The sequence below is a fragment of the Tripterygium wilfordii genome, chromosome 11, assembly GCF_013401445.1.
Source record: "Tripterygium wilfordii isolate XIE 37 chromosome 11, ASM1340144v1, whole genome shotgun sequence".
Lineage (NCBI taxonomy): Eukaryota > Viridiplantae > Streptophyta > Magnoliopsida > Celastrales > Celastraceae > Tripterygium > Tripterygium wilfordii.
Window position 1 is genome coordinate 12,657,344 of NC_052242.1, and position 121,857 is coordinate 12,779,200.

The 121,857-nt window shown below is 37.3% G+C and overlaps 17 protein-coding genes and 5 pseudogenes across 24 annotated transcripts in view; 12 read left to right on the forward strand and 10 right to left on the reverse strand.

The window, feature by feature from the left end:
- Positions 1 to 1,426, forward strand: part of LOC120008548 (cytochrome P450 CYP82D47-like) — a 2,691-nt gene extending 1,265 nt beyond the window's left edge. Inside the window, exon 2 of the mRNA XM_038858923.1 lies at positions 681 to 1,426. Within this exon, the coding sequence (XP_038714851.1) occupies positions 681 to 1,304 (624 nt within the window). The 3' untranslated portion in view covers positions 1,305 to 1,426. The remainder of the gene's footprint in view (positions 1 to 680) is intronic.
- A 2,802-nt stretch (positions 1,427 to 4,228) lies between these two features.
- Positions 4,229 to 6,178, forward strand: LOC120009309 (cytochrome P450 CYP82D47-like). The gene is made up of 2 exons (XM_038859847.1): positions 4,229 to 5,209; positions 5,351 to 6,178. Exons 1-2 carry the CDS (start codon positions 4,262 to 4,264, stop codon positions 5,978 to 5,980), a joined length of 1,578 nt encoding a protein of 525 aa, XP_038715775.1. The 5' UTR covers positions 4,229 to 4,261; the 3' UTR covers positions 5,981 to 6,178.
- Positions 6,179 to 14,052: 7,874 nt separating this feature from the next.
- On the forward strand, positions 14,053 to 19,082 carry LOC120008822 (annotated as a pseudogene).
- A 3,099-nt stretch (positions 19,083 to 22,181) lies between these two features.
- LOC120009306 (cytochrome P450 CYP82D47-like) lies at positions 22,182 to 24,795 on the forward strand. The gene is made up of 2 exons (XM_038859842.1): positions 22,182 to 23,242; positions 24,062 to 24,795. The coding sequence occupies exons 1-2, from the start codon at positions 22,244 to 22,246 to the stop codon at positions 24,695 to 24,697; spliced, it is 1,635 nt and encodes a 544-aa protein (XP_038715770.1). The 5' UTR covers positions 22,182 to 22,243; the 3' UTR covers positions 24,698 to 24,795.
- A 1,968-nt stretch (positions 24,796 to 26,763) lies between these two features.
- Positions 26,764 to 28,633, forward strand: LOC120008823 (annotated as a pseudogene).
- Positions 28,634 to 28,717: 84 nt separating this feature from the next.
- LOC120009311 lies at positions 28,718 to 32,934 on the reverse strand. Its single transcript, XM_038859848.1, has 2 exons — positions 32,636 to 32,934; positions 28,718 to 29,039 (listed from the first exon to the last, which is right to left on the reverse strand). The coding sequence occupies exons 1-2, from the start codon at positions 32,896 to 32,898 to the stop codon at positions 28,994 to 28,996; spliced, it is 309 nt and encodes a 102-aa protein (XP_038715776.1). The 5' UTR covers positions 32,899 to 32,934; the 3' UTR covers positions 28,718 to 28,993.
- A 107-nt stretch (positions 32,935 to 33,041) lies between these two features.
- Positions 33,042 to 34,995, forward strand: LOC120009307 (cytochrome P450 CYP82D47-like). Its single transcript, XM_038859845.1, has 2 exons — positions 33,042 to 34,022; positions 34,163 to 34,995. Exons 1-2 carry the CDS (start codon positions 33,075 to 33,077, stop codon positions 34,805 to 34,807), a joined length of 1,593 nt encoding a protein of 530 aa, XP_038715773.1. The 5' UTR covers positions 33,042 to 33,074; the 3' UTR covers positions 34,808 to 34,995.
- Positions 34,996 to 36,915: 1,920 nt separating this feature from the next.
- On the forward strand, positions 36,916 to 39,353 carry LOC120009310 (annotated as a pseudogene).
- An 8,323-nt stretch (positions 39,354 to 47,676) lies between these two features.
- LOC120009308 (cytochrome P450 CYP82D47-like) lies at positions 47,677 to 49,736 on the forward strand. Its single transcript, XM_038859846.1, has 2 exons — positions 47,677 to 48,749; positions 48,869 to 49,736. Exons 1-2 carry the CDS (start codon positions 47,802 to 47,804, stop codon positions 49,508 to 49,510), a joined length of 1,590 nt encoding a protein of 529 aa, XP_038715774.1. The 5' UTR covers positions 47,677 to 47,801; the 3' UTR covers positions 49,511 to 49,736.
- A 6,235-nt stretch (positions 49,737 to 55,971) lies between these two features.
- LOC120008824 lies at positions 55,972 to 56,594 on the reverse strand (annotated as a pseudogene).
- Positions 56,595 to 60,013: 3,419 nt separating this feature from the next.
- Positions 60,014 to 60,492, reverse strand: LOC120008574 (cytochrome P450 71B36-like). Its single transcript, XM_038858951.1, has one exon. The coding sequence runs from the start codon at positions 60,455 to 60,457 to the stop codon at positions 60,050 to 60,052; it is 408 nt and encodes a 135-aa protein (XP_038714879.1). The 5' UTR covers positions 60,458 to 60,492; the 3' UTR covers positions 60,014 to 60,049.
- A 5,495-nt stretch (positions 60,493 to 65,987) lies between these two features.
- LOC120009833 (cytochrome P450 CYP82D47-like) lies at positions 65,988 to 68,412 on the forward strand. Its single transcript, XM_038860546.1, has 2 exons — positions 65,988 to 67,059; positions 67,488 to 68,412. The coding sequence occupies exons 1-2, from the start codon at positions 66,112 to 66,114 to the stop codon at positions 68,130 to 68,132; spliced, it is 1,593 nt and encodes a 530-aa protein (XP_038716474.1). The 5' UTR covers positions 65,988 to 66,111; the 3' UTR covers positions 68,133 to 68,412.
- Positions 68,413 to 70,827: 2,415 nt separating this feature from the next.
- Positions 70,828 to 71,366, reverse strand: LOC120008825 (cytochrome P450 71B36-like). Its single transcript, XM_038859186.1, has 2 exons — positions 71,021 to 71,366; positions 70,828 to 70,916 (listed from the first exon to the last, which is right to left on the reverse strand). The coding sequence occupies exons 1-2, from the start codon at positions 71,364 to 71,366 to the stop codon at positions 70,828 to 70,830; spliced, it is 435 nt and encodes a 144-aa protein (XP_038715114.1).
- A 4,239-nt stretch (positions 71,367 to 75,605) lies between these two features.
- On the forward strand, positions 75,606 to 79,497 carry LOC120009271 (wall-associated receptor kinase-like 14). Its single transcript, XM_038859788.1, has 3 exons — positions 75,606 to 76,633; positions 77,930 to 78,010; positions 78,107 to 79,497. The coding sequence occupies exons 1-3, from the start codon at positions 75,901 to 75,903 to the stop codon at positions 79,360 to 79,362; spliced, it is 2,070 nt and encodes a 689-aa protein (XP_038715716.1). The 5' UTR covers positions 75,606 to 75,900; the 3' UTR covers positions 79,363 to 79,497.
- A 663-nt stretch (positions 79,498 to 80,160) lies between these two features.
- LOC120009274 (octanoyltransferase LIP2p, chloroplastic-like) lies at positions 80,161 to 83,190 on the reverse strand. 4 transcript variants are annotated; one of them, XM_038859796.1, is made up of 5 exons: positions 82,277 to 83,190; positions 81,938 to 82,202; positions 81,502 to 81,652; positions 80,777 to 80,947; positions 80,161 to 80,393 (listed from the first exon to the last, which is right to left on the reverse strand). In XM_038859796.1, the coding sequence occupies exons 1-5, from the start codon at positions 82,444 to 82,446 to the stop codon at positions 80,356 to 80,358; spliced, it is 795 nt and encodes a 264-aa protein (XP_038715724.1). In that variant the 5' UTR covers positions 82,447 to 83,190; the 3' UTR covers positions 80,161 to 80,355. The 4 variants fall into 4 exon arrangements, with proteins under 4 accessions (XP_038715724.1, XP_038715725.1, XP_038715723.1 ...); XM_038859797.1 differs by having other exon boundaries at positions 80,161 to 80,404; XM_038859795.1 differs by lacking the exon at positions 80,161 to 80,393 and having other exon boundaries at positions 80,480 to 80,947; positions 82,277 to 82,542; positions 82,631 to 83,190.
- A 189-nt stretch (positions 83,191 to 83,379) lies between these two features.
- Positions 83,380 to 87,948, reverse strand: LOC120009272 (probable E3 ubiquitin-protein ligase ARI2). 2 transcript variants are annotated; one of them, XM_038859789.1, is made up of 6 exons: positions 87,183 to 87,948; positions 86,903 to 86,935; positions 86,486 to 86,756; positions 85,435 to 85,915; positions 84,179 to 84,727; positions 83,380 to 83,885 (listed from the first exon to the last, which is right to left on the reverse strand). In XM_038859789.1, the coding sequence occupies exons 1-6, from the start codon at positions 87,327 to 87,329 to the stop codon at positions 83,699 to 83,701; spliced, it is 1,668 nt and encodes a 555-aa protein (XP_038715717.1). In that variant the 5' UTR covers positions 87,330 to 87,948; the 3' UTR covers positions 83,380 to 83,698. The 2 variants fall into 2 exon arrangements, with proteins under 2 accessions (XP_038715717.1, XP_038715718.1); XM_038859790.1 differs by lacking the exons at positions 86,903 to 86,935; positions 87,183 to 87,948 and having other exon boundaries at positions 86,482 to 86,618.
- A 147-nt stretch (positions 87,949 to 88,095) lies between these two features.
- On the reverse strand, positions 88,096 to 90,277 carry LOC120009275 (annotated as a pseudogene).
- Positions 90,278 to 90,466: 189 nt separating this feature from the next.
- LOC120009273 (F-box/FBD/LRR-repeat protein At1g13570-like) lies at positions 90,467 to 93,494 on the reverse strand. 3 transcript variants are annotated; one of them, XM_038859791.1, is made up of 5 exons: positions 93,368 to 93,494; positions 92,884 to 92,978; positions 91,707 to 92,540; positions 91,232 to 91,387; positions 90,467 to 91,044 (listed from the first exon to the last, which is right to left on the reverse strand). In XM_038859791.1, the coding sequence occupies exons 2-5, from the start codon at positions 92,884 to 92,886 to the stop codon at positions 90,763 to 90,765; spliced, it is 1,275 nt and encodes a 424-aa protein (XP_038715719.1). In that variant the 5' UTR covers positions 92,887 to 92,978; positions 93,368 to 93,494; the 3' UTR covers positions 90,467 to 90,762. The 3 variants fall into 3 exon arrangements, with proteins under 3 accessions (XP_038715719.1, XP_038715720.1, XP_038715721.1); XM_038859792.1 differs by having other exon boundaries at positions 92,884 to 93,035; positions 93,368 to 93,442; XM_038859793.1 differs by lacking the exon at positions 92,884 to 92,978 and having other exon boundaries at positions 93,368 to 93,479.
- Positions 93,495 to 94,904: 1,410 nt separating this feature from the next.
- On the forward strand, positions 94,905 to 97,462 carry LOC120009243 (type IV inositol polyphosphate 5-phosphatase 11). Its single transcript, XM_038859741.1, has 8 exons — positions 94,905 to 95,129; positions 95,224 to 95,386; positions 95,510 to 95,640; positions 95,756 to 95,838; positions 95,930 to 96,055; positions 96,271 to 96,452; positions 96,562 to 96,699; positions 97,124 to 97,462. The coding sequence occupies exons 1-8, from the start codon at positions 95,095 to 95,097 to the stop codon at positions 97,283 to 97,285; spliced, it is 1,020 nt and encodes a 339-aa protein (XP_038715669.1). The 5' UTR covers positions 94,905 to 95,094; the 3' UTR covers positions 97,286 to 97,462.
- Positions 97,463 to 99,316: 1,854 nt separating this feature from the next.
- Positions 99,317 to 107,016, forward strand: LOC120009242 (protein DA1). 2 transcript variants are annotated; one of them, XM_038859739.1, is made up of 11 exons: positions 99,317 to 99,871; positions 100,521 to 100,672; positions 101,013 to 101,103; positions 103,074 to 103,263; positions 103,915 to 104,035; positions 104,176 to 104,259; positions 104,956 to 105,075; positions 105,197 to 105,409; positions 105,736 to 105,914; positions 106,246 to 106,304; positions 106,483 to 107,016. In XM_038859739.1, exons 2-11 carry the CDS (start codon positions 100,562 to 100,564, stop codon positions 106,794 to 106,796), a joined length of 1,482 nt encoding a protein of 493 aa, XP_038715667.1. In that variant the 5' UTR covers positions 99,317 to 99,871; positions 100,521 to 100,561; the 3' UTR covers positions 106,797 to 107,016. The 2 variants fall into 2 exon arrangements, with proteins under 2 accessions (XP_038715667.1, XP_038715668.1); XM_038859740.1 differs by lacking the exon at positions 99,317 to 99,871 and having other exon boundaries at positions 100,615 to 100,672; positions 103,079 to 103,263.
- Positions 107,017 to 107,370: 354 nt separating this feature from the next.
- Positions 107,371 to 109,516, reverse strand: LOC120009241 (protein LYK5-like). The gene has a single exon (XM_038859738.1). The coding sequence runs from the start codon at positions 109,367 to 109,369 to the stop codon at positions 107,429 to 107,431; it is 1,941 nt and encodes a 646-aa protein (XP_038715666.1). The 5' UTR covers positions 109,370 to 109,516; the 3' UTR covers positions 107,371 to 107,428.
- Positions 109,517 to 113,989: 4,473 nt separating this feature from the next.
- On the reverse strand, positions 113,990 to 115,571 carry LOC120009855 (probable galacturonosyltransferase-like 1). The gene has a single exon (XM_038860575.1). The coding sequence runs from the start codon at positions 115,434 to 115,436 to the stop codon at positions 114,375 to 114,377; it is 1,062 nt and encodes a 353-aa protein (XP_038716503.1). The 5' UTR covers positions 115,437 to 115,571; the 3' UTR covers positions 113,990 to 114,374.
- Positions 115,572 to 121,857: the final 6,286 nt, after the last annotated feature.

Sequence of the window (121,857 nt, forward strand, 5' to 3'; positions counted from 1 at the left end):
CAATTCAATTATCACACTTACATACGTGGCAACTACCACAAAAGAAATCTCCAGTTCTCGCAAGAGCTGGCATTGGGGATAGGTATTGGCCATTGGGAATATGGTGGCAAAAAAAAAATTGGTTATCGATAGGATAATATCACTTATTTATGGTATATTAATATGTCCATATTCTAATTCATATTAGATTTGAATGTATTTAGTTAATCAAATCTGGATTAGTTTAAATCCAAACAAGTAAATTGAATAATAACTTAATACGAATCAGGGTCAAGACAAGTAAATCTTGGACAATATTTTTGTGTTTGGATCCGAATGCGATTTTAAATTGAACAAATTATTTCTATTCGGATCTAGATTTCATTTATATAATTTATGTACAAACTTGATTTAATTCGAGTCGGACAAATTTAATCATCCGGACAAAGTTTTGTCACCCCTAATGGAAGATTTTCGACTTTGACTACTGCAAATTACAATTTTGGGGCTGGGCTTTGGTTCATTAGATTAAAACTAAGGCCCAAATTTATTTTTGGGCTGGGCTTTGCGAACTATATTTCATAGCCGCCGTATCCAAGTATATAGAACTTTATTATAAACAATGATATCAGAACCGGACTGAACCTGGGAGTTAGTGGTTGATTTAGAAGATTGAATTTAATCCTTGTTCATGGTTACAGGGTCTTATTGTGGCAGGGTCAGACACTACTATGGTTACTCTGGTATGGGCCCTATCATTACTACTCAACAACCGTCATGTCCTGAATAAGGCTCAAGGAGAGTTAGATGTCCACATCGGAAGAGAAAGGTTAGCGAAAGAATCGGACGTGAAATCTTTGGTCTACATAGAAGCCATCGTAAAGGAAACATTAAGATTATATCCTGCCACACCATTTTCGTTGCCACACGAATCCATGGAAGATTGCGATGTGAGCGGATACCATGTCCCATCTGGGACTCGGATTCTTTTCAATCTCTGGAAAATTCAGCGTGATCCAAGCATATGGGAGGATCCTTGCGAGTTTCGGCCAGAAAGATTTCTCACAACTCACAAACACGTTGATGTTAAGGGCCAGAACTTTGAGCTTATACCATTTGGAGCTGGGAGAAGAATTTGCCCTGGAGTGTTGTTTTCTCTTCAAATCTTGCAGCTCGCACTCACTAATCTGCTTCATGGGTTTGATTTTTCAACACCAAATGGTGAACCGATTGATATGACGGAGAGCATTGGATTGACAAATCTCAAAGCAACACCACTTGAAGTGCTTCTCAGTCCACGTCTCCCACCTCATTTATACGGATAACACAATCACCTAAGGTTTATTGCATTGTATAATTTACTGCATCACATGAGTATGTATGTTATTCAGTAATTAGTACTTTTTATGTGAATATGAAGCACTAAGGCTGCGTTTGTCGCGCTAAATTGGAACGGACTAGACAATAATGGACTTGACTAGGTTAATGGACAATTAGAAAAAAAAAAAAAAAAAGAAGCTTTTAATGATATAAATTTGTTCTCTCTCCTTTTTGTTAGGTCAAGCATGGAGGCATACAACATGGTTGGTGTTCATGTTGGCTCCAAACATAAGCTCCACTTAAGCTATTCTCACAGCTACACCAAAAATTAATACCGGACTCTACCTTTATTATATCAAAAATTAAGATAACAAATTTACACTATTTATATTAATACGTGTAACATTTCATTTAGATTCACTGCCACCTTAACAAAACACATACACGCTTTTCAATATATGTTGTTGTTTTCAATAAACCAAAGTCTAAATGCACCCATATTTTTACTCTATACACCCCCTTAATTTTTTTTTCTCTATACACCCCCAACCCCACCTCTTTTATATTTATAATTTATATTTTTATATTTTATAATTTATAATTTATAATTTATATACTATATTTTTATAATTTATAATTTATAATTTATATTTCTATATTTGTATAATTTATATTTTTATATTTTTTAATTTATATTTTTATAATTTATAATTTACTTGGTTATAATTTTTAATTTATTTTGTAAAAAAACAATATTGTTATCAATACAAACACATTAATCAGAGGTTATGTCTACAATAGGTTGAGATACATTTATCGAATGAACAATTTTCTCATAATCACGGAGTTGTTTCTTATATGGTGTCACCCATTCCGTTGTACAATCATACTTGTATGAAAACCACTGAATCATAATAGGGGTATCGGATAATTCTCACTCATAAATACCTGAACAAAGTGATTATCATTCACATATCCAATAGTTATGACCATACGTTCTGTATGTGGAGGTGGGATGGATCACAATGGTAAAAAAATCAAAGATTGTACATCGCTTATGAGATGCAAGACGATGTTGTACCTTGATGTGATAAGGTGTCCCATGTTAGACATATTCATCCAAGGTACAAAAAAAATTCACACCATAAAATTTATAATTGATATAGTTAGAAACATATAACAAAATATTAAAATAAAATTTATAATATTATTTTTTAATAGTATTATTTTTTAATAATATTGTGTTTTGAATCAAATCAATTAAAAATTATAAAAATATAAAGAGGTGGGTTTAATGGTGGGACATGGGGTGGGGTGTACAGAGAAAAAAAAATGGAGGTGAGTGTGTAGAGTAAAAAATGAGGTTTATTTAGATGAACTCTTTCAATAATATTCCACCATTGTGATTCCTCTTATCTATAAAAGGAAAAGAAAGAAAGCAACAGTCTTTCCATATATCTTGTTGTTTCCAATAATATTGCACTATTGTGATTCCCCTTATCTATAAAAGGAAAAGAAAGAGAACCAATGATGACGCGGATCAATTGAGAAGGTGATATATGGGGAAATATAGACAGGCCGAAGCTGACAAAAGTGTCAATACTCCATTTGTCTGTATAGACTGCATCCAAGTTTTTTTAGTAAGTTCTTATTTTTCAATTTTGCCGGCCTCTCCTACGTAAGGTCTTATTCATTCATTACGTGCTCAAATCTCAATTATTGTCATTTTATTAAGGAATAATTTCCTCGATCCTGACAATAATGCTAACAAATATTAAGTGCTGAAATATCAATGAGCAATAACTTTCTTTTTCCGAGCACATCCTCATTCCTCCCAACAATGGCTTTTCTTCTATCAATTTCTACAACTTCTATTGTCACAATCTTTGCCTTTCCATTTTTTCTCTACTTTTTATGTTTGAGGATATTGAAAAGTCAATCCAAGAACAAAAAATACTGCACCAAAAGCCGGCGGAGAATGGCTCGTTTGGAGAAAAGAAAATCTTCATTCCTTCAACTCTTATAGAAGTTTGGGGAAAAGGAGGTTTGCAGTCCAAAAAATCTAGAAAAATATTGTGTCCTTCTAATTTTCGTAGCCTCTTTATATGTTAGGGTTTAAAAATTAAGAAACCTAAAAGTCAAATTCTCCATTTGACAGTGTTGGATAAAGAAAAGAATAAGTTGTACGGGAGTAACACGAGATAAACTTCAAAATGAATTTTTATTAATGGTCAACATTAAACCTCTGAGCTTATAAAATTACTCACCTATATACATGGCACATTAACAGACTTTCATGAGATATCAAATCTATCACGTTAAGAAAACAACACAAGAGGATAGAGTTGGTGTAATGTACGTACTGGATGATCCCATGTGTGTAGTGAGACTTGTTGATATTGCTTATCACTTGATCTGTTTTAGAGCTTTCAGTGTGATGATCGTGTCTCAACCGAAGATAGTATTTCATCAAAGTCTTCCTCCTTATTTGAACCACTTTGTTGAGATGAAGCTACCACTTGACATGGGTGAGTCTTGCTTGAGCCAATCCATTTACCACGTTTGTTTAAATTGTCCATACGTCTAACTTCCATATCTCTCCTATTCACCTTGTAACTCCTTTTATATTCACACACGTATGTAGCATAGCATAGTTGACCATGGCTGCTTGATCTTGTTGATTATTATTGGGGACCGCTCGAATGCTCACAATCACGTAACTAAGTATTCATTCATCACAATCCTATTTCTCTGTGTCTATAATTTCTTTTTCTAAGTTTTTTTTTTCAATAAGAATATTCTTGTCCATGTATATGGTCGTTCATCGAGTGCAAAAAATATTCTTATCTTATTGAACGTAATTTCCGCGGCAAAATTGTCCTTCCTTACAATAATCCCAATAAATATCAAGTGCTCTAATCTTCCAAGCACATCCACGCCTGAGTCCTGACTCCACCCAACGATGGCTTTTCTTCTTTCACCTTCTACACCTTTTCTCGTCACAATCCTCGCCCTTTCATTTTTTCTCTACTTTTTATGTTTCAGGATCTTGAAGAGCAAATCCAGGAAGAAAAATACTCCACCAAAAGCAGGCGGAGCATGGCCTGTGATAGGCCACCTCCACCTCCTAAGTGGACCACAACCAGCTCACAGAACTTTGGGTCTCATGGCAGACAAGTGCGGCCCAATCTTCATTATCAATTTGGGTGTCCATCGTGCTCTTGTGGTATGCAATTCCGAGATTGCCAAAGAGTGTCTGACGACCCATGATAAAGTGTTCGCAACTCGCCCAAAAACTCTGGCCATGGAGATCTTGGGATACGACCAGACCATGTTCGGTTTCAGCCCCTACGGCCCGTATTGGCGTCAAATGCGCAAGATGGCAACACTTGATCTTCTCTCAACCCACAGGCTTGAAACACTCAAGAACGTACGACAATCCGAAGTTAAGATATCCATAAAAGAGTTGTACCAATTATGGGACGACAACAAAAGTACCAGTTCAAACCAAGTTTTAGTGGACATGAGCAGATGGTTCGGAGATGTTACCTTAAACGTGATTTTCAGGATGATTGTGGGGCGAAGATACACCGGCGATGGCCAAGACAGTGGGGGATGGAAACTAGCATTAAGGGAGTTCTTTGAGTTATCTGGGAAATTCGTTGTGGCTGATGCGCTACCGTTTTTGAGGTGGTTGGATTTGGGAGGTGACGAGAAGGCCATGAAAAAGACAGCAAAAGAACTCGACTATGTTGTTGAAGAATGGTTAGAAGAGCACAAGAAGAAGAGATCGAGTGGTGGCAGAGTTGATCAAGAAGACTTCATGGACGTTATGCTATCTGTTCTTGATGATGAAAATGTTCTTCCAGTTGGTCATAGTGCTCATACCACAAACAAAGCCACGTGCTTGGTACGTACGTTCCACCTCAACAAAATCGCATTAAATATTCTTTTTTTAGTAATAATGTACCAAAAGTACTAATTGCACAAGCACTTGGATATCATTTGGTAATATTAGTGAATTTTTAATTTTTCTTGGATATTATTGCAGACTCTTATCTTGGCAGCTTCGGACACAACTATGGTTACTTTGACGTGGGCGTTATCATTACTACTCAACAACCGTGATATCCTAAACAAGGCTCAGCATGAGTTGGACTGCCACATAGGGAGAGAAAGGCCAGTGAATGAATCTGACATGAAATCTTTAGTTTACCTAGAAGCCATTATAAAGGAAACATTACGATTATACCCTGCTGGACCACTCTTAATACCACATGAGTCCATGGAGGACTGCATCGTAGCAGGTTACTATGTCCCAGCAGGAACTCGGCTTCTTGTGGATGTGTGGAAGATTCATCGCGATCAACAAGTGTGGGAGGATCCTCACGAGTTTAGGCCAGAGAGATTTCTTACAACCCACAAGAATGTTGATGTTAAGGGACAAAATTTTGAGTTGTTACCGTTTGGGAGTGGCAGAAGAATGTGTCCGGGAGTGTTGCTTGCTCTTCAAGTGTTGCGACTTACACTTGCTAATCTGCTTCATGGGTTCGATTTTGAAACCCCAAATGGTGAACCTGTTGATATGACCGAGAGCAGGGGATTGACAATTCCTAAAGAAACACCACTTGAAGCCCTTGTTACTCCACGCCTCGAAGATGGTCTCTATATGGATAATTAGAGTACTAGCACCCAAGTGAAGGTGCAAATAATGGTCATTTTATTATCAGAAATATGTAAGAAATAAACTTAATTATTAAGTTCCATCTTCTTTAGGATTAGAGACTTGACTACTTGTTTTGTTGTGTCTCTACAAATCAGGTGAAAATCAATTGGCTGTAGCTCAGAGCAATAATGAGGCTTTGTTTGTTTTGTGCAACACTTGATCCATCTCTAGTCTTTCCAGAAGCACCTTTTACAGCAAAAGGTGAACGTCGATGGGGCGGGGATTCGTTACCAGTTCTCATACTCTCGTTAGACAAATCTTTATCTGTCCGCCCCACTTAACCTATACTTAATTTTGCAATCAATTAATCTTTTATTGAAGTGGGAAACACCTATATAGCTATTACATTGGTTTACAATCAATGATCTACGTAATTACAATCTCTATCAAAGTCACTATCAAAGTCAACAATTGAGGCATCAATTATGAACTTAGACAAATTAATATTGATTGCCGAATCTTCAATTAAGGAAAGTCTTCAATCAATATTGAGTTTGTCAATAAAGTCTTCAATCAATATTGAGTTTGTCAATAAAGTCTTCAATCAATAAAGTAAATCTTGGGTAAATCTTTGACTCTATTCAACACTCCCCCTCAAGGTGGTGCATAGACATCGTACATGCCCAGCTTGACAAGTGAATCAGCAAACACTGAATTTGACACTCCCTTGGTTAACATATCAGCCAACTGATCTTCGGTCTTCATATACGGAACTTCAATTATTTTTTCTTCTAGCTTTTCATACACGAAATTCCTATCAATTTCCACATGTTTAGTCCGATCATGTTGCACTGGGTTCTCAGCAATTTTAATTGCTGACTGATTATCACAATACAATTTCATTGGTCTTTTAATGGACAAACTCAGCTCCCCCATAAGCCGTTTGAGCCATAACAACTCACAAATACCTTTCACCATTGCTCTGTATTCGGCTTCTGCACTAGACAATGAGACAACTTTTTGCTTTTTACTTCTCCAAGTAACCAGATTTCCTCCAACAAAAGTTAAATACCCAGTGGTTGATCTTCTTCGGTCTCCTTTACCTGCCCAATCTGAGTCGGTATAGCCCCATACGTCTGCATGCCCATTCTTAGAAAAGAGTAAGCCTTTTCCCGGTGCAGATTTTAAATATCTCAGAATTCTAATAACTGCATCCATATGTTGTTTACCAGGATTGTGCATAAATCTACTCACAACACTGACCGCATATGCAATATCTGGCCTCGTATGAGACAAATAGATTAAACGCCCAACTAACCTTTGATATCGTAATTTGTCTATTGAAGTTTGATTCGAAGACTCTTCCAATCCATGATTTTGTTCCATAGGAGATCCAATTGGCTGACATCCAAGCATACCAGTTTCTGTTAATAAGTCAAGCACACACTTTCGTTGGGACAAAAATATGCCTTGCTTAGAACGAACAACTTCAATGCCCAAAAAATATTTTAATCCTCCCAAATCCTTCATATCAAATTCAGTTGACAAATAGTCTCTCAGTTTACGCATTTCTTCAGAATCATTGCCTGTTACTACCATGTCGTCAACATAAATAATGAGAGCCGTTAATTTATCACCAACTCTTTTCAAAAATAAAGTGTGATCTGCATTACTTTGCTTATAGCCGAATCTTCTCATAGCAAGTCGGAATCGACCAAACCAAGCTCGAGGAGATTGTTTCAACCCGTATAAGGCTTTCTTCAGTTTACACACGACACTTTGATCACCTGGAGCTTCATATCCTGGGGGCAGGGACATATAAACTTCTTCTTGTAGCTCACCATGTAAAAAAGCATTTTTTACATCATATTGTTGTAGAGGCCAATCAAAATTTGCAGCTAGGGATATTAGGACTCGAACCGTATTAATTTTTGCAACAGGAGCAAACGTTTCCTGATAATCAACCCCATACGTCTGGGTGAATCCTTTAGCCACAAGCCTAGCTTTATACCTATCAACCGAACCATCAGGCTTGCACTTGACGGTGTACACCCACCTACAACCAACAACTTTTTTTCCTTTCGGCAACTCCACCAATTCCCAAGTTTGATTTTTCTCAAGTGCTGTCATCTCCTCAGTCATTGCAGTTGCCCATTTTGGATCCAACAACGCCTCTTGCACTTTAGTAGGAATATCTATGACAGTCATATTACTGACAAAGCTTCGGCATTCCTTTGACAGTCGGTGAGTGGATGCATACTGAGCAATAGGATATTTCACTTTTCGCACAACCTCTGGTGAAAATCTATCTGGTGGAACACCACGAGTACTTCTTGGTGGGAGTACGTATCTGTCAGTTTCAATCGAGACACAAGTATTATCACAAATATTGTTAGTATTAACATCAGACTCAATGCTTACCTCAGGAGGATCTGTACGAGGAGTATCGGGAGTGGGTACTAGCGAAGATGAGAGAGAGGGAGCTTCAGCAACAGTATCGGCAACACACAGTGGATCAGGAAACAACTCCATCCAATTTGGAGCTTCAACAACAGTATCACCACTTGGGCCCGGAAGCGTGGAATTGGGTGAAGAAAAAAACATTTCATGTTCAGAAAAGGTGACATCCATAGTAACATAGAACTTACTTGTAGGAGGATGAAAACAACGGTAACCCTTTTGTGAAGGATGATAACCGACAAATACACACTTGAGGGCACAAGGATCAAGTTTCGTGCGGAGATGTTTCTGTAAATGTACAAACACAACACAACCAAACACCCGGGGAGGAAGTGTGAGGTGCGATGGCAATGTTACATAGGATGCCAATTTATCAAGTGTCTGAAATTGTAGAACACGAGTGGGTACCCTATTCAAAAGATATACAGCTGTGGTAACAGCTTCTTCCCAAAAACGTGGTGCCATGTGGGCTCCAATAAGGGCAGCACGTGTAATCTCCAAAATTTGTCTGTTTCGGCGCTCAGCAACACCATTCTGTTGTGGTGTATAAGGACAAGTGGTTTCATGCAAAATTCCATGAGTCTGAAAATAAGCTTGTAACTCCTGATTTACAAATTCACCACCATTATCAGATCAAAGAACTTGTAAATTACCAGAGAATTGTGTTTTGATCATGGTATGAAACGTGCGGAAGCAAGCAGCCACATCACTCTTATGACGCATAAGGTAAAGCCAAGTCATACGAGTGCAATCATCAATAAATAATACAAACCATCTAAAGCCAGTAGAAGTAGTAACAGGGGCAGGTCCCCAAACATCCGAATGAACCAACGCAAAAGGCACAACTCTTTTATTAGAACTATCAGAATAAGTAGCACAATGACTCTTGGCCAAAACACATGTATCACACTGAAAATTGGAAGGTTCACATGTAGAAAATAAAGTAGGAAATAAATATTTCAAGTAACCAAAGGAGACATGACCCAAACGATGATGCCATAACCGAATATGATCTTCTGATGCCCTAGATGACCCTTTTGCTGATAGAGATCGTCCCATACTAACATCTTCCACATAATATAATCCCTCTCTCTTAGTACCACGCCCAATTATCTCCCAGCTGCAGAGATCCTGAAGGAAACAAAAAGTAGGATATATTAATACTAAACAATTTAGTTGTGTAGTAACTTGTGGCACAGATAAAAGATTATTGGAAAGAGCAGGAATCAATAAAGTGTGCTCCAAGGATAATGAAGGAGTTAAGTTAACCCTTCCAGCGCCCGTAACCGGATATGAAACACCATTGGCATTGGTGACAGTAGAGCAATTTGGTAAACAAGCATCATGTAATAAGAACGCATCAAAGGTCATATGATTAGTCGCACCAGAGTCAAGAATCCAACCGGGATCTTTTTCAGAATTTGTTGCAAGAAGGGCTAGACCAACACTACCTGACTGTTGGAGAAGAGTAGGATCTACCACAGAGTGAGTGATATCAACTGGAGTAGTGGAAGCCATGGTATCCATTGAAGAAGGAGTCGGTGCCATTGGGACTATAGGTGAGGTGCATAGCGCAACTTTACCACCTTTTCGAGCTTGTAATCGCTCTTTGTGAGCCTGCCACCACTCGGGATATCCATGCTTTTTGAAGCAAGTATCTACAATATGTTTGGTGCTGCCGCAATGAGTACATTTACCACCAGTAGGTACTGAAAGTGACAAAGAACTTGTTGGAGTTCCATATTTTCGAACTGCCATAGCCATCTGAGGAACTTCTGAAGACATCATTGTATTCCGACGAAGTTCTTCACGTCTCACAGTTGAGAAAGCATTATCAGGTCCAGGTAGAGGATTAGTACGAAGAATATCTCCCCGAACAGAATCATATATATCATCAAGCCCAGCCAAAAAAGAATAGACTCGATCTTCATCAATTTCAGCCATTCGAGTCTTAATCACATCTGGCTGAGTAAAGGTAATTGGACGACGATGATCAAGCTCCTGTCAAATAACCTTAAGATCGGAATAGTATGCAGCCACAGGTCGCCCTGCCTGCCTAGTTACCATAGCTTTTCGAGACAGATCATACAAAATAGATTTATCAGCACCTTCAAAATATGTTTGAGACACAGCATCCCAAACATCATTCGCAGTGGGTAAACGAATAAAGAGATTCATTATATCGGCCTCCATAGAGCCAATAAGCCAGCCTTTTACAGTAGCATCCTCCATCATCCACTTGTTATATGTAGAGTCACTAACAGTAGGTTTCGAGGTCGTACCTTTGAGATATTCCATCTTTCCTCGTCCAGCAACGAACATAGTAACCACCTGAGACCAAAGAGTGAAATTTGAGCCATTCAGTTTGATCCCATAAGGAATAGAGGTTGGTTCTTGAGTTGGCGTCACCACAGGTGGAACTATAAGAGCACCGGATTCAGCCATGAGTTGTTTGTAATTTCTGGATGAGATTCTGGTTCAATGGTGCAATCGGCACCTGTTATGGACGAAGCAATCGGCTTCTGTCGGATGGTTGGAGCAGTCGGCCCCTAGTAGCTACGGTGATGGAGAGGTAGTATGTTAAGAGAACCTTGCTCCGATACCAACTTAATTTTGCAATCAATTAATCTTTTATTGAAGTGGGAAACACCTATATAGCTATTACATTGGTTTACAATCAATGATCTACGTAATTACAATCTCTATCAAAGTCACTATCAAAGTCAACAATTGAGGCATCAATTATGAACTTAGACAAATAATATTGATTGCCGAATCTTCAATTAAGGAAAGTCTTCAATCAATATTGAGTTTGTCAATAAAGTCTTCAATTAATAAAGTAAATCTTGGGTAAATCTTTGACTCTATTCAACACCTATTAGGATTAAAAATATTATAATAACTATATTCAACTACCCCAGAAGATTGAGTCTTCCTTGACCTATTTTCCTGCTTGAATGATAATTGAAGATCTGGAAAGTGAAAAATTAAGAATTGATATTTCGAGATGATTTGATTCCTAGAAATTAATAGTCACTATTGTGGACCGCGTTGTTGTCATCTTTGCATAAAAGCATGGATCTTGCCCCCCCCCCCCCCTCCCTCGCTATTTTTTCCTAATATTTATGATGAGATAGTCCAATTTGCAAAGTCTTTGTCGATGTACCATGGTGTACAGTGTACTGTACCGTCTACAGTTTACTTATCAGATATGAATGACCTGACAGCAACATCTTGCATTTCTTAATAAGCTTTGGTTATCGACTTCTAAACCAAAATCTTGGCCACCGTAATCAATATTGTGCCCGTTTGATAGAGCAGTTGTGTTGATTTTCAACGCTAACGGTTAAGCTGTGAAAAAAAAATCGAGCTTAAAGATGTGAAATAAGTTGTGAGGTGTTTGGTAAAGCTTTTAATTGTTGTTAGCGGTTAAGTTGGGTAAAATATATTTTGTTTGTATTTTTTCATTGTAATTTTTTTAGTTCAATAAAAAATTAATTATAAATTATAAATTAAATAATAAATAATGATTATTAATTTATAAATATATTTTATTAAGTAAAAATTATAATTACTTTAGTTCAATATTTAAATAAATTTATAATATAATATATACGGTATATATAAATGAAAGAAAATATCAAATTAAAAATATATATTATTAATATATATTATAATTATAAAACTAATTTATTAAGTCTAAATATACCTTAGGTGTGATGAATAATAATGTTTATTATTCAAGTGGGTCCTAATATGTATTTTTTATTAAAAAACTTGAAAAAGCTGACTTAAAAATATGTGAGACCTACATATAATTTTTTTTTTTTAAATGTGAGGGCGGTATCTCCAAAATGGAGCTTGTGATTTGATGGTGGTATCGCCCGCAAAATGGGACGGTACCGCCCTCAAATTTTAGGTGACCGCTTCACCAAACACAGCAATTGTTATTGTTCTTTGGATGATTTGCCTCTTGGGTTACGTTTAGTTTCTTTGTAGTAATACGACATAACTTATCTTTGTTGTCATGCTTAAGCAGTATTTGTCATAACATAACGTTGTAAATCGAACCTTTGCAGTCGCAGATAACATAGATAATAGTGTTAAATAATGCCTCATATTAGAAGTATTACTTAATACTTAAAAAACTTTAGGAAAGGGGAAGTTGTGTGAAAGGACAGTGTAGCATACCGATACGATATTATTGATGTAGGTTAGTTATTTTTATATGTGGGTATAGTTATAGTTTCGGGTGTCTGGATAGTTGGCATATAGGGGTTAAAACCCTAACCGAATGTACTATTGAAATTCTTATATTGAAAACAGCCGTAGACCCCATGGACCTAGGCAAATTGCCGAACCACGTAAATTCTGTGTTGTTCTTCTCTTCTATCTTATTTTTTTGATTGCTTCTTGATATTGTTCTATTATATGTGATTGTTTGCGGATGACCTGTTTTGCAACAAATAGAGCAAAATAGATAGAGTAATCAAAAGCATAGACAAAAAAGAAGAATACGAGATTTACGTGGTTTGACAAGAGTATCCAAGTCCACAGAGTCTATGACTATTTTTATTATGAGAAATTCAATGTGTACAATTGAGTTAGAGTTTCCCCTTTATAATAGATTATCTGGGTATTCAAGAATATAATTATACCCTCATACTCAATGGTACGCTTCGCCCCCCTTTGGCGCAACTTTCCTTTTTCTAAAGCTTTCATGTGTAAAGTAATTCTTCTAATATGAACAACTTTATTTAACACACAGCAACTATTAGTTCCAAACCTCAAATGAAATTGAAAGTTGTCTGTTCAAAACAGAAGAACATCAACTCTGTTATGGCTTGTCTTGCAAGACAACTTCAAGCAATCTGCAGCATAAGCACAAATAGACTACCAGTTTGATTTCAACTTGTTTATGAAAACGGAAACACTACAAGTTCATAATTTTGATGTTCATAATTGTTCATAGTTCAGGTGGCATGAGGAGAAGTGTGAGGGATTATTTTGTATTAAATGATCCCCCACACTTCTCTTCATGCCACCTAGATTATGGATAATTATGGACACATCATTTTGGTTATGAAAATTTCAATAAAGGGTAAAAATAAACAAATTAAAAGCAAAACATGATTACATGAATATATGAGTAGTATTAGTATCCAATTCAAGCTAATAAGTAAATTATAAGTACTATAAATAATAATGAGGGCTTCTTAGGTGCGAAATTTGACAATTTATTTAAGATGTGAGATCTATCTAACATCATTCAAGAGCGGACCCCATCTTGTGTGGGGATCGTATTTATACCAAATGAATGGTGTCAGATGGATCAGAGTGAGGATCGCTCACCTGAAAATTTTTCTATAAATAATATATATAAATACTTTATTCAAGCTAAAAAGTAAATTATAAGTAATATATAAGTAATAAAAACTATGGATACGGGGTGGGTTGTATTTCGACAAACTCGTCCCCACACACGTTACCTATTATTTTCATACAAAAATACATGTACCCGTCCATGAATGGGGCATACATACCTAATTTGGGTGGGTCATGGGAGTACCCGTCCAGTACAAGTATTTTTAACATCCCTAATTGAACCCATGTAAAGTAATTGGACAATGGACAAAAGTGTGCTAGCTGTTTCTTGCCAGAGTATTTTGCTTGTCTCACAACAATTTGACTTCAAAATAACTTTAACTTCCCTCTCAAATCACTTGGCTCCAGCAAATGTATCTAGAATATTTGATGAAAAAAAGTGGTGAAGACGCCAATTTTAATGCCTGTTTGATTATTAAAACTGTGGGTCCACACTAATTTCTAAAAAAAATAAAAGTCATAATGATGTTTGGTACAGTGAACCGCAAAGCGGATCCGTTAACGATTCCACTTTGGTTTTGTGCCAAACAACACAGCGGGAATTGCGGATCTATTAACATCTTAGAAGCTCGGGAAAGGAGCTTGTCCGGAAAGGAGCTTGGGGATGACGGCTAACAACATTTTTTCCCTTATTTTTTAATTATGGGACCCACGTATAATAATACTTCTGTTTTTTTTAGAAATTAATGTGAGCCACAGTTTCATTAATATATATTAAATACTGTTATTTAGTTTAAAATACTGTTATTTTAACTTATATTTTGTAATATATATTTAATATATACTGCTAGTTTCATAATAAATATTTAATATACTATTTGTTTAACTTATATTTTGTTGTTATAATTAATATTATAATAAAAGCTCACATATAGATATTTAAGTAATGATAAAAAATTTAATATAATTTTTAAAGTTGATATTTATAATTTATGCTTAAAGTTAATTTATTAGATTAAATTCTATATAATACTTTCGAAACACTACATATCCATAATTTTGGTGTCCATAATTCTCCATAATCTAGGTGGCATGAGGAATGCCACCTAGATTATAAATGGTCCCCCACTCTTCTCCTCATGCCACCTAGATTATGGACACTAAAATTATAGATACATATTATTTTGGTAATACTTTTAGTCAACAATTTTTCCATTAATGTCAACTATTAATTCACAAAATACCTCATAGTATATTTAACAGCTTTAACTCAATTTTTTCCCCACAACTATATTAATCAATCTAACCACCCTATTAAACGGATCCTTTAATGTTTGATTAAAGAAGGCCACAAGTTCCAGACTTTGGAAGGCCAATCCTAATCAAATCAAGGGAAGTTGGAATATGAAGGCAACTTACATAGAATTTGATGGGCTTACCCTACTACCTACCTATAATCCTTAATTGTCTAAGATGCCTTAGAGACTTCGAAAAGAAAGAGACACTAGAACTCCAGAAGCAAGTGTAAGGGAGGCCGGCGGCTATTGGAAATTGCATGGAGACTTTTTGGGAGTTGAGGAAATAAGAAGGGCACACGTAAGACAAAGCAAGAAGACAAATTAAAAGAAGAAATAATTGTAAAGAAACCCAAAGATAATCAGTGAGAGAAACCAGTAAAAGACAAATCAGGAAAAGTCAAATTTGTGTACAATTCAGGAGTCCTTGATTTCAGCTGGGAAGTTTAAGAACGTGTGGAACCCGGCTACTGAAAAAAAGAAGGATTTTAAAGGAAACCACCTTCGAATGGTAGTACGAAAAGAGTCATTATTTCTAGTTTTTTCTTGTGTTCATTGTTTCATGGATTCTTATAAAATTTAGAGTCTGTTTGGAAAATCTTTTATTTTTTGGTTTCCAAAAATTGATTTAGAGTAAGGATTTTGAAAACATATTTAAGAAATTAATTTGTGATAAAAATTCATTTGGAATGACAAGCCTCCTACTACTACTGATAGGAACCGACATCGTTATCACTCCAGGCTTTTGAATTGAACATGTTCCTACTACGATTTTGAAAACGTCTGCATCGTCCTAGCAAGAAGGGGAGAGAGAATGAAAGTAATATAGTCAATGTAAAGTGAGGGTTAAAAAAGGAAAATGATTGCAAGTTGTCTCCAAATTGCCCAATATTGAACCATTTCAGAATGGGTATTTTATTATCATGAAATGGTCATCAGCTTTTTCATTAGCGTCAGTTTTTGTTCATCAAACATCTCACAAAATATTACACAGTTTTAAGATCAAATTTTTTTCACATATTTTCTGCTAGCATTGAAAATCAAATATTCTACTATACCAAATGAACCCCTTATCTAATATAATGAACCTGAATATTTATTGTCCGTGGACGTAGACTTTTGCTGAACAATGTAAATTTATTGTGTTCTCTACATTTTCGTGAGAAAATTTTGAAGAAACTAATGGAGCCTTATTTTGATGATTGGTGCCCTATGCTCCGATTATTCTCGTCTTATTAAGGAATAATTTCATAATTATCCTTCCTGATAAATATCAAGTGCTCAAATCTCACTCAGCAATAACTTTATTTTCTAAGCACATCTACTCCCGACTCCTCCCAACAATGGCTTTTCTTCTTTCAATTTCCAGAACTTCTATCATCACAATCCTTGCGCTTTCATTTTTTTCTCTACTTTTTATGTTTTGAGGATCCTGAAGAGCAAATCCAAGAACAACAATACTCCACCAAAAGCTGGCGGAGCATGACCAGTGATAGGCCACCTCCACCTCCACCTCCTAAGTGGACCACAACCGGCTCACAGAACCTTGGGTCTCATGGCAGACAGGTGCGGCCCAATCTTCACAATCAATTTGGGTGTCCATCGTGCTCTTGTGGTATGTAACTCTGAGATTGCAAAAGAATGTCTGATGACCCATGACAAAGCGTTCGCAAGTCGTCCAAAGACTCTTGCCATGGAGATCTTAGGCTACAACCAGACCATGATCGGTTTCAGCCCATACGGCCCATATTGGCGCCAAATGCGCAAGATGGCCACACTGGAGCTTCTCTCAACCCATCGGCTCGAGATGCGCAAGAACGTACGACAATCGGAAGTTCAGACTTCCATAAAAGAGTTGTACCTATTATGGGCCGACAACAGAAGTACCCGTTCAAACCAAGTTTTATTTGACATGAAGAGATGGTTCGGAGATGTTACCTTAAACGTGTTTTTTAGGATAATTGCGGGGAAGAGATATAGCGGCGATGGCCAAGAGAGTGGGGGATGGAAACTAGTACTAAGGGAGTTCTTTGAGTTGTCTGGGAAATTTGTTGTGTCCGATGCACTACCGGATGGCAAAAAAAACCGACCCTAGCACTATTCATAGGGTAACCAGTCCATTTAAAACCCGAAAACCGATCTTATAGCGTTTGGAAACGGTTTTGGTTTTGATTTTCAAACCCGTTATGGTTTAGGGTTGGGTTTAGGATACCGAACCATTTAATTAAAAAAGTAAATTATAGTAATAACATTATATATCATCTATATAAAGGTATACTACTAGGATGCTAAATTTTAGCATGATCAAACATATTAAATAAAATAAAATAATATAATTATATAGATATTACATTCAAACTATAACAATATAATAAGTCATATTATTTAAAATTTTTTTTGAATTATACATTTATAGAAAAATAAAAATATTAAAGGTTAGATGGTGAACGGGTACCCGATGGTAAACGGTTATGGAACGGTTCCGATTTTGGAAATTTAAATGGTTTTTTAGAAGGTTTTGTAACGGTTTTGGTATTAAATAACTTAAATGGAAACAGTTTTGATATTCACTAATTGGAAAGGTACCCGACCCGTTGCCATCCGTTTCTGAGGTGGTTGGATTTGGGAGGTGACGAGAAGGCCATGAAAAGGATAGCAAAAGAACTTGACTATGTTTTTGAAGAATGATTGGAAGAGCACAAGAAGAAGAGATCGAGTGGTGAAAGAGTTGATCAGAAAGATTTCATGGACGTTATGCTCTCTGTTCTTGATGATGAAAATGATCTTCCAGCTGGTCATAGCGCTCATACCACAATCAAATCCACATGCCTGGTACGTAAGTTCCACATCAAAAAAATGGCATTAATATGGTTGAGTAGCAGGTGGATGAGTTCAAGTTTTGTTAGGACTCCTATCTTTATTATGTAGATCTCACCTTCTTCATCTCACGTGAATTTACAGGAAGGTGAATCCTATCTCTATTCTTTTTTGAAGTGAAGTTGGTCTCGTTTTGGGACTATTTTCATTGAGGCCATGTTCGATATTATACCGAGAGGGCATCTCGTCACCCTAAGATGCTCGCTCATGGGTTATTGTGCCTTAGGCTGAATCCTTGGATACCTTCTCCTCGGTTCTACCTTGGGCTGTGACCGAGCATACTTATTGGCTTATGAGGGCCCGACTTTGTATGTCATGTGACAAGATATGAATGGAGGTTATTATGATAATATCAATCAATTTTTTTTAAAATTTTTCTTGGATATTATTGCAGGGTCTCATCTTGGCAGCTTCGGACACAACTTTGGTTACCTTAACATGGGCGTGATCACTAATACTCAACAACTGTGATGTCCTATACAAGGCTCAGCAAGAATTAGAATCCCACATCAGGAGAGAAAAGCCAGTGAATGAATCAGACACCAAATCTTTAGTCTACATTGAAGCCATTAGAAAGGAAACATTTTGAATGTACCCTATTGTACCACTCTTAATACCCCGTGAGTCCATCGAGGATTGCACCGTAGTAGGTTACCATATCCCAGCAGGAACTCAGCTTATTTTGGATGCATGGAAGATTCATCATGATCCACTGGTGTGGGAGGACCCTCACGAGTTTAGGCCAGAGAGATTTCTTACAACCCACAAGGATGTTGATGTTAAGGGACATAATTTTGAGTTGTTACCGTTTGGGAGTGGTAGAAGAATGTGTCCGGGAGTGTCGTTTGCTTTTCAAGTGTTGCGACTTACACTTGCTAATATGCTTTATGGGTTTGATTTTGAAACCCCAAATGATGAACCTGTTGATATGACCGAGAGCAACGGATTGACAATTCTTAAAGAAACACCACTTGAAGTCCTTGTTACTCCACGCCTCCAAGGTCATCTTTATTTGGATGATTCGAGTAGTAGCACCTAACTAAATACTGCAAATAATGCTCGTTTTATTCTCAGAAATAAAGAAATAAGTAAGAATTAAAAAAATAAAGAAATATGTGAGAATTAAACTTAAATATTAAATTGTCATCTTCTTTAGGAGTAGAGACTGAGTACTTGTTTAATTTGTTGTGCCTGTACAGTAGTTCCTAGCATAATTTGTATAATTTTTCGCCTAGTCTGAATGATTGTTTTGTTGTTGTGTCTGTACTTTTGTCAGTTCCTAGCATAAGATACTGAATGACAATCAACTATGTTTGCGAATTATGATTTAGCTGGGCTCTCACTGATCACTTTCTCCATCCTGGCGACAAGTACGGTCCACTATTTTTGTCCCCTTTTTACTTTTGCTAAGTTAGTTGCCCGTAACAGGGGTATCAAAGCTGGTTGATCTTGTGGATACTTGTAGCAAAACCAATGTTGAGACCTCCCACACTATCCACCAGTCACAAACACCAAACCCATCTAATGCCAACACTTCCCAAGCTCTATCCTGCCATACTTGCAACCTCAAATTATATTTTTCCATATCATTGGTGATGACCCAACTGGGTGGATATATAGAGTTAAACAGTTCTTTGAATTTCAGCTGATCAGAGAGTCCAACTTCGCCTCCCATTAACTGTCTTCCAATGGCATTGTTGGCTCACCAAATCTAAAGGCTTTTTATCTTGGGATGATTTCATTGAGGCCTTGCTACGTCAACTTGGACCTAACAACACACAATGTGATGTTAGTTAATAGATTGATTAATTCTAATTTCTTTTTTATTTTTAATTTTGTCTAGATATTTGAATTAAAGATACGTAAACAAAATTTCGGACATGATAAAAAAAGAAAAAAATTTGCTACTTATAAATCACCAAGACAAAATTTTATATTTATGTCTCGCATTTAGATTTTGGTGTATTTATTAATCCCTTTTTTTTTATAAAAATTTTGTGAGTACAATCGTATTTGCGAATTTTTTTTTCGTAATAGGATACCACTATCGTGTCACCTTGGGCACCAATATGGCCAGAGGTAGCCCTGTCAGCATGTAGTAGTGGGGCTAAAGAGGGAACAAATCGTGTGGACTTGACATATCAACATAAATCGAATAACCTAAAACGGATAATATTTTTATCGTATACGTGTGGGTGTGCATTTCTAACATCCCTTCCATCTCCTTTCCCCTCTTTATTTTCCCTGTAGCGCCGAGCCTTAACTATAAATGATAAGGAAAGAAAGGCTGAAGATGTGGACCAATTGAGGAGGACATTTGGGGGTTCCACCTGACTAGGGGTTACCATTTGGCCTGCGGGCCTAGGTCTGGCCCAAGTCCGCGGGCCAAAGCTCTGCCCGGCCCGAAAGTAGATCGGGCTTGGGCAGCTCGGCCAGACAGTAGACTGGGCCTGGGCAGCCCAGCCCGACCGCTTGGGCGGGCCTAGGCTCCATTTTTGCAATATATGTGTATATATATATACATAATACATATATATTTTACCCTCTATAAATATTGTTCAATTATATAAAAATTAAAGTACAATTATGACATTAATCAATTATAAGTAATATGTATTTTTTTAACAAAGTAAAAAAAAAGTCAAGGCCCGAGGCCCAAAACCCGAGCCCGGCCCAAGGTCCGAGCCCGAAACCCAGGCTTTATGGGCCTGGACCTCATATTTCCAATCTGGCCTGGCCCAAGGCCAGAAGATCTAAAAAGGCTCGGGCCGTGCCTAGGCCTAAAAAAGTTAGGTCGGCCCGGCCCGATACCGAGCCCTACACCTGACTTACTTGGCTAGACAACCGCACAAAAATAATTATTTTTCAATTTTGCCGGCCTTTTCCACGTAAGCTCTCAATGTCTCATATTCTCTTTTAAAATTTTTATTTTTTCAATTCTGCCGGCTTTCCCACTTAAGGTCATTCCATATCCTTGGACATCAAAACCAGAGAATATACTACTAGGATGCACGTTACACTTGGAATTGCATGATTGCAATAATTGAGTTGGATTTGAAGACTAATTAGTCAGTTTGTGGTAAGTTAAATATGATTAAGACATTCAGCTACATGGTACATCTCATTATTACTTCCTATAAATACAAGTGAGCATGAACGGTTGAGGGGTGTGGGTTTAGGGTTTAGCAGTAACTTTCTTTTCCAAGCATATCCACTCCTGAGTCCTGACTCCTCCCAACAATGGCTTTTCTTCCTTCAATCTCTACAACGTCTATTGTCCCAATCTTTCCCCTTTCATTTTTTCTCTACTTTTTATGTTTGAGGATATTGCAAAGCGAATACAAGTACAAAAATCCTCCACCAAAAGCAGGCGGAGCCTGTCCAGTGATAGGCCACCTCCACCTCTTAAGTGGGGACCACAACAGACTCACAGAACTTTGGATCTCGTGGCAGACAAGTACGGTTCAATTTTCACAATGAATTTGGGCGTCAGTTGTGTTCTAGTGGTATGCAACTCCATGATTGCCAAAGAGTGTCTGACCACCCATGACAAAACGTTCGCAAGTCGTCCAAAAACTCTGGCCACGGATATCTTGGGCTCAACTGGGTTAATGGACAATTAGAAAAAAAGCTTTTAATGGTATAAATTTGTTTTCCCTTTTTGTTAGGTCAAGCATGGAGGCATACAACATAATTGGTGTTCATGTTGACTCCAAACATGAGCCCCACTTAAGCTATGCTCATAACTACAATAAAAATTAATATCGGATTCTACTTTTGTTACATCAAAAATCAAGATAACAAATTTACACTGCTTATATTAATACATGTAACATTTCGTTCAGATTCACTACCATCTTAACAAAACACGAACACGCTTTTCAATATATGTTGTTGTTTTCAATAATATTGCACCATTGTGATTCCCCTTATCTATAAAAGCAAAAGAAAGAGAACCAATGATGACGCGGATCAATTGAGAAGGTGATATATGGGGAAATATAGACAGGCAGAAGCTGACAAAAGTGTCAATACCCCATTTGTCTGTATAGACTGTATCTACAATTTTTTAATAAGTTTTTCTTTTTGAATTTTGCCGGCCTCTTCCACGTAAGGTCTTATTCATTCATTACGTGCGTCAATCTCTATTACTTGTAATTTTTTTAGTAAGTTTTTCTTTTTGAATTTTGCCGGCCTCTCCCACGTAAGGTCTTATTCATTCATTACGTGCTTCAATCTCAATTACTTGTAATTTTATTAAGGAATAATTTCCTCGATCCTGACAATAATACAGTAACAAATATCAAGTGCTCAAATATCAATGACCAATAACTTTCTTTTTCTGAGCACATCCTCATTCCTCCCAACAATGGCTTTTCTTCTTTCAATTTCTACAACTTCTATTGTCACAATCTTTGCCTTTCCATTTTTTCTGTACTTTTTATGTTTGAGGATATTAAAAAGCGAATCCAAGAACAAAAATACTCCACCAAAAGCCGGCGGAGCATGGCCCGTGATAGGCCACCTCCACCTCCTAAGTGGACCACAACCGGCTCACAGAACTTTGGGTCTCATGTCAGACAAGTACGGCCCAATCTTTACAATCAATTTGGGCATCCATCGTGCTCTTGTGGTATGCAATCCCGAGATTGCCAAAGAGTGTCTAACAACCCATGACAAAGTGTTCGCAACCCGTCCAAAAACTCTGGCCACGGAGATCTTGGGATACGACCAGACCATGTTCGGTTTCATCCCGTACGGCCCGTATTGGCGTCAAATACGCAAGATGGCCACACTTGAGCTTCTCTCAACCCACCGGCTTGAGACGCTCAAGAACGTACGACAGTCGGAAGTTAAGACTTCCATAAAAGAGTTGTACCAATTATGGGAGGAAAACAAAAGTACCGATCGAAACCAAGTTTTAGTGGACATGAGGAGATGGTTCGGAGATGTTACCTTAAACGTGATTTTCAGGATGATTGTGGGCCGAAGATACATCGGCGATGGCCAAGAGAGTGGGGGATGGAAACTAGCACTAAGGGAGTTCTTTGAGTTGTCTGGGAAATTCGTTGTGGCCGATGCGCTGCCGTTTTTGAGGTGGTTGGATTTGGGAGGTGACGAGAAGGCCATGAAAAAGACAGCCAAAGAACTGGACTACGTGGTTGAAGAATGGTTAGAAGAGCACAAGAAGAAGAAGAGATCGGGTGGTGGAAGAGTTGATGAAGAAGACTTCATGGACGTTATGCTCTCTGTTCTTGATCATGAAAATGATCCTCCAGCTGGACATAGTGCTCATACCACAAACAAATCCACCTGCCTGGTACGTAGGTTCCACCTCAACAAAATTGCATTAAATATTCTTTTTTAGTAATAATATACCAAAAGTAATTAGCGCACAAACACTACTTTCTAGGAATGTTAAATAAATGCAATCGCTCGGGCTTTGCATGAAATTGGTTGTCACATTCTTTAATTTACTATTTTTGGTGAACAAGAGATAAGATAACATTTTAAATAATGCCATTCATTGAGATCACATGTCATGGTAAATGATGACATTCAAAACTGTCATCGAGATGGTATGGTTAGCCTCATATGTAATTAAAGGGGGATCCGAGGGTATGTTTGGGGAATCTTTTTGACGCTTAAGTCAGTAAATTATCAATTGGGGGTGCTTAGAGCTCCATCTCTAGTAAGTAAAATGCAGGAGTTTAGAGTTAGGATTGTTTGTTAGCAGCGGGGTTCTTTTTATATGAGTTGAATAGTTTCAATTTTGGTAAAAGTAAATCTCATCTTCTTGATTCTTTCCTTAAGTGGAGCTGGTATCCTTTTGAGAACGTGTTTTCTAGAAGTGGTTGAACATCAAGGGTTACCAAGAGGCTATGCTTAATTGGTATTATACCGAGGGGACATCTCGATCACATCAAGGTGGTTTCTACTAGGTTACTTTGCCTTAAGTTGAATCATTGGATACATTCTCCTCAATTGGGGTCCACAATACTTCTACCTGTGTCAGTGACCGAGCATACTTATTGGCTCATGGGAGCCCAAGTACTTTGAATGTCACCGGACAAGATGTGAGTGGAGGTTATTTTGGTAATATCATTCAACTTTTAATTTTTCTTGGATATTATTGCAGGCTCTTATATTGGCAGCTTCAGACACAACTATGGTTACTTTGACGTGGGCGTTATCACTACTACTTAACAACTGTGATGTCCTAAACAAGGCTCAGCATGAGTTGGATTCCCACGTAGGGAGAGAAAGGCCAGTGAATGAATCAGACACGAAATCTTTACGTTACCTAGAAGCTATTATAAAGGAAACACTACGATTATACCCTGCTGGACCACTCTTAATACCACATGAGTCCATGGAGGATTGTTCCGTAGCAGGTTACCATGTCCCAGCAGGAACTCGGCTTCTTGTGGATGTGTGGAAGATTCATCGCGATCCACATGTGTGGGAGGAGCCTCACGAGTTTAGGCCAGAGAGATTCCTTACAACCCACAAGGATGTTGATGTTAAGGGGCATAATTTTGAGTTGATACCGTTTGGGAGTGGAAGAAGAATGTGTCCAGGAGTGTTGTTTGCTCTTCAAGTGTTGCAACTTACACTTGCTAATCTGCTTCATGGGTTCGATTTTGCAACCCCAAATGATGAACCTGTTGATATGACTGAGAGCAGCGGATTGACAATTCTTAAAGAAACACCACTTGAAGCCCTTGTTAGTCCACGCCTTCAAGGTCATCTCTATATGGATGGTACTAGCTAGCACCTGATTAAAGGTGTAAATAATGCTCTTTTTATTTTCAAAAATAAAGAAAGAAATAAGTAAGAACTAAAAAATTAGATTAAATTTCCAACTTCTTTAGAAGTGGAGAATGAGTACTTGGTTTGTTATGTCTGTACTTTGGTTTCATATTAAGTATCCCGACTTTTTGTTCTAGAAGGTAAGGGAGTAATGTTTGCAGATTTACCGACTGAAAAAATATTTGAAGAAGGAAAAGAAGACGAAGAAGAAGATGAAGACCAAAAAGAAGAAGAAGAAAAACGATCTTAGATTTCAGATTTAAACTTATTTTTAGGAAGTGTAATTTCGGGATTATATAATTATTAAATGTTGAAGAGTACTTACGTGAAAAACAAATACTTATGTGGCAGAAAGAATTTTAGGTGGACCTATTTGTCCAATAGATACCTATTTTTCTCTTTCCTTTCCTTCCCTCATGTTCCCTCTCCCCAAATCGCTCTATCAGTCAATCCAAATGCACTCTTTCCTTCCTTTTTTTTTAATCTATCCAAACATGAGAGAGAAAAACAATTATTCCTTTCCTTCCCTTCCCCCCAAATCTCTTAATTCAAACACACTCTTAGTGATTATAGAAAAACACAACATTTATTCGTAAAAACTATGGATGGGAATCAGCTTTTGCCTCAGTAGCGGAGCACCTGGCTGGTCTTGAAGCCATCCCATGTTCAACTCCCTTCCAACCCGCTCGCCCTCTTTTTTGGATTGAGGGAGGAACTATGCATAATTACCGCTCCACCAAAAAATTTTAGAAAATTTTGCAAAAAACGTAAATATGTAATATTTAGCATAATGAATCGAATGATATATTTTGTTGTTCAAAACAAAAATTAAATTCATCACAATCAGCAATGACAATTCTAGATCGTCAAATATAAACTCAATATATTCGTTCTTTCGACTGCAATGAATTCGATTTTTGTTTAAAAAAAAAATCGTAATATCTTATTCATTGACTGAAATTTGTTAAATTTGGACCTTCTTAATACAAACATTATCATCCTATTTTCATATCCTTGGACATCACAACCAGAGGACAGGGGACGTACGTTACACTTGGTGAAGGTTGAATTGTGGGCGGTCCAAACCCATGTGGGTTGTAGCCAACTCAAATACCAATTAGATTTGGAATTGATTGAATTAATTAATTAAGGGAAACAAAACAAAACACAAATAAAATCGAAATTAGGTTGTGATATATGAAGAAATCAGATTGGATTTTAAGATTTAGGCCAGCTTGTCAGGTGTCAAATGTCAAGTTCGGTTGGGCATGCAAGATTGGTTCAATTCGACCTGTATTGAAAATACTAACGGGTGCATGCAAGGTAATATGATTATGACATTCAACTACATCTCAGTGGTATCCGCTTTGATACCATGTTATATAAACCACTCCAATAGAGAGATTATTTAGGATCGAGTTTTCGCTCTGATCATACCATATTATAGAAAGCACGCACTCAAATAAATTGAAAGGGTATTGTTCGTTTCCGGTCTAACACCTGCACAATTTTGTCTTTAAAAAGATTCTATTACTTAAGAGAGGTTGAATATTTACTTATAAATCACATTTGGTCACTTAGACCTACCCGGTGTGGAATAAAAATCTTAAATCTTAATACATGCAAGATTGGTTCAAATCTTTATTCAAAATCCTCATGCATGCAAGTTAATATGTTTATGACGCTCAACTACATCTCATTATTGCTTCCTATAAATAGAAGCGAGCAAGAACTGTCGAGGTATGTGGATATATGGTGTCCTAACAGAGCTCAAATCTCAATTAGTAGTAATTTTCTTTTCCAATGACATCTACTCCCGAGTCCCGACTCCTCCCAACAATGGATTTTCTTCTTTCAATCTCTACAACATCTATTGCCACAATCTTTGCCCTTTCATTTTTTTCTCTACTTTTTATGTTTGAGGATCCTGAAAAGCGAATCCAAGAACAAAAGTACTCCACCAAAAGCAGGCGGAGCATGGCCCGTGATAGGCCACCTCCACCTCCTAAGTGGGCCGCAACTACCTCATAGACTTTGGGTCTCATGGCGGACAAGTACGGCCCAATATTCACAATCAATTTGGGCGTCCATTGTGCTCTTGCTGTATGGTCCGAGATTGCCAAAGAATGTCTGACCACCCATGACAAAGTGTTCGCAACTCGTCCAAAAACTCTGGCCATGGAGATCTTGGGCTACAACCGCACCATGTTCACTTTCAGCCCATACGGCCCGTACTGGCGTCAAATGTGCAAGATGGCCACACTTGAGCTGCTCTCAAGCCACAGGCTTGAGACGCTCAAGAACGTACGACAATCGGAAGTTAAGACATCCATAAAAGAGTTGTACCAATTATGCGCCGACAACAAAAGTACCGTTCCGAACCAAGTTTTAGTGGATATAAAGAGATGGTTCGAAGATGTTACCGTAAATGTGATTTATAGGATGATTGTGGGGAAAAGATATAGCGACGATGGCAAAGAGAGTGCTGGATGGAAACTAGCACTAAGGGATTTCTTTGAGTTGTTTGGGAAATTTGTTGTGGCCGATGCACTGTCATTTTTGAGGTGGTTGGATTTGGGAGGTGACAAGAAGGCCATGAAAAAGACAGCAAAAGAACTTGACTATGTTTTTGAAGAATGGTTGGAAGAGCACAAGAAGAAGAGATCGAGTGGTGAAAGAGTTGATCAGAAATATTTCATGGACGTTATGCTCTCTGTTCTTGATGATGAAAATGGTCATACTGCTCATACCACAAGATATGAGTGGAGGTTATTTTGATAATATTTCAACTAAATGGCATTAAATCATATTTTGATTCTTTCCTCAAGTGAAGTTGGTCTTCTTTTGGGACTATTTCCTTGAGGTGTTTCGTCACCAAGGACGTTAACAAGAGACTACGTTCGGTATTATATCGAGGGGTATCTTGGTCATGTAAGTTCTCTCCTTGGTTATTGTGCCTTGATCTAAACCCTCGGATACTTTCTCCTTATTTGGGGTTTGTAGTTCTACCTTGATCAGCGATGAAGATTGAAGCATACTTATTGGCTGATGGGAGCCATACTTTGCATGACACGGACAAGATATGAGTGGAGGTTATTTTGATAATATTTAATTTTCTTGGATATTATTGCAGGGTCTTATCTTGGCAGCTTAGGACAGAACTATGGTTACTTTGACGTGGGCGTTATCACTACTACTCAACAACCATGATGTCCTAAACAAGGCTCAACACGAGTTGGACTCCCATATAGGGAAAGAGAGGTCAGTGAATGAATTAGACACGAAATCTTTAGTCTACATGGAAGCCATTATAAAGGGAACATTACGATTGTACCCTGTTGTAGCATTCTTAATACCACACGAGTCCATGGAGGACTATACTGTAGCTGGTTACCATGTCCCAGCAGGAACTCGATTTCTTGTGGATGCGTGGAAGATTCATCGCGATCCACATGTGTGGGAGGACCCTCACGAGTTTAGGCCAGAGAGATTTCTTGCAACCCGCAAGGATGTTGATGTTAAGGGATAGAATTTTGAGTTGATACCGTTCGGTAGTGGCAGAAGAATGTGTCCAGGAATGTTGTTTGCTCTTCAAGTGTTGCGACTTACACTTGCTAATCTGCTTCATGGGTTCGATTTTGAAACCCCAAATGGTGAACCGGTTGATATGATCGGGAGCAGCGGATTAACAATTCTTATAGAAACGCCACTTCAAGCCCATGTCACTGCACGCCTTCAAGGTCATCTCTATATGGATGATTCGGGTACTAGCACCTAACTAAAGGTGGAGATAATGCTCATCTTTTTCTCACAAATAAAGAAATATGTAAGAATTAAACTTATTATGATTTTGCCCTTCATGTTTCAAGGTCAAGCTAACAAAGACCAGAGAAAATAACTGGACATTGCTTGTTCTTTTATGGTAATTGCATTGCTGGTTCAATGTCAGCATGGCTTTTCAAATGAAAACAATTTAGAACAAGCTTCTACTTCTATTCCAAAAGCACCTTTTACAGCAAAAGTTGAAACCAGGTAAAGTAATTGCACAATGGAAAAAAGTGTGTTGGCTACATGATCTTGTCCCTCAACGCATCAAAAAAAGACTCATTAGGTTGTTGCTCAAACTGCATGATCTTATCTCTCAGCGTGTCAGTTTTCAGAGTTGAGAAAAGGTTCACCAAGAATTCGTTTTGAACCTCAGTCCAAGTAGTGACTGATCCAGGTCGCAGGCTGTTCAGCGACATCTTCGACTTATCCTTCATAGGCTAAGGGAATCTTCATCCTTAAGTTTTCTTGAGTAACCACTATAGTCAAAGACATGTTAGAAACCATGTTAAAAATCTCACGAATGTGATTAAGAGGATCTTCAGATCTTAAACCATTAAAAGAATGCATCGTATTGAAGTGAATGGTCTTAAGCTCATAGTTTCGTTCGCAGTGCCAGTAAATATCATTAAATAATGGACTAATCCTATTCGTTCGCAGTCCCCAATGCTAAAGGCCTATTATAATTTAAAGAACTATAACAACCAATCAATCCCTAAATCATGTTCTTAGTATTCGGCAATTGATTTTTTTAATTTCAGTTCCACTAAAACACATGAATTTTGTTCGTTCCTTAGTCTTAGCTGAATGAGTCTATATGAACATTCAATTGGTGGTCAATCAATCAAACAAACAATATACTATAAGCATGAAAATTAAAGATAAGAATTATTGAACCAAAATTATGCACTTAATAAATTGAAATACTTGCAATATTCATATGAGGCTACATCACACCCTAGCAATAGGGTTTAGTTACAACCCATTGTAGTACCCAGTTTTCGTCCGGCCCAAAAAATATAATAATAAAAAATTAAAAAAATAAAATTTAATTAATGAAATTAAAAAATACAATAATAATAACAATAATTCAAAAGCCCGTTCTGGAGCCCGTTATCTCACAAAAAATTCAAAGCCTGTTTCTTGGACCCATAAGCATGCAAAAAATCCTAAAGCCTATTTCTTGGACCATAAGCCCATAAAAATTCCAACCCAAGCCCAATATAACTAAACCCTAGAAAATATCTAAAAAATAGGACATTTAAATAAATAATAAACAAAAGAAAATCCTTAAGAGAGAAAGGTGGTTCCTTTATTAGGGTTTCACAAAAATAAGGAAAAGACAAAAATGTAAGTCTTGAGGGTTTTAGAGAAGGAGAGGTAAATAGGGTTTTTGGGGGGCATTTTGGGATTTTTTAAAATAAAGATAAGTTAAAAGGGAAAGGGTAGCCGAAGTTAAAAAAAAAAAAAAGAGAAAAAAAAGCTTCTGAGAGGAGGGCTGCCGCACAAGAGGGTTTTGGTGTGAAAAGGAGAAAAAAAAAAACAAAAAAGAGAGACAGCAAGAACAGGGGAAGCAAATCGGGAGAGAGGAAAGAAAAAATAAAGCAAAGGGAGAAAAATCGTGAGTCAAGGAGAACTTTGAGTTTAAGAAAGGAGAACTTTCGATTGCTCTAAGAAGGTAATATCTCGTACATACTTGGATTCGTTGGGTTCCATTTTCTCGGTTCTATCTTTGTTAATACTGGGTTTCAATCTTCCTAGCTTGAACTTCTTTTGTGCGTTGTTTTGACTTTGGGTTTTGATATTCATTTATACTGGTATATTCACCATGATTGATATTTGGTATCTGTGAAGTTTGGGCTGTAATGTTTGGCTGTGATGTTGAGCTATGAGGTCTATTAGTCATAATGTGGTGTTTATTGATATCCGGTGCAATTGATGGCTGTAATCTTCCTAGCTTGTCATATTGGATTATGGATCGGGCTTTGAAACTTTGATTATTTATTGTATTAAATCTTGATGATGATAGGATGCATTCATGGTGCTGTGATTAATTTCGGGTGTTAGTTTTGGTGTTGATATATTCACAGTGCTGATGTTTGATAAGATGTCCAGATTTTGATGTTAATTGGTGGTCACAAGCTTGATTTAATTGAAATAGGGTTTGTGTTGATATGGGCACAGTTGGGGGATCGGTTCTAGGTATTTTGAAGGTCTCAATGTGTTTAGAAGGGTGTTTTCGATGGATTTGGTTGGATGTATTTGTCTGAGTGTATACATGTTTACGTGATTGGCTTTGGAAAATCGTGTTTATATGTTTTTGGGTTAAGATGTGGAAGTTTGTGCATCTCTAGGGTTTATGTGGATGAATATCTTAGTATGAATTTGATTTGAATTTGGATTAGCATGTGAATATCCGTTTTTGACCCCATTTTTTTGTTTGCTTGTTGGACTTGGGTCGAGTGATACTATTTGGGCCAAGAGGCAATTTAGGGGATTTGGGCTAAAAGACATACATGGAGGAATTGGATCGGATTTGAGCATTGGCCTTCATGGGTTATATTTGTATTGTATTTGTTTTTATTTTTTATTATTTAGTTTTGTACATAATTGTAAGGTGTAAGCTTTGTAATAGTGTAGTAAAAATAGTGAAAAGTGCATACATGATATTTTAGGGTGCTAGAAGCATATAGACATTAGGAGATGATTTTTGTGAATAATGATTGCATTAGAATGCATGCTTAAGACTTTGATTTCTCACACTCTGCCATGATGCTTAGATGTATGTTAGGATTGTTTGAATGCCATGAAAATAAATGCAACGCGTCAGTCATTAGAATTAATCTAAGCCGTCTCACTTTAATAAACACACCAAGATTAATTTACGGAACCATTATGTTTTCTTTGAATACCAAGGAGCCTTCAAGATATTGGGGTTCCATTGGCATTCATCCAAAACATTTGGATTTCGTGGACCCAGAAAGCAAATATGTTTTTAGGGATCAGGAGAATTTATTTAAGGACCCAAAGGGGGGTTTAAAGATATTTGGCCCGTCCGATGGGCCTTAAATGGATTCTTTCTTTTCTCATAAAGAATATAATTGTGAGTAAGGCATGAATTGAACATTTTTTTCATCGATCGTGGGCCTTTTTGGTGCATCAACCAAGTTCCCAAAAATCATCCAAAACATCAAAACCCACTCCGATATGGACTTTTCTCATCCAAGACCAAGTAAAACATTTTTGGCCAAACCGGGAATGGCCATAGTGATCCCGTGCACCCTTTTTCCTTCTTTTTATCAAAACCCATAAAAATAAGATTTTTAAAATCAAATCTTGGTCTAACATTAATGTAACATTTCCACCCATTTGATAATACATGATTTTCCGGGCATATGGAAAACTCATTAAAACATTTGGGACATACAATCATTCCTCAAATCAAAGTAGAGCCAAATAGGAAAACATTTTTTTTGAAGGTAACCGTTTTCGGGAGTTGTGGGGTGCTTAACACCTTCCCCATGCTCAATAGACCCCCTTACCCACTTTTTTTCGTAGACCTAAATGGATGTCCAATTGCATCCTAAAAATCAATTGGTGGCGACTTCATTGTTTTTATGCCGGTTGCTTCACCCATCATCCAATGATCAAAAACAAAATAAAAAAGAGAATACATAAGAAAGAAGATGAAGAACCCCTTGCTATTGATGGAATTGAGGTTGAAAGAAAATCTTCATTCCTTGAACTCTTGCAAAAGTTTGGAGAAAATGAGGTTTGCAGCCCAAAAAATCTAGAAAATAATTGTGTCCTTGTAATTTTCATAGCCTCTTTATATACTAAGGTTGAGAAATTAGGAAATCTAAGAGTCAAATTCTCCATTTATCAGTGTTGGGTAAAGAAAAGAATAAGTTGTATGGGAGCAACACGAGATAAACTCAAAATGAATTTTTATTAATGGTCAACTTTAAACCTCTAAGCTTATAAAATCACTCACGGTACATTAACAAACTTTCAAGAGATAGCAAATGTATCACGTTAAGAAACCACACAAGAGGATAGAATTGGTTCAATGTACTGGATGATCCCATGTGTGTCGTAAGACTTGTTGATATTGCTAGTCTTATCACTTGATTTGTTTGAGAGCTTTGAGTGTGATGATCGTGTCTCAATCGAAGATAGTATTTGATCAAAGTCTTCCTCCTTATCTGAACCACTTTGTTGAGATGAAGCTATCACTTGACATGGGTGAGTCTTGCTTGAGCCAATCCATTTACTAAGTTTGTTTGAATTGTCCACCTTGTAACTCCTTTTTATCTTCACACGTATGTGGCATAGCATAGTTCACCATGGCTGCTTGACCTTGTTGGTTATTATTGGGGACAGCTCAAATGCTCACAATCACGTAAGTAAGTATTCTTTCGATCATCACAACAAATATCAAGTGCTCTAATCTCAAACATCAATAGCTTTCTCTTCCAAGCACATCCACGCCTGAGTCCTGACTCCTCCCAACGATGGCTTTTCTTCTTTCAACTTCTACACCTTTTATCGTCACAATCCTTGCCCTTTCATTTTTTCTCTACTTTTTATGTCTAAGGATCTTGAAGAGCAAATCCAGGAACAAAAATACTCCACCAAAAGCAGGCGGAGCATGGCCTGTGATAGGCCACCTCCACCTCCTAAGTGGACCACAACCAGTTCACAGAACTTTGGGTCTCATGGCAGACAAGTGCGGCCCAATCTTCACAATCAATTTGGGTGTCCATCGTGCTCTTGTGGTATGTAACTCTGAGATTGCCAAAGAGTGTCTGACGACCCATGACAAAGTGTTCGCAACTCGTCCAAAAACTCTGGCCATGGAGATCTTGGGATACGGCCAGACCATGTTCGGTTTCAGCCCCTACGGCCCATATTGGCGTCAAATCCGCAAGATGGCAACACTTGATCTTCTCTCAACCCACAGGCTTGGAACACTCAAGAACGTACGAAAATCCGAAGTTAAGACATCCATAAAAGAGTTGTACCAATTATGGGCCGACAACAAAAGGACTAGTTCGAACCAAGTTTTAGTGGACATGAGCAGATGGTTCGGAGATGTTACCTTAAACGTGATTTTCAGGATGATTGTGGGGCGAAGATACACCGGCGATGGCCAAGACAGTGGAGGATGGAAACTAGCATTAAGGGAGTTCTTTGAGTTATCTGGGAAATTCGTTGTGGCTGATGCGCTACCGTTTTTGAGGAGGTTGGATTTGGGAGGTGACGAGAAGGCCATGAAAAAGACAGCAAAAGAACTCGACTATGTTGTTGAAGAATGGTTAGAAGAGCACAAGAAGAAGAAATCGAGTGGTGGCAGAGTTGATCAAGAAGACTTCATGGACGTTATGCTATCTGTTCTTGATGATGAAAATGTTCTTCCAGTTGGTCATAGTGCTCATACCACAAACAAAGCCACGTGCCTGGTACGTACGTTCCACCTCAACAAAATCGCATTAAATATTCTTTTTTAGTAATAATATGCCAAAAGTAATTATTGCACAAGCACTTGGATATTATTTGGTAATATTAATCAATGTTTAATTTTTCTTGGATATTATTGCAGAGTCTTATCATGGCAGCTTCGGACACAACTATGGTTACTTTGACGTGGACGTTATCATTACTACTCAACAACCGTGATATCCTAAACAAGGCTCAGTATGAGTTAGACTCCCACATAGGGAGAGAAAGGCCAGTGAATGAATCAGACACAAAATCTTTACTTTACCTAGAAGCCATTATAAAGGAAACATTACGATTATACCCTGCTGCACCACTCATGGTACCACACTTGTCCATGGAGGACTGCACCGTAGCAGGTTACCATGTCCCAGCAGGAACTCGGCTTCTTGTGGATGTGTGGAAGATTCATCGCGATCCACAAGTGTGGGAGGACCCTCACGAGTTTAGGCCGGAGAGATTTCTTACAACCCACAAGGATGTTGATGTTAAAGGACATAATTTTGAGTTGTTACCGTTTGGGAGTGGCAGAAGAATGTGTCCAGGAGTGTTGTTTGCTCTTCAAGTGTTGCGACTTACACTTGCTAATTTGCTTCATGGGTTTGATTTTGAAACCCCAAATGGTGAACCTGTTGATATGACCGAGAGCAGCGGATTGACAATTCCTAAAAAAACACCACTTGAAGCCCTTGTTACTCCACGCCTCGAAGATGGTCTCTACATGGATAATTGGAGTACTAGCACCTAAGTGAAGGTGCAAATAATGGTCATTTTATTATCAGAAATAAAGAAATATGTAAGAAATAAACTTAATTATTAAGTTCCATCTTCTTTAGGAGTAGAGACTTGAGTAGTTGTTTTGTTGTGTCTCTACAAATCAGGTGAAAATCAATTGGCCGTAGCTCAGAGCAATAATGAGGGCTTTGTTTTGTGCAACACTTGATCCATCTCTAGTCTTGATTGAAGAAACAAAAAAATATAGTAGCTCTCAAACAATTCATATTCCAGAAGCATCTTTTACAACAAAAGGTGAACCGAACGTCAATGGGGCGGGGATTCGATATCAGTTCTCATACTCGTTAGACAAATCTTTATCCGTCCACTTAACTTATTGGAATTAAAAATATTATAATAACTATATTCAAAGAAGATTGAGTCTTCCTTAACCTATTTTCCTGGTTGAATGATGATTGAAGATCTGGAAAGCGAGAAATTAAGAATTGATATTTTGAGATGATTTTGATTCCAAGAAATTATTGGGTTTAAAAGCATGGATCTTTTTCCTCCTCTCTATTTTTTCCTAATATTTATGGTGAGATAGTCCAATTTCTGCCAAAGGAAAGTTTGTAGAGTTTCGCGGTCCATGTTCAAGTCCTCCACCAAATTAATGGCCATCATATTGCTATGGAAGATTTTGACCCGTTAATTAATGGGGCATACATGCCTAATCTAGGTGGGTCATGCGAGTACCCGCCCAGTACAAATATTTTTAACATCCCTAATTGAAACCATGTAAAGTAATTGTACAATGGACAAAAGTGTGCTAGCTGTTTCTTGTCAAAGTATTTTGCTTGTCTCACAATAATTTCACTTCAAAATAACTGTAACTTCCCTCTCAAATCAATTGGCTCCAGCAAATGCATCTAGAATATTTGATGAAAAACAGTGGTGAAGACGCCCATTTTAATGTTTGATTAAAGAAGCCACAAGTTCAAGACTTTTGAAGGCCAATCCTAATCAAATCAAGGGAAGTTGGAATATGAAGGCAAGTGAGGTTAAGTGAGGCCGGCTGCTATTGAAAATTGCATGGAGACTTTTTGGTAGTCGAAGGAAATAAAAAGGGCACACGTAAGACAAAGCAAGAAGACAAATTAAAAGAAGAAATAATTGTGAAGAAACCCAAAGATACAGTGAGAGAAACCAGTAAAAGACAAATCAGGAAAAGTCAAATTTGTGTACAATTCAAGTTAGGAGTCCTTGATTTCAGCTGAGAAGTTTAAGAACGTGTGGGACACGGCTGATGATGAAAAGAAGGATTTTAAAGGAAACCACCTTCGAATGTTCCTCTTAGGAAAAGAGTCATTATGTCTAGTTTTTTCTTTTGTTCATTGTTTCATGGATTCTTATAAAATTTAGAGTCTGTTTGGAAAACTTTTATTTTTTGGTTTCCAAAAATTGATTTTGAGTAAGGATTTTGAAAACATATTTAAAAAATTAATTTGTGTTAAAAATTCATTTGGAATGGCATTTTCTCTCACCACTGTCCGTGACAAGCCTTCTACTACTGAAAGGAACCGACATAGTTATCATTCCAGGCTTTTGAATCGAACAAGTTCCTACTACGATTTTGAAACAAAAAGTTTGCATCGTCCGCGCTCAACGAACACGATCCTAGCAGGAAGAGGAGAGAGAATGAAGGTATTATAGTCAATGTAAAGTGAAGTGAGGGCCAAAATGATTGCAAGTTGTCTCCAAATTGTCAAATATTGAACCATTTCAAAATGGGCATTTTATTATCATGAAATGGTTTCGGAATACGTATCACGAAATGATCATTTGGTTGCTCACAACCATAAATGATTGTTGAAAATTGTCACCCAAATGGTGCTTATTGTCTGGTAGATTAAATTTAAAAACAAAATTTAATATAAAAATCATAAAATCTAATATTATAATATTTAATTCAATAGCTTTTTCCGCTAGCGTCAGTTTTTGTTTGCCAAACATCTCACAAAATATTACACAGTTTTAAGATCATATTTTTTTCACATATTTTTCGTTAGTATTGAAAATCAATCTTTCCATTCTACCAAAGAACTCCTTATCTAATATAATGAATCTGGATATCCACTGTATGTGGACGTAGCCTTTTGCTGAACAACGTAAATTTATTGGAAATTTTGAAGAAACTAATGGAGCCTTATTTTGATGATTGGTGTCCAATGCTCCGATTATTCTTGTCTTATTAAGGAATAATTTCATAATTATCCTTCCTGATAACAAGTGCTCAAATCTCAATCAGCAATAACTTTCTTTTCCAAGCACATCCACTCCTGACTCCTCCCAACAATGGCTTTTCTTCTTTCAATTTCTACAACTTCTATCGTCACAATCCTTGCCCTTTCATTTTTTCTCTACTTTTTATCTTTGAGGATCTTGAAGAGCAAATCCAAGAACAAAAATACTCCACCAAAAGCAGGCGGAGCATGGCCAGTGATAGGCCACCTCCACCTCCTACGTGGACCACAACCGGCTCACAGAACTTTGGGTCTCATGGCAGACAAGTGCGGCCCAATCTTCACAATCAATTTGGGTGTCCATCGTACTCGTGGTATGTAACTCCGAGATTGCCAAAGAATGTCTGATGACCCATGACAAAGCGTTCGCAAGTCGTCCAAAGACTCTGGCTATGGAGATCTTAGGCTACAACCAGACCATGATCGGTTTCAGCCCATACGGCCCATATTGGCGTCAAATGCGCAAGATGGCCACACTTGAGCTTCTCTCAACCCACCGGCTTGAGATGTTCAAGAACGTACGACAATCGGAAGTGAAGACTTCCGTAAAAGAGTTGTACCAATTATGGGCCGACAACAGAAGTACCGGTCCGAACCAAGTTTTAGTTGACATGAAGAGATGGTTCGGAGATGTTACCTTAAACGTGATTTTTAGGATAATTGTGGGGAAAAGATATAGCGGCGATGGCCAAGAGAGTGGGGTATGGAAACTAGTACTAAGGGAGTTCTTTGAGTTGTCTGGGAAATTTGTTGTGTCCGATGCGCTGCCGTTTCTAAGGTGATTGGATTTGGGAGTTGACGAGAAGGCCATGAAAAGGATAGCAAAAGAACTTGACTATGTTTTTGAAGAATGGTTGGAAGAGAAGAAGAAGAGATCGAGTGGTGAAAGAGTTGATCAGAAAGATTTCATGGACGTTATGCTCTCTGTTCTTGATGATGAAAATGATCTTCCAGCTGGTCATAGTGCTCATACCACAATCAAATCCACATGCCTGGTACGTAAGTTCCACATCAAAAAAATCGCATTAATATGGATGAGTAGCAGGTGGATGAGATCAAGTTTTGTTAGGACTCCTATCTTTATTCTGTAGATCTCACCTTCTTCATCACACGCGAATTTACAGAAAGGTGAATCGTATCTTTATTCTTTTCTGAAGTGAAGTTGGTCTTGTTTTGGGACTATTTTCATTGAGGCCATGTTCTATATTATACCGAGAGGGCATCTCGTCACCCTAAGATGCTTGCTCCTCGGTTATTGTGCCTTAGGTTGAATCCTTGGATACCTTCTCCTCGGTTCTACCTTGGGCTATGACCGAGCATACTTATTGACTTATGAGGGCCCGACTTTGCATGTCACGTGACAAGATATGAATGGAGGTTATTATGATAATATCAATCAATTTTTTTAAAAATTTTTCTTCGATATTATTGTAGGCTCTTATCTTGGTAGGTTCGGACATAACTTTGGTTACCTTAACATGGGCGTTATCACTACTACTCAACAACCGTGATGTCCTATACAAGGCTCAGCAAGAATTAGAATCCCACACCGGGAGAGAAAAGCCAGTGAATGAATCAAACACGAAATCTTTAGTCTACATAGAAGCCATTATAAAGGAAACATTTCGAATGTACCCTGCTGTACCACTCTTAATACCGCATGAGTCCATGGAGGATTGCACCGTAGCAGGTTACCATATCCCAGCTGGAACTTAGCTTATTTTGGATGCGTGGAAGATTCATCACGATCCACAAGTGTGGGAGGACCCTCACGAGTTTAGGCCAAAGAGATTTCTTACAACCCACAAAGATATTGATGTTAAGGGACAAAATTTTGAGTTGATACCGTTTGGGAGTGGCAGAAGAATGTGTCCGGGAGTGTTGTTTGCTCTTCAAGTGTTGCGACTTACACTTGCTAATCTACTTCACGGGTTCGATTTTGAAACCCCAAATGGTGAACCAGTTGATATGACAGAGGGCAGCGGAATGACATGTTTGAAAGAAACAGCACTTGAAGCCCTTGTTACTCCACGCCTCCAAGGTCATCTCTACATGGATGATTGTTGAATGAATTGAAGTGCTAATTTTAAGTTATATTTGTCCTGTTTAGTCTTTTGATTCTAGGTCTGTTTGGTCATTTTCTTCTCATTATCTTATTGTGTTGTGTTTCCTGCTTTTAGATCATTATTGTGTATTAGAACAAGAAAATACCCTAGCTCTGTAACGGAGAATGAAATTTTGCGGATCTGAGATCCAGTGCAGCTGTGGTTAACTTGAGTTTTTTTTTTTTTTTTTTTTTTCTTTCTGCGATTCTTGATTCAACAGAAACCAACACAAATTATGTTAGTGCATACACAAGATTCAAATTATGTAGGGTAGTGGAGATGTGGGAAAGGCCCAAATACAGTGACAGATTCAGGATTTGAATTCATTGAGCATAATTAAGTAGTAGGGTTAGAGACAATGTCCCCAAAAAAAAAATTTTGTCTGTCTGTTCTGTCCACAAACAGAAAGTTGTTTCCATCAATTTCTGGTGACCAAATAAAGCCTTCTGCTCTATTTTTAGATTGAAAGAAAATTCATTCTAATGATTTCACTAGCTGTTGGGTAAGGAAAGGACAAATTCATTGAAATTGTTCAATTGAAGAACAGTAGAGACCCACTAATCCTCTATTATGTTTGAACTTAATTTGAGGAAGAATTTTGACAAAAATTTAATGAAATCTTTCCTCCAATTCTCTTTAAATCACTCCCCTTAATTTTTTATAAACTATCCAAACAAGATAATTTTAATGGGTGGGTGATCCCCTACATGCAAGCTGATTGACATTAAACTAATGACTCACTTGCCGTTAGTTTAATTATTTACTTTCCTCATTAGAAGTCTATTTCTAATAGAATTATTAAGAGTTTTAGTAGTTAATAAGAATTCTAATCAAATTAGTATTTTTAATTTTATTAAGGTTTCCTTGTTTTTAGTATTTATAGGGTTGTAACCATTTAGACAAAAAGAGATGATTGATAAATTAATAATATTTTTAGGTTTCTCTCAATCTTTTTAGTGAATTTCAAGTTATGTTGTTTCAATCGTGAACTAGTCAATCGATCTATACTTCCACATTGCATCAGTTGGTATCAGAGTCAAAAACTCTACTTTACTGAAATTTATGAAATTGAGGTGGTCACTTGTGCGTTCCACTTGACTAGATGGACCCACAAGAGTCCAATACTCCATTTGTCTGTATCCACAATTTGTTTTAAAACTATTTTCCAATTTTGCCAGCCATTTCCATGTAAGGTCTTATTCGTTAACTGAAATTTGTTTAAAATTTGGTCATTTTTAATACATATTATTATCCTATTTCATATCCTTGGACGTCAAAACCAGAGGATATAGGACGTAGGTTACACTTGGTGAAGGTTTAATTGTGGGCGGTCCAAACCCATGTGGATTGTAGGAATTAGGTGTTGAATAGAGTCAAAGATTTACCCAAGATTTACTTTATTGATTGAAGACTTTATTGACAAACTCAATATTGATTGAAGACTTTTCTTAATTGAAGATTCGACAATCAATATTGATTTGTCTAAGTTCATAATTGATGCCTCAATTGTTGACTTTGATAGTGACTTTGATAGAGATTGTAATTACGTAGATCATTGATTGTAAACCAATGTAATAGCTATATAGGTGTTTCCCACTTCAATAAAATTTATTGATTGCAAAATTAAGTTGGTATCGGAGCAAGGTTCTCTTAACATACTACCTCTCCATCACCGTAGCTACTAGGGACCGACTGCTCCAACCATCCGACAGAAGCCGATTGCTTCGTCCATAACAGGTGCCGATTGCACCATTGAACCAGAATCTCATCCAGAAATTACAAACAACTCATGGCTGAATCCGGTGCTCTTATAGTTCCACCTGTGGTGACGCCAACTCAAGAACCAACCTCTATTCCTTATGGGATCAAACTGAATGGCTCAAATTTCACTCTTTGGTCTCAGGTGGTTACTATGTTCGTTGCTGGACGAGGAAAGATGGAATATCTCAAAGGTACGACCTCGAAACCTACTGTTAGTGACTCTACATATAACAAGTGGATGATGGAGGATGCTACTGTAAAAGGCTGGCTTATTGGCTCTATGGAGGCCGATATAATGAATCTCTTTATTCGTTTACCCACTGCGAATGATGTTTGGGATGCTGTGTCTCAAACATACTTTGAGGGTGCTGATAAATCTATTTTGTATGATCTGTCTCGAAAAGCTATGGCAACTAAGCAGGCAGGGCGACCTGTGGCTGCATACTATTCCGATCTTAAGGTTATTTGGCAGGAGCTTGATCATCGTCGTCCAATTACCTTTACTCAGCCAGATGTGATTAAGACTCGAATGGCTGAAATTGATGAAGATCGAGTCTATTCTTTTTTGGCTGGGCTTGATGATATATATGATTCTGTTCGGGGAGATATTCTTCGTACTAATCCTCTACCTGGACCTGATAATGCTTTCTCAACTGTGAGACGTGAAGAACTTCGCCGGAATACAATGATGTCTTCAGAAGTTCCTCAGATGGCTATGGCAGTTCGAAAATATGGAACTCCAACAAGTTCTTTGTCACTTTCAGTACCTACTGGTGGTAAATGTACTCATTGCGGCAGCACCAAACATATTGTAGATACTTGCTTCAAAAAGCATGGATATCCCGAGTGGTGGCAGGCTCACAAAGAGCGATTACAAGCTCGAAAAGGTGGTAAAGTTGCGCTATGCACCTCACCTACAGTCCCAATGGCACCGACTCCTTCTTCAATGGATACCATGGCTTCCACTACTCCAGTTGATATCACTCACTCTGTGGTAGATCCTACTCTTCTCCAACAGTCAGGTAGTGTTGGTCTAGCCCTTCTTGCAACAAATTCTGAAAAAGATCCCGGTTGGATTCTTGACTCTGGTGCGACTAATCATATGACCTTTGATGCGTCCTTATTACATGATGCTTGTTTACCAAATTGCTCTACTGTCACCAATGCCAATGGTGTTTCATATCCGGTTATGGGCGCTGGAAGGGTTAACTTAACTCCTTCATTATCCTTGGAGCACACTTTATTGATTCCTGCTCTTTCCAATAATCTTTTATCTGTGCCACAAGTTACTACACAACTAAATTGTTTAGTATTAATATATCCTACTTTTTGTTTCCTTCAGGATCTCTGCAGCGGGGAGATAATTGGGCGTGGTACTAAGAGAGAGGGATTATATTATGTGGAAGATGTTAGTATGGGACAATCTCTATCAGCAAAAGGGTCATCTAGGGCATCAGAAGATCAGATTCGGTTATGGCATCATCGTTTGGGTCATGTCTCCTTTGGTTACTTGAAATATTTATTTCCTACTTTATTTTCTACATGTGAACCTTCCAATTTTCAGTGTGATACATGTGTTTTGGCCAAGAGTCATCGTGCTACTTATTCTGATAGTTCTAATAAAAGAGTTGTGCCTTTTGCGTTGGTTCATTCGGATGTTTGGGGACCTGCCCCTGTTACTACTTCTACTGGCTTTAGATGGTTTGTATTATTTATTGATGATTGCACTCGTATGACTTGGCTTTACCTTATGCGTCATAAGAGTGATGTGGCTGCTTGCTTCCGCACGTTTCATACCATGATCAAAACACAATTCTTTGGTAATTTACAAGTTCTTCGATCTGATAATGGTGGTGAATTTGTAAATCAGGAGTTACAAGCTTATTTTCAGACTCATGGAATTTTGCATGAAACCACTTGTCCTTATACACCACAACAGAATGGTGTTGCTGAGCGTCGAAACAGACAAATTTTGGAGATTACACGTGCTGCCCTTATTGGAGCCCACATGGCACCACGTTTTTGGGAAGAAGCTGTTACCACAGCTGTATATCTTTTGAATAGGGTACCCACTCGTGTTCTACAATTTCAGACACCACTTGATAAATTGGCATCCTATGTAACACTGCCATCGCACCTCACACTTCCTCCCCGGGTGTTTGGTTGTGTTGTGTTTGTACATTTACAGAAACATCTCCGCACGAAACTTGATCCTTGTGCCCTCAAGTGTGTATTTGTCGGTTATCATCCTTCACAAAAGGGTTACCGTTGTTTTCATCCTTCTACAAGTAAGTTCTATGTTACTATGGATGTCACCTTTTCTGAACATGAAATGTTTTTTTCTTCACCCAATTCCACGCTTCCGGGCCCGAGTGGTGATACTGTTGTTGAAGCTCCAAATTGGATGGAGTTGTTTCCTGATCCACTGTGTGTTGCCGATACTGTTGCTGAAGCTCCCTCTCTCTCATCTTCGCCAGTACCCACTCCCGATACTCCTCGTACAGATCCTCCTGAGGTAAGCATTGAGTCTGATGTTAATACTAACAATATTTGTGATAATACTTGTGTCTCGATTGAAACTGACAGATACGTACTCCCACCAAGAAGTACTCGTGGTGTTCCACCAGATAGATTTTCACCAGAGGTTGTGCGAAAAGTGAAATATCCTATTGCTCAGTATGCATCCACTCACCGACTGTCAAAGGAATGCCGAAGCTTTGTCAGTAATATGACTGTCATAGATATTCCTACTAAAGTGCAAGAGGCGTTGTTGGATCCAAAATGGGCAACTGCAATGACTGAGGAGATGACAGCACTTGAGAAAAATCAAACTTGGGAATTGGTGGAGTTGCCAAAAGGAAAAAAAGCTGTTGGTTGTAGGTGGGTGTACACCGTCAAGTGCAAGCCTGATGGTTCGGTTGATAGGTATAAAGCTAGGCTTGTGGCTAAGGGATTCACCCAGACGTATGGGGTTGATTATCAGGAAACGTTTGCTCCTGTTGCAAAAATTAATACGGTTCGAGTCCTAATATCCCTAGCTGCAAATTTTGATTGGCCTCTACAACAATATGATGTAAAAAATGCTTTTTTACATGGTGAGCTACAAGAAGAAGTTTATATGTCTCTGCCCCCAGGATATGAAGCTCCAGGTGATCAAAGTGTCGTGTGTAAACTGAAGAAAGCCTTATACGGGTTGAAACAATCTCCTCGAGCTTGGTTTGGTCGATTCCGACTTGCTATGAGAAGATTCGGCTATAAGCAAAGTAATGCAGATCACACTTTATTTTTGAAAAGAGTTGGTGATAAATTAACGGCTCTCATTATTTATGTTGACGACATGGTAGTAACAGGCAATGATTCTGAAGAAATGCGTAAACTGAGAGACTATTTGTCAACTGAATTTGATATGAAGGATTTGGGAGGATTAAAATATTTTTTGGGCATTGAAGTTGTTCGTTCTGAGCAAGGCATATTTTTGTCCCAACGAAAGTATGTGCTTGACTTATTAACAGAAACTGGTATGCTTGGATGTCAGCCAATTGGATCTCCTATGGAACAAAATCATGGATTGGAAGAGTCTTCGAATCAAACTTCAATAGACAAATTACGATATCAAAGGTTAGTTGGGCGTTTAATCTATTTGTCTCATACGAGGCCAGATATTGCATATGCAGTCAGTGTTGTGAGTAGATTTATGCACAATCCTGGTAAACAACATATGGATGCAGTTATTAGAATTCTGAGATATTTAAAATCTGCACCGGGAAAAGGCTTACTCTTTTCTAAGAATGGGCATGCAGACGTATGGGGCTATACCGACTCAGATTGGGCAGGTAAAGGAGACCGAAGAAGATCAACCACTGGGTATTTAACTTTTGTTGGAGGAAATCTGGTTACTTGGAGAAGTAAAAAGCAAAAAGTTGTCTCATTGTCTAGTGCAGAAGCCGAATACAGAGCAATGGTGAAAGGTATTTGTGAGTTGTTATGGCTCAAACGGCTTATGGGGGAGCTGAGTTTGTTCATTAAAAGACCAATGAAATTGTATTGTGATAATCAGTCAGCAATTAAAATTGCTGAGAACCCAGTGCAACATGATCGGACTAAACATGTGGAAATTGATAGGAATTTCGTGTATGAAAAGCTAGAAGAAAAAATAATTGAAGTTCCGTATATGAAGACCGAAGATCAATTGGCTGATATGTTAACCAAGGGAGTGTCAAATTCAGTGTTTGCTGATTCACTTGTCAAGCTGGGCATGTACGATGTCTATGCACCACCTTGAGGGGGAGTGTTGAATAGAGTCAAAGATTTACCCAAGATTTACTTTATTGATTGAAGACTTTATTGACAAACTCAATATTGATTGAAGACTTTTCTTAATTGAAGATTCGACAATCAATATTGATTTGTCTAAGTTCATAATTGATGCCTCAATTGTTGACTTTGATAGTGACTTTGATAGAGATTGTAATTACGTAGATCATTGATTGTAAACCAATGTAATAGCTATATAGGTGTTTCCCACTTCAATAAAATTTATTGATTGCAAAATTAAGTTTAGGTTACTAAAACTTAGAAACAAGTCTCCTAATTATAGGAAGATAGTGCAGTCCCGACAGCGGTCTTGATGGCTATTTAGCCTATCCGAACGTCTAGTCTTTTAACCTGAACCTGACTTGATTCTAGCAGAGTCGTCAGGATTGCCTACCTCTAGTCCAGACGATTTCTTCAAACTTCCTCTAGTAAAATCTTTCAGAAAGGCTTCTCTGTCGCTTCACGTACCCGAGCATTTTGACGGCTAAACATTTCGGATAGTAACTCAAAAAAACGCTAAACCAACAAAAAACCTCGCATCTACACACGATCCAACTTGATGCCAAATTTGCAACTCCAAATGATAAACCAGTTGATATGACCGAAAGGAGTGGCTTGACAATGTTTGGAGAAACACCACTTGAAGCCCTTGTTACTCCACGCCTCCAAGGTCTTCTCTATATGGATGATTCGAGTACTAGCACCTAACTAAAGGTGCAATTATGGGGTGACGGTATGAGTTTAGTTTGACTTAGATTTTCGATAGACATGTTGAGTTGCAACATTACGGTCAAATAAAAACAAAAGGAAGTGGCTCCTTTTGATAAAACTAGACATGAGCCGTCCAATGCCTAGTCTGATTACAATAAATTATTTGTTACATTCTCATATTGGATTACAATACAATAAAACAGCATTATACTCTACAGTATGCATTACATTCTCATATTGGATAGCAAGAGGAGTTTCCACATTGATAAATGCTGATTTTGTTTCCAACAAGAGCCAATTTTCTCATTGATCATGAAAGCTTTCCATATCAATCAAGCAATACTTTTTACAAGAGAAAATCAAGGAGTTTTCAATGATAAAAAGGATTATGATTTTCTGCCCTTAATGATGCCTCAAACGCCAACTTTGAAATTCAAGATTGAAGAGAACCATGGAATCTTAGTCGGCCATCTTTCTACATTCAAGAGAATAATTTGTTTTCTATTTTATCAAAGGAGATTGCCTACTTCAAAGGGAGAGATTGAGAAGACTTTTGCACATTAAACAAGATATTATTCTTTCCTTGTTTCAAGGAGAACATGGGTTGAAATTGGAGTCTCTCACCATATATGGAAGCCATGCATCATGTGGAGATTAAGAACTTGTGCTCATCATTTGCTGGCCTATTCTTTCTACTATCTCATTCTCTTTGAAGCAAGCAAGCAAGCTGACATACTAAGTTCTTCAAACGGTGAGCCTAAAGTCATATTCATTGTTTGTTCTTCGAAGCTCCTATACTCTAAATCACATATCTTACCCAAGAGCTATCTAAACACTTGAGAGTTCCTATCTCCTAAACTTTATTTCAAATTTATTTGTGAGAGGAACCTTGCACTTAAATTGTTTAACCCTTTGAGGGATTACCTTGTACATCTGAGAAAGTTTTGTGGTTTGTCTTTAAAACCACGCTTGTAAAAGTTAGAACGATTAACTTGTCGAAAACCTCTGAGTTTCGGTGGTGAACTCTGAAAATCACCGTTTTTGTAGTTGATTGAACTCCTAAATAAGGGTGCTTAGGGAGTAGACATAGGAGGACTTGGTGAAGTCACTAAACCACTATAATTCATTGTTTACATTTCTCTTAATCCTACTCCTTTATATTTCGCTTTATCACACTCTATTGGTATTTTGCTCTAACTTCACAAATTCGGTCAGTTATATCTTTTTGGTGTGCAAAATTATTTTGGTGGACTAGTGGTTTGGATTTTTTATTTTGTCTTAGTGTGGTCCGAAGTGCATATACTTGTTTAGGATTTGATTTTTGTATATATACATATATCATTTGTGCATGCTTCATTGACTCTCCTGTGAACTATATTGTTTCTGTTCATTTTATATCTCTTATATTACTTGCTTGAATCATATTAGTGTTAATTGTTAGAGACCAATTATTGTGTGTTTTTTCTTCTTGTGACAAGTTTTGTTAAAGAGGATTCTTAATAGGAATTTGGGGAAACAATTCACCCCCTCTTGTGTTGCCTAAGTCCTTCAAGGTGAAGCAGAATTATTGATAAGATACGTATGGTTCTCATTGAATTGTAGTCGGTAAACTATGTGGCTAACAATTGTTTCTTCCAACAATAAATGCCCCCCCTTCCCATATGGTTTAGATAAGTAGAAGAGTATTAAAAAAGAAAAAGAAAAAAAGAAGCAAGGCTTCTTAGAGTCCAAAGTCAAGTCTTTTGAGTGTCTAAGTTCCTCTTTTGTGTGCAAGAAAGTTTGAGTATTGGGTCTTGTAAGTGTTCATCAGTCAAGAAATAAGATATATCCAACAATGGCTTTTCTTCTTTCAATTTCTTCGACTTCTATTGTCACAATCTTTGCCCTTTCATTATCTCTCTACTTTTTATGTATGAGGATCTTGAAAAGCGAATCCAAGAACAAAAATACTCCACCAAAAGCAGGCGGAGCATGGCCTGTGATAGGCCACCTCCACCTCCTAAATAGGCCACAACTGGCTCACAGAACTCTGGGTCTCATGGCAGACAAGTGCGGCCCAATCTTCACAATCAAGTTGGGTGTCCATCGTGCTCTTGTGGTATGCAATTCCGAGATTGCCAAAGAGTGTCTGACCACCCATGACAAAGTGTTCGCAACTCGTCCAAAGACTCTGGCCATGGAGATCTTGGGCTACGACCATACCATATTCATGTTCAGTCCATACGGCCCGCATTGGCGTCAAATGCGCAAGATCGCCACACTTGAGCTTCTCTCAATCCACCGGCTTGAGTCGCTCAAGAACGTACGACAGTCGGAAGTTAAGACTTCCGTGAAAGAGTTGTACCAATTATGGGCTGACAACAAAAGTACCGGTCCGAACCAAGTTTTAGTGGACATGAAGAGATGGTTCGAAGATGTTAACTTAAACGTGATTTTCAGGATGATTGTGGGGAAAAGATACAGCGACGATGGCGAAGAGAGTAGTGGACAGAAACTAGCGCTAAAGGAGTTCTTTGAGTTGTTTGGGAAATTTGTTGTGTCCGATGCCCTGCCGTTTCTGAGGTGGTTGGATTTGGGAGGTGACGAGAAGGCCATGAAAAGGATAGCAAAAGAACTCGACTACGTTGTAGAAGAATGGTTGGAAGAGCACAAGAAGAAGAGATCGAGTGGCGGAAGAGCTGATCAGGAAGACTTCATGGACGTTATGCTCTCTATTCTTGACGATGAGAATGATGTTCCAGCTGGTCATAGTGCTCATACCACAAATAAATCCACATGCCAGGTACGTAAGTTCCACTTCAATAAAATCGCATTACATCTTTTTTTTACAGTAACAATTAAACATTGCACAAGCACGAGCACTGCTCTCAGGCTTAGCACGAAATTAGTTGGATATTGCAGGCTCTTATCTTGGCAGCTTCGGAGACAACTACGATTACTTTGACGTGGGTGTTATCACTACTACTCAACAATCGTGATGTTTTAAACAGGGCACAGAATGAATTAGACTCTCACATCGGGAGAGAGAGGCCGGTGACTGAATCAGACATGAAATCTTTAGTATACATAAAAGCCATTACAAAGGAAACATTACGATTATACCCTCCTGCACCACTCTTGATACCACACGAGTCCATGGAGGATTGCACCGTAGCAGGTTACCATGTCCCAACAGGAACTCGGCTTCTTATTGATGTGTGGAAGATTCATCGTGATCCCCGCATGTGGGAGGATCCTCACGAGTTTAGGCCAGAGAGATTTCTTACAACTCACAAGGATGTTGATGTTAAGGGACATAATTTTGAGTTGATACCGTTTGGGAGTGGCAGAAGAATGTGTCCAGGAGTATTGTTTGCTCTTCAAGTGTTGCATCTTACACTTGCGAATCTACTTCATGGGTTCGATTTTGCAACCCCAAATGATGAACCAGTTGATATGAGTGAAAGGAGCGGCTTGGCAGTGTCTAGAGAAACACCACTTGAAGCCCTTGTTACTCCACGCCTCCAAGGTCATCTCTATATGGATGATTTGATCGAGTACTAGCACCTAACTAAAGGTGCAATTATGGGGTGACAGTATGAGTTTAATTTGACTTAAATTTCCGATAGATATGCTGGATTGCAGAACTATCGCTTAAATAAAAACAAAAGGAAGTGGCTCCTTTGAACAAAACTGGGCATGAGCCGTGCAATGCCTAGTTTGATTACAATAAATTATTTGTTACATTCTCATATTGGATTACAATAAAATAAAACAGCATTATACTCTACTGTCTGCATTTATATTAATCAACTCCCTTTGGATATTCTTATATGTAGAATTTGACACTGAAATGTACAAATCAAAATAAGACAAGTTTTTAATTCATCCAAATCCACTTTTGGCGACGTGTCAACATTTGATTAGCTTAGTAGTCCCAATGTAGACATGACACGTGTCCTCAGCAGACAATCTGGTTTGATCACAGGTCCTTGTGATAAGAGCCATTTGTTCCTAGCCGCAGAGGAGAAGCTTCCATCGGACGACGCTGAGTCCAAATCCGACCCAATTTGTTGTTGCATCATAGCCATCTGCGCTCGCTCTGGCATGCTCCAGACCTTCATCGATTTATCAAGGCTACCACTGTACACAACCCACCGTCGATCACTTTTACTGGACGCCTCACTATCCTCCTCCACTGCAGACACTTGACTAAGAATTGGATTAAGACCAAGCTATGTTTGAGAGAAAACTCTCGGTTTAAGATAGAAATCTCAGTTTGTGTTTTGATTAATTGATTGATCACGAAAATATTAAACATGTTGGCATTTATAGCCTTATGTCAAGGCAACAGTTTACATAGTACTCAATTACTATAATTGAGTACTATGTAAACCGTTGCCTTGACATAAGGCTATTTCTATGGGAAACAAATACTAATCTAATAATTAATTAATAATAGGAGATATCACAATAAATGTCTTTGATTTGCTCCATCATTGATCATGGTTGCTGGAGACAATTCTAACATAATTTGCGTCATTTGTCTCCAATTCCTCTTGATTGTACGTGATCGGCTTCATTGTTGACTTTGGTGGTATTGTGCTACGTCTTGGTCTTCATCAATCCATCAGTACGTGATGATAAATATTGAAGGTGACGCATGAAAGCATTGCTTCTGGTTGGTGGGCTGTCTACATTAAACTTCTAAAATTGGAAATTAAAATGGGTCCCATTCAGAAAGCAATGTAGCTTCTAAACTAGCTTGGAATGTTGATTGATTGCTTTCATATTTTCTAGTTTTTTACAGACACCGTCTATGAAGTACTTTGTTCATAACACCCATCTTTAATTAGACATGTGGACCAGTATGTGTATATTGTTTCACAAATCAATAGCAGGTATTACCTAATCACCATTAGTTTATCATTTATCTGTTGTCAATCTCTAGCATCCCCGAACACGACTCATGAAGATCAAAACTCTAAAACACGCACTTATTGATCAGCTGTTGACGACATCATACCACCATGTCGACAACACCGAGCATCGTGCCTACAACGTCAAACCTAGACCCTCTCAAACATAACTATACCACCTCCTCGAACATAACAATCTCCCTCAAACCCTCGACAGAGAGGTCGTTCTATGGTCCAATTCCCTTATTTATTGACAGTGAATGCCGAAATCATTGATTATCATATACAAAAAAGAGAAAATACAGAGCAAACATTGAACTGAACAGTAGTTCTTAGTTCTTACATACGCACTCATCAACATTTGTGCTCTTTGTGTTAAGTTTTTGGGCCCCCTTTGTCCACCCCCTAAAAGGCCTATTAGAAGGTGGAGAGTAACCCTCATTTATACAAGTTATTTCTTCCAAACCCAGCCGATGTGGGATTCCAACACTCCCCCTTTCACATGGGCTGGGCTTTGTTTTTACCCTAGTCACCACGGAAGGATGATAAGTGCGGACCTCCATCATCGGGCCACATTTCGTTGGCTGCTGCTGGGCCTGGCTCCGATACCACTGTTAACCTTAGAAACACACAAACTGATAAATTAAACGATAACACTTTCAGAGAAAATTTCTTCAACAGAGACTGAGATCATGTTCTCATTCATTCATACGATGTCTAGAGGCCACAACACAAACCCAGAGCAAAATAGAGAAACCCTAACAAAGGGAAATGACCAATAAGACCAACTTACACAGAAAACAACCAGAGGACAATGCAGTCATTTTAGAAGATAAACAAAACAAAATAAATAACTTAAATATCGATTAATCTTGCAAGTCAACAACACCCCCCCTTGACTTGCGGCTTTGAGACCATTCCAAGCAAGGACCTCAGATGGTAGAACTTCTCTTTAGGAAGTGCCTTGGTAAAAATATCAGCTAACTGTTCACCAGTTCTGCAGAATTCCAGATCAATTATTCCTGTCTCAATAGTCTCTCTCACAAATTGGTACTTGATGGCTATGTGTTTAGTTAAGCTGTGATCAACAGGATTCTTCGCAATTGCCATAGCGGACTTGCTATCACACATGATCTTAGTTGGCTTCACCTGCAGCTCACCAATATCTTCCAACACCCTCCTAATCCACACTGCTTGAGCAGCTGCCATACATGAAGCCACATACTCTGCCTCAGCAGAGGAAAGAGCTACACTTTGCTGTTTCTTGGATGCCCATGAGCAAACTCCAGTGCCAAGACCAAAAACAAAACCAGAAGTGCTTCGCTGATCATCTAAGCTACCAGCCCAGTCACTATCACAATATCCACAAAGCTTCAATTGTTTTCCATTCTCATATAAAATTCCATAATTCATTGTTCCCTGCACATATCTGAGAACCCTTTTTGCAGCTCCAAAGTGAACTTGGCTGGGACTTTGCATAAACCTAGACAGCAGACCCACAGCAAACATTAGGTCAGGTCTGGTTGTGCATAGATACAAGAGGCTGCCAATTAAGCTCCTATAAACCACAGCATTTGCCTTTCCTGATCCATCTTCTTTAAGTAATTTCTCAGTGACTACCAGAGGAACTGAAACAGGATTGCAATCAACCATATTATGATTTTTCAGAATAGACTTAGCATAGCCAGATTGACATATGAAAATCCCTTCCTCACTCTGAGAGACTTCAATCCCCAAAAAATACCTCAATAATCCCATATCACTCATCTCATAATTTTGCATCATATTGACTTTGAAGCTCTGGATGAGTTCCTCACTATTTCCGGTGATGATTAGATCATCTACATAGATAGATACAACCAATATAAAATCTCCTTCTTTCAAAGTATACAGGGTTCCTTCATTTTTACTCCTTTGAAGCCCTTTCTTCTTAAAAAACTGATCCACTTCTGAGTACCATGCCCGTGGAGATTGCTTGAGCCCATATAAAGCCTTCTTTAACTTGTAGACTTTGGATTCCTCCCCCTCCACCACAAAACCTTCAGGTTGATGGACATAGACTTCCTCCCCAAGAGTACCATTCAAGAATGCGGATTTTACATCTAGTTGATGAATTCTCCACTTGTTCTGAGCAGCAACAGATATGAGAATCCTGATAGTTTCCAGTCTAGCAACTGGAGCGAAAGTCTCATGAAAATCAATTCCTGGTTTCTGTGTGAAACCTCTAGCAACCAACCTTGCCTTGTACCTTTGGACACTCCCATCAGGATTGAGTTTTGTCTTGTATATCCATTTTACACCAACTATGTCCCTGTCAGTAGGCCTGTCAACCAGTTCCCAAGTATGATTCTTCTCAATCATTTTGATCTCCTCCTTCATAGCAGCCCACCAAACTGGATCTCCCTTAGCTTCTTCAAATTTTTCTGGTTCTCTCATTGCAAGATTGCACGACTCATAGACTGCAGCCAAATCTTTCATTCTAATTGGAGGAGATTCTGGTTCACTGTCATTGTCAAGCATTTGATCAGGTGAGTCTATCCCATTTACCTCTTCATATATAGGAATTTCAGTTAAAGGATCTTGAGCTTCAGCTGTGTTCATATCTAGATTTTCAGTGTTCATATCTAGATTTTCAATCATCAGAGAATCATCCGGCTTTGAATTCTTATTAGTTGTCATGGAATCCCACTTCCACACTGCCTGTTCATCAAAAATGACATCCCTGCTCACCACAAGTTTTTTGGTTTCAGGCTCATACACCCTATAAGCCTTGGAATTAACACTGTAGCCAACAAATACACACTTCTTGCTTTTGTTATCCAACTTTGTCCTTTTTTCAACAGGAATGAGGATGTAACACGGGCTACCAAACACTCTAAGATGCTCTACAGAAGACTTGACTCCAGACCAGGCCTCTGAAGGATTCATGTCTTTTACAGCATTAGTGGGAGACAAATTAAGTATGTGTACTGCAGTATGCACTGCCTCAGCCCAAAACTCCTTAGGCATGTGTTTTTCACTTAGCATTGATCTTGCCATTTCCATAATGGTCCTATTCTTCCTCTCAGCCACTCCATTTTGTTGCGGGCTGAAACCAGCAGTAAGCTGCCTCTTAATTCCTTCCACCATACAAAACTCATCAAATTTGGTTGAAATATATTCTCCCCCCCTATCACTCCTCAATTGCTTGATCCTTTTACCACTTTCTTTTTCAACTGCTGCCTTAAATTGCTGGAACATAGTGAATGTTTCTGATTTTTCTTTCAAAAAATACACCCAAATTTTTCTGGAGTAATCATCGATAAAGGTCAGAAAGTATTTGCAGTTATTGAAGGAGCCAACCTGCATAGGACCACAAAGATCTGAATGGATCAACTCCAGAACTTCTTTAGCTCTCCAATTCCCTTGCTTGGGAAATGGATTTCTATGTTGTTTCCCCATAATGCAGCTCTCACATAAACCTTCCATCTCATCTATTTTTGGTAGACCTGTCACCATGTTTTTCTGTTGTAATAATCTGAGGTCACCTAAATTCAAATGACCAAACCTCAAATGCCACAAATTTGTAGTCTGGTTGGGCACAACATCTGTTTTAAGAGCCACTCCATCAGTTTTAAAAGCAGTGAGTTTGAAATCAACCAAGAAATTTCTATGATTTTTCATGGGAACAAACATCAATTCTTTGTCTCGATCCTCCTTATCATAAATCATACATCCTCCATTATCAAACACTAACCGATAACCATTTTCCATCATTTGCCCCACACTCAAAAGATTGTGACTTAGAGCAGGGACAAACAACACATTGTTAATAAATTTAACTCCATTATCAGAAGGTATCTTCACCCTACCCCTGCCCTCAGCTTTCATTACAGTTCCATCTCCCAACCTTATTTTAGGTGTGGCAACACGTTCAATAGAATCAAATAAGGCTTCATTACCAGACATGTGGTTGCTGCAACCACTGTCTAGGTACCAAGTAGTAGTCTTAGATACAGAGGATACCTGAGTAGCATAAAAAAGATTTTCTTCTGGTTCTGAGCTGCATTCCACAAAGTTAGCCTTGTTCTCTGATTTGTTGCGACAAAACTTCTGAATGTGACCAAATTTCTTACAGTAGTGGCACTGTGGCTTCCCTTTGAACCAGCACTGATCAGAAACATGTCCAACTCGTTTACATAACTCGCATATTTTCCCACCAGAGTCAGAACTCATCCCCTTCTCCAAAACTCTTCCAGCTAGGTTGCTTTCCCTTCTTGTCTTCATCTTTGATTGATAACTTGGCCTGAAAGGCAGATTCCATGGACGAGCTCTGGTCTCCACGTCGTAGTCTTCTCTGTTCATGGGCTTGTAGAGAGCCCACAAGTTCTTCAGGTTTCAGAACTTCCAGATCCTTGGATTCTTCAATGGCTGTAACAACGACATCATATCTCTCTGGAAGACTGATTAGCAGTTTTTGTACAAGTTTCTGATCCGTTATCTCCTCACCCAGTGTCCTCATCTGGTTCACAACATCGATGACCTTGGAATAAAATTCCTTAACATTCTCAGACTCTTTCATTTGAAGATTTTCAAATTCCCTCCTCAGGTTCTGCAACTTGACCATGACAGTTCTACCATCTCCCTCAAACTCTTTTGCTAGTATGTTCCAGGCCTCCTTAGCTTGGGTCGCCCTTATGATGCGTGGAAATATCGAGGCTCCAACTCCATTCTGTAGTCGTGAAAGAGCTTTTGCATTAGTCATCCGATTAGCCTCAAGTTCCTTTGCCTGAGCAGTACTTAAGCCGCTTTCATCAGTGGGTTCCGTGTACCCAGTCATCACCATGCCCCAGAGTCCTTCTGACATCAGATATGTTCTCATCCTCACTTTCCATGATGCATAATCCTCACCATTGAACATAGGAATCGACGATCTCTCATTTACTGAGGACATCTTCTCTTACTCTTCTTTGACTCTGCAATGAACAGCCTACGAACAATCGCTTCTTTCTTTCAACTTAGATTTCTTGGAACCTTGCTCCGATACCATGTTAAGTTTTTGGGCCCCCTTTGTCCACCCCCTAAAAGGCCTATTAGAAGGTGGAGAGTAACCCTCATTTATACAAGTTATTTCTTCCAAACCCAGCCGATGTGGGATTCCAACACTTTGGCCAAAAGAATGAGAGGATTCTTTTCGCGCATAGAAATCCCAGGCATAACTTCAGTGTCTATGTCTTCCCTCTTCATCCCAATCAGCATTTCCCAATCAAATTTGTAAAGAAGATTAACAAGTGAAAGCTCCACAGTCACTTCTCCCATATTTAAACCTGGGCAAATCCTTCTACCAGCTCCAAATGGTATCAGCTCAAAAATCTTGCCCTTTCCACTCAATTGATGAATTGTCAATGAATCTTTCAGGAGAAAACTCTTCTGGGTTTTCCCAAACCTCAGGGTCCCTTCCAATTGCAAACAAATTCACCAAAAACCATTGTTTTGGCTGCTATTTCATACCCATCTAGATTACACTTTCGTGTTGATTCTCTTGGGATTAGTATTGGTGTTACGGTTTGCAGTCTCATACTCTCTTTAATTACTGCTTTAAGATTATGAAAATCTAAAAAGTATATGATATCTTATTTGGATTTTGAGTATGAAAATGTTTGTTTGTAATTTATAAAATAGAGTAATGAATTATTCTTTTGTTAATAATTTCAATAACATAATTTGTCTCTATCAGAGTTTTAACCCATAAATCGAAATCGATACTCAACACCGAAACCGATACTCAATAGTTTTTGATCTGATTTTAGTTATAAAACAGTTCCATTTGGTCTTTGTTTTTCTCAAATCGAAAAATTTTTGTTTTACAGTCAATACTTTGAACACCCTTAATGGAGGATTGGAGGCTAAATCCCCATTTAGTTTTCTACTTTCTGATGAGCCAAAACATGGATGGTCCAGCAAGTTGGTAAAAGTAAATGCAATGCACAAAGTGACCATTAATGAAGATAATACCAAAAGCCCAATAGCTTAGCAATTATATTAGGCCCAGTCTATGTATATGAAACTTCCTAGTTACTCAAAGGGTATTGTCTCTCAACAGTTACCTGTCTTATATTTGTCAGTACTCAGTCTAGTCTATCTCTTCGGTCTTATGACCATTGTACCTGTATGCATATATATTCAGCTCTTGTAAACCGTTCTAGTTCAATGAAAGTAATTTCACCAAATTCCTTTATCCATATCATTGCCTAATTGCTTCTGAATATTAAATTTCGCTTAGTAATCTATGCTTTCCACTTCGCAAAAAAAAAAGAGTATATACCAAGTTGGGCTCGAGAGGCCGAGGTTGACCTAGCCTCATAGAGGATTACTTGGGCCTTCGAATATAAATTCACTGGGCCTAAATCTAAAAATAAGTACGGGACTTTTGGAGGCCGGTACACTAGATTATACTTAATTGTAAAAAAGTGCAACCATTAAAACATCCTTTTAAAAAAGTACACTAGGGATCATCTTTTACCAAAATAACCTCAAATTTGATTTTCTCTCTCCACGAATTGTGATACAATAGTGATACTTTTAAATAGAAGATCCAATTTAGTGTTCAATTTATATCTTTTGCTCATAAAATGATGATACAAATGTTAGAATGTAAATTTGATTGCATTACATGTCTTTCTGGTTCAATTATGTCATTTTAGTGAATTTTTGGTGTTGGTGATACTATAGTGATACATCTCTACAGCTGTAAATGTTTTTTCAGAACGAGCAAGAGATGTACAAACCAAGAAAAGAAAACTGAGAAAGGAAAAATAATTAAGAAGAAGAAGTATGCATACTGGTTCAATTGTATCATTTTAATGAATTTTTGGTGTTCGTGATACTATAGTGATACATCTCTACACTTGTAAATGTTTTTCCAGAACGAACAAGAGAGGTAACCAAGAAAAGAAAATCAAGAAAGGAAAAGTAATTAGGAAGATGAAGTATGCATACTGGTTTAATTGTATCATTTTAGTGATTTTTTGGTGTTGGTGATACTATAGTGATACATCTCTGCAAAAAATGAATCATACTCCAGATCTGTCAAAAACGAAGCACAACCCAGATTGAACAACGAAGCATAGTCCAGATCTGTCAAAAACGAAGCAGACAACTCGACGTAGTCCAGATCGAGCAACGACGAAAAAGGCGATGAAGAGAGGAGAAACTCGGCCAAAAACGAAGAAGAAGGCAACGAAGAACAAATTCAGATCGAGAATCTGAAGAAGAAGAAGGGTATTGTAGGTATAAACTAAAAAATATCTTAAGTCCGATGATCAAATTACCCTTAAATTGCATTTTTTTACAATTTTAAAAATGTTCATGACCTTTTTACAATTAAGTTGTCCAAAGTACTCTTACTGCCAATTGTCCGAATAAGTACCTCTCAAATTTACACTTTCCTTTTAGCCTTATTGCATGTTTGGTGCAGTGAATCAACTGCACCAACCACTGTTATGTTTTGCTGCACCAAACGGTGCAGCGGATCTGTTGGGAGCTTCTTTTCACAGTGGGAGGTTAAACGCCTCCCTTCTTCTTCTTTTTTTGTTTTTTTAATAATGTGGACCCCACATAATGATTACATTTTATTATTTTTTAGTAGTGTGTCCTACAAAATGATAACATTTTATTAATATTTACAACATTAATTTCAGTTTTGATATAAAAAAATTTATAATTAATTTTAATAATAAATTATTTTTGTTAGCTTAAATATAATTTTAATACTTAAAATCATTTTTAACAATTTTAATACTATAAACATATTTTTACAGTTATAATACTTAAAATAAAGAAATATTAATATTTTATTAATTAATAGTTAAAAATATTTAACTTAAAATTAATTTTATTAAGAATTATATTTATTAGATTAATTTTAATATAAAAATAAAAAACTAATATTATTTCAACAGTTTTTCTGTTTCCGTTAATATCAACTTTTACTTCTCACAACGTATTTCACAGCTTTAAACTCAATATTTTTCTACACTATTTTCTCTAACATTGAAAATCAAACTATCCACTCTACCAAACAGAGGCTAAAGCGGACTCAGCGGAGAAGCCCATTTCAGGAATTTGCGAGTTTCAACGAAGGCAAAGACTTCTGCCATTTGAATCGGATTCGCCCAGCGATAGGCGTATAACCAATGTTTTTTATTCTCCACGAAAGCACTATAGTTACATAGTAGCCATTTTAAGAATAAAAAAATGTCTGCAAAGTCAAAACCGACCATCTCGCAAAAACCATGAATTCTTGCATCTGATTTTACACTTCCCAAGACTGAACCCACCGACCAAGACCCCAAATCAACTTCTCTATAAATTCACACCATCACACTTCTCTCCTCTCTCAGCCCAGTCCAGTCCCGTCCCGTAGTAAATATCTAACACCAACAGTTCCTCATCACTAGCCAAATCTGCGTCCCATGTCGTCCAAAAGCCAACCCACTCTCCCAAAACCCCATTACACCAACATCAACTGCAACCCGATAGAAGATCAAGAAGACCCAGAAATCTCAAATTCAGTGACCACTCACCTCTACTTGAAACCCGCTCACACCACTCAAACCCTCGACAGAGAGGTCATCCTACGTCAGATCCGGAACCGAAAACGGGTCAACAAGATCAAAGCCGCTCTGCTAAGTCTCTTTGGCTCCCCAATTTCTTCTGAAACTGAAAAGACGTCGGTGGACAAGAAGAGGTGGGTGGACGATGCCTTCGCTGCTCTTTAAACAAGTGTATCGCTGCACTGTGTATATATATGTAGAATACTAGAATTGTGTGTATGTATATATTTTCTATGTCGTTATATTCTAAGATAAAAGGCAGGCCTCTTTGTGCAGAAAATTGTTGTCATTTCAATTGTTGGATGGTCCAATTCCCTTATTTATTGAGAGTGGTGTTAGAATACCACATCGGTTGGATGATATCCAACCATGTGATATATAAGTTTGTCCAAGTCCCTATTACACATACAGAGGCATTTTTCTTGACTTAAATTAGTTGGGCGAAACAAAACTGTGCAGATCCTCCTTATCCAAGAAAACCAGACAACCCAAAACAAACCATATGTATGATGTGTGTGGGGCTTGGAATTGTCAACAAGTGCATGCAGACATCATTGAATACCAGATCCAAGATCCAAAACATAGAAAATTCAGAGCAAACATCGAACTGAGCAGTAGTTCTTACGTAAGCCCTCATCAAAATTTATGCTCTCCTTTGCCAAAAGCATGAGAGGATTCTTTTTGCGCATAGAAATCCCAGGTATAACCTCAGTGTCTATGTCTTCCCTCTTCATCCCAATCGGCATTTCCCAATCAAATTTGTAAAGAAGATTAACAAGTAAAAGCTCCACAGTCACTTCTCCCATATTTAAACCTGGACAAATCCTTCTACCAGCTCCAAATGGTATCAGCTCCAAATCTTGCCCTTTCCACTCAATTGATGAATTGTCGATGAATCTTTTAGGACAAAACTCTTCTGGGTTTTCCCAAACTTCAGCAATATTCCTTCCAATTGCAAACTTCAGGATCATGCAGCATGCTTTACAAATGGCATGCATGCTAAATAATACGTTACATCTAGCATGTAATTGTATCTCCTCTTCCTTTGTTTTTTAAAAATAGAGGATAGGTAGAGGTGCCGATGGAGGACTTTTTTGACACTTTTTTAATGTATATCCTTTAAAATAGGGAAGACGATGAGGTTAGAGTATAAGATGTGGATGCCCTAAGAATTGCTTTAAAATTTGGAAGATGCGCCAACTCCCAAGTGTTTGTTTTTCTTTTTATCAATATCTATGTTTTGAATTTGGATGGGACAACACTGAAATATTAAATGTTAAAATGTGGGAATATTTTCTTTTTTAAAATCTGAAAGTTCCCTCTTGGTTTAGGCATATCTCTCAAACATAATATTGTTTATTGTTAATTAGAGAATAACTGATCGAGTAGGTATTATTGAGAGGAAAATAGGGTAGGTCATTCAATATCTTCAATAAAATAATTAACTGTGATATAGTTTTATAATCAGATCCATGATAAATAGGATAAGAATATATTTGTACATGAAAAGATCCACTCATAACTTGGGGCATGAAAAGATAAGAATTTTGAAAAAAAAAATACATAAGTTGCTGTGCTAAAACTCCAGGATCAACAAATTAATTAAGTGAAAAACATATTTCTCATATTTCTCAATGATATTTCAAAAAAAAACAAAAATCAAATGGGCCATTTCGGGCCTTGCTTGGAAAGCGCTTCTTAGTGGGTCAATGGGCTTGACCCTCTTTCTTCTGTGTTTCGTGCTTGGTTTGGGCCAAGCCTTAAACTCGTATGTGCCTTAAAAGTTAAAAGAAACGGCTACTATCTAATTTAGTCATGGGTCTCCTGGCCTTGTAGTATGTCAAGATTCAAGCATATAGAGTTAATAACGAAGCCTGCTGGGCTAAATTCCAGGTATATCTCAAGGCCTAACAGAAAATAGACGTTTCAAATGAATTGGCCGAACTTAAGAACTGAAAGAGGTTTCAGCCCATAGTGAAAGGGTCCTTCTCGCTCATGCAGAACTCTCGTCTTTTGCTACCACCAATGTCTGTAAAACTTTTTTTAAACCGACAACGATGTCGTTTAAGTTTGTCAATTTCAGGGTTGTTGGGGATGAAATGTTGGTGGACTTCCCTGAAAAAAAGTTTTAGAGTTATTTATTGGAAAATTAATTAATTTCTCATTGATTATATAGCAATATTAAAGTGAAAAACAAAAACATCACGGAATGCATAGAAACCCTGTACTTACAAAAAAAAATTATACTTAAAATGAATGCAGTTACAATATTTAGACGGATAAATTGGATAAATAACAATCTTTGTTAGTTTCTTAGTATATTCAATGAAAACCCTTTTATCAGCTTCTTATTGGATGATGTATAAATGAAGACAAGTAAAATTGAAAGAAAAAAAAAGAGTTATGGAGCAATATATATATATATATATATATATATATAGGGAAACCCTTATTTTTTCATATACCTAATACATCCGCCCATTTGATATAAAACTAAACTTAGGTCATTAGACCCGCGCACACAGAAATTTCCCACCTAACGACATAGTAAGTTGGATCAAATCCCAACGCGTGGCCACAAAGTATTACTTTCGGAGAGAATCAAGCTTAGAAATTAGGACCTCCCATCACAGGGTGAAATAAAGATACTATTGTCTACTGTGACAAAATTAAATAACTGAACACTAAGCTCCATGGAAGCTGAAAAGCGACTGATCCATATTTTTTTCTCTAGGAGCAACGACTAATCCATATTGAACACCAATAATTATTGCTTTTAATTGCATTAACCAATAGGTACGGCCTAAATGAAGAAAGTTCAACCATATATATTGTAACGACCTTGTGGGATCCTTTTGCTTGGCTTTTGTACAAGAAAACAACTCAATTACATTATTATTATTTTTTTGAAAGGAACTCAATTACATTATTGTTGATGCATAATGTCATTAAAATATGATAATTTGTTTTTTTTACTATTAAGTTGGAAGAAAATGGACTCTAGCCTTAAAATAAATTTGCTACGTAGAATACTCTACATTAGTGAAGGTTGAAATTGTAAATCATTGGATAAGTTTCAACTACATTGATGACATTCAATCATTCATGGTGGCTATACCATATATATAGATATATAGTGTTGAATATAATGTTTAGGGAAGATTAGTTATAATTATTGTTCAAAGGAGATGGCAGCCCCACTTTCACACCTAACTTAGTCCACTACATCATGTGAATCAATAAACAAATAAAATCATGTATGATCAATTGATCACTATAAGACTTTTTTTGATTAATTAGTGGACCTCTTTGCACATTTGTCCTATTGATGAGGTAATTGTGATCACAACAGTTTTGTGTTGTAATGGGTTTGTTGTCTATATCTTTGACTTAGGGTGTCTTCTAACTTCATCAATAACCCAATTATTTAGGCCGTCTAAAATATTGTTACTGTTTGGTTCAATTCCTATTGATAGTATTTATGCTCTTTAAAATATTATGACAAATTATATACAAAGATATTATGTATTTTACATAAAGCAGAAACAATTAATTGGTGAATAGTTCCACAATGTCTATTACCTATATCAATGCTTTGTTAGTTTCAAAAGCATTGTAATGAGAAAGTCATTCCCTTGATGTATGTAATGAAATTCTCATCTCATACCCAGAGGCGTACTTGAATCTTCGAGGATCTTAGGTAAACTCTAAAAAATTGACCCTCTTAAAAATATTAAATGTATTATGTTACTTAAATGGATTTGGGGTTACTATAACACTGATAATTTTTTTAAAAACATGGAGCATTGGGCGACGCCTATGTCGCCCCACCTCAGGAATACCCCATGAAAATGGCTAACTATTGGCCTTTTTACTATTATACCTTTTGTATAAAAATTGTTTGAAGGTACTATATTGTACAATAATGGTTAAAATATTTTTTTAAAATATCTTAAAAAAATAAATATAATAATATAATAATTCAATAATATATGACCTGTTTTTTGTTTGAAAAATTGTCATGACTTGTTAAAGATCAAGATAAAGACACAAATACATAAATGTATTTGGTCAATAAATATTTTATTCTCATTTCATTCAAACAAATATTTTGTATATATAAAGTTGTAATCCATCATTATATCACTATTCCTAATACAATCAAATGTATCATTATAATAATGATTCACATTTTCATTCTCATCCTCATTACTATTACTATTACTATTCTCATTCCTTACGGCAAACAAACCTAAACAAACATAACAATTTATTTTGAGTCCGCATATGACATTTATTTCCCTAAAATCCTCTCAACTGCATATTTATTGCTACAAAAAGATAGATCAACAAATAGCAATAAATACTTCAAAATCAATGAATCAAATTTCGTATTTATTTATTTGTTATGAATTTGATTGATATTACAATTGTGTTAATGTAATAATTAATTTTAACTACTCTTAAAGTTAAACACTTAACACTATTCCATTGATTATACCCTACTGGACCACTCCTAATACCACATGAGTCCATGGAGGATTGCACCGTAGCAGGTTACCATGTCCCAGCAGGAACTCGGCTTCTTGTGGATCTGTGGAAGATTCATTGCGATCCACAAGTGTGGGAGGACCCTCACGAGTTTAGGCCAGAGAGATTTCTTACAACTCACAAGAATGTTGAAAGGAAGGAAGAGATTAGTAATTAAGTCATTTATAAGTTAAATACTTATTTTACCTTTGTATATAATATTTTAACATTAAAATAAGGATAAATTAGTAAATTAAATAAATTTTATTTCCTTCCTTTTTTATTTATCTAAACATGAGAGATAGAAAAATATTTCCCCTTTCTTCTCTCTTCCCTTCCTTTCTCCCAAATCCCTCCATCTAAACACATTCTGAAAGGGCCGGCGGCTATTGGAAATTGCATGGAGACTTCTTGGGAGTTGAGGAAATAAAAAGGGCACACGTAAGACAAAGCAAGAAGACAAATTAAAAGAAGAAATAATTGTAAAGAAACCCAAAGATAATCAGTGAGAGAAACCAGTAAAAGACAAATCAGGAAAAGTCAAATTTGTGTACAATTCAGGAGTTCTCGATTTCAGCCAGCTGAGAAGTTTAAGAACTTGTGGGACCCGGCTGATGATGAAAAGAAGGATTTTAGAGGAAACCACCTTTGAAAGGTACTAGGAAAAGAGGGGATGAGGGGGCTACAATGTAGATCGCAGCCATTGCTTGAAATCCTTGTAATCTAAACCTTCCCTTTCATCCAATGGTCTCAAATAAACAAGAATAAACACTGCTTGAAAAATCTCTTTCCTTCCGTAGTCTTGCCCTCCTCTTCGATTGAGACGCTCTTTCCCCTTCCCTCTCCCCTTCAATTCGATTGAGACCTAAAACTTTTTGGCTCCGCGTCCATCGAAAGTCCCGAGAACAAGATTCAAGTTTTATGACTCTCAGATTCAAACCTTCCCTTTCATCCAATGGTCTATTCATGACTCTCAGGTCCTCGTCGTCTTGCCAAGATTCGACTTCACTACTGCTTCCATAAGATCCAACAAGGAAGTTGCAGATTGATTTTCAAGAACATTGTCATTATTTTAGGTTTGTTTTTATTTTTTCTTTTTACTAAAAAGTGTGTACATATACACTTGTTTCTTTTGGAGAAGAACATATATTTTTCTTGATCTTTTGCCCAACCTATTGAGCCTAGATCTGACATCGGCATGACAAATAAAGCCATTTTTGTGCTTCTGAGATTAGGATTGTAACTGGAATGGGTCTGTTGATGGTGGAAGAGATGAGTAGGAAGGGATTAATGGGAAGAGATAAGAGGGAACCTAAAGCGTCTGGAATTTTTTTTTTAGTAGTGTTTATCTTTGTTTATTTGAGACCATTGGATGAAAGGGAAGGTTTAGATTATAAGGATTTCAAGCAATGGCTGCAATGGTTTAGATCACAAGGATTTCAAGCAATGGCTGCAATCTACATTGCAGCCCTCCTCATACCGGAAAGGAGTCATTATCTCTAGTTTTTTTCCATTTTTGAATCGAACACGTTCCTAGTACGATTTTGAAACAAAACGTCTTCATCGTCCGCTCAACGAACACGGTCCTAGCAGGAGGAAGGGGAGAGAGAATAATATGGGAGAGAGAATGAAGAAAGTGAGGGTTAAAAAAGAAAAATAATTGCAAGTTGTCTCCAAATTGTCCAATATTGAACCATTTCAGAATGGACATTTTATTATCATGAAATGGTCAATGGTTTTTTCACTAGCCTCAATTTTTGTTCGCCAAACATCTCACAAAATATTATATTAAAATCAGATTTTTCCACATATTTTCAGTTAGTATTTAGATATCTACCAAACAAACTCCTTATCTAATATAATGAATCTAGATATCTATTGTCCGTGGACGTAGACTTTTGCCGAACAACGTTAATTTATTGTGTTCTCTACACTTTCGTGAGAAAATTTTGAAGAAACTAATGGAGCCTTATCTTGATGATTGGTGTCCTATGCTCCGATTATTCTTGTCTTATTAAGGAATAATTTCATAATTATCCTTCCTGATAAATATCAAGTGCTCAAATCTCAATCAGCAATAACTTTATTTTCCAAGCACATCCACTCCTGACTCCTCCCAACAATGGCTTTTCTTCTTTCAATTTCCACAACTTCTATCGTCACAATCCTTGCCCTTCTATTTTTTCTCTACTTTTTATGTTTGAGGATCTTGAAGAGCAAATCCAAGAACAAAAGTACTCCACCAAAAGCCGGCGGAGCATGGCCAGTGATAGGCCACCTTCACCTCCTAAGTGGACCACAACCGGCTCACAGAACCTTGGGTCTCATGGCAGACAAGTGCGGCCCAATCTTCACAATCAATTTGGGTGTCCATCGTGCTCTTGTGGTATGTAACTCTGAGATTGCCAAAGAATGTCTGATGACCCATGACAAAGCCTTCGCAAGTCGTCCAAAGACTCTGGCCATGGAGATCTTAGGCTACAACCAGACCATGATCGGTTTTAGCCCATACGGCCCATATTGGCGTCAAATGCGCAAGATGGCCACACTTGAGCTTCTCTCAACCCACCGGCTTGAGATGCTCAAGAACGTACGACAATCGGAAGTTAAGACTTCCATAAAAGAGTTGTACCAATTATGGGCAGACAACAGAAGTACCGGTCCGAACCAAGTTTTAGTTGACATGAAGAGATGGTTCGGAGATGTTACCTTAAACGTGATTTTTAGGATAATTGTGGGGAAAAGATATAGCGGCGATGGCCAAGAGAGTGGGGGATGGAAACTAGTACTAAGGGAGTTCATTGAGTTGTCTGGGAAATTTGTTGTGTCCGATGCGTTGCCGTTTCTAAGGTGGTTGGATTTGGGAGGTGACGAGAAGGCCATGAAAAGGATAGCAAAAGAACTTGACTATGTTTTTGAAGAATGGTTGGAAGAACACAAGAAGAAGAGATCGAGTGGTGAAAGAGTTGACGAGAAGGATTTCATGGACGTTATGCTCTCTGTTCTTGATGATGAAAATGATCTTCCAGCTGGTCATAGTGCTCATACCACAATCAAATCCACATGCCTGGTACGTAAGTTCCACATCAAAAAAATCGCATTAATATGGATGAGAAGCAGGTGGATGAGTTCAAGTTTTGTTAGGACTCCTATCTTTATTCTGTAGATCTCACCTTCTTGATCGCACGCGAATTTACAGGAAGGTGAATCCTATCTGTATTCTTTTTTGGTCTCGTTTTGGGACTATTTTCGTTGAGGCCATGTTCAATATTATACCAAGAGAGCATCTCGTCACCCTAAGATGTTCGCTCCTCAGTTATTGTGCCTTAGGCTGAATCCTTGGATACCTTCTCCTCGGTTCTACCTTGGGCTATGACCGAGCATACTTATTGGCTTATGAGGACCCGACTTTGCATGTCACGTGATAAGATATGAATGGAGGTTATTATGATAATATCATTCAATTTTTTTAAAAAATTTTCTTGGATATTATTGCAGGCTCTTATGTTGGCGGCTTCTGACACAACTTTGGTTACCTTAACATGGGCGCTATCACTGCTACTCAACAACCGTGATGTCCTATACAAGGCTCAGCAAGAATTAGAATCCCACATCGGGAGAGAAAAGCCAGTGAATGAATCAGACACGAAATCTTTAGTCTACATAGAAGCCATTATAAAGGAAACATTTCGAATGTACCCTGCTGCACCACTCTTAATACCTCATGAGTCCATGGAGGATTGCACCGTAGCAGGTTACCATATCCCAGCAGGAACTCAGCTTATTTTGGATGCGTGGAAGATTCATCACGATCCACTGGTGTGGGAGGACCCTCACGAGTTTAGGCCAGAGAGATTTCTTACAACCCACAAGGATGTTGATGTTAAGGGACAAAATTTTGAGTTGATACCGTTTGGGAGTGGCAGAAGAATGTGTCCGGGAGTGTTGTTTGCTCTTCAAGTGTTGCGGCTTACACTTGCTAATCTGCTTCATGGGTTCGATTTTGAAACCCCAAATGGTGAACCAGTTGATATGACTGAGAGCAACGGATTGACAATTCTTAAAGAATCACCACTTGAAGTCCTTGTTGCTCCACGCCTCCAAGGTCATCTTTATTTGGATGATTCGAGTAGTAGCACCTAACTAAAGACTGCAAATAATGCTCATTTTATTCTCAGAAATAAAGAAATAAGAATTAAAAAAAAATAAAGAAATATGTAAGAATTAAACTTAAATATTAAATTGTCATCTTCTTTAGGTGTAGAGACTGAGTACTTGTTTAATTTGTTGTGTCTGTACTTTAGTTCCTAGCATAAGATCTTGATGCGTTGTATAAATTTTCCCCTAGTCTGAACGATTGTTTTGTTGTTGTGTCTGTCCATTTATCAGTTCCTAGCATAAGATACTGAATGACAGTCAACTATGTTTGCAAATTATGATTTAGCTGGGCTCTCACTGATCACTTTCTCCATCCTGGAGAAAAGTACGGTCCACTATTTTCGTCCCCTTTTACGTTTGCTAAGTTAGTTGCCCGTAACAGTGGTATCAAAGCTGGTTGATCTCATGGATACTTGTTGATTACACTTTCGTGTTGATTCTCTTGGGATTAGTATTGGTGTTAGGGGTTGCAGAGTCATACTCTCTTTAATTACTGCTTTAAGATTATGAAAATCTAAAAAGTATATGATATCTTATTTGGATTTTGAGTATGAAAATGTTTGTTTGTAATTTATAAAATAGAGTAATGAATTATTCTTTTGTTAATAATTTCAATAACATAATTTGTCTCTATCAGAGTTTTAACCCGAAATTCGAAATCGATACTCAATAGTTTTTGATCTGATTTTAGTTATAAAACAGTTCCGTTTGATCTTTGTTTTTCTCAAATCGAAAATTTTTTGTTTTACAGTCAATCCTTTGAACACCCTTAATGGAGGCTAAATCGCCATTTAGTTTCCTACATTCTGATGAGCCAAAACATGGATGGTCCAGCAAGTTGGTCAAAGTAAATGCAGTGCACAAGGTGTCCATATCATTGCCTAATTGCTTCTGAATATTAAATTTGCTTAGTTATCTATGCTTTCCACTTCGCAAAAAAAAAAAAAGAGTATATAACATGCTGGGCTCGAGAGGCCGAGGTTGACCTAGCCTCATAGAGAATTACTTGGGCCTTCGAATATAAATTCACTGGGCCTAAATCTAAAAATAAGTACCCCAGAATTTACGCTTTCCTTTAGCCTTATTGCCTATTAGGTGCAGTGGATCACTGCATCAACCGTTGTTATGTTCCGTTGCACCAAACGGTGCAACGGATCCGTTAGGAGCTTCTTTTCACAGCGGGAAGTTAAACGTCTCCCTTCTTCTTCTTTTTTGTTTTTTAATAATGCGAACCCCACATTATGATTACATTTTATTATTTTTTAATAATGTGTGTCCTATAAAATGATAACATTTTATTAACATTTACAACGTTAATTTCAGTTTTGATATAAAAAAAATTTATAATTAATTTTAATAATAAATTATATTCATTTGCTTAAATATAATTTTAATACTTAAAATTATTTTTAACAGTTTTAATGCTATAAAAATATTTTAACAGTTAAAATACTTAAAATAAAGAAATATTAATATTTTATTAATTAATAATTAAAAATATTTAACTTAAAATTAATTTTAATAAGAATTATATTTATTAGATTAATTTTAATATAAAAATAAAAAACTAACATTATTTCAACAGTTTTTTCTCTAGTATCAATTTTTACTTCACCAAACACCTCATAACATATTTCACAACTTTAATCTTAACATTTTTTCTATAATATTTTCATTAACATTGAAAATCAAACTATCCACTCTACGAAACAAAAACAAAGCCTAAAACGGACTCAGCGGAAAAGCCCATTTCAGGAATTTGCGAGTTTCAACGAAGGCAAAGACTTCTACCATTTGAATCGGATTCGCCCAGCGATAGGCCTATAACCAAAGTTTTTTGTTCTCCACGAAAGCACTATAGTTACATAATAGCCATTTTAAGAATAAAAAAATGTGCAAAGTGAAAACCGACCATCTCGCAAAAAACCATGAATTCTTGCATCTGATTTTACACTTCCCAAGACTGAACCCACCGACCAAAACCTCAAATCAACTTCTCTATAAATTCACACCATCACACTTCTCTCCTCTCTCAGTCCAGTCCAGTCCAGTCCCGTAGTAATATCTAACACCGACAGTTCCTCATCACTAGCCAAATCTGCGTCCCATGTCGTCCAAAAGCCAACCCACTCTCCCAAAACCCCATTACACCAACATCAACTGCAACCCGATAGAAGATCAAGAAGACCCAGAAATCTCAAATTCAGTGACCACTCACCTCTACTTGAAACCCGCTCACACCACTCAAACCCTCGACAGAGAGGTCGTCCTACGTCGGATCCGGAACCGAAAACGGGTCAACAAGATCAAAGCCGCTCTGTTAAGTCTCTTTGGCTCCCCAATTTCTTCTGAAACTGAAAAGACATCGGTGGACAAGAAGAGGTGGGTGGACGATGCCTTCGCTGCTCTTTAAACAAGTGTATCGCTGCACTGTGTATATATATGTAGAATACTAGAATTGTGTGTATGTATATATTTTCTATGTCGTTATATTCTAAGATAAAAGGCAGGCCTCTTTGTGCAGAAAATTGTTGTCATTTCAATTGTTGGATGGTCCAATTCCCTTATTTATTAAGAGTGGTGTTAGAATACCACATCGGTTGGGTGATATCTAACCATGTGATATATAAGTTTATCCAAATCCCTATTACACATGCAGAGGCATTTTTCTTAACTTAAATTAGTTGGGCGAAACAAAGCCGTGCAGATCCTCCTTATCCAAGGAAACCAGACAACCCAAAACAAACCATATGTATGATGTGTGTGAAGCTTGGAATTGTCAACAAGTGCATGCAGACATCATTGAATACCAGATCCAAGATCCAAAACATAGAAAATTCAGAGCAAACATCGAACTGAGCAGTAGTTCTTACGTAAGCCCTCATCAAATTTTATGCTCTCCTTTGCCAAAAGCATGAGAGGATTCTTTTTGCGCATAGAAATCCCAGGTATAACCTCAGTGTCTATGTCTTCCCTCTTCATCCCGATCGGCATTTCCCAATCAAATTTGTAAAGAAGATTAGCAAGTGCAAGCTCCACGGTCGCTTCTCCCATGTTTAAACCTGGACAAATCCTTCTACCAGCTCCAAATGGTATCAGCTCCAAATCTTGCCCTTTCCACTCAATTGATGAATTGTCGATGAATCTTTTAGGACAAAACTCTTCTGTGTTTTCCCAAACTTCAGCAATATTCCTTCCAATTGCAAACTTCTGGATCATGCAGCATGCTTCACAAATGGCATGCATGCTAAATAATACGTTACATCTAGCATGTAATTGTATCTCCTCTTCCTTTGTTTTTTGAAAATAGAGGATAGGTAGAGGTGCTGATGGAGGACTTTTTTGACACTTTTTTAATGTATATCCTTTAAAATAGGGAAGACGATGAGGTTAGAGTATAAGATGTGGATGCCCTAAGAATTGCTTTAAAATTTGGAAGATGCGCCAACTCCCAAGTGTTTGTTTTTCTTTTTATCAATATCTATGTTTTGAATTTGGATGGGACAACACTGAAATATTAAATGTTAAAATGTGGGAATATTTTCTTTTTGAAATCTGAAAGTTCCCTCTTGATTTAGGCATATCTCTCAAACATAATATTGTTTATTGTTAATTAGAGAATAACTGATCGAGTAGGTATTATTGAGAGGAAAATAGGGTAGGTCATTCAATATCTTCAATAAAATAATTAACTGTGATATAGTTTTATAATCAGATCCATGATAAATAGGATAAGAATATATTTGTAAATGAAAAGATCCACTCATAACTTGGGGCATGAAAAGATAAGAATTTTGGGAAAAAAAAAATAGCTTAAGTTTGCTGTGCTAAAACTCCAGGATCAACAAATTAATTAAGTGGAAAACATATTTCTCAAATCATATTTTAAAAAAACAAAAATCAAATGGGCCATTTCGGGCCTTGCTTGGAAAGCACTTCTTAGCGGGTCAATGGGTTGACCCACTTTCTTCTGTGTTTTGTGCTTGGTTTGGGCCAAGCCTTAGACTCGTATGTGCCTTAAAAGTTAAAAGAAACGGCTACTATCTAATTTAGTCATGGGTCTCTTGGCCTTGTAGTGTGTCAAGATTCAAGCATACAGAGTTAATAACGAAGCCTACTGGGCTAAATTCCAGGTATATCTCAAGGCCTACCAGAAAATAGACGTTCCAAATGAATAGGCGAAACTTAAGAGCCGAAAGGGGTTCTGGCCACAGTGTAAGGGTCCTTCTCGCTCATGCAGAACTCTCGTCTTTTGCTACCACCAATGTTTGTAACTCTTTTTTTAAACCGACAACGATACCATTCAAGTTTGTCATTTGCAGGATTGGGGGGTGAAAAGTTGGCGGATTTTTCCCAAATTTTTTTAGAGTTATTTACTGAAAATTAATTAATTTCTCATTAATTATATTGAAAAATTACAGTGAAAAACAAAAACATCACAGAATGCGTAGAGACCTCGTACTTCCTCCCTGGGTCATTTGAACATTTGATATGAAACTAAACTTAGGTCATTAGACCCGCACACACAGAAATGTTTCACCTAACAACATAGGGCTTGTTTGGGAATGCTGTGAGGTGCTGTGAGGTGTGGTGTGGTGCTGTGAGTTATAAAACTGTGATGCTGTGAGGTGAGTTAGAACGCAAAAAGCTGTTTGGCGCATTACTTTTAAAACTGTGGTACGGTGCGGTGTGGTGCTGTGAGGTACGTTTGGCGTATCTAAATTACGGTTATATTAGATGACTAATAATATTAATATAAAATCACTTAATGTTTATATTGTACATTAATCTAAAATAAAATAATTGACCTAATTTGATTACGTAGGACAATTCAACATACATTGTAAGCGTTTGGGAGTGCTGTGAGGTGTGGTGAGGTGCTGTGAGGTAAAAAGCTGTGGTGCTGTGAGGTGAGTTAGAACGCAAAAGCTGTTTGGCGTGTCACAAAAAACTGTGGTGCTGTGAGGTGTGTTGCAACTGAACGCAGTGCAAACGCACAGCCAAACACCCACATAATAAGTTGGGTCAAATCCCAACGCGTGATCACAAAGTATTACTTTCGGAGAGAATCGAGCTTAGAAATTAGGACCTTCCATCCCAAGGTGAAATAAGGATACTATTGTCTACTGTGACAAAATTAAACAACTGAACACTAAGCTCCATGGAAGCTGAAAAGCGACTGATCCATATTTTTTTGTCTAGGAGCAACGACTGATCCATATTGAACTCCAATAATTATTGCTTTTAATTGCATTAAGCAGTAGGTACGGCCTAAAGAAAGTCCAAAGAAATGAAGAAAGTTCAACCATATATATTGTCACGACCTTGTGAGATCCTTTTGCTTGGCTTTTGTACAAGAAAAACAACTCAATTACATTATTATTATTGATGCATAATGTCATTTTCATTTTAATGTCATTAAAATATGATAATTTGTTTTTTTTACTATTAAGTTGGAAGAAAATGGACTCTAGCCTTAAAATAAATTTGCTACGTAGAATATCCTACATTAGTGAAGGTTGAAATTGCAACTCATTGGATAAGTTTCAACTACATTGATGACATTCATGGTGGCTATACCATATATATAGATATATAGTGTTGAATATAATGTTTAGGGAAGATTAGTTATAATTATTGTTCAAAGGAGATGGGCGGCCCCACTTTCACACCTAACTTAGTCCACTACATAACGTGAATCAATAAACAAATAAAATCATGTATGATCAATTGATCACTATGAGTCTATAAGACTTTTTTTTGATCAATTAGTGGACCTCTTTGCACATATGTCCTACTGATGAGGTAATTGTGATCACAACAGTTTTGTGTTGTAATGGGTTTGTTGTCTATATCTTTGACTTAGGGTGTCTTCTAACTTCATCAATAACCCAATTATTTAGGCCGTCTAAAATATTGTTACTGTTTGGTTCAATTCTTATTGATAGTATTTATGCTCTGTAAAATATTGTGGCAAATTACATACAAAGATATATTATGTATTTTACATAAAACAAAAACAATTAATTAGTGAATAGTTCTACAATCTCTATTACCTATACCAACGCTTTGTTAGTTTCAAAAGCATTGTAATGAGAAAGTCAATCCCTTGATGTATGTAATGACATTCTCATCTCGTACCCAAAGACATACTTGAATCTTCGGGAATCCTAGGTGAACTCTAAAAAATTGATCCTCTTAAAAATATTAAATGCATTATGTTACTTAAATGGCCTTTTGTATAAAAATTGTTTGAAGGTATTATATTGTACAATAATGGTCAAAATATTTTTAAAAAATATCTTTAAAAAATAAATATAATAATTCAATAATATATGACCTGTTTTTTGTTTGATAAATTGTCATGACTTGTTAAAGATTGAGATAAAGACACAAATACATAAATGTATTTCGTTAATAAATATTTTATTCTCATTTCATTCAAACAAATATTTTGTGTATATAAAGTTGTAATCCATCATTATATCACTATTCCTAATACAACCAAACATATCATTATAATAATGATTCACATTTTCATTCCCATCCTCATTACTATTACTATTCTCATTCCTTATGGTAAACAAATATAATAATTTATTGTGAGTCCGCATATGACATTTATCTCCCTAAAATCCTCTCAACTGCATATTTATTGCAACAAAAAGATAGATCAACAAATAGCAATAAATACTTCAAAATCAATGAATCAAATTTCGTATTTATTTATTTTTTGTGAATTTGATTGATATTACAATAGTGTTAATGTAATAATTACTTTTAACTACTCTTAAAGTTAACACTTAACACTATTCCATTGATATTTAAAAATCGTCAGGCCGGTTTGACTTCTTTACCGGGCACCCATCATTGATTCATTGTTTCTTTTTTAATTACAAAAGCGCGAATGAAATGGGAGACTCTAACTCGAAACTTTATGAGATATCACAAACATGAATATCATCTACGTTATTCAAAATTCTCATCGTTGATTCATTGTTGAACATCGATAGGAAGGCTGTTTTTGTCATTGACAACCATGAACGAGTGCTTAGTTAATCATCAAATAAGGGCTAAAATATTAAATATGTCCTTAGACTATCACATTTTTCTCTATTATGTCCTTAAACTATTTTTTTTCTTCATTCTATCCTTAAACTATTATTTTCCACATGGTTTCTCTCCTCAGTCAACTTTTCGGTGTTGACTTCGACGAAAATGCTGACGTGTCATCTGAACTCCGACGAGTTTTTTTTTTATTTTATAATCGCATGGATGCCACGTCAGCATTTTCGCCGGAGTCAACACCGGAATGTTGACTCAGGATAGAAACCATGTGAAAAACAATAGTTTGAGGATAGAATGAAGAAAAAAAATAGTTTAAGGACATAATCGAGAAAACTGCTATATTCTAAGCACATATATAATATTTTAGCCCATCAAATAAGCATGAAAAATAAAGAGACAAAAAGGGGTGTGAAACGAAGAACGTATCTCTCCTCTCTCCATGAATCGGATTCCATTCTTTCTCATCAAATCATTGTCAAACAAAATCAAATCATAGTCATGTTCTTTACCAATCCAAGACGCTAACCGTGTTCCTCTTTTTTCCTTTGCCATATCATCACTCGAGGAAAAATCCTTGTTCCTTCCATCTTCTGAAGTTGACTTCTCTCTCCTAGTGCTTCAAGATCCTGCCTTTTATCTCCCAAACTACTCTCCTTCCATCCCCATATGTGAAACTCAAAAAAAAATGACCTTGAAAGACCCAATTCTGCTTCTATTAGCACTCTCTGTATTCTCACTGAACAGAGTAGTTCATGCTTCCACAAAGTGTAACAGAACATGTGGAAACCATGAAGTCTTTTACCCATTTGGGTTCTCTGATGGTTGTCAAATCCGTCTGAATTGCACAGAGAAAGGAGAAAGAGTTATCAATGGATTAACAGTCCAATCCCTAACCACTGATAGCATCAAAATCGCCATTGGAGCTGAATGCAATCGTTCACCAAGGATCCTGCACAATCTCTACACTGACAACTACGCTCCAACGAATAGTAATGCAATTCTACTGCACAATTGTAGGAACACAGCTATGCTTTGTGATTTGCCTTCAATTGATGTCAAGACCCGATTCGAGGGGCTTGATTGTAATTCAAACAACAGCAGCAATATAAGTTGTTATTCAGGTACCGGTTCCAGTGGGTTCTTGAATTATGACAACATGACTCGAATTGGGTGCCAGTACTTGTTGTCTGTGATATCAGCACAAGTTGTTGATCCTCATTCCTTTAATGACTCCGGCGTGTCTTTGGATCTTCGGGTTGTTGAGCTTGGGTGGTGGCTTAATGGTAAGTGTGATTGTTCTGCTAATGATGCTTGTATTCCATTGAGAACTCCGGCCGGCCGGCAGGGTTATCGATGCCAATGCAAAGAAGGATTTGAAGGAGATGGGTATCCCGGCAGCACCGGCTGCCGGCCAAAAGGTTAGTCATATTATCATTTGGAATGATTAAACTAAACAAGATCATTTTTAGCAATTGAAACACACAAGTATTATTAACCCTATACTTGATACAATGATTAAGATCATGTTTCAATGATTAATTGCAAGACCCTATTGCCTTATCAAATCCAATTATGATAGAGATCCCCACAGCTGGTATCCCAATTGATGAGTTGTACACACCAAGGTTTGAAAACCGAATCGAACCGGTTTAACCGGTGATCGTCACTTGTCCGGTCCGGTTGAGGTGCTAGGACCAACAATTTACGAATCGGAACCTTTGTGTGGTTTGAACTCATGACCATTTGTTCATTAAAAAAACTCTAACAACTAAGCTATGAGACTTTTTTTTGTTTAAAATGATACTTTATTTAAATATATTATATTATATGAAGTTTTTTTTATATATTATATCCTATAATATAGATATATATATAAATAATTTATTACATTAAATCCGGTTCGAATTGAACCCCGGTTGAACCTCTAAACCGTGAATCGAAGATTATTTAGGTTTGATGATCGGTCCGGTTTTAAAAACCTTGGTACACACAAGATTTCATGCGAAACATGTGGAGTCCATAAATTTACTTGAATCCTGTGTGTCCATAACTTATGATTAATGGAGAACAGACTCCAGAAACCCCCAAACAGAATTGCATAAACAAAAACAGCAAAAGACTAATGAAATAAATACAAACCAGAAAGGCCCACCCACCCAAGCCACACCCACCGTTAGTCTGCTACTAAATTTATGTGCCTGTTATATGATGCAGTTGGAAATCAATTCAACACTATCATTAATGTAGCCAGCTACTAAAATTGTTGATCATCGTATGGTGGGGCTTCACTTTTTTCTCTCTTGTCCATTTTCTTTTTGTGGAGCAAGCAATGTTGAGAATCAATGGCAATGAAAGACTTGTCTCAAATGGATGAATGTGCAGAAGATGTTGTTTTCTTGATAGCTTACCCTAATCCATATTCCATAATCATGGCTTCTTGAAATATCCAGGGGAGGAGGACAGTTGGGCACTCTCAGCTTGGTAAACTTGAAACAGAATTGGGGACTTTGATTTTTTTTTTTTAAAATATCGCTGAGAAATATATTCTTCTCATTGGAATCGAACATTGAACACACATATGTTTAACCCAGCCAATTATCAACCGAGTCACCTCTCGTTGGTTGGGGACTTTGATTATTGAGAACCTTTTTACTGCAACTTTTTAAATGAATACTGCAAATCTCTTACTTCATGTCTTCCTTATTCATTTACAGACTCTTCTTCACACTGCAATGCTGCAAACTATTTCTCTCGTCGATGTGGAGGAACAACCATATTTTCCATTGTAGTTGGAGGTAATTCTTATAAAGCTGTTTGACAAAACATAAATGATAACCAAATCATTCCTGCATGAAAATATGAATCTAAATGTGGAGTTCTCCTTTTAACAGGCATTGCATTTGGAGCATTATTGATCTGTTTCTGTCTAGTTTGCTGCTTCATGAGAAGGAGCTCTTCTGCAAAATCTAAAGGTTACGTAAAACGTCTATCTGAAGCTACAGGTGTTGACATTCCGGTATATGGATACAAGGAAATAGAGAAAGCCACAAACAACTTCTCTGAGAAGCAAAGGCTTGGAACTGGAGCCTATGGAACGGTCTACGCGGGGAAGCTCCAAACCGATTTATGGGTAGCCATAAAAAGGATCAGGCGTAGAGATACTGATAGCACTGATCAAGTGATGAATGAGATCAAGTTAATTTCCTCGGTTTGCCACCCGAATTTAGTCCGGCTTTTAGGTTGCTCCATAGAAAATGGTGAACAGATCCTTGTCTATGAATTCATGCCTAATGGAACATTATGCCAGCATTTACAAGGGGAGAGAGGAGATGGACTTGCCTGGCCAATCCGCCTCTCTATCGCCTATGAAACGGCTCAAGCCATAGCTCATCTTCATTCTGCTATGAGTCCTCCAATTTACCACAGAGACATCAAGTCAAGCAATATATTACTGGATTACAATTTCAGGTCCAAAGTTGCAGATTTTGGTCTCTCTAGACTTGGTAGGCCAGAGATTTCCCATATCTCAACCGCTCCGCAAGGAACTCCAGGCTATGTTGATCCGGATTACCATCAGAATTTCCATGTTTCGGATAAAAGCGATGTGTACAGCTTTGGTGTAGTTCTTGTTGAGATCATAACATCATTGAAAGCAGTAGACTTCTCTCGGCCTTTGAATGAAGTAACTTTGGCAGCTCTTGCTACCGACAGGATCGTTAAGGGACAGTTGACTGAGATTATAGATCCATTCATTGACATACATTCTGATGCTTGGACATTTTCTTCAGTACATAAAGTGGCTGAGCTAGCATTTAGATGTCTTGCATCTCATAAGGAGATGAGGCCTTCAATGATTGAAGTCGCGGCTGAGCTGGAACAAATTAGGCTAAGTAGATGGACACCTCCTGAAGAGATCAAATATGCAGCTTCATCAGATGTATCCTCAGCTTTCTCAATTTCATCTGCCAAGCTACAAAGCTTGTGTGTCAAGAATGGAGGTCTGTCTCCGCTGCAGACCGGGAATGATACCGCGAATTTGACAGAAAGGGAGAAAGAAGATTCGCCTGTTTCGATTCAAGATCCTTGGCCTAGTGAACAAAGCTCATCATCATCAAACAGTTTGCCAAACAATGTAGTCATTGGGTGAACTGACAGGATTTTTTTTTTATATATTTCTTGAGTTGGCCTTGGCTTCTGTCATGTGTAAATATCCTTAAGCAGAGTTTTGCACTTTTGCAGTAGTTTCTTTCTTCAATGCCTTCAATGCCATAACTTTTGCAGAGTTTTGCTTATTTTTTATGTTTAATGTTATGTGCAAGGGTAAAATAGGTTTTAAACTTCTAAGTAACTTAATTAGTAATCTCTTCCCTCCAAATGACTCCATTTTGGGAGGAAATAATTTTGACAAAAATTTAATTAAATCTTCCTCCCAAATCCCCTCAAATCCCTCCCATCAATTTTTTATAAACTATCCAAACAAGAGAATTGGAAGGAAACTCTCTTTCCCTTCCCTCCCCTCCCCTCTAAATCCCTCAATTCAAACACACTCTTAGAGTGTGTTTGGATAGAGGGATTTGGGGGGAAGGGAAGAGAAGGGAAAGGCAAGGAAGGGAAGGGAAGAGAATGGAAGGGAAAATACATTTCCCTTCTCATGTTTGGATAGATAAAAAAAAGAAAAGAAAGAAAAATAGTTTAATTTACTAGTTTATCCTTATTTTTTATGTTTAAGTATTATGTTCAAGGGTAAAATAGGTTTTAAACTTCTAAGTAACTTAATTAGTAATCTCTTCCCTCCAAATGACTCCATTTTGGGAGGAAAGAATTTTGACAAAAATTTAATGAAATCTTCCTCCCAAATCCCCTCAAATCCCTCCCCTCAATTTTTTATAAACTATCCAAACAAGGGAATTGGAAGGAAACTCTCTTTCCCTTCCCTTCTCTTCCCTCCAAATTCCTCAATCCAAACACACTCTTAGTGATCCTAGCATGCCATGTCACATGCTGATGTGGTGTAGAAGGACCAATATTATTGTGACATTTTATTAGTCGTGATGCCAAATCATGCTTGTTCCGTAAGATCTCGATCGTACCAATAATATCTCATGAAGAAGTAGATTTGTAGCAGACATATGGCTTAGGCCTAACCCTCCTTTTGCACCCATCGAGGCTGGCAGAGGCCTAAAACAATGCTACAACTTAAGAGTGAATTTAAGACATAATTCAAAACGGCAGTAATCAAATTACATATCCATAATCTTAAGAAGAACAGCTGCAAGCCCAAATCTTGCAATGAGAACTCTATTATAACTGATTCAACATTGCTCATTTCTCGATTCAATTGATTTTATAGAATGTATGTGCACATAAGAAAATTGTTGAGCTAAGATATTATCTTCCTCGATTACAATCTTAAACGAGGTAAGCCTTTTGGATCTTTTCTCAAAGAGTTTAGAATGGAAAAGGTTTTTTATACTCCATATTAAGCTGAAAAACTTCAGAGAACTCATTGACCAGGGATTTCTGACTAATATCAATTAGCTGGCTATCAGAAAGTTCTATACCTGTTTGACATTCTTCCAATAACCCCTTAATGCTTCCAACCCGACGGTCACGTATTCCACATGGAATTATCTGATGAAATGGTGCTAGATCCATACACACATTCAGCGCTAAGCCATGATACGTTATCCACTGAGATACTCGTATCCCCATTGCTGCGATTTTCTGGTCTCCTGTAATAAATTTAGGAAACAGGGAAATGACAATTAGTTAGGCTAATCTTTCCCCTAAAAGAATAAAATCTTGTCACAATGATTAAATGCTGTCATACTAAAGGAACCAGGCTGCATAGTCTATAGCAATTATGATTTCACAAACTAAGCAAACATTGCTTGTCACTTTTAACTCGGTAATGCAAGGGCGCTGGAAAATATTGCAAAAGAAAAGAATACATGGATTCTAAGGATAGAGTGGAAAAATCAATCCTAGACTTACTTAAAGCATGTTTACGCGAGCACACAAAGCTTCACAGGTAACAATAATTGAGTAGGCTTGACCTTTTTTACAAGCTCAACTATACTAAGAGAAGAGAGTGACTAAATAAATATGCAAAGTATGAAACAGGCAATTAAATTGTAAAGAATTTACGCGAGCACACAAAGCTTCACAGGTAACAATAATTGAGTAGGCTTGACCTTTTTTACAAGCTCAACTATACTTAGAGAAGAGAGTGACTAAATAAATATGCAAAGTATGAAACAGCCAATTAAATTGTAAAGAAACCTACCAACCCAAACCCCAGTTAAACCCTCAGCTCGTGAAGCCTTGATAGAAAATGCCTTGGACAGAACACGAATGACCACCTCCTCAAGTGTACTGAGGTACCAGTGAAGATCCATCTTGTGATTCCGCAGATTGATAATCGGGTACATGACTAGCTGCAGAGCAACAAAGCATAATAATCAAACAAACAAATAGTATCAGAAGCTGAAAAATGCTCCAGAATCAACTGAGACACAAGAAAATGGTTCACATAATAAGTTAAATCAAAGTTTAACTAAACCTTATATAGACTTCATTCAAAACTCTATTCACTCCCTATATGAATCTCCAATGTTTGCAAATATATCAACAATTCTAACTGGAGATGAATATGCATATGAAATTACCATGGGTTCTTTTTGTACAAGTGTAATTCTACCAATAATGACAACCCAAAATACCTGACCAGGCCCATGATAGGTCACCTCCCCACCGCGTTCGGTTCTATAAACATCGTAAGGAGCATCCTTTAAGTCGAAATTCAAATACTCTACAGAACTTCCAGTCCCCATTGTGTACACTGGACTGTGTTGTAGTATGATCAGCGTATCAGGGCATTCTTCATTCCTTTGTATCAGCTCCCTCTTCTCCTCGACAATGGCTTTCTGCCACGCCCATGCCTTGCCGTACGGGACGACCTGCTTATGCAAATCAAAGCACTCACACCTACACAACTTGCAATGTCAGTTTTAAATCGTGCAAGCAAGATGTTTGTGAAAATGCCTAATAGAAAAACTTACACTTTCCTCTCTTTACAAGTGATCGAGGACGACTCAATGCTACTATTGATCTTTGAGACTGATTTCAACTTCAGGAAGAATCTGTGACCCCCGCACGGCCTTTTGTGATTTGGGTATACAGAGATTGTGCCAGAGCTTTGAGTTGCAACAACAAAACCCAGATTTTTCATTCCTAAAATTCGGAACAAGTCGACGCAGAAGATTTCTACATCAAAATAGAAAGGGTTCGTAGATATCGAGAAGAGCTGGAGCCGGCGGACCGCAAACTGCAGAAGAACTCGAACACAGCGAGTATTTTTGGGATTTAAAATAGGATGAGGCCATTTTCGTACTTTCAATCACAAGAGATATTACCTTATCACGGGGACAACTGGAATGAACATCATTTCTGTAAGTCTATTCATGTGAAGTACGAAGAGGAAGGGATGTGATTTATGAAGGTTACCTATCTGGGGTTTGCGCTTCTCAGGCACTCTGTTTCGATCCCAAAATCACCCAAGTTGATTAGAAGAAGAGAATCCCCTCTTCAATGTCTCTCTCTGCATCGATGTGTTATTTAATTATTATTTCTGTTTTCTTTTCTCATCACTCTGACTTCCTAATCTAACTCTGTTTGGTTTCTGGGGAAATCATCGAGAGTTAAAAAATGAAAAGTGACATTTCGATTCACATGATGTATTCTTGAATTTCCAGAATTTGCAAGTGCGGCGATGATGATTGGTAAGACTTCTATTGTGTACGCAAAAGCCTTAAATAGAGATGATGAAATCTCTCCCATCTACAATAAATTTCAGTAGTTCTGAGAAAATCAATCATCCACAAATTGTAATAGTAGTTTGTATTGTGTGAGAGATCCACCTACTACGAGTAATTTGTAATTCTATTAATATGGATGAAGTTTTCTTAGAGACCTACGAGTCACGTGATTTTTTGCTTCTTTGAGGATTTTCAGACTAAAGTCTGGTGTTATTTATGCTCCACTGAACAACAATATACCAGAAAGAATCTAGACAGGAATGATGTTTCTTAAAAAAACTTAGAAGTATTTGGTTGCAAGTCCAGGTTGTATGTGTGGTGTTTCTTGAAGACAAGATAGTCCAAGATTTTAAGAAACTAGAGAAGACACAGTAAGATAAAATTCCACCTGATTCAAGACCAATCTCTTCACCTTCCAATTTTGGTGATGGGGAAGTTGTACCAGATACTAATGATGTCCCACTTGCTACCAGTTCAGGACCAGAACTAGTTACAGCACAGGTCCAACCAGAACCACAACCCAGAATTTAGCGTAAATAACACTAGGATAGTAGGATTTAGCATGAAAAACCCACTTGCCCAAAAAAAAAAAAAAAGGAAGAAAAAAGACATCTTTTATTGTAAAGATGATAACTTGAACTTGGCCATGACTACAGAAGGCAACCACTAGGACCTTGGAAATGCTGTTACATCAGTACCACTTATGTCCCAAGTCCTTTTAGCGTGCCAGACATCAGTGTCCCAACAACTAGGAAGTTCTGAAGCTTTCTCCACACCATTTGAATGGTAGGGAGCTATTCTGTGAACAGCCTGCGTCAGGGAACCCAGCAAATCATTCTCGATGCAATCATACCTGCATATCATAAATCAAGTAAATAACTGTTAGTGGAGGATATATAAAATTCATAACAAACATAATACCATTATTTTTCATTTCCAAAAGCAAGGAGAATACAAAGAAATGTAGTTTTCTAGTCACATTACAGCATTTAAGTTGCTGAAGCACCCTTTTATCTCCACATTTAGTTTAGTAATTATGGAAAATTCTCCATTTTATACGACAGAACAAAATTCTGTTTAAGAGTGATGATTTTCAAGGGACATAATTTTAGAGATAGGAGATATTAGTTTTACAAGGGAACTCACATGTTTTGACAGAGAGTACCGATGCTAACGGAAAGAGAGATGATCCTCATTCTCAGATCCATAATTTCATCCTCCGTGTATTCATCAAAATTTTCCTCTAAAAATGATGAAAGCTTCTCAACAGTTGCCTCGAACTGCTGTTGTTGGTCCTCAAACAAGTTTTTCTTAAGTTCCTTTTGCTCCTCTGTCATTTCACCTTTAAACATTTCATCACCAAACATGTAATAGGCAAATGGGTAGGTGCAGCAAAGAATTCGTCTGGACCTAAATAGCCTGTAGAGCCCATTCATTACCCAACTGAAATCTTTAGAAGTAGATTCCCTGTCTTCCAGCTTTGTTATCTTTTCTTGAATGGCTTCTTCTAGTTTAGATTCTAGCTTAAAAGAATCAGCATGCGCTTTGTATCGACTATGGTAGTGAATGTAACGTTCTAGGCTCCTCTTTGCAACCTCAGTTTTCTTTTTATTATCTTCTATATACCTCCCACAGCTGTGATTAGCGATGGTTGTCCAAGTGTGTTCTTTTCCAGTAGCACTGCCACAGAGCCAACTGCATAACTAGGAAGAGAGTTACAATGGGTATCAAGTTTAAATGCATGAGAAAATTTGACATAAGACCTCTATTAGTATATAGTAAAACCGAACTTATTAGACATGAAACAAAGCAACAATCACGTTTGCCCATTGAACTTAGAGCATGATCATAAGAAGACTAAGTCTCTCTAAGTGAAGTTTATCTACATTGTAAGAGAAGTTTGCCCATGCTGTCATTTATGAGTTTGCCAAGCATTTCCAATGTCCTTGTCATTACAGTGCAAGGAATAAAGGGCGGCATATTATTGCAGTCATCACAATATTATTAATGTAGAGTTGTAGAAAATAATACACAGCGGCACGTGAAAAGAAAAATTAAACCTGTTTTATGTAGAGCATATTATGTTGAAAAATAAAGACAGGAAGTCAGGAAAATTTGGTTCTCCAAAGAATTCATTCACAGTTAGACATATTAATAATTGATGCCAGGTATATTGCCAGACGGGAAAATATGGATCAGGAGCTTGCTAATTGCCACATCTTGGCTTTATTCGGTAAATTAGAAGCAAGGTCTAATACAATAAATTACATGATCATAAATATCTTCCTCTCCTGCGAAGCCAAAATATATGCATATATATGTATCTATGAATGTATTTATGCACGAACATCTACAATTGAACAGGGAGATAAAATTTGCTCTAGACACAGATTAGAACTTACCAAAATGTTTGTCCACAGACACAGTATACTAAGTTGCACCCTCCATTCTTTTCAACCGGCTTGTGACATTTTGGACAAGGTTTCGTGTGGATTGTTATCCAGTTAACAGTCTCAGACTCATCCTGGCATTTCTTGGACCAGAGTTCCCACATTAGACAAGAGCAAGGTGAGTGAGCTTCAGACAAGCAACTAAAACAAAATTGGACACCACATGCACATTCAACTTCGCATAGTTCATCCTCTTCGATTCTTATTGCATTTCCACAGTGAGGGACACTGGGGCACCATTTAACTCTTCTATTGTCCTCAATATATGATTCTAAAAGAAAACGGTCAAATTTCTCCGCAAGACTAGGATACCTCCCACCAACTAGACATCTGATTTTTGAATCATCACAGACAGTGTTGCACTTGTGTGCCATGCACTTAATGTGCCTGCTTTGACCCTCGTTTATCTTCACAATAAAATGCTCGATCCAACCTAACAATGTTCAAGATATCAAATTTAGTGTTACTTTTACAATCCAAGTAAACACATGCACACTTACTGGTATAATGATGGGTACCTCTGCATTATGAAAATGCTCGAGAATGTCAAACAAATATCATATTATTACATCAACAAAAAGAGATGAATGAAAAAATATATATAGCTGAGTCTAAATTTGGACATTTTATGTATCGGTAGCAGGTGGAGTATAGGGTGGATAAAGAAACTTTCCCCAGCGCTTCTTTTATTAGAAAGATCCAAACACCAAATCTGCAAAACTTTCCTATGTGTTTGTGTGCAAAGAAACCTAAACTGTTATCACTTCTCAGTACTGATGGAAAACTGACAGAAAGTGAATAAAGAAACATTGTAATTCCATAAATGATTCTGGATCTCAGACATAAAGATAACTGATAGAGCTCTAGGAAACCTTCATTCGGAAGGTTCCCTAAATTAAATTCTTACGCAGCAACATAATAACCTGAAGCAAAACTGGAAATTTGAGGATGCTGCAATTGCCAAAAAGAGAGTAAGAGAATTATTTTAGAGCATCATACTGACAATTGTTGCAAAAGCAATGACCACAGTCCATCACAGTTGCCTCATCTGCAGCTACATCCTCAAAACAAATGTTGCACATCAGCGTGGATGAAATCTGCGGCAGATCGTTTTCAATAATGGGCACACCAGCTCCGGCGCATAATTTATCTTTCCCATCCTCTACAAGCACAGCCATAACCTTTTCAACATCCCATCGGTAATGAATGAGTAAGGTTCTGGCATGGTGTTCCTTCAGAGACAGCAAGTCCATCACTCTTTGCAGGTCTTCTTTCTGCACAGTATAAGAACCCCAAATACGGGGCAGTTCTAAGTGTCTCAAGACCATATTTTCTGCATTAGGTTGTTGAATGAAAAGAAACAGAGCATAATATAAAATGACCAAAAGTAACAGTTTATTAAAAAAGATACGCGCTTTACCTGAGCAGACAATAAAGTTTCTTTTGTAATTACCTGCAAAAGAAGAGAAACAAAAGATGTAAAGAAAATAGAACCAAACAACTGGGATTGGAAGAAACCCCAGCTGTTAAATGGAAAGACTCCAATTAAGTCACGAAACCATCCATCAAAATAAGATATGCAACAGTAAAATTTCTTAAAATCCTATCCTTTCAAGCGATTTCTCAGCAACCAAACAGAAAATACAAAAATTATAATTATGATAAAATTAAAAAAAGTCAAAATTATCAGTCCTCCATACCTTGCTAGAAGGACCATTCGCCATCGGAAACAGCAACTCACCGTCAAAGGCTTGAAATTGAAACACGTCCATAGACTCATCGTGATCATCATTCTCATAATAAGAATAATCATCATCATCACTCAAGAAAAAATCGTCCATTGTCATTATCAACTTATGCAACAAACTGGACTAATCACTCACGGATCAGTAGTATATTTCACTAAAATCAAAATCAAAACCCACAAAGAGAGTAGTATGTGACTTTGTGCGGCTCCTCCTTTCTGATCACGGAAAGGAACAAGTTTCCTGAATCTCAGAGATAGAAGCGGCGCCGTCGTAGAGGTTTGGACTGGTAGAGAGTTGTTGGTTTTGCTATTCGGAAGAAAGTAAATAGTGAATGACTAAAGATTCAGGGAGGACTAAAAGGGAAAAACGATAAAAGACGAAGAAAGAAAGAATCGTGTGAGTCAAGCGGGTAGGTTCTATGCTTGCCATGTAGAGAGCAGTAGAGGATGACTAGTATCGGGATTGGTTGTTCGTTTCAAGGCTGGTATACGTGGCTTGGAAGGGTTGGCGGTTGTACAATATTATTTTCTATTTTCCAATATTTGTTATGCTTGCGTGTACGTCTTCTGCTTTCTTTGGTGCGCTCTGTTTTCCTCGTTCCCTTGTTTCTTTCGCCTAAAATACGTTCACACATTGCTTCAAAGCCCTTTTAGGTCCCGCCTCTTGTGTGGTGTGATGATGTGCAAACTCGGACCGACTCTTCGACTGCTCAGATATCAAGCTGCTTGGATGTATTGGCTGCTTAGACTTGAGATCAGCACGTAAGAAAACGTAAGTTGTGGGGTTCCCGAGGTGTTCCTCACAGGACCATCCGATGCTCAAGTCTCAGCTTATGGTACCACCAAAGTACAATACATATTTTTTTTCTCTCTTATAAGTACACAACAAATATGCGAGTTAAAGCATTAGCTTGTGACAGTAAAGTTAAACTGATTTTCCAAGATGCTTGAAGAGCAAACTCCAAAAAAAGAGGGGTGATAAATGAAAAGGTAAACTCCAACCTCAACGTTTTAAGAATTGCGGGGCTTTACGAGCTTTCTTGAGGCCAACCTTCTTCCTCTCCACCACCCTTGAGTCCCTGGTCAAAAGCCCTTCCTTTCTCAGAGGGGATCTGTGGTTCTCGCTCACCTTTAAGAGTGCTCTAGCAATGCCAAGGGTAATTGCCTGAGCCTGTCCAGAGAGGCCACCCCCATGGGCCTTGACAAATACATCGTAGCTACTTTCATATGCCAAAGTTACCAACGGGAATTTCCTTGCAGATATTCCTGCAGAGCATTGAACAATAGGGAATGTATTAGTACTCACAAAACCAATGAGACAGCCCAAGAGTCGACAAAAAGTAATAATCCACGAAGACAGAACTATTAGGCATACAACTTGTGAGTCTGTGACAAAAGGATATATAACTTTAGATCAGGAACAGAATCTCCTATCTCAGACTCAAAATTTGACAGTGTTTTTGTTTCCTTCCAAAGGACTTACTGCTGAAAAAAGTCGCAGTTGAGAATATCAGAAGCAGAATTCACTCCATTTAAGGAGGTTCAAATATTCTCACTCGAAAGCCAAATGCCATAAACAGATTCTGAATTTCCTTTTCTTTGGTGAAAGACAAGTACAGATCGACCGTGACAACTAGAGAGGCATTTAATCTCAATGCCAGCCAGTTAGACATTTCACCTAAATAAAAATACCAAGGGAAAGAAAAAGAAAAGGTTGGAAAATCTTGTTAAAAGGGGAATTTGGCCTCTCCACCTCTCCACCTCTTACCCATGAGCTGCTCTAGCCTTTGTACACAATAGGATATGAGAAAATCGAAACTGTAACCCTCTGCCATTGAACCAGAAAGTCAGTTGACTAAGTTGCAACGATTGGGAAACATCAGATCAGAAACAACCAATCACGGAAATAACTAAAAGTCAAGTAAAAGCTTATGATCTAAGTGTCATTTACTAGTTGACTAATTGCTTCCATCAACAAAAAAGAAGATGAAACCAGCGGCCCAGACCATGGCCACAGTGGTGCAACAAGAGAATAACGCTCACTGTAAATGGCATAAGTTTTTTCCCTGAAGTAAATGACATAAGTATTTATTCAATTCATTAATGACTAAGGCAGTAACCCTTAGAAGGGAGACCACAGGTTTACCAATAAAATTAAGAGTTAATGAACAAGGACCGCATACTATGTGCTCAAACTTCAAGTAACAAGTATGATATGTTCTAGACATACAACTCAAGAAGAGTTGAGCAGTCACACAATAGTAAAGAGTAGAATGCCTTCAGTCTGACACCCACTTTATGGTCGCACTCAAAGTTGTTTGATTTAATCCAGTAGAATTTAAGACAAGAATGCTCAAGATCACAAAGCAATCCAGTAAATTCCGCAACACATCGGAATTCCACAAAAAAACCTAAAACCCTACGTAAAGCAAATTCAACAGGGGATAAAAAATCGAAGTCAGAATACAAAGAGTGATTAAAATAAAAAGAAGACCTTGGCATCGCGGTAGTTGATGATTACTTTCCCGGTGCCTTCCTGTAGAACGACGCGGGCAATAGCACATTTACGAGGCCGCAAAGCCGCCAGGGAGCCTCGATTTCACAAGCTTCTTGAGGTCCATCGTCTCCAATTCCGGAGGCGAAGCCACCGAGGCAGAGATAGTGAGGGTTGTCGGCTTGGGCGCAAGTGAAATAGAGAGAGATTTCGATCGAGAAAAAATGAGGCAGTTTGGTCTCGGGGAAATTTGAGACGTGAAGGAGAGAGAGGTGAAGGATAGGAGGAGAAGGAGGACGTGAGAACTGATATGGAAACCGCCATTGTTAACGTACCTCAGCTCCACTTCTCCTGAAGCCGAAGGAGAGACGGAATGACGGACAGAGGAGCATAATTTTGAGTGGATGGAAAGGACTAAAAGATCCAAGCTCCCTCCGACGATTGTACATTGAAACGACGACACCATCATATTAAAAACGACTGAATGACTGTCGTTTGAACGCACATTTCTTCTTCTTTTTATTTTTCTTCTTTTTGTGGTGTAGCACATATATTTAGTTATTTACAATTTACTTATTACCAGCTAATTTTATTTTTTTAAAAGAGATTGATAATTCGACCAAAATATTTTCTAACCAAGAAAAATAGAAATGTCTTTCAAAATTATAAAAATAGAAATATCATGCTCTTAAATGTTTAAATCCATTGTTCTCCACAAGTAATTCAAATGACACTCATGTGTGTAATATCTCACAGAAGTTTACAATACAATAAACAAAAATATTAGGAATCTCAGTAAATAAGATCACAGTCATCCCAATAATAGATCTTGTCTCTTGACTGATGTAAATATAAGGAGCCGCAAAATCTGATAATTGAACTATAGAGTAACACATCCACTACTGATGACTGGGATCCCATTTACTAGGATTGTAAATCATCAAGAACGCATGTATATAGCAGACTGAGAAGGGTTCACAATACTATTTACATGCTCAAGTCATCAAAGGCATCCAAACTCCAAACTCAGAGACATAAATTATGGGTCCATATAAACAATTTCAGCTTGCACTGAGGCTCGTCGGAAGCGCAGCAATTCTTTCATCAAGTCCCATCCTCCATCAGAGGAAGCAGGCTTAATAGTCATCCTCTCAAGCGCAGGAGAGGAAAGAAGCATAAACCTAATGAAATCCAGCTCGTATCTGACACCGGAAATGCCGACTATCTTCACTAGTCGCAGGTGCTCCAAATGACACTTCCAATGGTCCTGAACCCAGCCGTATGTAAGTTCTTCCACTGCATTTTGTTCCTCTGAACGAACCTAATGAAGGTGTAACATATTATAATTTGCAAAAATGAGAGTCGTTATTAGAAAAGAAAAGTCCAATGCACACAACAAAGATAAAAGCACCAAGAAGGGACACTGGATTTTTTCCCATGGAGCGGGGTGTGGGGGAGCATCACGCTGATTCTCAAATAGCGTTTCAGCTAAGCACACAGAACCTCACCAACAACTCTAGTTCTAGTAGATTAGGAGAGCTTCTTAAGATGCAAAGCGCGGCTGAATTCTCCTCCCGGTCATTGAAATTTATACGCAAAGAAAGGTAATTTAGATCAAGACATGGTTTAGGCAGCATCCTTGGTGCACCGCCATCAGCCAAATACTGCACCAAACAAAAGGCAAGTAGTAGTGTAAGTCAAAATCTGAAATAATACACTATGGTGACAGATGCACATATCCAAAAACTTGGAATAGTTTATTAGAATTTGTGGAGCCATTAGAAATCCGAAAAGAAAAATAAATAAGTAACGAAATCCCAAATCACTCCTCTCTTCTAAAGGTATTCAACAAAGCAAGTAAAAGTTCAAAGCTTGTTAAAGAAGAAATGGTATCATCTCATATTCTACGACAAGCCTGACAAAAGAACTTAATTCTCCAGGGGCAGTCTAATGACTGACAAAAAATGGCAGCAGAGGAATTACCTTTAAAAAAAAACACTGAATCTCAAGCCTTCTGACATGGGGCAGGTCAGTGAAGAAACTATGCCACTTAATAGCCTCCAGAGACACATTTCTGGCATTTTTATTCGCATACAAGCCAACGGAAACTAAAGATAATTGAAAGGTACTCTCAAAACTAATGTATTCAAAAACACCTCCAATGTCAAAAAATTGGAGATTCGGAGCATCAATCTTCAGATGGGTGAAACCATCAAAGTTCATCAATGTCAATTTCTCCAGCAGAGGACAGCTAGAAATTAGATTTTCAAATGCATCCGGAGCCAAGGTAATATGCTGAAGGTCAAGGCTCTTCAGACTCCTGAAGCCTTTGAATGTTGATGGAGGTTTAAGCAAACAATTGAATAGCTCCAAATGGATCAAATTTTCAAAGGAGAATAAGCAAGAAGGCAGCTTGTAGCGCTGCCCTTTCCATATTTCTAGCACAAATTCTCTGATTGTACTTCTTGATAGATAAAGAATCCATCTATCAACGTCACAGATACCAATAAGATCCCTGTGAGAGAGTTTGAACTTTTGTATTGGGCCATTGTGAAGTAAAAGCACATGGTCAATAATGTGGGTAAGCTTATTCTTGCCAAACGTTTGGTCTTCGGAAGGAACTGAGACACACTTATTATCAAACACCAGATGTGGAATTTTGGCCCATCTGTACCTCCACTTACTTGACAAAACACTTGTCCTCACAGCATCCTTAATTGGCAACTGTGACAAAATTTGGTCGATGATGTGGCCTGGTAAGCTGCTGATTTTATCCAATTCCATCTCTATTTCATACTTGGATCCCTCTCTTTGCTTCTTTAACATCCAAAAAGGAGAGAAGGAGAATAGAAGTCAGTCACTGATAGAAAATAAGGAAAATCACTTGGTATTAAAAGCCAGAAAATTCCCTCAGATGAACTATTATCAATCAAATGCCATTCTGACAAATAGAAACTCAGCATTTTTGTATAGATATAACCAGTTCACAAATGAATGCAAATAAAATTGAATAGCAAATAAATAAGCTGATTTTCAAGACAATTGTTCTGTATAATAGAAATGAAAAACGCATCATTCATAATAAGAATCCCAGTAAAAGTCATACTAGCATGTTACAGTAAGTGTGTCAAGAAACCAAATAAGTGAAGTGAGTTCTAACCATCTTATTTGAGTTATTTCTGCCCTGCTTAGGAAGCCACACAATCAACTTTCCCCCAAAAGATTAAACATGAAGACTTGCAGCGACGGCTTGTCCTTGAATAAGATAACAAAAAAACATGAAGACTTCCGATCAAAGCATAAGAAAATTTCCTGAAAAGTAAAGGCACACTTTGGGCCATTGTGAAGTAAAGAACAGATCAAGTAAATAACAAAGCTATGAAGATTATCAATTTTCAGTGAGAGCTAAGTTGCATTTCCTTGAACTTGTTGAAATAGCTCCTATGACATGCGGCGCTACTTTCACTTTTTCCGACAGACAACAGAACTGATTCTTCACCGGAGGAAGAAAAAAAAATTGAAAACAATTAACTGAAAGAATCGCCTTTTAACGATCATTAGACGACTCAGAGAGTGGAATTAGAATAAACTGAAACAGATTATACAGAATAAGAATCGCTTGAAACATCTGCTTCGCGTATTACCTGGAGAAAAAGGAATCGCTTGAAACATCTGCTTCGCGATTTACCTGGAGAAATTATTGATTTCTGGAGAACCTCAGAAGTCAGAACCCCAGAGCTGCAGGCGCAGGAAATGAAGTTTGTAGTTGGGCTGTAGTATTTGCAACAAAAGGAAAACGACAACGTTTTTGCACTTTTTGGGCTGAATTCGACAATGTTTATTGGGCCAAATGTTTTATTGGGTTGAGTCCTTGGCTGAATTCGACAATGTTTATTGGGTTAAATGTTTTTTTGGGATGACTAAATGTTTTATTGGGATGAATTTATTAGGTTGAGTTCTTATGTGATTCTCTTCAGTCTGAAAAAGACTGAACAAACATAACATTTTTCATTGTCGGGATTTGAACCCGGGTCGCCTGGGTGAAAGGCAGGTATCCTAAACCGGACTAGACGACAATGGGTGAATACCATAAGCAGCTTTTTTTTTTCCCACTTCTGCTTAAACAATCACCACTTTTATTACTAATTGTTCACCAAGTTTCAATCAAGCTTCTACAGTTTGTTGACATAGATTGTGGTTTCTCACACACTAACACGAGGGGCGAAGATTACATGCAGTTGTTCTCAGAATTTTTTTTGGTTATCTATTAATTATACATTCAAAAGTACGAAAAATAACACTAAAAATCAAATGTTTATAAAATATGATATGTTATAATTGTCATGTCTTCTTATTTCAACTATTTGAGCATAAATTTTTTGCAACACGAGGTCTTTTTTATAATACTACATATTAGGTATATTTAAAATTTTTGAGGAGTCACTCACATGACGTTTCGCCTCTGACTAACATGCTTTCTAGCCTCAAAACCAATGACGGCCCACGAAAAACAAAATCGTGCGAACTTTTGGTCCAAAGCGAGTAATATTGGTGTGTAGTGTTTGGGCTTGGATTTTCTAACATGATATCAAAGCAATACTAGGTCATTTGGACATGACCTCTACGTGTCCACCTATTGGGTATAGCATAACTCAGCTCACAAGTGCGTGAGAGTGTTAATATTTTATCTCACATCGGATTGACATAACCCATTAGAGTGGCATATATAAGCAAAGATACAGTCTCTCTCTCACACAACCAACGCGTTTTCTAGGCCTAAGAACCAATGACAATGGTTCAAGAAGAACAAAGTCGTATGGGTTTTTAGCGCAAGGAATAATATTGATTTATAGTATTTGAGCTGAATTTCCTGACACAATATTTCAAGATAAAACCAAAGTGTGTCCAAATGAAAGCTTTATTAGATCATCACTCAATATCAAACTACTTTAGGTTCACACATGCATGCATCATACAATTTGGCACGCATTAAACGTTGACAAATCGCATATACGAATTGGCTTTTAATTGACGTACAGCTTACGTATGGTTTCAGTAATGTAAATTACGTAGTGTATGTAATTGTCCTTTTCAAATTTGATTGCACCAGCTTGTGTTTGTCAAGCACACCCAACCTAACTTGTTGAGGAATTTGTACAGAGAGACATTATATGTATATGTATGCCGAAGTGTTTCGAAGTTCTTGACTTTTATGTCCTAACACCTTCCTTCACCGCCAAAAAGGGCAAATTTCTCTGTACATAAATCCAAGTCAATCGAGATTAGTTGTCTTCCTCCATCTGCATGGTCTTCAAGAACCAAGAAAAGCTGTGTTCTGTTTGGTTCGTGAATCAAGATTAGTTTATTCAATATGGGAAATCTCAACGGCATTCACGCTCGTGAAAGGTATTATTATTACATAGTTTTTCCTCAGAACCTTGTAAGTTTTTTCTTAATTATTCAATATATATCTCCTGTAGTGAAACTTATAATCTTGCAGGAGAAAAACAAAGTGGACGACAAAGCGTATAGATTTGCTGATGAACAGCAACCATGCTAACACGCATGAAGGAATAAAAACAGTGAAGGCTGGTAACGTTTGTGACTTCTCGAGAGACTCCGACCTCTGCATTTGCATATTGACTTGGAACATGAATGGTCAGGTAATTAATCAAAGTAATCCACATATAAATACACATACATACATATATATGTATATATGTATATATTCGTGGATCATGTGTGTTGATGTTCTTCAAGTTAATTTGGGTTTGTGCGAATTGAAGGTCTCATACGAAGATTTGGTTGAAATGGTCGGAAGCGACAGGAAATTTGATGTATTAGTGGTTGGTCTGCAAGAGGTGCCTCGGAGAAACCTTGGACGACTGCTTCAATCAGCTCTCCTAGATACTCACATGTACTTAATTATATATGCATTTTCTTCTATTATTATAGTACTACAATTAAGCATCTTTTTTTTTTAACCTTATAATTAATTGATAATTAGTTTGAAACTTTGATTTAATTTGCAGCCTATTAGGAAAATCCATCATGCAATCTCTGCAGTTATATGTGTTTGGGCCCAAAGATATCGATTCAGAGTTATCCATGAAAGGTGATCGGATTAACTTATTAATTTGGGTATATATGGCCGATTTTTGTTGTTTAATTTGAAATTAAAAAACTGGGTTTAATTGTTTGTGTAGAATTGAAGGTAGACAAGCATTCAATTGGGGGATGTGGAGGATTGATCAGGAGAAAGAAAGGAGCAGTCGCAATCCGAATCAACTATAAAGGAATCCGAATGGTTTTCATTTCTTGCCATCTCTCTGGTAATCAGTCAACTAAAACTTTATGAAGTATTATGACTTTTCGCACGCATAACTTTTCGAATGGGGGAGGCGAGATAATTTCGTAAAATAAATCCGTGAGGGGAGGGTAGGATTAATGTCTGTGGAGGTTCCCCATAGCGAACAATTCCTTTGATGTAAAAAATCGCATCCACAATATATATTTCTTGGTGTATTAATATATGTAGTTGATGCAGCTCATGCTCGCAATGTGGAAGAGAGAAATTATGAGTGCAGAGACATATCACACTCTCTCTTCTCCGATAAGAACCCTTACGCCAGACCTGCCCAAATCACTATCTGGTTGGGAGATCTCAACTACAGAATACAGGCAAATACACATCCTGTTCGAAACTTAATACACAAAAATCTTCACACAGTGAGTAATTAATTCAAACCAAAAACTAGTTTACTTTTTCATGTATATATATATATATATATATATTGTGAGTACTTAATAGCGCTATTTGGTCATTTTTTATGCACAGTCGCTCACGAGTAAAGATCAACTTCTACAAGAGGCAGAAAGGGGTCAGATCTTTGAAGGGTATTGTGAGGGGACACTCACATTCAAACCAACATATAAGTATAATGTCGGAAGCAGCAACTATGATACTAGTTACAAGGTATCTTGTTCAACACCGATAATACTTTTTTTTATAGGTAACCGATGAACCACCTATCATAACATGTCGTTTGAATAGTTTAGTGGACGTAAACCTCCAGCCTCCAGAACAATCCGCATCATGTAGGTGACAGGTAAGATTGGGTCAAAACTCATGCGGGTAGGGACTTAGAAGTGGGATAAGCCCACAGAAATACAGAACCAGAATTTCACAAAGAAATATCATAGCTGGTTGGTTCGAACTCTCGACTTCAGGCACCATAAGTCCAGAGAGATAACCAACTAACCTATCGCCAAGTGATTAAATGATACTACTTTTTTTGTTAAGTGCTTTAGTGATAATACCCTAATTAAACCATTTAGGGTTTAGGGTATTATCACCAAACCTTGAATATATGGTGATGTGTTGATATATGTATATGTAGGTGCGGGTCCCATCGTGGACAGATCGGATACTGTTCAAGATAGAAGACGCAGAAGAAATGACTGCAACATTACACTCTTATGAATCCATTGATGGAATTTACAGTTCTGATCATAAGCCAGTAAAGGCTCACCTCTGCTTGAAACTCAACAACAATAACTAGAAAGTCTTACCCATTTTAGGGTCTCATTTTGACATATTTTTAGATTTCTTAATTTGTGAATAAACGTTTTTGTCTATTTGTAAATCTCAAACTATATCAGAGTTGATGTAATTAGTTTTGTATGGTAATCTTAATTTTTTTTTCGTCTTTGGAGTTTTGTTTGGTGTTTAATACCTTCAAAGGGTTTTGAGTATTTCCATGACTAGCTTTCGTTTTTGGATAAGTTGGATTGGACTCTGGATAAATTTACAGATCCCATATATCCAAACACATTAAGATATTGTCTGTTTTGAGCCGAAACCTTCACGAATTTGTTCCTCCAAGCCAACATCCTCGCTTAGGCTCAGGAAACCGATCTTAATGTTTTAGGTTGTGGGTTCTCCTTATTTATTGTCGTTACTCTTTTAATTTTTCCAATGTGGACGTTGGCTTTCTTAATTTGTGTGCAATTGAAAACTCAGTCAAATTGGATTACCTGCCGACCAAAAATGTGTTGTATAGTAAAGTCAACGCGGATATTATTTCAAAGATTAATAAATACGTGGCAAAATTGTGGACTTTTCAACCCTTCTGCATAGTAATAATCGGCATAAAAAATTAGTAAATTAGTATGAGGTGTTTTGGTTGTTTTCTTTCTTTTTTTTTTTAATTTGGATTTTGTCAATAGGGTGATTTGAATTCTCTACTTAATTATGTTTGTCAAGTTATAAGGTCAGTTTTTGAATGTTACCTAACACTTTTTTTTTTTGTTGACAAGGGAATCCATCGAAATATAATTTATCGGACTCCAACTCAATGCAGACCTTACGAGCCACATGCAATATTCGTAAACCACATAAACTGATTAAGTCCTAGGCCGAAACCTAGTATGAAAATAACACTAAATCATGCTAGAGTTGGTGTTAGAATCTGCGACATCTCACGCACATGAGCTAAGAGGTTCAAACATAAAACTTAACCATTATCAAATAAGGGTTAATAACGAACCCTTTCAAACCCATGTACCAAGTATGCCCTTAATTTTGACATCAAAATACATTTTAAAGTATTACACGAAGTATCCATGTAATTGTTCTCATTTAAACTCTCTCTCTCTCTATATATATATATCACCAATTCTCAACTATTATAGACTAAATTATTTTGTATTTGCAGTGAAGAATAATGATTTATTTTGACTCATTAAAGAAAATTATCAAAACAACAAACAATTAAAAATATTTTAAGTGTTGAAGATTTAATTTGTGAAGATTTAAGATGCAATTTTACAGGTGGATTGGGGGAAATTTTATCCGTGTAGACCCCTTGCCCCCTTATCTAGGGATGTCGAAAAAAATCGTGTCAAATCGAATTGATCGTCAAACTGACCGTTTGATATATTATTGTCAAATATATGTTAGTGAGGACCAATGAAAAATCGAAAAAACCGACCAAACTACCAGCAACCGGACGAACGATCGGTTAAATTTTTGTTAAAAAACCAATCGTGAACACCCCTACCACCATTACCAAGCACCACGATTCCCCTATTTCCATTCCATTCACGTTCCCCCTTTTCATTCTTATTCTTATTCTCATTCGATTCACATTCCATCCATGACCAAACATATCCTAATTGGTGCGAGTGCAGCTTCTCTAATAAGATATCACATCGAGGAGAAAGAAGAAGGAGCGACAATAGATAAGCAGAGCCCATAGTCTAACCCATTAAGACTGATTTTTTGGGCATAAACAAAGATGTTAAGTCTAGAGGAATAAATCCATGCGAGTTTTGATATAAAACGGACAATGTCTTAATGTGTTTGGTCCAGTAGGAGTTGCGAATCTATCCAAAGTTCCCCTTGAGCATTTTTTTTAAAAATCGTTTGATGTAACTTTACCATTGGTGAGTCAGCCGACGACATTTTTGGGTTCTCACTTCTCAGTCTTTATTATCTTTTGGTCCGTTAGGCTCGCTTTACACTTTAAATCCACGCCCGCTCACTTCATCCAAACCAACTAAAAACAACAGAATTAAGAAGATATTTTATTTCTTAAAAAAATAGAACAAAAGAAAACCCACTTTGTATTCCTTTACGCTTTCCTCGAAGGATCTCTTCTTTTCTTTTTTGGGGTATTCTCCTGGAAGAGTTTCAACGAGAACCCAATTGGGTTTTGATGATCCTTCGTCAAACCCTTTTGGAGTTGACGTTGCTTTGTCCGATTTTTGACTTTGAATTTGCGTACAATCAACTATAATTGTGTTCATTGCGTATCTGTAATATATTTCTCGTGATTTCTTCCCCGACTATTCGAAGGCGCTCGGATTTCGTTAAATCTTGTATATTTATTGCTTTTAGATACATATATTCACTCTTTCCTTCTGGTAGATTCTTCTTTGGCGTGAAAGCAACAAAGGGTGTTTCTGTTCTTTTTCTACCTTCTTAGTTCTTACGTCCGTGAATATATTATCTAAAAGAGAGAGAGAAAGAGAATATATTTTCCTTTTGAGAGCGGAATTGTGGCTTTTCCGGCTTTTTGGTGTCTATCTGATCTGGGTCTCTGCTGCTTCCGCCGTTCTTGCTGGTTATTGATCATTTATTAGAGGTGAGTCATGAACTTCATGGGCATGTTGAGCTGGAAGAATCTGTCTTTCTGGTTTTTTCCTTTTCGATTCCCGTCTACCCCTTATATTGGCTTGACTTGGTGGGAAATTGATGTTTTGACTTGAAATTGTAGCTGACATTCTGGGGCACTAGAATGCCTGGTGCGTGATTTTGTTTTCTATATCTTTTTCTGCTATCAATTTTCTTCTTGATGAGAAATCCGTTGGAGTTGAATATCGTACTGTTGCAATTGGGTGTGCATATGAACTGCAGTCAGAAAGATCCGCAATTACCTTTCAACAGATTGTTTTTACTTTACCTCTGGGTTTTGACTTGCCCAGGCTGCATTTGCCCTTGTATGATATTTTCCTACATTTCCTTGTTAATTATGCTTGCCGGGTTTTATCCTTCCTTCTTGGATCAGAAACTACGTGCAAATATGAAGTTTTTCTCATTCAAATTGTTGACAACTCTTCATATGCGTAAAACTCTTGATGGGGTTTCTGTTTGTCAAATACTTGAAGCATGAATTGGCTGCTTTCCTTTTTCGCTTTTCTGCTTAGGGATATTGCGGAGTTATAAAAAACACCATTGTCATATACTGCATTTTTGCCTCTCATTATTTGCTTCAATCAATGCCTTGTGTGCAGGTAGAAAGTTGATTGATTATGAGCTGATAACAAAACACATTATGGGTTGGCTTAGCAAAATTTTTAAAGGATCTAGCCACAGTGTTTCAGAAGGTCATTATCGTGGGAATTACAGAGAAGAACCTGATTTATGCGCACCTTCTACTTCAGGGGTATTAACTTCACAACTTCTTGTGTTGTTTTTCTTCCATATTTACTATTAATGTGAATAATTCCTTCTTCAGCGAAGGTTCTCTTCTCTCTCGTGCTTTACACTATGTGATGCCTCAAAGAGTCATTATGATTTTGGTTAAATCACATTAGAGCTAGCTTACAAATATGCATATGAAGCTGTAAAGTTTTGTTTTTTTCTTGTCCAGAAAAGTCTTTTATTTTTCTAAGCTTTCAAGAGTTTATTGATACTTAGCCTCTCTTGGAATATTATCTTAATTGGATATGATTTGTGACGTGCATTTCGTCTTTAACACTCTATTAGTGTAATCTTGAATGCAGGAAGGGTGGTCAGATCAGGAGAATGAAGATGTTGATCATGCTATTGCACTATCCCTTTTAGAAGAGAATCATAAAACAAAAAATGTTACAGGTGAGTTAACTGAGTGTCCAATGTAAATGTCAGTGCACTTTTTCTAAGATTTTGTTCAAACTATTGTATCAGATGTGCTTGGACTTGTTTTTGTAGAAACTAGTTTGCTCTATGTCCTATATGTTTCAGGGAGAGAGAGAGGATGTCATTTTCTGTCAGCAAGTGCTAATGCCAGTTTTGCTTCTTAGACGATTGATATTGGGGTTTCTTATCCCAGCACTTTCTTCAATGGAAAGTTATGTCATTGTTCAAATTTCTATGTTCCACATAGAATGCTGTCATTGACTAGAATTGGACAAGAAATATAATCCGACTGGTTTGATAATGAATGAACTGATGATTATGTGTACTTGGTGCTTAATAAATGCAATCCATCATTCCATCAGAAGGAGTTTCTTCTAATGAAAATATGTGGTGTAGGGATATTTGTAACTTTATCATTATCTTATGTTCTTCTTCTTCTTTCTTCATAAATCATTAGTCGTGGGCTTACATTCTTAATTTTTTAAGGGAGGGGGTGTTGAGAAATTGAACAAGGGTAGAAAACCCAAACGCATAAAAGGAATTTCATTGATAGAAAACACAAGGAGGTAAACTCCTTACATAAAACAGAGTCTTGAAGACTCTCTAACACACAGGACAGTAGCCCAAATATGGAGTTTGAAGCTCCCTGAAAATGGAGTCTGTGACTCCGCTTTTGTTTTGGGGTGCTAACCCACTTTTACAATTGAACACATGCCATATATATAAAGACACCTAAACCGACTTAAACACTAGAAAGTAGAAAATAGCCACACACATGGCACTTCATAAACCAAACATATGGTTCACTTGACACCACACACATATACACCAGGTGTTACACACACACATGAAGCACTTGGCTCCAACAGGGGGGAATCGAACCTTCCTTGTGTAAGTGTAAGGAGTTGTCCACACTCATGCCACAAGATCTCCTTATGCCTATGTTTTTCTGAAGCCATTCAAGAGACTTTTCATTCAGTTCCGCTTCACCCTTGGTTTTCCCTCTACACGTTTCATAAACAGCAATGTTCATTAGTTATTTGGTTTTGTTGATTTCACATTTCATGTCAAAATGAATGATAACTTGCACAATGTTATTATTTTTTGAACGTTAGCTATATGGTAGCTTTTCCATCGACTTTAAAGGCACTAATATTTCACTATGCTCTTCCCAATAGTGAATATCTTTATGAAACAGTGTTTACTGGCATATATAATACACAAGCCAGTCATCCACTTCAAATTTTGTGTTAATTTGTTCTTTCTTAATAGTCGTACTCTCATGCTATCGTTGGTTCATTCAGACTCTTTGATCTCCAAAATTTCCAGTTTGTTGATATGAAGATCATTTATTTAAATTATGGTAACCATTTTAGAGTTACTGATGAGATTGCAAGAGCCTAAATCAAAGTATTGAATTTAATTGCTATTGCAATGGTTTTATGGCCGGGGTTGGGGACATACAGGATGTATGCAGACCTGACCTCCATATAATATGTGGAAAGGATGTTTCCAGAAATTAAACATGTGACCTTTAGGTTGCACCCTTGCAACTCTACCACTAGGCCACATGTTCGTGCGTGGTAGAGTTGCTAGAAGTATAAGAATTCAACAATTTTATTATTTTGAAGGCCCTTATCGCCTTACATCCTAGTACAGCTTTATGAAGTTTTAACTGAAACATTGAAGCTATTAAGGTCCAAAAATTTCAAAATGGGGTACTTGAAATGATGCACACAAAAGCCTCATACACAGAATTAAAAAAATAAAAAGAAGAGAGAAAGAGATGTATCTTTTCTTTTGTAGGCTTACAGTTATGGCATTAACCTGTAATTTTCCTGCAAAATGATTATATCTTTTGTGTTTTATGTTATGAAGTTCTTCCTTTCTGTGTATTGCATATGATCTAATGTGCTAAAGTATTAATTTCACAAACTACTGGGTAGATCAGCATTCTCAACTGGAAGAAGATGAACTACTTGCTCGAGCTATACAAGAAAGCTTGAACATTGAATCTCCTCCTGGGCGTGGAAATGGAAATATGTATCCTGGTCATGGGAATGGGAACATGTATCCCCGTCATGCAAGTGGAAATATGTATCAGCCTACCCAATTCCACTTTCCAATGGGATTCAGGTATCAATTTTTTTCCTAACTAATAACCCCATTAACAACAGACAGGAGACCACCCAAATACTGTATACAAGAGACATCCCTTAGGCTTGGAGGAAACACTGTAAAATGAGGCCCAAACACTTGTGCTTTCAGCCATATTTTTCCTTGAGGCAGCCTAGTCTGAAATTCTAATGCTTTTGAATCAAGTAATTTGCAAGATTACATTTCAATGTTTGTACTCTTAAAAGATGTATGATCTGAACTAGTCTTTTGAAGCTTATAATTGGAGAATTCCATTTTAAGGGTGGCTCGAGCAGCTGATGAATGGCTATGTTCATTTACTTTACCAAGGCATCACTTGTATTGCATTTTGCTAAGTAACAAGTAATTTTCCAAAGTCAATCCATTTACAAGATTTGTGATATTGGTGCTTAATAATGCCAAGAACTTGAACCATGTCCATCATATGCTAGAAATGGTAAATGTTTGGGAATATATGGTTGCTTTTTCTAGGCGTTAATGATACAGGACATTTTAAACTTTCTGTTTCATATTTAGAGTTCCAGTCTTCCAGTTTGGAAGCTCTTATGCTCTTTCTTCTGATGATTATGGTCTTCTTCACATATGCATGAGATATGATTAAAAAATACCGTTACCTTTTCTATCTGCTAGGATTTGTGCTGGCTGCAATACTGAAATTGGTCATGGACGGTTTCTGAATTGTCTCAATGCGTTTTGGCATCCAGAGTGCTTCAGATGTCATGCTTGCAACCTACCAATTTCTGATTATGAGGTTGAAAGTTCAATCGCACTTGGTTTTGAGTTACTTTGTTGGTGGTCTCTATTAATTTTTCTTTCCATCAATGTTCTCTTACTGTAACCACTATGTGGTGGCATATGTAGTCTAACTTTGTGTGTATCTTTCTCTTGTAGTTCTCTATGTCTGGAAATTTTCCTTACCATAAAAATTGCTACAAGGAACATTACCATCCAAAATGTGATGTTTGCAACCACTTTGTAAGTATTTATACGGTATTTAGAAAGCATTTAATTGATTCTATCTTTCCTTGAATGTGTCAGTAGCTGAGGTAAAGCAAATATGTACCATAGTTGCCAAGGATAGCCCATTAAGGATGTCAGGATGTGTCCTGTATCAAACATTAAATGATCACTCCATTCAAAAGAGAAAAACTGAAAATTTAGTAGAAGGGTGAAAAATGACTAACAAGTGAGGAAAACTGAGATTATTTTATGTTTTTTGTTCTTTTCTCGACTGTTAATACAAAGTGCTAAAATGTAATGTAAGTAATATAAAGTACATAATAGTCTACTTATTTGTCAATTTATTTTACAGCACACCATTCTACTCATGCATAAATATAGCCATCCTCTCACCCCTCAAAAGGAAATAGAAAATTCAAATATATTACATGAGATGCCAATCGATGTCGGATGTACTTGGACAACTTTTTGAGTCAAGTAGTCAACCACAAATAGACCGATGGATAGCTTTCACATGAGTTGCACGGCACCTAGGTTTTTTTTTCACTTTTGTTTTTTAACTTCTGTTTCTGGAGTTATAGGTCCAAATCATTACCAAGTTTTTTGCTATGCATTATTTTCTTAAAATGTTTATCAGAGAGATGTAAATCCTTGTTTTTTCTTTTTTGGGATACTTCACCTTATTATCAGCTGCTGTATGCTTTTTGACAGATCCCAACGAACCCTGCTGGTCTTATTGAATATAGGGCACATCCTTTTTGGATTCAGAAATACTGCCCTTCTCATGAACATGATGGCACTCCTCGGTGTTGCAGCTGTGAGCGTATGGAGGTCAGTCTGATAGATGTTTATGGGAAATTCAGTAACACTTCCGAGGAACGTCTTGGTAATAAAGTTTTGATATGATAGCGCTATTAACCTGATAGTTGATACATCTGGTTTTCATATGCAGCCAAGAGATACAGCATATGTTGCCGTTAATGATGGTCGGAAACTCTGCTTAGAATGTCTGGACTCTGCAGTAATGGATACCAATGCATGTCAGCCACTTTATCTTGACATACAAAAATTTTATGAAGCTTTAAATATGAAAGTGGAGCAGCATGTTCCACTACTTTTGGTTGAAAGGCAAGCTCTTAATGAAGCCAGAGAGGGAGAAAAGAATGTAAGTGAAATGTGATGAAACTATTTCATATTCATGACGATAATGTAATTTTTCCTTTGCGCCAACATTAGACATTTGTAAAATGAAACCGAAACCTGTCTTCATCGTTCCTGTTTGAGCCCAAAGATCAGCTTGAGCAAAAGACGCAATGCATATTATTTCCAATACAAAGTGAAACAATGTTACTTTTGTTTAACGCAGCAAAAGACAAGTGACTTTTAGTGTATCAAATGCTTGCATCCATGCTTGTATTATTTCAGTTTATTTGCATGCCTTCTTTTAAAAAGAATTTAGTGATGGTTTTTGTTAAATCTTGTCTATGCCAGGGCCATCATCATATGCCAGAAACTAGAGGTCTCTGCCTTTCTGAAGAACAAACTGTCAGCACTGTAAGGCGGCCAAGGTTTGGTTTAGGAAATCGATCTGGGAATATGATAACAGAACCCTACAAACTAACACGTAGCTGCGAGGTGACTGCAATTCTGATTTTGTATGGACTTCCAAGGTATATATTTGCTCATTAGATTTGAATTTGCTGAGGCATTGCGTAATAGCTTAGGGTTATAATGCTGTATTATAGGAATTTTGGAAAAAAAGGGAAACTATCAGGAAATGTAAAGATGTTTGTTGTTCCATCGGAAATGTATGAAGTTATGAACTGAATTTCGGATGCTACTGTCATATCAGGGAAATTTCACTTTGCTTCCAACAGATATGTTAGATATATAAAATGGCCTTTTCTGTAACCTATATTCTTGATGAATGTTGTTTTGATCAGTTTTGCTGTCTCTATTATTGACTGCTTGATGCATAATGAGAAATACCCGTTCATACAGGTTGTTGACTGGGTCAATCCTAGCTCATGAGATGATGCATGCGTGGATGCGTCTTGCAGGTACTATTTTTGTTCAATGGTGATCTTAAGAAATGGCATCCTTGCAATTATTATCTTGAATTTGGCTATAGCTGCATTCTTCTTTCTATTTGCACCATTAAATGCTAATAGGCAGAGACCAGTAAATGATTTCATATTGCAATGGCTAGAAAAGCTGAGTATCTTGTTTATCTGAAAGGTTTCCGAACGCTGAGTCAAGATGTTGAAGAAGGTATCTGTCAGGTCCTAGCTCATATTTGGCTAGAATCCCAGCTTAGCAATGGCGCATCATCCTCATCCTCATCCTCATCCTCCTCTGCTTCAAGGGCTTCAAAAAAGGTTGCAAGATCTAAATTTGAGAAGAAGCTTGGAGAGTTTTTCAAGCATCAGATTGAATCAGATGCTTCACCCGTGTATGGAGATGGATTTAGAGCTGGTCGGCAAGCAGTGCAGAAATACGGTCTTCAAACAACCCTCGATCACATTCGAATGACAGGAAGGTTTCCTTATTGAAGTCCTTAGCTGTATGATTCTATTCTTTACAGGCTCTGTTTTCATTGTACAATTAGATCTTTGTTTTCATTATACAAACTTGGCCTGATCCCCATAAGAGCCTGGGCAAAACCACACAGGAATTAGTTTCATTGAGTAGATAACAATTTTTATAATGGTAGTGCCATTGGATATTGTTTTTGTTGAATTAAATAATGGTTAAATTTTTTTATTTTTTCTACCTTCAAGTGCTTCCCCTTCTTTGCTTTCATATTTCTGAAGAATTTTAGTTAACATGCTTTGCGTTGATTCTTTATATGTTGAGTTGCTAATCATTAGCCAAGTTGCAGTGAGTATGAGGCCCTGAGATTTCTTTATACATTTCAACCACTTTTGATTTTTGAATTACATTCGAGTTACCAGAAGGGCTAAACTAATGAGAATTGTGCTTTGTAGCTTATTCTATAGTGTTAGCGATAGCTTAGTTGGTTATTGCTCCGAACTTAGCGCATGCAAAGTTGAGTGGATATAATCTTTTGTTGCCACAAGTATTAGTGTAGGGACGATGATATGTTGGTGAGCTGTGCTTTTATACTAACATGAAGAATTCAATATCATAATTGGTCAAAGTATATATGTACAAGGAATCATAACTATGAAGTAGTTGAACTATGTCCTGAAAGTGAGTCCGGAGACAATGATCCTGAGCTTGAGAGTTTCTGTAAATCTATCTGAATTTTTAGCATACTCGACACTACTTCCTCTATGCTAGGCCTCCTTGATGGTTCTTGTGTCAAACAAGCCACACTCACTTTGGCTACCCTTACTGCAAATTCTATCCCGTCACGTCCTCTGAGACAAGGATCGACAAAGAGCGCTAGCTCAGCTTCATTGTTCTTCTTTTCCATTATGGAAATGACAGCACTGGAAAGTAGAATTTCTTTTCCATCCTTTATAAAGACTGCAGTTTTTCCTGTGATTAGTTCCAACAAAACCACTCCGAAAGCATAGACATCAATCTTCGGTGTCACTTGCCCCGTCTCAACGTACTCAGGAGCAATGTAGCCCCTTGTTCCGACGACATATGTCGTCGAGCCAGCAGGGTCTGTCAATGCGGCTCTGGCTAGACTAAAGTTTGCGATTTTGGCCCTCAGGTCGCTGTTCAGTAAAATATTGCTGCTCTTGATGTCCTTGTGTACATAAGCAGGTTCAGTGAAGCTATGAAGATAGTGAAGTCCATTAGCAACATCAAGAGCAATCTGAATTCTCCTGGTCCAGCTTCCAGTTCCACCCAAGCAGTCCCCAGAAAGCCATTCTCTTAAAGACCCGTTTTCCATATACTCGAAAACAAGGTACCAACGGCCACAATTTTCGCAGGCGCCTTGAAGATTGATTAAATTGAAGTGATTGATCTTCTTCAGTATATTTACTTCCTCTTGTATATATCTCCTCATCTTCTTCACAGCTAATACTTCCCCACTAAACACTCCGCGATACACAGAACCCTTTATCCTGTTCGCGGAACTAAAGTTGTCTGTGGCTTTATTTGTCTCTTCAAAATCATAAAGTTTCAGAACTTGCTCAAAGCTAGCAATTTCTACACGAAGATCCTCCGGAAAAGCTTGGTTCGCTTTGTCTTGATTCTCACCAACAACCTTGCCTGACCTCTTCTTGTAGGGCAGAAAGACAGCAGCTAGAATAATTGTACTTAAAACTAGCAAAGAACAAGCTGCTGCAACCCCAAGCACCTGGTAAAGCTTCTTCTTTGATTTTCTTTTTCCAGGATTAAGAACTGTAGGACTCGTAGGTGAATCGGCAGGGGGGTTTTCGTGCACAATGGTTTGTGCGCTTGAAGGTTGAGTTGACAACGGAATTAGAAATGTCGTGTCGGCAAAAATAGTTGAATCATCCTTCAAACCATTTGCAGCATTTATAGTTTCTTCACTTACATTGAATCTGTCACTAACATCTCCAATACTATCACCCAAGTTAACCAAGTATGTCAACAGGTACTTGGTGCCTCTTGTAGTTTGATTTCTTGTAGGACAAGCGCATCGGAGAGGTACCAGCAAATCCGTACCAGGTGCCAAGTCGAATTCTCCATGTTGATTCGATCGCTGAAGAGAATTGCAGGTACCTAATCCCTCGTATACATAATTTGCTATATCATAGTATGTTTTTGCATCGGTGTCCGTAACACGAAATGTGGTGTTAGCCTGGTAATATTGACCCTGGCATGAACAATTTACAGGAACAATCACCTCCTTGTTTGTTGGGAACACTGTGAGCACTGTGACATTGTTGATCCAAGCAAGCTCATCTGGGTTTGAAGACATGAGAAGTGATATGTTAGTCACCGACTCATACGGAGGTCGAGAGATGAAGATCAGGAAGGTCTGGCAAGACAGTTCTTGGCCATTGCAGGTGTAGAGGAAAGCAGGAGACGGTCCAGTTGCATCGCTCTCGTCACATCCTACAATTCCCGGGTAGTTCTGTTGAGCAATTGTGCATGAACTAATAGAGTTGAACACGAGAAATAAGAACAAGAAGAGCTGCTGATTCATCATAAATGTTTCAGTGAAGGAATCTGCCATGGTTGGAGGAAAAACCAAGGTTCTGGACTGATTGTGATCATGGGTTATTGCTGATTTAGCAAAGTAAGCGCGTTTTCATGGAATATAAAAATTGCAGAAATTAATATATTGAAGCTGCTTCCCAGAAGCTCCAAATATCTACTGTGGTTTGTGATTTCATCGACATATCTTATTATATTGGGCGGATTGATTACGTTAACGTTTAATATATAATTATATAGTAGACTTGACCTGGTTCTGGTTTCCTTTGTTCAAAAACAACAGCAACATAAAGCTTAGATTTTGTTAGTACAATCTTGGAATATATGATAATCTAATCAAGATAATGCTGGCCCGTGATGCAAGGTTTCTATGGCGACTTGTATACTCTGGTTTCTAACAGAGCAGTTAGTCAAGCATCTAATGGAGTGCGCCTATTAAGACTTAATATACCCTTGTGGTCATGCGTTGGATTGTGAAAACTTCTGTGCGCGTGAGTTGAGTCTAAGCTCATATCGAAATGTTTAAATGAAAATTTTATATGATGTCATAATCGGTTATAAAAAAAAAGTATTAAGACTCTGTTGAGATGTTTTATTGACATCATTTTGAGTATTTTTTTTTACAGATTCTCAACTGGAATATTTCAACCGGCTTTCTTTGGGGTCCACAGCCTGCGAAAACTGGTTAAGTTAGTCCAGTCTGAAATCTGTGGGTCGTTTGGTCAATTAAGACTTTGTTCATTACCATAATAATAGGATGACTGACCAAAGCTAGAGAGAAAATTCCGTTTACAAGGTCAGAAATGTTGAGTTCTTTTACTTGTGCCTTTTACATAGTAATGACCAAAAATCTGTCATTCAACCTACTCCAGTAAAGCTCACAAAATCAATGACAGATATGATAATTTAACTCCAACCTTCGATCACCTTCTTCGATGCTATCTCAGAATTCTTTCCGTTTTGACATTAATTCATCCGATTGCGAATGAGAAAAATCCCATATCATCGACATTAACCCCTCATGTCGACGACATTGAACCCATGTCTTAGGCGTCAGACCCATACTTTATCAACTTCAATTCTCTAATCAAAATTGTGATCTCGACTTCGACTTTGCCTACGCCTGACGTAACCCATTGTCATAGTAAACCCTTGGTTAATATTCGTTGTTTCTCTTGTCTTGTCAATCACTTTTTATTTACCTCGAGACGCACACTCATGTGATAAATGACAATAAAACCGAAATGTTGAACTTCTTCTGACAATAGGCGAGTTCCAGGAATTACTTCTAACACATGTCTAGCATAAATCTTTTGAACCCAATAATTCCAAGATCAGTTTCTTGGGCAAAAAGACTAATCATTCCCGATATAAAAAAAGAGACTCCGTAAATTAGGTAAGGAAGAAAAATGAATGATTACAAAATACTTGAGAAAATTACATGACTGCCTTGAGAATCGCAGCTTTTTTGGTCGGAATCTTTCTGGTCAAGAAATCTCTAATGTATTTTGTAAATTTTGTAGGATTGTCGATCGCCCCGATTACAAATCATTGATGGTGAAAAATCTGCCCTCACATGTCTAATTATCCATGTTGGATGATGAGAAGAAGTCATCATGTTCACGTCCATGAAGAAAAAATAACTGGGCCCATTAAGTTGGGCTTAATTCACTTGATAAGTTTATGTGGGCCGAATAGATCGTGGTCCAAGGAAAGGATTCTAATCGAGCCAAAATTTGAGCTCGACCTTTCCAACTCAAATACAACTTTAATACTGCCCACATGTTCTACTCAACAACAGCTGAAAGTCTCTCCAACAGCTGGGTCTGTTAAAAGGGCAACATATTCTGAAAAAGCAAAACGAATACGCACTTTTTCCCGACCACCACGTGCATACAGTGAGCCACTAATTTAGTGCTGAGCTGAAGTTCAATACACAAATAAGACTAAGCCAAGACCCAGAATAGAATTCTTAACCCGTCCTAGAAAACAGGCCCATGTCATTGGTACCAGAAACTCCAAAGAATTAATCCAACTGATAGGGTCGGCAAAAATCCGGTTCCAAGTAGGATAACGCTACGTGTTTACGAAATATTTACATGTCGGACCCTAACTCGAATTGGATTTCAGACGTACTTAATTGACCAAACCCGGATTGGTTTAAATCCAGACAACTAAATCGGACAATAAACTAATCCAAGTTAGGGTTCAGACAAGATTTCTATGTTTGGATCCACCCCTACCAACCGGGACAAACATGTTAATACACTTCACATACTTGGTCTCTCATAGATGACACTCATGTGTATGGTATTTCATAAAGGTCTCAAGTTTGAGTCTCCCCAATCTCTTCCCCTGTATTAAAAAAAAATTATACAGCAAGTACAATGGATAGGACAGAGAAGAATAGCCTATAGCCATATAAGGGCAACTGCAATGGTGCCCTATTTACTGGGTCACCAAAAATGTTGGCCCGATCCCACCTCTATTACACAAAAAGTCAATCCAACCAAGTCTCTCAATGCAGTCACATCAGCAAAACACATCTCTCAATACAACCATATCAGCAAAATATAAATTTCTATACATTATCCCTTCCCACCTAACATGGAGGCCAACAACATTTCATATCTTCATGTTGTCCTTAACAAAACTACACCAAAACACACAATCTCAATACAGCCACATCAACAAAACACGTCTCTCAATACAATCATATCAACAAAACACATCTAATACAATCACATCAACAAAAGACAACATCTTTATTCACCTAACAACAATCAAAAATTGGTGAGAGGCTTACACATAAATTTGGGTAAAAAATGTGGACCATTGGATTTGCTTTTAGCCAATCCAATGGTCCACTTTTTGTGCAGGACATTAGTCCGGTACTTAAAAGTACCGGCCGTCCCCCGAGTCCTACATTTGTACGCATGTATCATAGGGAGAAGCATTTATTATTAATTAAAAGAAACCATTGATTGGGTCCCACCACTATGATATCTCTCCTTACAGATCCGGACATCACGAGCCGTACGATATTCAGACATCTTAAATGCATGACGCGTGTTTCTCTCTACAGAGCTCCTTCCTTATTCTACCGACACTCTTTTTTTATTTCTAAAATTAAGAGAGAATAAAATTGTAAGAAAATTTTAAAAAAAATAATTTAGAGAATAAACGAAATATTCTTACAGGTTGGTATTTTGAAAGAAAAAAATAATCTAACTTTGACAAAATGGCTGTGATGATTGAACCCACGCCATCTCTGTCTCGATTGGATTGCTATGTGATGCCAACTATCAATTCATATAACAAAACCAAAATATATTTTTTTAATTTATGTTATTTTCTCTCTTTTTTTTCTTTTTTTAACGCGGTTTTGAATTAGTTAATATATATATATATAATATTTTTCATTCATGTTTAAATGTTGAAATTCCTTATAACTTCCAAAATAAATTGTCATGATATGAATAATAATCTTATAGCTGGCATGGATGATTTAATAAGATGAGAATGATTGAGAGATGCATTTGGCAACAATTGATTTCATTGACTAGGCAAAGCATAATGAACATTTATTTTGATTCTTCATTTATTTTTTTTAAATACCGCAAAAAATTTGTTTATAATTGAAATTGAATTTTAGGTACACATATGCCCACCGATTTTCACACCTACTTTTTTTTTTCCTAAGCCAACATTAGATTTCCTGAATAATTTGATTGGTTTAGAATATAAAAAATTTAGTTTTGGGAAAAGAAGGAAATGAACCATTATATTATATGGTCGATGGAGTTCTATCAACAATGAATGCAAACTATAATTAGGGGATACAGAGAATTTAATTAACATGGTCGATTAGTTGGGTATGCTGTCTTTATAGTCAATTATATATCTAAATAATTAATAGCTAGGTCGGATTCATATTTATATTTAGTTAAGAGAATCTTAATTAGCTAGCAAAAGTATGTCTTTCCATTTAAAGCCAAACACTAAACTTTTTTTTAATAACTTCACTTATCAAAAACACGCAATATCTTCTCCTATAACTTATAAGTGAAGAAAAGCTGTTCAAAACCAATGAGAGACGATTTGATTGCTAATCAATTCGGTTAGGCATACTTGTGCTCAATATTCGATTTCAATAAAAAACATATTTCTTAGTGGTATTTTAAAAAAGAAAAAAAGTAGTTCATATATATGTGTGTATATATATATATATTTTCTTTTTCTTTTTCTTTTTTTCAATAATAACCACATCACTTGACACTTCCTTGTACTTGTGAACTGGATTATGACAGACCCAACAAATAGAGAAGTAAAGATCCATATAACTTAATCGAGACTTTGCTATGATACCACGTCAAAAAATCCACCACACCCACTACAAACCAATAATTGTTCGTTTTAAGTTATCCGATTATCATAAATACATTGGATCCGTACGATTTTTTTTTTCTTTGACCACCTTACTTAATGATACTTAAACCCAAGAAAAAAGACTTGGATATACGAGAGGGTGTGAGTCTTTATTTATAAGTCGCATCATTTGAGTTTATCCATGCGATGTGTGGGACATATCTTAACAAAAATAATTTTGATTAAACAAATTAACGAGGATTCTAATGAATTTTTTTTTCCGGAGGATTCTAATGAATTAATCCACCCAAAATATCTCTTTATACAAACTTTGATACAATTACCATGAATCCGAGGATGGAACTCGAAGAATCCCCAATTTTATTCTTATTACACTTGCAGATCTTCATAGTGTAATAATATCATATGCTTGAATTAATCCATATAGATGTATATATGAACACCATGTCCCTGTATGATAATGAATATAATCTACAAGAGAAAATGCACCAAAACAAACCTCCTTCCTTGGTCTTGCTTCCACCATTAATTTCTGCAACTTGGATGCTTCATATCTCTGTCCCCGACTAACATGCGCCAGAGGATCAAAATTCAAAATTCATTCACACACAGAGGCGCCGACTCAGTCAGTCAATTCAAGAATCTAAACTAAACGGCGTCTGTAACAGATCATAGGGAGCCCAAAGCGCGTCAAGTGGACAAGGCCGGCTTGCGTCGAGCCGAGCCCACGGCTTCCCTTTCCCACTCCAATGTAACAGACTCACCGGACCTGGATGCAGATCCCTGCACAAACCCCTAAAATTGTCCCCACCGAGACCGTGCTGGTTCCATCTGTGATCGACGGGGACTATCTTCCCTGCGAACACAAGCAAAAATGGCGGCAACGAACCTAATTCGTAAATCCTCATTCGCTTCTGTAATTCCATCCATTCTTCGATCCTCGTCGTGAATTGACCGTCTCTCCATCTATCGAGATCGATGACCATAACTCCGGTGTTGAAATAACAAGCTTTCCGGTTGGCGAAAGTGAGTGGTAGTGACGGATTGGACCAGAATGATGGAGTGAAGTAAGATGTGAAGTTCGCATTGCAGTACTCTGGCGCCGCCAAGACCGAATCATGACCGAGTGGTGTGGCGGCGAGTTTTGCAATGTCATCGACGAGGACCAAGTCCGAGTCAAGGTACACGACTCGTCGGACGCAGAGAGGGAGTATGTTGGCTAAGTAGCTGCGAGCGTAATTGAGAGGGCAGTCCAAAGCAGAGCGGATCGAGGTGGAGATGAGTCTTGCCACGGCCGAGTCATCGAAGGTATAGACTCGGAACTTGAGGTAAGGAAAGGAGGTGAAAATAATGGCGCGTAGCTGCGACGCGTTTGCAGAGGCAGACGACACGAAATGGAAAGCGATGTTCTGAGGACAAGAGGAGTGCTGCAAAATGGAAAGAATCGCCGCCATGGAGCCCCGAATGTATGCGGTGTCCAGAGTCATGGCAACGTGGACGGCCTTATCGGAGCAGAATATTGCCGCATCATCATCATCGTTGGATTCAGATTCGGCGTCGTTTAGAATGGAAGAACAGTCGGGTGAATTGTAAAACTGAGGAGCTTCTTTGAACCGCTGTTGCTGCTGTGTGCCATTGACGGTTGAACAGAGGAGTAGTAGTAACAATGGAAAGACAATTATAAGCGGTTTAGGCATTTTGCTTTGCAGAATTGAACTGGGAAGATGGGAGTGGTTGGGTTTGTAGGTGTATATAGGGATTCTTTATATGGTTTGAATTATTGGCTTTTTGAGAGGAGAAACGCGGTTTTGATGAAGGAGGAGGGGGGGGGGGGGTTGGAATATAATAGGAAGTGTAGGTGGCTGAGCAGCAGAACCCGAAAGAAAGGGGGTTTGGTCAAGAATTGTCAACGAAAGAGTTGGTGATTTCATATTGGCTTCGTGGGGATGGGCCCCTTCGAGGTGATGAATCCTTTTCAATAGTTCTTGTTATTAATTGCACAAAAAGATATTTGAAATCAAGGTTTTTTTTAAAAAAAATAATAATAATTAGTGTGTTTGGAAAGTTCAGAGAAAATTGAATAGTTATCTTTTTTATTACCGAGGAATTACGAGTTAGTATGTTTTTCGGACAGATGAAATAGGCGTAAATTTTAGGTCGTTAGAACAATCCTCAACACACTGACAACAAGCAATACTAGGTCGAAGCTCATATGAGTGAAAACAAGATTTCTAACTCTTCCTCAGAATTGGGCCCTAAAACACATGAGTTTTGGCTTTAAGAAAGTAAGACGCGGAGGTGCTTTTTTTTTTTTTTTATGTCCTGTTATGAGCTTGCATTACCTTTTTTTTGGTGGTAATGCTAAACATGAAAAGAATAAGAATATCCCTAAAGAAAAGAGCAAAGCTAGAATATGTTGAGGTTGCAATAAAAATTGGTCCCAAAAGAAATTCTAATTTTAGTAATTTTGGGTTGTTGATCCTTCAATATCATCATATGTATGTAACAATGATCTTCGATCCTCTTCAGTTACTCTCCCTCCCTTGTGTGTGTATATATATATATATATCTATATATTTATGTTGAGCCATCACACTCTCAGAAACTATGCTTCAGCAACCTAAACCATAACTTCCTTTGAGACCAAGTTTTCTCTATCACCTACCCTAAAATCTACATTAATTTATTGGAACTGCTTCTTTTAAATTATATATATAAGAATGCATTATTGATTGAGAAGGCTAATTTAACCACGATAACTTTTAGCGCAAGTGAGAGGTTATAAGTTCAAATCTCATGAGTGTTTCCATTATCACAACTTTTGAAGATAGGTCATTACTCATCCCAACGTGTGCAAATGCCACCAAGTTTTATCTTCGACATTGGGTTTCGGTCTAGGTCTCAACTGGTCCGTATATGGAGGTTGTGGGTCTTCCATGTGACCCAAAATTTACTAACCAATTATATATCCAGTAGGCAACTGGGTGGGTTTTACGTTACCAAAAAAATGCATTATTGGTTGCCAACAACAAACTAGCTTGATATGAAGCTCTCAAGAGATGCTCCGACGCTTAAGTCAGCTCGAGGGTTATTGGAAAGTCAAGAGTGTATTTGAACTCAAAGCTCTCAATTTACTAGTAGTTAGAAATTATGAGTTCGAAGACTTAGAGTTACCTGGCGGGAGGTCCCATTTTTATCTGAGTCTGTAGTCTAATTTTGGTAGGGGAAAATCTCTTCCTTCTTGATTTTAGTAGGGTTTTTCAGAGGGTGAATCTCTTCCTGATTCCATCCCTAACAGGAGTATGTCTCCTTCAGGTCTCTCCATTCCCTTTGGTATTCAGTCACCCAATGTTTCTAAGGTGCTGCTATTCAATTGTTTCGAGGTGTCATCTCAGTTTAGCCAAGATGACACCTCGGCTTGGCCACATTGTCGGGTTTTGTGTATGGCGTTTGTATTAGAGGGTGATTATTTGGTATCATCAATAGCAAATTATCTTAACAGTTAAATTTAAATAATAAAAGTATTATCCTAATTTAAGAATATTTGATTACAAAAAGATTTAATACTATCATCTCTTCTCTAATTTGAATAAGGGAGTGAAAATATTATTGGATAATATCGTTATATACATACATGGGTGCCGGGGGTATGCTGTAATTTGTTTTACAACAGACCCCACTTTAATAAATATAAACCATTAAAGATTTTTTTTAAAAATAAAATAAAATTATAAATGAGTTTTGATCGTGTTTATGAGTCTAACGGTATTTTTTTGCCCCAACAAAAATCAAATTCATCACAAAATAGACATAGGATGTTTTGGGTCTATATTCAACGGTTCACAATTTTCATATCTTTTTCATGTTTAATTTGATTTTTGTTTGGGATAAAAAAAATAACGTTAGACATATAATCTCGATCAAAATATATCCATAATTTTTAAAAATAAAAAATAAATTTTTATAATGATCTTAGAGCCATTACAACGAGACCTGCTGTAAAAATTTATGGAAAGTCCCAGCCACCCATACATACATACCTACTAATTAAATTGGAAATGGAGAACTTGAAAGGTATAGAAAGGGCATATCTCAATTTATTGCCTTAAAAGACACTCAACAATATTGTCCTACTCTAATTTGGAACAAAACAAAACTTATCATTTTCATCATATCTTGAACACATCCACACAAAACTTGAAGAAAATATGTATAACATTAATCTAACAATCTCAATTCACTACCTTAAATATATACCTGAGCCATAAGTTGAAATGATAAAGATGTATATATCACCCTAATGATCAGAGTTCGAATGCCCCTCCCTCGTTTCAAAAAATTTACTACCCTAAACGCCCAACAATCTTATCTTAATCTAATTTGGTACACAAACACTTCCCATCTTCAATGTATATCTACAACCCATCCCTAAACCCTAAACCCTAACAATCTCAATTCACTATCTTAAATACCTGAGTCGCTAGTTGAAATGATAAGGATGATGTGTATCATCCTAATAACCAGAATTCGAATCCCCCTCCCTCGTTTCAAAAAATTTACTACCTTAAACGCCCAACAATCTTATCTTAATCTAATTTAGTACACAAGCACTTCTCATCTTCAATGTATATCTACAACCCCTCCAAACAAGCTTGGTAGATATTAAAATAGAAAATATGGGGTGGCAGGGGTCTGCTGTAGTAAAAACTACAGCAGATCCCGCTGTAGGTAATTTGGGTCGCAAAAAATTTTTATTTTATTTTGAAAAAATTATAGATGTGTAGTTTATGATCTAACGAATCCAACGATATATTTTTTGTTCGAAACAAAAATCAAATTCATCTTGATCCAGACACCGAATGTTTTGTGTTTATATCCGACGGTCTAAAATTGTTAAGCATTTTTCATATAGCATATGATTTTTGTTTTGAACAAAAAATATATCGTTGGATTCGTTAGATCATAAACTACACATCTATAATTTTTTCAAAATAAAATAAAATTTTTTTTCATCCCAAATTGTTATTACAGCGGGGCCTGCTGTAATTTTTTTACAGTAGAGCCCCGGCACCCGAAAATATGAAAGACATCAGGAGAAGTTTAGTAAATCATTAAATTCATAATTTCATCAGTAACCCAAATCTATTTAAGAATGAAATAATGGATTTGATTTACAGTAGAATTAAGGAGATGGAGAGAAATATAAACGACTACTTTCTTCTTATCTTATGTTGTTTTCCTTGCATTAGCAGCTGCTTCTGCTAATGATGATTCCAAGTTTTCCCTTTTCTTCCCAAAGATCCATGTAGATATTATCAATGGATTAAGCAAAGATGAACTCCATTATCATTGCAAATCAGGGGATGACGATCTTGGGGTTCGGAATCTGTGGCCAGGCCAAGATTGGGAATTTCATTTTCGGTCAAATTATTGGACCACCACCTTGTTTTGGTGCAATTTATGGAGACCACCAGGCTGGTGGAGTATATTGGGTGGATAAAAAAATGCCAAATGATTATTGCACTAATGGAAAACATTGCACTTGGAAAGTTCAAGATGATGGGATTTACTTGTTCGTCACTGAGAGGGGTGTATTTATTAAATGGTATGATTGGGTAAAATGAAAAATATGTAATTTTTTTTTAAATTTTCAAATAATATTGGAAGCTCTTGTAATGTTGGGAAGAGCTAGGTAATGAAAATGAATAATGATAGTAGCAATGTCTCAAAGCTTTGCTTTCATTCATGAGTGTGAACCCCATAACTATGCCATCCCTGTGCAGTTCTCATGATCTAGAGCATTGCATGAAGACTAATAATAAGAGCCCTCCCTCTCCCAGGTACAAAATAAGGAATTGGGGTATAGGCTGCTATTGTAAGATAATAGCAATCCCTACTCTTTTTTACTTTTGATGTAGAACAACCTGGCATTAGCCTGGTGGTTATATCATCGGATTTACAGGTAAAAGATCCCTCAAGTCGAGCATTTGAGGCTATGGAACGTAATTCCTTAGAGTTTTCTAGGTTTCGTGAGTCAAGGGCCAATGGCATGAACCTGCTTCCTAGGAGGCGTTAACAGTCTTATTACGGGCCTCGACCCAGTATTGCTTATGCATTGAGTTTCAGCTCATCATTAAATTGGTGATCCACTGGACACATGAGGTAGCCATCTTGAATTTAAACTGACCCAGAAGTCACAAAGTGATCGGTGGGTTGGAGCCTTCCAAGTAAAAAAAAAAAAAAACCCCAATCTCAAAATCAACTCTCCATGGGTAAGTTGAGTAGTTTGAATGCACATATATAAAATGCATGGGTTACATATGCGCAAACATTGATAGTTATGGCTTACATTGATGGGCTGCATAATCACCGACAAGTCAATTGTTTATGGGACATGAATGAATGAAATATGAATATGAAAGAAGATGGCCTTAAAAGTCATGGTAATAAGTGATAAGCATAAAAGCCTTTCTTCCTCTTTTTTGTCCGTACGTACATATACTGTCGGTGTCAGTACGATTAATGCCTTCCTCCAACTGGGGTCAAAGCTATAGACTACGTACTACAGCTACTTTTCTATTGTTAGGCTGGCAAAGTTTAAAGAAAATCATTGGCTAAAGTATCATTTATATCCTTGAACTATTCATATTTTTTCGATTCTATCCTTCAACTATGAACTCAGCTATTTATATCCTTAAACTTTCAATCTTTTTTCCGTTTCTGTCCTGAGTCATACTTTCGATGAGAATCCCGTCGGACTTTGTTGATGTGGCAGTCAAACTCTGTCAAATTGTACATGTGGCTTGATGATAAGTAAAAAAAAATATTTTTTATTATCTTTAATCAACTTTTTACACGTGAAATGAAATTAAAAAAAACCTCCAATTTTTTTAAACAGTTTTTATTTTATTTTTGAATTTGTTTTCAAGTAAATTTGATTTTTATGACACATCATCATGTCCATATGTACAATTTCTCGGAGTTTGAAGCCACATCAGCAAAATCCGGTGAAAATCTCACCGGAAGTGTGCCGCAGGACAGAAATGGAAAAAGATTGAAAGTTCGAGGATAGAAATAACTGAGTTCAAAGTTTAAGGATAGAATCGAGAAAACATGAATGGTTCGAGGACATAAATGATAGTTTAGCCGAAAATCATTGGTCTTTCAAGAACGTGAAGTTGCAGAGTAGTTTCTTTTGCTAATCGTTTACAGACCATACTTGTTTCTTCTCTTCCCTATTTTCTTTGTCCCCACCATTGTGATGTTCTTCAGTTCTTGTCCGAATTTGAGGTTTTAACTCTTTTAATATACTTATAACTACACAATCGATCTCTTGCGGTGGTGTACCGGAGCTTTTGAGCGCCCTGAACGAACTCTAAAAAATGAGTTCTCCTAAAAAAATATATATCTTAGATTACTTTAAATAATGTTTTTATATTATTTTGAGAAGTAAAATCACTAATTATATTGGTGTAATTAAAATTTTCTATCAAATCACTTTTAATAGATAATATAACTAACCCATTTAATCTTTATTGGGTTTTAAGTTGAAATGGATTGAAAGTTATTTGGCTATTTTTTTTTCCCAAATGTGGCTTAAATGGGTTTGGGAATGTTATAGTATTGATAATTTTTCAAAAATATGGGGCCCTGGACGGCGGCCCCATGTCGCCCCACCCTAGGGACGTCTTTGATCTGTTGAATATAGAACATGTATAGACAACACAGATAATAGAGCAAAACAAACATAGTAATCAAAAGAAAATATAGGGAAAGAAGAAAAACACAAGAGTATACGTGGTTTAGTAAAAATGTCTATGTTCATGGAGTTTATGATTATTTTCACTATGAGAAAATTTAGTGTGTACAATTGAGTTAGAGTTTCCCCTTTATAGCCAGCTACCTAGGTACTCAAAAATATAATTATACCCCTTACTAAAAATAATCAATACTCATTAGTAAAAAAAATTTCTTTTCTAGAGCTTTTAAGTGTAAAGTAATTCTTTTAATATAAACCACTTTATTTAACACAATCTACCCCAGTTTGAAGAATTGTACGAGAGACCAAAAAATTTCTCTTTCAACTTCATTATCACAATTTACGTGATAAAGACTTGT

Bases quoted from the DNA above. Each gene is read 5' to 3' on its own strand.
- LOC120009272 (XM_038859789.1), bottom strand. From the start codon at position 87,329: ATGACAATGGACGATTTTTTCTTGAGTGATGATGATGATTATTCTTAT. The intron at 86,757-86,902 runs GTAAAGCGCGTA...TATACTGTGCAG, and splicing joins AAACTTTATTGTCTGCTCAG to AAAGAAGACCTGCAAAGAGT. The intron at 83,886-84,178 runs GTGAGTTCCCTT...TATGATATGCAG, and splicing joins GGTACTCTCTGTCAAAACAT to GTATGATTGCATCGAGAATG.
- LOC120008825 (XM_038859186.1), bottom strand. From the start codon at position 71,366: ATGATCCAGAAGTTTGCAATTGGAAGGAATATTGCTGAAGTTTGGGAA. The intron at 70,917-71,020 runs GTAAGAACTACT...GACAATTCCAAG, and splicing joins AAAATTTGATGAGGGCTTAC to CTTCACACACATCATACATA.
- LOC120009309 (XM_038859847.1), top strand. From the start codon at position 4,262: ATGGCTTTTCTTCTTTCACCTTCTACACCTTTTCTCGTCACAATCCTC. The intron at 5,210-5,350 runs GTACGTACGTTC...ATATTATTGCAG, and splicing joins CAAACAAAGCCACGTGCTTG to ACTCTTATCTTGGCAGCTTC.
- LOC120009833 (XM_038860546.1), top strand. From the start codon at position 66,112: ATGGCTTTTCTTCTTTCAATTTCCACAACTTCTATCGTCACAATCCTT. The intron at 67,060-67,487 runs GTACGTAAGTTC...ATATTATTGCAG, and splicing joins CAATCAAATCCACATGCCTG to GCTCTTATGTTGGCGGCTTC.
- LOC120009306 (XM_038859842.1), top strand. From the start codon at position 22,244: ATGACCAATAACTTTCTTTTTCTGAGCACATCCTCATTCCTCCCAACA. The intron at 23,243-24,061 runs GTACGTAGGTTC...ATATTATTGCAG, and splicing joins CAAACAAATCCACCTGCCTG to GCTCTTATATTGGCAGCTTC.
- LOC120008574 (XM_038858951.1), bottom strand. From the start codon at position 60,457: ATGCATGCCATTTGTAAAGCATGCTGCATGATCCTGAAGTTTGCAATT.
- LOC120009855 (XM_038860575.1), bottom strand. From the start codon at position 115,436: ATGCCTAAACCGCTTATAATTGTCTTTCCATTGTTACTACTACTCCTC.
- LOC120009271 (XM_038859788.1), top strand. From the start codon at position 75,901: ATGACCTTGAAAGACCCAATTCTGCTTCTATTAGCACTCTCTGTATTC. The intron at 76,634-77,929 runs GTTAGTCATATT...ATTCATTTACAG, and splicing joins CACCGGCTGCCGGCCAAAAG to ACTCTTCTTCACACTGCAAT. The intron at 78,011-78,106 runs GTAATTCTTATA...TCCTTTTAACAG, and splicing joins ATTTTCCATTGTAGTTGGAG to GCATTGCATTTGGAGCATTA.
- LOC120009273 (XM_038859791.1), bottom strand. The intron at 91,388-91,706 runs GTAATTCCTCTG...TGTTTGGTGCAG, and splicing joins TTCAGTGTTTTTTTTTAAAG to TATTTGGCTGATGGCGGTGC. The intron at 91,045-91,231 runs GTGAGGTTCTGT...CACCTTCATTAG, and splicing joins TACTAGAACTAGAGTTGTTG to GTTCGTTCAGAGGAACAAAA.
- LOC120009307 (XM_038859845.1), top strand. From the start codon at position 33,075: ATGGCTTTTCTTCTTTCAACTTCTACACCTTTTATCGTCACAATCCTT. The intron at 34,023-34,162 runs GTACGTACGTTC...ATATTATTGCAG, and splicing joins CAAACAAAGCCACGTGCCTG to AGTCTTATCATGGCAGCTTC.
- LOC120009311 (XM_038859848.1), bottom strand. From the start codon at position 32,898: ATGCTATGCCACATACGTGTGAAGATAAAAAGGAGTTACAAGGTGGAC. The intron at 29,040-32,635 runs GTACATTGAACC...CTTTGACTATAG, and splicing joins GACACACATGGGATCATCCA to TGGTTACTCAAGAAAACTTA.
- LOC120009274 (XM_038859795.1), bottom strand. From the start codon at position 82,446: ATGAAAAATCTGGGTTTTGTTGTTGCAACTCAAAGCTCTGGCACAATC. The intron at 82,203-82,276 runs GTAAGTTTTTCT...CAAGTTGTGTAG, and splicing joins ACTTGTAAAGAGAGGAAAGT to GTGTGAGTGCTTTGATTTGC. The intron at 80,948-81,501 runs GTAGGTTTCTTT...AATTTATTACAG, and splicing joins TTTAACTGGGGTTTGGGTTG to GAGACCAGAAAATCGCAGCA.
- LOC120009242 (XM_038859739.1), top strand. From the start codon at position 100,562: ATGGGTTGGCTTAGCAAAATTTTTAAAGGATCTAGCCACAGTGTTTCA. The intron at 104,260-104,955 runs GTAAGTATTTAT...GCTTTTTGACAG, and splicing joins GTGATGTTTGCAACCACTTT to ATCCCAACGAACCCTGCTGG. The intron at 106,305-106,482 runs GTACTATTTTTG...TTTATCTGAAAG, and splicing joins TGCGTGGATGCGTCTTGCAG to GTTTCCGAACGCTGAGTCAA.
- LOC120009241 (XM_038859738.1), bottom strand. From the start codon at position 109,369: ATGGCAGATTCCTTCACTGAAACATTTATGATGAATCAGCAGCTCTTC.
- LOC120009243 (XM_038859741.1), top strand. From the start codon at position 95,095: ATGGGAAATCTCAACGGCATTCACGCTCGTGAAAG. The intron at 95,130-95,223 runs GTATTATTATTA...ATAATCTTGCAG, and splicing joins GGCATTCACGCTCGTGAAAG to GAGAAAAACAAAGTGGACGA. The intron at 95,387-95,509 runs GTAATTAATCAA...TGCGAATTGAAG, and splicing joins CTTGGAACATGAATGGTCAG to GTCTCATACGAAGATTTGGT.
- LOC120009308 (XM_038859846.1), top strand. From the start codon at position 47,802: ATGGCTTTTCTTCTTTCAATTTCTTCGACTTCTATTGTCACAATCTTT. The intron at 48,750-48,868 runs GTACGTAAGTTC...TGGATATTGCAG, and splicing joins CAAATAAATCCACATGCCAG to GCTCTTATCTTGGCAGCTTC.